The 104,627-nt window shown below is 45.5% G+C and overlaps 1 protein-coding gene across 2 annotated transcripts; it reads left to right on the top strand.

The window, feature by feature from the left end:
• The first annotated feature begins 3,329 nt into the window (after window positions 1–3,329).
• On the top strand, window positions 3,330–73,121 carry CLCN4 (chloride voltage-gated channel 4). Of its 2 annotated transcripts, XM_018044721.1 has the most exons (14): window positions 3,330–3,511; window positions 3,658–3,746; window positions 4,875–5,127; window positions 33,839–33,993; window positions 37,247–37,346; window positions 41,754–41,941; window positions 44,656–44,778; window positions 51,650–51,856; window positions 51,957–52,037; window positions 53,135–53,680; window positions 55,120–55,306; window positions 56,385–56,783; window positions 63,463–63,679; window positions 72,522–73,121. In XM_018044721.1, exons 4-14 carry the CDS (start codon window positions 33,850–33,852, stop codon window positions 72,610–72,612), a joined length of 2,283 nt encoding a protein of 760 aa, XP_017900210.1. In that variant the 5' UTR covers window positions 3,330–3,511; window positions 3,658–3,746; window positions 4,875–5,127; window positions 33,839–33,849; the 3' UTR covers window positions 72,613–73,121. The 2 variants fall into 2 exon arrangements, with proteins under 2 accessions (XP_017900210.1, XP_017900211.1); XM_018044722.1 differs by lacking the exon at window positions 3,330–3,511 and having other exon boundaries at window positions 3,618–3,746; window positions 5,000–5,127.
• Window positions 73,122–104,627: the final 31,506 nt, after the last annotated feature.

The following is a 104,627-nucleotide window of genomic DNA, read 5'->3' on the forward strand; positions in this document are numbered from 1 at the left end:
TTGCTCTGCGGTGGCAAGCGGGGTCTTCCCGGGCCAGGGATCAAACCTTAGTCTCTTGTGTCTCCTGCATTGGCAGGTGGATTCTTAACCACCAAACCATGAAGGAAAGCCCTGATTGTGAGTCAGTATACCTTTTTCTACTTGTATGAGAGGATATTTTGATAAGCATATATAGGGGTACACATTTTTCCTTGTGTCTCAGACTTTACGAAAGCTCTATCAACACTGCTTACTCTTGCCAGATCTATCACGCAAGCCTCGAAACTGCGGCAGGTGGTGGATACTGTTACTACCCCTACTGCTCCCCACTTTCCAGAAGGAAAAGTCCAGACTTGCAGAAGCTTGGCAAATAGCGCAGACAGTAACATGTAACACAGTCATGTATTACTTTAAGGTAGTATCTGAGAACATTTAGAGACCATGCTGGTTCTGGTGTAATACGGTATCTCAGAGATAGTTTTTTTTTTTTTTTAATTTTAAATTGTGTTACGTGTTCCCATGTCTATGAAAACTTCCCTCTCCTCTCGGTGCCCCAGCCACTAAGCTCTGCTTTCCAGAGATGACCACTGTTCACAGTTTCCTGTGCACTGATTCTGAAATAGTTTATCAATATACAGGCAATTAGGGCTTCCTAGGTGGCGCTGTGGTAAAGAATCCACCTGCCGATGGAGGAGACACAAGAGATCAAGGGTATGATCCCTGGGTCAGGAAGATCCCCTGGAGTAGGAATTGGCAACCTCCTCCAGTATTTTCTTGCCTGGAAAATTCCATGGACAGAGGAGCCTGGATGGTTACAGCCCAGGGGGGATGTCACAAAGAGTGGGACACGACTGAGTGACTGAGCACAGACACACACATACAGGCAATTAGACTTTCCCTGTGCCAGCAGTACCACATTTAAGGGATTATCATGAAACAGAGATTCCAGCATGTTATATGACGGTGAACAGGAAGGGGAACTTCCCTGGTGGTTCAGTGGTGAAGGATCTATCTGCCAGTACAGGAGACATCCGCTCGATCCCTGGTTGGGGAAGATCCCACATGCCCCAGAGCAATTAAGCCAGTGTGTCGCACCTACTGAGCCTGCGTGCCTAGAGCCTGTGCTTTATAACAAGAGAAGCCACCACTCTCCGCACCTAGAGAAAAGCCTGCACAGAAAGAAGACCCAGCATAGTCACAAGTGAATAAAGAAATAAAATTGTTTTTTTAAAAAAGAAAATGGAGCTAACATTATATATATATTAAAAAAAAATGACTGGAAGGGCCTTCCCTGATGGTCCAGTGGTTAAGAGTCAGAACTTTCAATGCAGGGGGCCTGGGTTTGATCCCTGGTCTGGGAACTAAGATCCCACAAGCCTTGTGGCCATAAATAAATAAATAGGCTGTGAAATGGAAAATTTGGGGCATCAAATTATACTTTATATGCAAGGTTTCTTGGCACCCTCAACCCCCCCACCCAGTTGCGACAACCCCAACTGTCCCCAGGCCTTACCAAATGTCCCAGCAGCAGATAAGAGGGGGAAAATGTAACACATTCAAAGGGATTAACAAGTAGAAATGTGTGAAGAAAATAGAAGGCACCAATATGGAGAAATTAACACTCAAAGGTTATTACACAAGTGTTTGAAGAATCTTTTTAGGAAGGATCGTAACGGCTAACTTTGAATCTTCACACAGAGCAGAATAAGGAGTGACTTTATATGGATGAGAAATTAAGGCTGAACCTACAGAGGATGAAAGGGTAATTCCAGTTCTGAGTTGCCACCTTCTTTCTTAAACATTTTTATTGGCAGAATAAACTTAGTTCAGTTCAGTCGCTCAGTCGTGTCTGACTCTTTGCGACCCCATGAATCGCAGCACGCCAGGCCTCCCTGTTCATTACCATCTCCCGGAGTTCACTCAGACTCACGTCCATTGAGTCCGTGATGCCAAACTCAGATGACTAGGAATTGTTCTCTCCTGAGGTTAAAATCGATAATCTTCAAGTTATGAAATATGCATCAAAAAGTAGCAAAATACACATATTCCATGATCATATCTCCTACGGTGCTTAAAAAAAAAAAACAACAAGCAATAGCAATTGCTTGTTACAAACACATTGCAGGTTAATCATAGGAAAATTAGAACACCAGCTAAGCCAAAAAGAAGAAAAGGAGAAAAACCCTTAATCTCACTAATGAATGAAATACTAAGGGTGATACTTTAATGAATATGCTTCCCAGTTGTTTTCTATGTTCATATATAAAACATATGTAAAACTTTTCCCTTCTTCCCAGTTTTTTGACTGGTCTAATAATTAAATTGATACAAAATGGATTAACAGCAGAAAAATAAATTTAATTTCCTACTGTAGGGGACTGCAAGAAGTCATCAAAGCAGGCAGCTTTTATACCTTCTAGACAGGGAAACAATGTAGCAAAATGGAGAAACAAGAGGGTCCCAGTAGGCTGGCAAATTAGTGAAGTTAGCAAGGCTTGTTTATACAGCCTTCCAGGAGGTGAATTCCTTTTATCTACTGCTACAGGGAGGGTAATTTCACATGCTTTTAGGGGGACCAAGGAAGGTCAGTGTCTATTTTGCACAGACTTTAAAAATCGAAATGCCAAGTGACATATTTGGGGTGGCATATTTTGCTTCCCTTCAACACGTACAGACATACATTCGTTCCATCATTCAGCACATAATACTTTGGAAGTTGCTTTTTTTCATTTAATAGACCGTGAATGTCTTTCCAGGTCAAAAAATATCTGCTACCGGATATTTTAATTCTTCCATTGTACCTATGTCTCACAACTGAACCCACCCTCTGGTTTTGGCCACTTAACTTGCTTCTGGTGCTTTGAGGTCATAAATAATATTGCAGCAGTTTTTCCTTTCACAACTGTTTCCATTCCTTCTCTTTTTTCCCCCCTGGAGCAAGTTCCTGGCCCACTGTATGGGCCTGCTCTTATTTGCAAGGCTTTTGGTAGGAATTGCTAAACAGCCTACCAGGAAGATTGATCATTTACATTTTTATCGGTGGTATCTGTTTTTTTATTTGTTTGCTTTAGTTGTGTTGTTTTCTGTTTTTGTTTTTATTTTGGTAAACCTCTGCCTAAAGGACAATTTCATAGGTGGAGGTGGAGGATGTCGGAAGTGACCTCATTCTGTTGAAAATTACTGCGCCCTGAATCGCCTGTTTGCTCTAATGTTTTTCACACTTGAGCAATCACCTGGAGAAGAGGTGAAACCTACTGACAAAAAAAAAAAAAAATCGCCCCACGCCGAGGAAGGTGACTTTTAGTCATTTCCGTTAAGTCAGAGCACAAAGCAAATCATTTCAGACCTCGGAGGGCATAATAGAGATCATCCCCAGCCCCACCGCCATTGATTCTTGGAACGCCCATCACTGTCGTCCACCGAGCCCAGTCCCAGCGGGTAGCGCGTCCCGTATTGGGGACGCGGAGTTCTCTCTGGACCCGAAGGCACCGGCTGTACGAGGCGGACGAGATGGGCAGGGCCAGCCTCCGAGGTGACCGAGCCGGCTGGGTAGGGTTGAGTGGCTGGGTGGAGCACGTGATACTCCCAGACTGGCTCTCGGCGGGGGTAGTTGGGGGGGGTTGGGGGTGGGGCCGGCCCGGGGCGCCTGAGGCTGAAATCGACATTTGCCTTTGGCAGGAAAATGAACTTGTCTGACCCTCAACCCACTGGAGCAGGGGATTATGGTAGCATTTAAATTTTATATCCCACGAAGCTGAAAGCAGAAGGTAAGTTACTTATCCCTCAGAAAAACAGATGAGAGGAGGGCCCGAGAATACCATGTGGCCACTTTGTAGATTTTTTAAATTGAGTTGAAAATAATCGATTGCTGTGAGAGGCAAGGGCCAAATTACAGACTGACCTTCTTAACAGAAATTCGGTTAATCCGGAGGGAATGGTGGTAAAAGAGTCCAGGGTTAAATATAGAAGGACACGAAAGCTGCCGGAATAAATAGCAAGTAACCCTGGCCTGCTCGTAAAACAATCTATTTCACATCTCTTTCAGGGGCGCCAGCGAAGGGAATGTTAAAATTGCCATTTAAACTCAAACGAAAAGCAACTAATCTATATGAAGCTGGAAATCAAATAAAAACAGTTCCTGCTTTTGCCCTTTCACATTTTGAAAACGTTTATGCGGTTTGGCAAGAAAGTTGATATTTTCACAGTTAAAGTTTGAAATATGCCATTTCAAATTTATGAAATGGTCACGGTTGGAATTTTCTAAGTCTTTCTAGGCAAGGCTGTTTCAGTTGTGAATGAGAAATATTGACATTGTACATATTTTCTGAAATAGATGATTCACTTCTGCAGAATGTGATAAAAATTAGAAAACGTGAAATAATGAGTTACTGTGAATTAACTTTCATGTCTGAGAGATTAAATTCTTTGCCAGAAGATTTATGAAAACAGACACAAGTACAACGTTCATGCAATAGCACTTTATTTTAAATCATCAAATGTTCAAGTAAGAAGTATAAATATGCGATGGCACCGTTTTTTTCAAAACCACATTAATATTGGCATGCAGTATTTGTTATGGAGTAATAGCATTATAGTGCAATTAGTATTATATGCCACAATGAATATACTTCAGATTAATGCTTTTGATATACGATTTGAAACATGGACCCTCTGTGCAAAGTATGTATATGCACTCCATATTTTAACTGTCATTTTGATTTGCACAAAATAGATTTGTTTAGTTCTCCATTGCATTTGATGAAGACTGAAAAATAAAAGACTAAATCATTTCCTTTCATTACTAATCCCCTTATTGCTAGCTCTTTTGAAATCCTATTACCTGCGTGGAGCCTGGAATCATTTGAGTCTTCCCTCTTGTGTGCTGTTTCCCACAGTTCGTGCAAGTCTAGGCCAGCTGCCCACATCAAACAAGCCGCCCAGAACGGAGGCCAGAGCGGGGCTTCCCGGCCACTCCCTCCTTACTTGCAGGGTCTTCCCACCCTCCCCTCTTTGCCCCTAGGGCATCACGTGGCGGTGTGGGCACCGCCTCCCGGTGACGTCAGCGCGCTCGCAGCCGTCGCGCTGAAGAAAGGATGCTCTAGGATGCGGTGCAGGTGGGCGACCGGCCTGCGCCATGCGGCACTGCAGGTAAGAGACTCTGCAGGCGGAGCCCCTGCAGCCCGTCGGCGCCCCAGAAAACGAAAGTAGGGTCTCTGGCTGTTGGGGCTGCTGCAGGCATCAGGCATCAGGGGGGCGCGGGGGCGGGAGTGGGGGACGACTGTTGTAAGGCTCACGCGTGACTTGGGTCTTGTGCCCATCCATCCCAGGAAAGTGGCCTGGGGTCAGACAGAAAGACCCCGGCCTCCTGCGCAGGAGGGGGGAAAAAAAATCAGGAATGATCACAATACATGCATTGTAAGAGAGAGAGGGGCTTGTCTGAGAGAACTGTCAACTGTTTACCGACTGTCAGAGTGATTCCTAAATAATGACACATTTACTAATTCTTCTTACAGGGGTTTGTTTTGTTCTCAGTATTTAGCCTGATTTCTTTCAAAGCCAAAGCTGCTTTGCTTGAAATGGAACGGAAACTTACTGGTTAGCAATTGAAGAGCTAGATGTTCTGTCTAAATTGTTTTGCATTATTTTGCAAGATTGTAGCATTTAAAGGGGATATGTCAGAAATGTTTGTTTCATCCTGGTGTTTTAAATAGATTTTAAAAAATTAACAGTATCCAGTTAAAATAAAGCTTCCAATAGACGTGTAAGAGAAGGCAAACCAGTTATATCTCTTAAGAACAAAATGGTCTTTAGAAGGGGGTGGAGCTGAACACCAAACCCTATGATTTTTCAGTGTTCTTTTTAATTCCCTTGCTAAATAATTTGCTTGCTGGAAGAAGGGGCTGATGATGCAGGGACAGATGAAGGGGGAATCAGGTGACTTCAATTTTAACAGGACAGGGTGTGGGATTTTAATGAACACTTGAGATTTCCCACCTGTGTTTGCATTCCTTTCTCTCCTTCACATATGAGGCCGGGATATATGCAGTACCCTTAGGAAGAGAATGTAGTCAATCTTACCTGTAAAACGTGATCCCCTGGGAAGCTGTGGTATTGCTAAATTGTACTGGACCTCACACCATGTATCCTTTGACCCATCTAGCAATTGTTGGAGGACCAGTAAAGCAATGCTGTTTTAGTTGATAATTGAAGAAGGCGTTTCTTTCAGCGATTGGACACCCTGATGTTTTGCTACAGTAGTTTAGTTATTAATTTACTGCAGTTGTCTTCATTTGGCTCAGGTTGACTACAAGACTTTTATGATCCTCTTGTTCCCATGTTTCTTTCTCCCCCAGCCCAACCCTAGACAGAGCAGAGCAGGTGATAGATGGCAGAGACCTAGCTCCACCTCTGCCTTTGGGACTGTGCAACTTGGACCAAGTCACTTTGTGCCTTTGGGCCTCAGTTTTCTTGTTCTCAAAGTAACCAAGGAGTATTATATCAAGGTTTCTCAGCCTTGACACTATTGACATTTTGTCATTGTCTAGTTGCTCAGCCGTGTCCAACTCTTTTTGACTCCATGGACTGTTATAGCCCACCAGGCTCCTCCATCCATGAGATTCTCCAGGCAAGAATACTGGAGTGGGTTGCCATTTCCTTCTCCAGGGGATCTTCCGACCCAGAGATTGAACCCCCGTCTCCTGCCTTGGCAGGTTGACATTTGGGGCTGGAGAAATCTGTTGTGGGGGTGTTCACCTGCACCCCTGGCCTCTACCTACTAGATGCCCCTAGTTGTGACAACCAAAAATGTCTTCAGACCCTGCCATTGTCCCATCGTGGGACTCCATTGCCCCTGCTTGAGAATTGTTGATTCAGATGACCTCTCAATGTTCTTCAGGCTGCAGTATTCTAGAATTCATTTTCTTGTGAGTTGTTTCATGCTGAGCCCTCGGTCAGAGATCTGATTCCCTTTCATGATGGTGTATATATTGGGAAACACAGTGTGAAGGCTTTTTTTTTCTGCTGTGGGGTTCCAGAAATAGCTTCTGTTAAAAAGGGGAGGCCTGTGTGTGTGCCAGTTGTAGCTGGGAAGCTGGCTTGGCAGAAGGGAGAGTGTCAGGGAGAGACGAAAAAACACAAAGCACTAGACCATCATGTCTGGAACTAGAGTAGCCCAGAGTCACCATCCTTATCTGCAGAAGTGGGAATAGCAGGACCGGGTGGAGGTGTCACAAGCCGGGAGGGAGATAACGGGGGTGCTGGCGCCCGTTGTGGCAGAGAGATGCTGGCAGCACGTGTGGCTGGAGGAGGCCAGCGCCAGCTGCCCCCAGAGCCCCCGTCTGGCCCCTGAAGGTGGTGGTGGTCACGGTCTTGCCCTTTAAGCTTCAGTGCAGGACTGACCACTAAAGCTCTGGCTCTGACACTTTGCAGAGCCTCACTTCCACTCCCAGAGCTGTTGCCGAATCCATAAAATAGGGCTACTGTTCCTGCTGGTCCTGCTGCTTTGAGTTTTCAGGGGGTCAGATGGATGGTAAAGGGTCAGCACACTGGGAACTCCTGGGAGATGGGAAGCGAGGGTGGCAGTTGCATTTCAGGATGAGGGCCATGTGCAGTGGGTTTGGGGGAGGAGGCTTGGAATGATTAGAAAAATTATCCTTGTCCCTCCGAGGGCCTGGCACTGCAATGTGTCCCTCCTCCAATTCCCTTGCTCTCAGCTCACTCTCTCTGCCTCTTTGCGGCCCCATAAAAATGACTCTCCTGGGAAGAGGGTTGGTGTTTAGTGAGAAAGGCCCAGTGTGCAGAGGCCAGGGCCCAGACAGCCTCCTTTGTCCACTTCCAGCCATTTTCTTTGCAGGTGGCACCCACAGCTGGCCAGGAACCTCGTCCCCAGAATGGCTTGGCACCCTGGGTGGGCTATCAGGTGCTGTCTTTTCACACAGGCAATACTGAGAAAGAAAATGAAAAAGGAGGAGTATTCTCCATCAAATGAGACATAAGACTTAGAATCACTGTGCTAGGCAGCTCTGGTTCTATGACAGAGTACCACACACTAGGTGGCTTATCAACAACAGACATTTATTTCTCATAGTTCCAGAGGCTGGCAGTCTGAGATCATGGTGCCAGCATGGTTGGATTCTGGTGGGGGCTCTCTTCTGGATGCAGAGGGCCATCTTCTCCCTGTGTCCTCATATGGTGGGAAGAGAACACGCTAGCTTTCTGGTCTTGTCTTGTTGTCGTTGTTCAGTTGCTAAGTCGTGTCCGACTCATTGCAACCCCATGGGCTGCAGCACACCAGGCTTCCTTGTCCCTTACCATCTCTCGAAGTTTGCTTAAAGTCATGTCCATTGAGTCAGTGATGCCATCCAACCATCTCATCCTCTGTCACCCCCTTCTCCTCCTGCTCTCAATCCCTCCCAGCATCAGGGTCTTTTCCAGTGAGTTGGCTCTTTGCATCAAGTGGCCAAATATTGGAGCTTCAACTTTAGCATCATTCCTTCCCATGAATATTCAGGGTTGATCTCCTTTAGGATGAACTGGTTGGATCTCCTTGCAGTCCAAGGGACTCTCAAGAGTCTTCTCCAGCACCACAGTTCAAAAGCATCAGTTCTTCAGCACTCAGCCTTCTATATGTTTCAACTCTAAGATCCACACATGAGGTCTCTTCTTTAAGGGCACTAGTCCCATCATGAGGGCTCCACCTTCATGACCTCATCACCTCCCAAAGGCTTCACCTCCTAATATCATCACATTCAGTTCAGTTCAGTTCAGTCGCTCAGTTGTGTCCGACTCTTTGCGACCCCATGAATTGCAGCACGCCAGGCCTCCCTGCCTATCACCAACTCCCGGAGTTCACTCAGACTCACGTCCATCGAGTCAGTGAGGGCATCCAGCGATCTCATCCTCTGTCGTCCCCTTCTCCTCCTGCCCCCAGTCGCTCCCAGCATCAGAGTCTTTTCCAATGAGTCAACTCTTCCCATGAGGTGGCCAAAGTACTGGAGTTTCAGCTTAAGCATCATTCCTTCCAAAGAAATCCCAGGGCTGATCTCCTTCAGAATGGACTGGTTGGATCTCCTTGCAGTCCAAGTCACATTGGGCTTTTGGATTTCAATATATGAATTCTGGAAAGATACTTTCAGTCTATGACAGTAACCAAATGTAACTTGTGCCCTTGACTGGATCCTGGCCTGGACAGGCATCTATAATAGGTGTTGGGGATACCTGGGTTATTTGTATGTGACTGCCTAGTAGATGACATGAGGAGACTACTGTAAGTTTGATTAGATGTGATAATCTTACGGTGCAGTTGGCACCCAGCTCAGTCACTCCTGATTCCTGATACAGAAACAGTGACATGAGACATGGTTGTTTCCTGCTGTCCTCTGTTAGGCTAATCTGTTACACAGCAGAAGATAACTGACACATGTATATGTAGAAGAGTCTTATTTTTCAGTGGTGCATGCTGAAGTATTTAGGGCTGAAGTGTCATGAGAGCTATAGGGTACTATTAAAGTGTTTTTTTTTTTTTAATGCCTTGGAGCTCTCTTTTATGTACTTCTGAAGAGAAGACAGATGAATTCTCAAACCTACTTTTGCATTCAGTGCTGCAATATCACATGTCATGTTGCCTCTGGAAAATTCCACTGTACACTCCTGAGAGAATGAGAATGGAAAAAGGCAAATAATGTAAGATTATTATACAAATATTTTTGACAGCACGGACCCCTTTAAAGGTCTTGGGAATCTCAGGCACACTTTGAGAACCACAGTAATTTATTTTTTCTTTTGAACTTTTTATTTTGTATTGAAGTATAGTTCATTACTTTGGCCAGTACTTTGGCCACCTGATGCGAAGAACTGACTCTTTGGAAAAGACCCTGATGCTGGGAAAGATTGAGGGCAAAAGAAGAAGGGGATGACAGAGGATAAGATGGTTGGGGCAGCATCACTGACTCGATGGACATGAGTTTGAACAAGCTCCAGGAGTTGGTGATGGATAGGGAAGCCTGGTATGCTGCAGTCTATGAGGCTGCAAAGAGTTGGACATGACTGAGTGACTGAACTGACTGACTGATAGCTGATTACCGATGTTACAATAGTTTCAGGTGGAAAGTGAAGGAAGGGATTCAACCATACATGTACATGTATCCATTCTCCCCCAAACTCCCCTCCCATCCAGGCTATCATATGACATTGAGCCGAGTTCCATGTGCTATACAGTAGGTCCTTGTTGGTTATCCATGTTAAATATAGCAGTGTGTATACACTTTGATCCATTGGAGAAGGAAATGGCAACCCACTGCAGTGTTCTTGCCTGGAGAATCCCAGGGACAGGGGAGCCTGGTGGGCTGCCATCTCTGGGGTCGCACAGAGTCGGACACGACTGAAGCAACTTAGCAGCAGCATACACGTCCATCTCAAACTCCTTAACTATCCTTCCCCCCATCCTTGCCCTCTGGTAACTAAGATTATTACAGAGTATTGATCAGAGTTACCTGTGCTGTACAGCAGGTCCTTGTTGGTTATCCATGTTAACTGTAGCAGGATGTACATGTCCATCCGAAACTCCCTAACTATCCCTTCCCCCTGGCAAGTAGTTCATTTGATAAGTCTGTGAGTCTCTGCTTTGTAAGTTCATCTGTATCATTTCTTTTTAGATTCCACATATAATGCGCCTATGGTAACAGTAGTTTACTTTTAAATGGTTCAGTTGAATGGAGAGACAGTGCGAAGAGGCCAATACAGTTAAATAGGAACACTGATGGAGTCTGATTGGTGTGTTTCATTAGACTCTCCTCCATAATGTGCTGTGTATTTGAAAATGTGCCCAATAAAAAGTTAAAAAGAAGCTAGAAAAGAAACACAGACTCTTGGGCTTGTGGGGGATTCTGATTGAGATCTGGGGAACATTTTTAACCTGAGCTCAAGGTGCCCTTGACTGCAGGGACCTGAGGTCCCACTTGAGACCTGCTGGCTTGCAAGTTCCCAGCTCACCCAGAAGCCCTCCTGAACCAGACCTAGGAGGGCGAGTTAGCAGTGAGGAGGGGATGTATGTGAGCACTTGGCAAACTCTGGCAAGTGGGTGGTGGGAAAAGCCTTATTATCAAACCCTTGCTTGACTGTATTTGCAAAGGGTGACTGGAAATGAGTTTTTCTTTCTAAGAGAAGGGGTGATTTTCTTTGCAGAACGTGGTGGTTTTTGAATGACTTGTTTTCTGTTGAAATAGTAATACTTGCTGGTTGTGCGAACTTCCCACAGGATCAAGGTTATGAAAATGAAATGAAGTCTCTTTCTCATTCCCAGTCCCTCATCCCCCTTCCAAAGGCAACTACTAATGACTTTCTTATATATTGTTTCTGAAAATGTCTGTGCAAAGACACCCATGTGTAGAATGTGTATAGCATTTTCCTTTCTCTTTTTTCTTCATTGGGATGTAATTTGCATGGAGGGAAATGCATGGATCTTAATTCAGCTGATTTTGACAAATCAGGATTCTCAGTACTCCTAGAGGGCTCCATCTTGTCCTCTTTTAGCCAAATCCTCCGGCAACCACCATACTGATTTCTGTCAGCACAGTTTACTTTTACCTGTTCTTGAACTTCATATTCCTCAAGTCCTGTGATCTTTATACTTTTATATCCAGCTTCTGTCACCAGGCATGATTGTGAGATTCATCCATGTTGTTTCATGTAGCAGTGATTCATTCATTTCATTTTATTGTGAAAGTACTTTTAAAGAGAGAGTGGAGGCAGTTGGTATACGTTGCTTCTTTTCATTCTTTGGAGGCTGTTTTACATCATCTCACTTACAGTTGAGTTCCAGAGTGTGGACGGTATGGAAGTTTACTTAACCAGTCTCATTTTGATGGGCATGTGGATTCCTCAAGCTTTTGTAATCTGTGCTCATGGGATTATGCTCATGTAAAAATGCCGAAGAGGAAAAGACCTCTCTAGGATTAATTATGGGCTTCCCTGGTGGCTCAGAGGTTAAAGCATCTGCCTGCAATGCAGGAGAACTGGGTTCGATCCCTGGGTTGGGAACATCCCCTGGGGAAGGAAATGGCAACCCACTCCAGTATTCTTCCCTGGAGAATCCCATGGATGGAGGAGCCTGGTGGGCTACAGTCCATGGGGTCGCAGAGTCGGACACAACTGAGTGACTTCATTCACTCACTCAGGATTAATTAAATGCACAGAGTATAGATGTTGGGACTTAGCTTCGAGATCAAAGCAACTCTTATATTTTACATATGACCAAGAGATGTCCAGAAAAGTCAGGTGACTTGCCCAAGGTCACATGACCGATAGTAACACAGTTGGGGAACCCTCCAGGTCCCAAGATGCCTCTAACAGAGTGTTTCCTTTGGCCATACCGTGTAGCATGTGGGATCTCAGTTTCCTGACCAGGGACTGAACCTGAGCTCCTTGCAGTGGGAGCATGGAGTCTTAACCACTGGACTTCCAAGAAAGTCCCCAGAATGTTCTTTCCTGCACTATGAGCTCTGTGAACGCAGGAACTGTGAGTGTTTTGCTCACCAATGTAAACCTAGCACATAACTCGTGGCAGAGTAAGTACTCATTAAATATAAATTAGAGGAAGATTTAAGGGAACTATTAGTCCTCTGAGAAAAGCCCACTGATATCCCTGAGAACTGCAGGGACATTCGTATGAGACTTGAGCCTCCAAGTTCTTTTGTTCATTCACTCCCTCATTTACTTCTTTGTTCTGCCAGTGTTGTTGGGTCCCTGCTGTGTGTCTAGGACAGGGCTCCTCACCCCGGACTCTTTGGGCTTTGAGGCTGGAGGACTCTCTGTGGGGGGCCATCCTGTGCCCTGGAAGATGTTGAGCAGCATCTTCTGGCCTCCCCCCACTTGATGGGGGTTGCAACCACGGCCCCAACCCCCACTTGTGACAGCTGAATTCGAGACATTGCCAAGTGTTCCGGGGCAGGTGAAATTGCCCCTAGACTGGTTGAGACCAACAAGTCTAGGCACTGGGGTTTGCTGTGGAACCAAACGGACAAGGTTCTTGCCTGGGTGGGAGTGACCTTCAAGTGGAGGAAAGAGAAGATAACTGGATTTGATAGGTTGTGCGATTGTGTGAAGTACAGTGAGAGGCAGAGGGTGGGCAGCAGTGGATTCAGAATCCTGGTTAGACGGAGTGGTTACCCAGGCCCCTCTGAGGGCTCACATGTGACCAGGGACTGATGGGGGGCCATGTGAACACTGAGGAGCTGGAGAGCTCAGGGTTGAGGAAACAGCTGTGAGGTGGGTATATCCAGAGAAGAGCCACCCAGAGAAGCATGCTGGGCAAGTGCTCGGAGGGGTAACTAGGGTGGACCATGCAGGGACTTAGTGGGAGTGAAACCAACCCTGGGTGACTAAGTGTGGTGACAAGCCATGGAGTGCTTTTGGGTTGGAGAGGAACACATCAGTACTTGTGTTTGAAGGCCTGGCTCTGGCTGCTGTAAGAACAGTCAGAGGTGGGCAAACGAGGTAGCCGGGTGGCCAGTGAGGAGGCTGGGTGGCCACGTGAGCTTAGAGGACTGTGCGTGCGTGCATGCTCAGTCATGCCTGACTCTTTGTGACCCCATGGACTGGAACCCCCCAGGCTCTTCCATCCATGGAATTCTCCAGGCAAGTATACTGGAGTGGGTTGCCATTTCCTTCTCCAGGGGAATCTTCCCTGATCAGGGATTGACCCCGGATCTCCTGCATTGCAGGCAGGTTCTTTACTGCTGTGCCACCTGGGAAGCCCTTGGAGGGCTGTGACCCTGACTAATGGAGCAGCCGTGTCGTGCTCAGCAGCAGGCAGGCCTTGGCTATCACAGGAGTGCGTGGGTCGGGTCACACTGTATCCCTGTATCTATGGTGCCTCAAGGTGGAGGCCACCTGCACAGCCTCTCAGGACAGTGTCACTGGGGCTGGGCAGCGGTGCACAGGGACAGCAGAGGCAACAGCTCTTGCATTCCACATGTGACACCAGCAAGGCTTACCTTTAGGCCTCCTGTTGTGGATGAAGTCACCCAAGCTTTCTTGAGGCCCCTTGAGCCCACCACCTGCCCTGCACCTGTGAGGTGGCTCTTCTCTGCCTGGAGTGCTGTCCCCCACCCCCCATGCTGGCCAGCCCAGGTCACCCATGGTCCCTTCTTAGCAAGCACTCTTGTGCAGGTCCTTGTGTGGCCCTGAGAGCTGGCCATCAGTTGATGGAAGTTGGAGACCAGAGCCTTCCCCGTTGGTGGTGACTGTTCCTGCTCCTGGGGTCCTTTGAACCCCCCAGGATGCTATCAGGCTGCTTCCACCAGCAGCAGCACCAGTGCTGGGATGGCTGTGGGGTTTGGCTAGAGGGAGCCTCACCAAGATGCCATGTTCCGTTTGTCCCCTCGGGAAGTCTGCTCCTCGCCCTGGTGCCCGGGGACCTGCTGACTCATTTCTTGTGGTGGCCGTTGCTTCTCTTGTGCTTGCCCAGCACTTTTTAACCACATCCCGGCGATGAATGGAGGTTACCTCCTTCTGGGATCTTAGTCTCCCTTCTGGGTTGTGATATAACTCAGGGTGAAATTTTCTTTTTCTGTCCACCGGAACCCTTGGAGGCACTGATTGGGTTAGGAGGAGAGGGGCCACCCCAATGATTACAGACATATTCTTTTTCCTCTTAACTCAGTCCGGCCTCCCACCAGCACCCACTTTACCCAAAACATAGGAATCAACTGACGTTTCAGCCCTCCCCGGGGTCAACCCCGCTGGGATACGCTTAGGACACCGGGGAGGACAACTCAAGGCTGTGCTGGAGGACTCCCTGCATTTGGAGGACATCCTTCATGGAGGTGCTGGTTGTGAGTGTCTATGACATTGTTTTCATCCACGAGGGTACGTAGCCCACATAAGCACAAAGTTAGATTGTTATGGTGGAAGATGGTTTGCAGAGCTCTTGGGAGAGGGAACTGTACTGCACGGGATTTCTTACCAGCATTGTCTTCAGCTGCTGTTATGGGCTGAAACCGTGTCTTAAAGTGCATTTGAATTCCTAACACCTATTACCTCAGAATCTGACCTTAGTTGGAGATTTTGTTCTTGTTGTTCAGTCACTCAGTCGTGTCTGACTCTTTGGAACCCCATAGACTGCAGCACGCCAGGCTTCCCTGTCCCATCACCAACTCCCGGAGTCTACTCAGACTCATGTCCATTGAGTCGGTGATGCCATCCAGCTATCTCATCCTCTGTCACCCCTTTCTCCTCCTGCCCTCAATCTTTCCCAATATCTGGGTCTTTTCCAGTGAGTTGGTTCTTTGCATCAGGCAGCCAAAATATCGATAGAGTCTTTAAATTTTTTTAAAATAATTTTTATTTATCAATTTTGGCTGTGCTGGGTCTTCACTGCTACTTGGGCTTTTCTCTAGTTGTGGAGAATGGGGCTGCTCTTCTAGGTGTACCTTCTCTTGAGGCGGAGCAGAGGCTTCAGTGGTTGCAGAGCACAGGCTCAGTAGTTGTAGTGCACGAGCTTAGTTGCTCCGCGGCATGTGGGATCTTCCCAGACTAGGGATTGAACCTGTATCTCCTGCGTTGGCAGGTGCACTCTTTACCACTGAGTCACCAGAGAAAGCCGAGATAGGGTCTTTATAGAGGTAATCAAGTTAGAATGAGGCCATGAGGGCAGCCTCAGTCCAGCCTGACTGGGGTCTTTATAAGAGGAACTTTCTGCAGACAGGCACAGAGAGGAGAGGATGCGTGGTGTGCTAGGAGAAGACGGCCATCAGCACTCTAAGCAGAGAGGCTGTGGCTGGATCCAGCCCCAGGACACCAATCCTACTGGCACCTTGGCCTCAAGCTTCTGCCTCTGGAACTGGGAGACAAGTTTCAAGCATTTGAGCTGCCCAGTCTGTGGGGCTTGTCAGGGTAGCCCTGATGAACCAGCCCAGCAGTGTTTCCCAGTGCATGGGTGCCTTTGTTCACCTAGGAGAATGGAGGAGAGCCCAGCAGGCCTTTGCCTTGGTGCTTTCTGCACAGTTTAGAAGCTTGACGAACAGGACCTTCTCTGTGGGAACAGGTAGCTCTTGCTTCCTGAGAGGAACGAGACTTCTTCGGTCCTCCCACGACCCAAGAGGAAGGGCCTTTGGGGCCCTGGTCAGAATCTGGCTCACCACTCACTATCTGGGGAACTTGGGCCAGGGACCTCACCCCCTCCTCTGCCTCAGTTTGCTAACCTGTCAAATGGGCCTGAGGCTGACGGTATTTAATTCAGAGAGTGTCAGGAGCCCTGGTGACTGATCCGTGTGAAGTGCTTAGACCGGGATTGTTGTTAATTATCATGAAGATGATAAATTAATTGAGGACTTCCCAGGTGCCACTAGAGGTAAAGAACCTGCCTGTCAGTGCAGCAGATGAAAGAGACATGGGTTTGATCCTGGGGTCTGGAAGATCCCTGGGGGAGGAAATGGCACATTACTCCAGTATTCTTGCCTGGAGAATTCTATGGATAGAGGATCCTGGTGGACTATAGTCCATGGGGTCGCAGAGAGCTGGACATGACTGAGTGACTGAGCACACGAGGATGAGGCCCTGGGGACGTTCTCCATCCTTGATCCCAGGCACCGGAAACGCCAAGACCTCAGGGCCCTCTCCCTGCCCTCTGGAGTGGGGGGGTGTGAGAACACTGAGTCCATTGTGTCACCCGGAGGAGGCTGTTTGCAGTTGGCCTTATCCCCTTCCCACACACAGGCTATGTTCTGAAAGGGGACAAAGAGCCCCCCTGAAAGGGGCCACAGGAACTGTGCCATGGCAGAGGGGGCTGCTGGGCGGGGGCCGAGGGGGATGCAGGAGCTGGAGGCGGAAGTCACCCTGCTTGACTCTGCCAGCGCCAGGCAACAGTTTGAAATTGACAAAGGTTAATACTTGTGTCTCTCTCTGGGTGTCCTGTGGCTTTGAGCTTTTTTTCCTCCTGGGCCACCAGGGGGCTCCTGTCACTGTTGGTGCCTCTCTGTGTAATCCCCACTCCCTGCCCAGGGAAAGGACTGGGGCGTTACTCAGAGGCTGGAGGATTGGCTAGAAGGGCATACAAAGCATGGCCCCTCACTGTCCTAAAGGTGTCTACATTTTAAAAGCGAGACTTCATCATCTCAAGGGGATTTGAAGTTGGTGGAGTTTCAGGTCAGATGGAGAGGGGAGGGAAAAAGCTTTGAGTGGTTGGGGAAGTGACCAAGACATTGCTTTATAAAAAAGGCCGAGGACTGCCTCCTGCATTCATCACACTGCAGTCTTCATCCACGCTGAATCCATCAGGAGTGACTCTGCCACCAGTGGGGCATGCTGGAAGGGACAGCATGTCTTGAAGCATGAAGAGCAGTCTGGCTTGTTGGGCGGCTACAGGAACTGCTAGCTTGCAGTCCATCCCCCACCCCGCCGCCCGTGCTGTGACAGGTCCAAAGTCCGCTCCTTTGGGCCCCTGTGATTCTGGGTCACACACCTATGGTGGGGTGTCAGCCAGAATGCCGGCCAGCTGCTCAGAGGAGGAGATGTGTCTTTATATTTGTCAACCCAGTTTTTTTCTGGGGTTTAAAGCAATAAGGGAAAAATCAAGATGAATTGAGCAGTTAAGGAAACCCCCAGAGCCTAGTAGGGGAAAGCAAGCCATGCCTTCCAAACTCACATTGAGGCAAAGGATAGAACTGGTATGGGAAAGGCATACAGTCAAAGAAGCATGTCCCGACTTCTCTCATTTTCATCTAGTGAGTTGAGTATGGTTTACATATTCTTTTTATCCGGTATATATGCACAGACAAGCTGTTTTTCTTGTATTTTTGAGTTTGCCTCTGCAGTGATGGCCAAAGCATTGAGCTCACTGCTTGATAGAGTTTTCTGTCTTGATGGATGTAAATTTTTTGTTTTTTTTTTGAAAAAGTGTTTATTGAAATATAGTTGATTTACAGTGTTGTATTAGTTTCAGGTATATAGCAAAGTGATTGTTTTATATATATATATATATATATATATATATATATATATATACTTTTTTCTACATTCTTTTCCATTATAAGTTATTACAAGATATTGCATAGAGTTCCTTGTGGTATAGAGTAGATCTTTGTTATTGATCTATTTTGTATATAGTAGTGTGTGTATTTTAATTCCAAACTCCCTCCCTATCCTTTTCCTCTTTTGTAACCATAAGTTTGTGTTCTGTGTCTGTGGGTCTTTCTTTTTTTATAATTAAATTTATTTATTTTAAATTGAAGGATAATTGCTTTACAGTATTGGGTTGTTTTCTGCCAGATATTAACTTGAATCAGCCATATATCCCCTCCCACTTGAACCTCCCTCCCACCCCATCCCATCCTTCTAGGTTATTACAGAGCTCTGGTTTGAGTTCCCTGAGTCATACAGCAAATCTGTGGGTATATTTCTGTTTTGTAAATAAGTTCAAGTGGATCATTTTTTAAGATTACACATATAAGGGATATCATATGATATTTGTCCTCTAACTTTCTTCACTTAGTGTGGTCATCTCTAGGTCTAGATGGATGTAGTTTTTAAAATTTATTTTTAATCGGAGGATAATTGCCTTACAATGTTGTATAGGTTTCTGCCATACATTAACATGAATCAGACACAAGTATACATATGTATCCTCCCTCTTGAACCTCCCTCCCACCTCCCACCCCATCCCACCCCTCTAGGTTGTTACTGAGCCCCAGTTTCAGCTCCCTGGGTCGTACAGCAAATTCCCCCGGCTATATATTTTACATATGGTACTATATATGAGTTCCCCCTGGCTATATATTTTACATATGGTACTGTATATGTTTCCATGCTAATCTGTCAGTTGGTCCCACCCTCTCCTTCCCCCACTGTGTCCACAAGTTTGTTCTCTCTGTCTGCGTCTCCATTGCTGCCCTGCAAATAGGTTCATCAGCACCATTTTTCTATTTTCCATGTATATGCATTAATATATGATATTTGTTTTTCTCTTTCTGACCTACTTCACTCTGTATAACAGGCTCGCAGTTTATCCACCTCATTAGAACTGACTCAAATTCGTTCCTTTTTGTGGCTGTGTAGTGCTTGATTGCTCAGTCATCTCTGACTCTTTGCAACCCCATGGACTGTAGCCCGCCAGGTCCCTTCATCCATGGAATTTTCCAGGCAAGAATACTGCCGTGGGTTGCTATTTTCTTCTCCAGGGGATCTTCCCAAACGAGGGATCAAACCTGGGTCTCTCCTGCATTGTAGGTGGATTCTTTACCCTCACAGGGAAGTGTCTAAAAGGCTCCTTTGATCCACTTTTGGATTAAGGCAAAGAATTTCAGCGCTGTTGGCATTTGGGGCTGTCCTATGCATTGTAGGATATTGAGCAGCATCTTACGCTAGATGCCAGCAGCATACCTCATCAAATGTGAACCACTGCACTGGTCTGTCCGTCTTTGGTGTCTGCTGCCCGGCCTCATTCCTTCCTGCAACCCCAAACCTGCCCTAACAGTGGTGGCTCCCAGGTTAGCCACTTCCTTCAAAGGAGGGACCTGGTTTTTCCCACCATCTGCCCGTGGCTTTGTGTGGGTCCCTTGCTCACTCCCCAGTCAGTGGCTGTGCACGGTGGTTGGAGACTTTCATTGGTCAGCCTGGGTCATGTGCCCACATGGCAGGGAGTGGGGGCAGCTTTGGTACCAAATGGGCGGAAGGACGATTTTAGGGGGTGAGAATGGCCCACTCTTGCACCCCTGTGTGGAGCTAAATGCTCGACTGGGCCGTCATCCACTCAGTAACAAGCTCATCTGTCAAATGCCAGGTGCCATCCTTTCCTGACCCATCCCCAGGCTACCCTCAGAGGGTGTTCAGCCCTTTTTCAAGTGAGCAACCTGGACTCTACCGGGCCGAAGATGTGCCCACATTGGCCTGCAGGGCCCCGGGATCCTAATCCCCTAATCCCTCTTCAGTTTCTTCCCCCCAGGTCGCCTTCCACAGGGCTGTCACAGAGCTGTTTCAGAGCGTCCTGTTCTTCTCTGGACACTTCTGCGCTTCGGAGGAAAGTGAGCAGGACGTCCCTGGTGATCCAGTGGTTAAGACTTCACCTTCCAGTGCAGGGAGTATGGGTCCCATCCCTGGTGGAGCGCTAAGATCCCAGATGCCTCAAAGCTAAAAAAAAAACAAACCTGAATATAATATGGAAACAATATTGTAACAAACTCAGTAAAGACTTTAAAAATGATCCACATCAAAAAATACCTAAAAAAAAATAAACCCCAGAACATTATATAGAAATAACACTGTAACAAATTCAATACAGACTTAAAGATTATCTGCCTTGAAAAAAAAAAAAAAACTTTTTTAAAAGAAGTGAGCGTTTTTTAGACAGCCCCAGAGTACCTGCCCATCGAATGGGAGCTTCCCTTGCCACCATAGTCCCTTTGGACCCAAACTTCCATGACCATGAAGAGTGGGGAAGGGCTTGTGCTCCAAGGAAAAATGACACTGCCGTCACTGTAAGAAATAATAGATGCCCTGGGCAAAAGCCACAGATGAGAATCACGCCTGAGAATCTGCTTTTACTGATGAGCAGGTCACATTTTCAGACACTTCTTCAAATTGCAAAGTATAGCAAACACTCCCCGAAGTGCATAACACCTAAGTGTATGGCTTGATGGATTGTACAAGAAGCGTCCATGCCTCCACCCCACTTATAATGTATATGATTCCTTGTAGATGGGATCACTGGAGGAGGAAATGGCAACTCACTCCAGCATTCTTGCCGGGAAAATCCCATGGACAGGGAAATCTGGCGGGCTACAGTTCATGGGGTCTCAAAGAATTGGACCTGACTGAGTGGCTGAGCACTCACAGATGAGATCACAGTCCAGATTCTAACGGGTCTCAACTCTGATCAGCAGGCTTGTGAGAGCTGCCCATTACAAGTACATTTAGGGAAGCACTGGAGTCAGAGGGTGATTATTGAGTCAATGGACATGAGTTTGAGCCAACTCTGGGAGATGGCGAAGGGCAGGGAAGCCTGGCGTGCTGCAGTCCATGGGGTCGTAGAGAGTCGGACACGACTGAGTGCCTGAACAACAGCAGCAACAGAAGCTGAGAAGCCATTGAAGGTGACAGAGGAGTGACCACAGGTCACAGTGGAAATTGCTGTTGAGTTGGCTCAGGGCACAGAGCCCAAGCTGTGGGCTGTGGAGACAGGACTTCCCGTGACCTCAGGCAGGAGTAAGGGCTAAAGGAAGCTGAGGGAAGGATGGCAGGGGAGGCAGGGAAGGGTACTGGTTGCAGCAGATGGAGAAAAGAGGAAGGCTCTGCCCAGCAGACTCATCTGCTGGTGGCAGCAGGGCTGCTTGCAGAGCACCCTCTGGTGGCCCAGTGTTGCAATGACACCCTCTCTGAGCCCAGGGGCGCTTAGGCTGGTGGCCTTCAGAGAAGTGGCCGGCAGGCATCAGCCCTGAGGTTAGTGCCTGGTGTAATCCATGCAAGTTGCAAGAAAAGCGACTTTGTAAAGGCTGCTTGTGGTTGGTTGATGGAGCCTCTGGAAAATCTGTAAGACTTGCAGTGTTCTTGCAGTTGTTTTTTTTTTTTTCAGTTGCCATCCAAGGTCTGGCTCTGAACTCAGTGTTCTTCCTTTTCCACCATGTCCTGTGAATATGTGTGACCTCTAGCCCTGATGACCTTGACCACTTTGTCAGAGAGATGCTATGACCTTATTTTTATTGACATGCCAGGAGCATCTGCCGTCTTGAAGCATTAGGATAGCTAATTAGTTGGAGAAACTTCTCTGATAGTAAGATGTCATAGAAACGTGTGTGTGTGTGTGTGTGTGTGTAGAACTACCTTTTGTTTCCCTGAAGCTTTCAGGTTGAAATGTTGCTAGTGAGGTCCTGTGGTTGCATTTCCGGGATCTCATCCTTCCCTTCCAGAATCCTGTGCGAGATGGCTGCGCCTCTTTATCTTTGTGAATTCCCAGTGGATTCTGATGCTTCTTTTGCTGTTTCTGTTGGTAGGTGAGGCTTTCAGGGCTGTCAGTGACTCTGACAGCTTGGATAGGGGTTGGGCCAGTAGCAGATGCCCCGTGAGTGCTTGTGTGAAGCAGGGCCAGCAGCCCCCAGCCACCAGCTTGCTGCCTGTTTCTGTAAGTCACATGTTGGGGCACCCGGGCACACGCCTTCTTTCCATTCTATCTGGGCTTCTTTGAGCTTCAGTGACCAAAGGACCAACTGGAGTAATTGTGACCAAGATTGTATGGCCCCCTGAGCTTGAAAGAGTCCCCATCTGGCCCTTTGTAGGAAACATTTGCCAGCCCCTGAAGGGCAGTTACGTTACTGTGAGGAGGAAGGAGAAAGGTGGTGAAGCCGGACTGCTAGAAGGGTTTATGAAGCCAGGAGGAGAATTTGGTAGCAGTTTCTACCATGCCCACCCTGCCAAAGGAACCTGCTGGAACTCCCCCTCAAGTGACCAGCCTTCCTTGTCGACTGGAGACTTTTAATCTGAATTATGACTTTGCATTCCACCTGCTCAAGTCATCTGGGGATTAGCTAGTAGAGTCGGTAGGCAAAAAAGTTATCACAGTCTGACTTGGGAGAGGAACTGGCATGAACGTTGTCAGGGTCTCATGGCACCCGGCCCTGCTGAGCAGAGAGAGGAGGGGACAGGTGGAAGGGTTTTTTGCAACTTCTTGGAGGGGATGTACGTGGAAAATGATGGCGGCATGATGTGTAATTGATGGAGGCACCATGTATATTGGTTCCAAGTGGGAAATCAGCCCAGTGTCCATCCACAGGAGAATGGATAAACTCATTGGGGTTTGTTTCCAGCATCGAATACCATAGAATAGAAAGAGGCAAAGTACGTCATCTTGTGGACCAAATCCAGCTCATCCCCTGAGCCAAGAATGAGCTCAGAATGGTTTTTACATTTTTAATGATCAAAAGAAACTGAAAGAATATTTTTTTGTGACAGGTGAAGATTATATGAAATTCAAACTTCAGTGTCCATGAATCAAGTTTTATTGACACACAGTCCCAGTCATTCATTTGTGTATTGTCTCTGGCTGCTTCTACGTGACAGAGGCAGAGTTGAGTAGTCCTTGTCAGAAGCCACGTGGCCCACAAACCTCCAAACCTTTGCTATCTGGCCCTTAATGGAGAAAATTTGCTGTTGAAGAGCATAGAGAATGAGCAAATGGTAATTAGACAAACTCAACAACATGCATAGATCTTATAACATAGAATAAAAGAAGCTGGAAACAAAAGAATCCATTTATATAAAATTCAAAAACAGGCCAAATTAATCTGTGGTATGAGGATAGTGAATACCTTTAAGGGTGGAGGAAGGCCTGGAAGGGCCCATGAGGGAGCTTCTGGAGGCTGGTCATGTTCTGTTCTTGATCTGGATGCCAGTTATGTGGGGGATTTCAGTTTGTGAAAATTTGTTGAGGTGTATACTTAGGATTTTTGCCTGTTTATAAACATGTTTATTTCAATAAAAAAGACTTCACTGAGAAAAGTGGTTTCAGTCTGGCAGCTCCTCAAAGAGTTAAGCATACAGTTTCCATATCACCCAGTAATTTTACTTCTAGGTGTCTACCCAAGAGAACTAAAAATACATGTTTGCATGAACACTTGAATGATCATAGCAGCATTAGTCACAATAGCCCCCAATTGCAAACAGCCCGGATGTCCATCAGCTGTTGAACGGATAAACACAATGTGGTCTGGCCACACAATGAAATATTACTCATAAAAAGGAGTGAAGCGTTGATGGTCCAACATGGATGAACCTTGAAAACATTATGATAAGAGAAAGAAGCCCAGCACAAAAGACACACATGACATGATTCTGTTTCTATGAAATGTCCAGATGAGTGCTTACCAGGGGCTAGGCCAAGAGAGTGACTACTCTGGGCATGAGCTTACTTTTAGAGAATAAAAGTTCTGGAGTTAGATAGTAATGATGGTTGTAGGACCTGGTGAATGTATTAAATCCCACTGTAAAAGGGTGAATATTATGTTATGTGAATTATATCTAAAAATATGTAGAAAAAGAACAATCGCTATCACCCCCTGTGCATCTCTGTAAGCCAAAAGGAAAAGGCTCCAAGACGGCAGCCACCTTGTTTGCTCTTCCGTGCCCGTCTTCCAAATACAGGTGACACAAAGGTTGACCAGGGGAAGGTCTGACTTTTCCACAGGGTAATCCAGACCTGCCCCCAGGCCAGCTGAGTAGCGCAGAGCAGTTTCTAGAATGTAGCTAAAATGAGGACATTCGATTTGCTGCTTCTGTTTACTAAAACTGGAGTTCTACCAAAACCAGGGCATAACAGAAGATTGTAAATAACTTGCTTCTTGGACTTCCCCGGTGATTATGCCCATATGCCCAGCTCCACACCCCACTTTCCTGATTGCTCTTTCCATCTGGTCTGATTGGAGAAAAATTAGAGTGGCAGCTACTGGTACGCATGCACTTCCATCAAAGAAGGGAACACGGACTCTTGGCTTCTTGCTGGTTATAAGATTCCCCTACTTACCCGGGGCTCACTTTTTCTGTGTGTTTAGTAATCTCTTGTGTGTTATACTTCTGGATTCCCATTTGTAAGTATGAAGAGCAATATGCTCACATATATTACTATAATTTTTGAGGATGTGAGATTATCACTCAGATGATCTCATTTTAACTTTGCCAACAGGGAAGAGTATATTTTTTTAAAAGATGCTTTTCTGCTCTGTAATAACTGATATAAACAGTTGGCGGTAAAGATAGCTCTGAAATTTCTGGAAAGTCCCCTAAGCTTAACCAATATCTGTACAGAGACAAAAAGTTTTGAGGAATTAAAAAATGTTTGCTTGTCCCCACACATGTGAAAGGGGCTAGTAGTAAGTTTCAGGCTCTGTGTCATGTGCGTGCGCTCTGGAGTGGAAAGCACCTGAGAAACAGTCCAGCCCAGGACTCTGGGTTTTGAGAGGAGGGAGTGAGGGTCAGTGGAGATCAGTGGCGCTCACACAGCCAGATGGGATTAATGCCGATTTCTCTGTTAGTGAAAATAGATGTCTTTCATTTGAAAGAAAATAGTCTCTGATAAATGTAAAGACTTTGAAGAGTTTTCAGGAAAAGATATTTAAAATGCCAGGCATGGGTTCATGTTTTAATGGCCTCACGGGTTCTTGGTAAACAGAAATCACCAAGGGTCCCCCAGAAGTTCAGTTTGACTTTGCTTAATCTCCTTGAGCAGAAATGGGATCCATCAGGTTGCTTCTGTCAGCTGCAGACATCAAAGGATGGATTAGATAAACTGTGAGAACGAGGGAACGTGTGGGGTGGTAAGGAAACGTGTTTTCATGAAACACTTCAGGTTTTTCATTTGACAAACGGTTGTGAAGCCCCAGCAATCCTGTATCAGGAGTAAAGTGCTTCACAAATGTCTGCCCTTTAAGTGTGCTAACAAAATTCGGAGGTAGATGCTGTTAGACCGCCCCTACCCCTGCCCCCGCCCCCAAATTCAGAGATGGGTAGACCAAGGCACAGTAAGGTTAAGCAGCTAGCTTAAGATCACAGAGCTACTCAGTGGCAGAGCTGAGATTTGAACCAAGGCAGTGCTGTTTCAAAGCCTGTGTTTTTAACCACTATGCCATGGTGCCTTTCCAGTGGTAATTATTCAAAAAATGTAGAGGGGAAAAGCATGAAATTAAACAGCCAGATATGTGATACTTTGAAGTCTTTTAAAATATATCTGTGAAGAAAATATACCAGCATGTTACAGTGAATCTCTCTCTGAAGTATTGAAAGGTTGCTGCTAGGAGCCGTGAACAACGCTGGGATTCTTGGCCTCCGGAGGAGAGGAATTCGATCTAGAGCCAGTGACAAGGCTTGATTGCTCAGAACTTTTCGTGTAATAAAGTTTTATTAAAGTGTAAAAAACCACAGATTTTTGAACTGTGGTACTGGAGAAGACTCTTGGGAGTCCCTTGGACAGCAAGGAGATCAATCCAGTCAATCTTAGATGAAATCAGTCCTAAATGTTCATTGGAAGGACTGATGCTGAAGCTGAAGCTCCAATACTTTGGCTACTAGATGTGAAGAGATGACTCACTGGAAAAGAACCTGATGCTGGGAAAGATTGAAGGCAGGAGGAGAAGGGGATGACAGAGGATGAGATGGTTGGATGGCATCACCGACTCCATGGACATGAGTTTGAGCAAGCTCTGGGAGTTAGTGATGGACAGGGAAGCCTGGCATTGCTGCAGTCCATGGGATCGCAAAGAGTTGGACACGACTGAGTGACTGAACTGAACTGAAAATATAAAAGAGATAGAGAAAGCTTCTGACACAGACATCAGGAGGGGACAGAAAGAGTGCCTCCTTGCTAGTTTTAGCAAGGAGTTATATACCTATTGGTCAGTCAGTCAGTTCAGTCTCTCAGTCATGTCCGACTCTTTCTGACCCCATGAACCACAGCCCACCAGACCACCCTGTCCATCACCAATTCCCGGAGTTCACACAAACTCAACGTCCATTGAGTTGGTGATGCCATCCAACCATCTCATCCTCTGTCAACCCCTTCTCCTCCTGCCTTCAATCTTTCCCAGCATCAGTGTCTTTTCAAATGAGTCATCTCTTCACATGAGGTGGCCAAAGTACTGGAGTTTCAGCTTCAACATCAGTCCTTCCAATGAACACCCAGGACTGATCTCCTTTAGGATGGACTGGTTGGATCTCCTTGCAGTCCAAGGGACTCTCAAGAGTCTTCACCAACACCACAGTTCAAAACCATCAATTCTTCGGCTCTCAGCTTTCTTCACAGTCCAACTCTCACAGCCATACATGACCACTGGAAAAACCATAGCCTTGACTAGATGGACCTTTGTTGGCAAAGTAATGTCTCTGCTTTTGAATATGCTATCTAGGTTGGTCATAACTTTCCTTCCAAGGAGTAAGCTTCTTTTAATTTCATGGCTGCATCTGCAGGGATTTTGGAGCCCCCCAAAATAAAGTCTGACACTGTTTCCACTGTTTCCCCATCTATTTCCCATGATGTGATGGGACCAGATGCCATGATCTTCGTTTTCTGAATGTTGAGCTTTAAGCCAACTTTTTCCTCTCCTCTTTCACTTTCATCAAGAGGCTTTTTAGTTCCTCTTCACTTTCTGCCATAAGGGTGGTATCGTCTGCATATCTGAGGTTATTGATATTTCTCCCGGCAATCTTGATTCCAGCTTGTGTTTCTTCCAGTCAGCGTTTCTCATGATGTACTCTGCATATAAGTTAAATAAGCAGGATGACAATATAGAGCCTTGACGTACTCCTTTTCCCATTTGGAACCAGTCTGTTGTTCATGTCCCGTTCTAACTGTTGCTTCCTGACCTGCATACAGATTTCTCAAGAGGCAGGTCAGGTGGTCTGGTATTCCTATCTCTTTCAGAATTTTCCACAGTTTATTGTGATCCACACAGTCAAAGGCTTTGGCATAGTCAATAAAGCAGAAATAGATGTTTTTCTGGAACTCTCTTGCTTTTTCAATGATCCAGCAGATGTTAGCAAGTTCATCTCTGGTTCCTCTGCCTTTTCTAAAACCAGCTTGAACATTAGGGAGTTCACGGTTCACGTATTGCTGAAGTCTGGCTTGGAGAATTTTGAGCATTACTTTTACTAATGTGTGAGATGAGTGCAGTTGTGTGGTAATTTGAGCATTCTTTGGCATTGCCTTTTTTGGGGAAAGAAATATAGCTATTAGCAAGTTGCTAATTAGAGAAAGGAAACACCTCAAAACTGAGAGAGCTACATCAGGCCCCTCACCCACAACATGCATTTTGAGATGGCATCAGCACAAGGTGAGTCATCCCAGGCCGTAAAACAATTGACATGAATCTTGAAGAAAGGCAAATTTCCAAGCAAATGCATAGTTCATTAACATAGCTTAAGACATTTCCATAAGAAAAATTGCCGCACTCAATATGTCAGCAAATTTGGAAAACTCAGCAGTAGCCATAGGACTGGAAAAGGTCTGTTTTCATTCCAATCCCAAAGAAAGGCAATGCCAAAAAATGTTCAAACTACCGCACAATTGCACTCATCTCACACGCCAGCAAAGTAATGCTTGAAATTCTCCAACCCAGGCTTCAACAGTATGTGAAATGTAAAGTCCCAGATACTCAACCTGGATTTAGAAAAGGCAGAGGAACCAGAGATTAAATTGCCAGCATCTATTGGATCACTGAAAAAGCAAGAGAATTCCAGAAAAACATCTATTTCTCCTTTATTGATTACGCCAAAGCCTTGGACTGTGTAGATCACAACAAACTGTGGAAAATAAAGAGATTGGAATACCAAACGACCTTACCTGCCTCCTGAGAAATCTATATGCAGGTCAGGAAGCAACAGTTAGAACTGGACATGGAACAACAGACTGATCCCAAATTGAGAAAGGAGTACGTCAGGCTTTATATTGTCACCCTGCTTATTTAACTTATATGCAGAGTACATCTTGAGAAATGCTGGGCTGGAAGAAGCATAAGCTGGAATCAAGATTGCCAAGAGAAATATCAATAACCTCAGATATGCAGATTATAGCACCCTTATAGCAGAAGGTGAAAAAGAACTAAAGAGCCTCTTGATGAAAGTAAAAGAGGAGAGTGAAAAAGCTGGCCTAAAACTCAGCATTCAGAAAACGAAGATCATGGCATATGGGCCTATCACTTAATGGGGAAGCAATGGAAACAGTGACAGACTTTATTTTGGGGGGCTCCAAAATCGCTCCAGATGGTGACTGCAGCCATGAAATTAAAAGACACTTGCTCCTTGGAAGAAAAGCTATGACCAACCTAGACAGCATATTAAAAAGCAGAGACATTGCTTCATCATCAAAGGTCCATCTAGTCAAAGCCATGGTTTTTCCAGTAGTCATGTATGGATGTGAGAGTTGGACCATAAAGAAGACTAATTGCTGAAGAATTGATGCTTTTGAGCTGCGGTGTTGGAGAAGACTCTTGAGAGTCCCTTGGACTGCAAGGAGATCCAACTAGTCAATCCTAAAGTAAATCAGTCCTGAATATTCCTTGGAAGGACTGATGCTGAAGCTGAAACTCCAGTACTTTGGCCACCTGATGGGAAGAACTGACTCATTGGAAAAGACCCTGATGCTGGGAAAGAGGGAAGGCAGGAGGAGAAGGGGACGACAGAGGATGAGATGGTTGGATGGCATCACCAACTCGATGGACATGACTTTGAGCAAGCTCTGGGAGTTGGTGATGGACAGGGAAGCCTGGTGTGCTGCAGTCCATGGGGATGCAAAGAGTCAGACATGACTGAGTGAACTGAACTGAGCTCAAGGTTTGGGATAAAGTTACCTTCGGGCAGAACCAGGTGTTGCCATGACAACATGGGATTAGAGAAAAGAAAAAAGTCTGCCACTTGCAGTTTTAGTTCCTCCTGCTGCTTGGGGACCTCTGGCCTGCCTACAGAGGCTATTGACACTTTCAGTATGATGACAGATAATTCCTATTTTCTTCTTGCTACTTTTCCGAATTTTCCAAGATTTTTTTTGCAAGTTGGGTGGTAAGTTGTATTTTTGAAAAATGGTACAATATTTCTGATTTTGAATGCTCTTCTAGAGCCTTGCCATTCCCTTTAAAAGTAATGGAATTTCCTTCCCTCCCCTTGAACCTGAGCGGCGTTTTTGTGACTTCCTCAATGAAAGTAATGTGGCCAGGGGAATTCCCTGAAGTTCCATTGGTTAGAGGGGCTTTGCAGGTGGCTCAGTGGTAAAGAATCCGTCTCCCAATGCAGGAGATGTGGGTTCGATCTCTAGGTCGTGAAGATCCCATGGAGAAGGAAATGGCAATCCACTCTAGTATTCTTGCCTAGAGAATCCCACAGGCAGAGGAGCCTGGCAAGCTACAGTCCATGGGGTCGCAAAAGAATTGGATATGACTTAGCAACTGAACAACAACAACAACAACCAGTGGTTAGGACTTGGTACTTTCACTGCTGGGGCCTGGGTTCAGTTCCTGGCCAGGGAACTATGCAAAGTTACCACCTCCTTCTGAGTCCCCTAAAAGGCCCCCAGTTAGATCTACAGATTAGATCATATCTATTTCCCTTTTCCGCTTATGTCTGATTGTCATGGCCATGCCATGCTCTATCAAAAAGTTTAAAGTTGCAGTTGTTCTCCAGAGTGACTTTTTGTTTCAACCATTATTGCCCGGAGTTGTTGCTTGTTTAGAGATTTGGTTAAGCTTCAGGTAACATGAACTTCTTTATAATAGAACATCCAAGTGTCTGGAGTTCTTTGCTCTGCTGCCGGTTAGGTTTTTCTTACAGGGGCTCCCTGTGGTGAGTTAACAGCCTGCCGCCTTCTTTTTTCCCATTAGAGATTTTCTTTACCGCATATAATACAAGGCTATTACCATCTTGTTTTTGTAAAAGTGAGAATGAAATCTTTGCTTTCTAACTTTATGCCTTCCCTTTTCTTATTGGTTGCTACTGACTTCTGCAGTATTCTTTGCTGGGCACTCATCAGTGGGTATAGTTTTCAGCTTGGCATGGCTCAAACCGCAAACTTCTAAAGTTTTAAAAGCAGCTAAGTTGCGCTGTCAATAAATCCATTACTATGGCCACTTTACTGTGTGTAGGGTGATTACTCCACTTTGCCCGTAGCGACTTCTCAATGGATCAAAATGCAGTTTTGTCAGGTCATGGGTGAGTCCTCCAGATATAAAAATACATAAAGCAGTGAGAGAAGCTTGTGCTCAAATAGTTTAATAACTACCCTTCCCTTCTTTAACCATCTTATGCTGGCACTTTTGTGGTCTCCACCTTATAATTCACATTGCCATGCTGTTTGCCAAAGTAATTTTAATTTAGTGCTTATTCCTCCTGTCTTTGTAAGAGTGTATGATTTTTCTTGCTAACTGGGGGTGAGTGTTGGTCCTGCTGCAGAGTGTTTTCTCTGGGTCGAATGAGTTCCTATGTGATCTGTAAATCAGGTTCTAATGGCAGTATAACTGCAGGAGATGTCTTGGTTTATTTGCAATTGTTTTCCAGATGAGGGGAGCCAGGGTGATGGGAGCGGAATTGTTATCTTAGGCAGAGAGGAAGAAACACGCAGCTTTGCTACTGCCCTGGCAGCAGGCGCCCTTTTGACTGGATTTTAAGGAAAATTAGAAGTGAGTGCCTGCACTCAGGGCAGCTTGCCCAGGGCAGTGTGCCTCCAGCCTGGCATGGCTCTTGGCTTGTCTTAGTCTGTTCGGGCAGCTATAACAAAATACCACAGGCTGGGTAGCTTATAAACAACAGATATTTATTCCTCACAGTGCTGCAGGCTGGAAGTCTGAGATCAGGCTGCCAGCATGGTTGACTGAGGGCTCTTCTCCCAGTCACAGATTTCTTGTGTACTTATGCGGTGGAAGGGGCCAGTGTGCTCCCTGGGGCCTCTTTTATATGAGCACTAATCCCATTTATGAGGACTCTGCCCTTAGCATCCAATCACTTCCCAAAGATCCCACCTTCTAATACTATCCATTGTGGATTAGGGTTTCAACGTATGATTTGGGATTGGGGCACAAACATTCAGACCATAGAATGACTCTCCCACCAGTTAAGTCTCACCAGCATTTTCACTCTCCCATTGCTGCTCCTGGTGGTGGTGTCTTTCAGTCACTCAGTCATGTCTCACTCTTCGCAGCCCCATGGACTCCAGTACGCCAGGCTTCCCTGTCCTTTACCATCTCCCGAAGTTTGCTTAAAGTCATGTCTGTTGAGTCGGTGATGCTATCCAGCCATCTCACCCTCTGTCGTCCCCCTTCTCCTCCTGCCCTCAATCTTTCCCAGCATCAGGGTCTTTCCCAGCGAGTCAGTTCTTTGCATCAGGTGGCCAAAGTATTGGAGATTCAGCTTTAGCATCAGTCCTTCCACAGAATACTCAGAGTTGATTTCTTTTAGGATTGACTAGTTTGATTTCCTTGCTGTCTAAGAGACTCTCAAGAGTTTTCTCCTATATCACAGTTCAGAACCATCAGTTCTTCGGCATTCAGCCTTCTTTATATTCAGCCTGAATATTACATTCAGCCTTCTATATATATAAATTCTATATACTCACATCTGTACACGATTATTGGAAAAACCATAGCTTTGACTTGACAGACCTTTGTAGGTCTTGGCTATCCACACTACAGCCCCAGAGGCTGCCTGCCTGCATGGTCCACTTTATCTCCTAGGGGAGCTGGTTACTGGTTTGATTACAGTGCTTTGGTTTTGAGTGATAGGCCTCAACCCTATTCCCTTCCACTCCACCACCTCTCTCATTTTGATGACCTGCTTTTGCAGAATGTGAGGTTTTCCAGAAATGTGTATAGTCGACTGTCAGTATAACTGGCTCCGTATTTGTGAATTTGCCTTCTCACTAAAATGTATTTGTAAGCCCCAGAGCACTCAATACTTGTGGTGCTGGCCCAGTCATTTGCTGAGTGCACATGGTGAGCTGCCAGAAATGTGTGATCCTTGCTGAGGTTGGAGAAGGTGGTGCTCAGCCATCTTGTTTTAGTTCCCAGACCAGAAACAAGTGTCCTTTTCACAATTTGTTTAGTGCCATATTTTTCCCATTTTTGTTCCTTTTTTTTTTTTTTACTGGTAATTTCATTGTTTCCAACAGCCCTGAGATTCAGGGCAGGAGGGCCTGTAGTGTTTCTGAGCCTGAGAAGGCTACGCTATGCCTTAAGGAGAAAATACGTGTGTTAGACAAGCTTCCTGCAGCATGAGTGACAGTGCTGTTGTTGTGAGTTCAATGTGAATGAGTCAACAATATATATTTGATATTTTTGCTGTCGTTGTTTAGTTGCTAAGTTGTGTGTGACTCTTTTGCAACCCCATGAACTGTAGCTCACCAGGCTCCTCTGTCCATGGGATTTCCCAGGCAAGAAGACTGCAGTGATTTGCCATTTCCTTCTTTAGGGTATTTTCTCAACTTAGAGATTGAACCCACACCTCCTGTATTGGTGGGTGGATTCTTTACTACTGAGCCATCTGGGAAGTCCATATGTATCTGATAAGGTGTCTTTAAAAGGAAACACAAAATAAAGTTATATATTGATGTTGTGACTAAAGGCTTCAAGTAACCTAACCTTACAATTCTCTTAGGGACCGTGCTTCAGTACTCACGAATTCAGTGGCCATGGTGACTTTATAGCACATAACTGCCTCAAATAATAAGTAATTAATATTTGGGTTTCCCAAAGTGAAAGTGAAGTTGCTCAGTCGTGTCCGACTCTTTGTGACCCCATGGACTGTAGCCTACCAAGATCCTCCGTCCATGGGACTTTCCAGGCAAGAGTACTCGAGTGAGTTACCATTTCCTTCTCCAGGAGATCTTCCTGACCCAGGGATTGAACCCGGGTCTCCCACATTGTAGGCAGATGCTTTACCATCTGAGCCACCAGGGAAGATATGTTGAAACCTAATCCCTAGTATGATAATATTAGGAGGAGGGACCTTTGGAAGGTGATGAGGTCATGAAGATGCGGCCCTCCTGGATGGGGTTAGTGCCCTTATGAAAGAGACCCAGAGACCTCCATCACATGAAGACACAGTGAGTAGACGGCCACATGAACTAGGAAGTGGATTCTCAGCAGGCACTAAATCTGTTAGTGCTTTGATCTTGGACTTTCCAGCCTCTGAAACTGTGAGAAATAAATGTATGTTGTTGATAAGCCAACCAGTCTGTGGTATTTTTTGTTACAGCAGTCGATGCTGACTAAGACAGACTCTTTTCATCACAGCAGAACCACTTATGCTGAAATGAGTCTTTCTGGTACCAGAAAATAGAGCACATAGACTGTCCTTCCAGGACTGTGCAGATGCCCTGCTTTCATTTCTAACCACAGATTTTCTCTTCCAGATGTAAGTAGCATGGTCAATACAGGAGTGATCAGTAGTTCTGGAAACCTGATGGATTTCCTCGACGAGCCATTCCCCGATGTGGGGACATATGAGGACTTCCACACCATCGATTGGCTGAGGGAAAAATCACGGGACACCGACAGACACAGGAAGGTCTGTGCTGTTCATAAAGCTACATTGAGGGGAATCCCTTCAGAGGGCTTAGTCATGCTTTCAGCAGATAGTTACCAAGCTAGTACTTGGATTCATGCGTCATGTTCTAAGGCAGGGTCTAGAGAAGAGAAGGAAGTGATGTGAACAGATACTTATAGTACCAGGTGCTTTGGGTGGGAGGCTGTGTCATACCAAGGTGTGGTGTGGAGGGCGAGGAGGGGGCTCTGGAACCAGATAGATGGAGTACATCCTGACCATGCCACCTTCAGACTGGGTCACTTTTGGGGTGCTATTTCTGGACCTTGTCTTCTCATTTGCAAGGATGAAGTTAATTATACCTATAGATAAATGAGGCTATATGTGTATGAAAGCACATATTACAGCACCTGGCATCTCGCTGGCATCAAGATGCATTTTAATGGACTCCAATAAAGTTGTGTATCAAGTGCTGTGGGATCATTTAGGAGGGGCCGTGAAGGAGGGACTTTTTAGTGCGGGTGGCATTTCAATGGCGTGTTGATGGATGAGTAAGTGTGCTAGGCAGAGGAAGGGGAAAGGGTCCTAATCAGGAGCTGCCCTTTTTTAGGTCACAGGAACATGAAAGACTGCACATTAAGGCAGTTTAAGGAGCTCTGAGGTCTGGTGGCAGATTCAAGGAAGGAGAGGACTGGAGATGAGTTTGGGTGCATGGGCAATGGGGCCACGTTGGGAATGACTGAGTAGAAGAGTTGACATTTCCTTTTGATGGCCACAAGAGAGATGTTCCACCAGGGGGCAAACAGGAAGGTTGGAAATGAGTTCAGGAGAAAGGAAGACGATCTGACAAGAGTGCCAACGAAGAGAGGCTTGGGGTCACGATCCTTCACAGGAGCCATTGGCAGGATGGAGGGCAGTACTGGGGTCAGGATGATGGCCTGGCTGTGGTCAGAAGCGGGTGAGGCCTTGGATGACGAGATGGGAGAAAGGCAGAGCAGCAGATTTTAGGGGGAGGCCACTGAGTTGTGTTTTAGCTGCTGTGAGTTTGAGCTGTTTGTCCAGCCTGCATCCCTGTACCGTTCAAGGGCATGGTCAGGATTGTGGTGGAGAATGAGGTGTCCTTGGCATGTGAGTAGGTGCTGAAGCTTTAGAAGTGGTCCAGGTGGCCTGGGTCTGGAGAGGGAGAGATCAGGAGTGTTGCCAGGATTTAGTGGGTTCCGTGGGAGGGGCTGGGGACCAGGGATGGATGCTTAGGTGAAGGAGGGCAACCAGCAGAGTGGCTGTAAATGAAAGGGGGAGAGAGTGACGAGGATGGAGCACCTTCCACCGAGAAGTCAGGTCAGAGATGCAGCAGCCACAAAGGTGAGAACAGCTCAGAGAGTCTGAATGAGCCGCCATATCCAGAGTGAGCCCGAGTCACACCACGTTACACAGTGGCAGGGAAGGGAGGCTGAGAGATGTGTAGGGAGTGAGGTCCCACAGACACTGATGCAGGTGATTGGCTCTGACCTGGAGGAATGGAGGCGAGGGGGCAGCCTTCCGTCTGGAACAGGGGTGGCACACTGTGGCCTGTGGGCAAATCTAGCACTTCGCCTGTTCCCAGAAGTCCCACTGCCTTGGCACACAGCCGCGCCTGCGCGTACTCTTTATGGCTCTTTTTGTGTGACAACCGCAGACTCCAGTAGTTGCCACGGAGACCATCTGACCTTCCAAGCTGAAAATATTGACTTTCTGTCTGTTTATAGGAAATGTTTGCCAGCCCTTGCTCTTAAGGGTGTAGGGAATGATGATCTCAGGGATGTAGGATTCTGTTAACACAGGGAGGGAAAAGGGGGCTCCTACAGTGTCTGTAGACCTAACCATCTGCCTGGAAAATGTGGTCCATGCTGCCTCATTCAGCGTTCTTGCTGTTGGTTAAAACCACAACAGGTTGTCACCTCATACAGGTCAGAATGGCCATCATCGAAAAGTCCACAAATAATAAATGCTGGAGAGAGAGTCTGCAAATAATAAATGCGGAGAAAAAGGAACTTTCCTAGACCATTGGTGGGAAGGTCAGTTGGTATAGCACTATGGAGAACAGTATGGAGGTTCCTTAAAAACTAAAAATAGTGTTATCATGTGATTCAACAATCCCACTCCTGAGCATATTAGAGAAAACTCTTAACTGTTTACATGTAAGACATGGAAGCAACCTAAATGTCCATCGGCAGAGGAATGGATAAAGAAGGTGTGGTGTATGCATACAGTGGAGTACTGTCCAGCCGTGAAGAGTGAACGGAATAATGCCTTTTGCAGCAACATGGATTCAACTAGAGATTACCATACTAAGTGAAGTAAGTCAGACAGAGAAAGACAAATATGATATCGCTTATATGTGGAGTCTAAAATATACAAATAAACTTAACAAATGAACTTATTTACAAAACAAAAACATTCCCAGACATAGAAAACAAACTTACGGTTACCATAGGGGAAAGAAGGGAGGAGGTAAATTAGAAGTTTGGGATTGACAGATATGTACTACTACATATAAAATAGATAACAACAAGGTCGTACTGTATAGTGCAGGAAACTATATTTAATATCTTGTAATAACCTATAGTGGAAAAGAATCTGAAAAAGAAGATATATAAAAAAACTGACTCACTTTGTGGTATACCTGAAATTAACACATCATTGCAAATCAACTATACTTCAATAAAAAAGTTAAACACTTTAGAAAAAAGATGTCCAAAAGTCCATAGCTGTAAACACACACACACACACACACACACACACACACACACACGTGTTCTTATGCTTGCAATGTACCAGTTAAATAAAATGTATTTGACCAGGATATCCTTGCTATTAACATGTAGCCTGGGAAACCAAAGAAGGAAATGAAATCTTTGTTGAAGAGGGTCTTTTGTGAACAGGCCTTACAACATAAGTTGAAATAGTGATTCGTATTGAAAATGCTGACACCGAAGTGATGTCTCCCTTCAGAATGACTTTGGAATAATCAGGGATCCAGTCATGCTTAGTAAGGTTTTTTTAAGTGATTTTTTTTGGATTCTGATTCTTTGGAGATCGTCATCTTCATAGCTCTGTGAATGAGAAAGCCCATTTGACCATCATGCTCGGTAACTGAAAGAATCACCTAAGTGGCCATCTAGTTGCTTAATTACATTTGTTTTCTCAGTCACCCTGTTTCCTGAGGAAACAGTTGCAGAAAAGGAAGTTTGAATTGGAACGTGTATCCACATCAGCTCTGATGTTTTTTTATTTCTAGATAACCAGCAAAAGCAAGGAGTCCATATGGGAGTTCATCAAGAGTTTGCTGGATGCCTGGTCGGGATGGGCAGTCATGCTGCTCATCGGCCTGCTGGCAGGTACGTGCTGTTTCTCTTGTACTTCACGCCAGGAGTTTGTGGCTTGAAATATCTTAGAGCAAAATACATGACTTACCAATCTATCATCAGTGAAGCAAGGAGACCCCAAGGCATGAGTGGACCAGGTACAGTCATTGGAGAGCGGCGCCAGGAGAGCTGTACTTCCCTGGTAGCTCAGCGGTAAAGAATCTACTGGCCAGTGCAAGACACACGGGTTCGATCCCTAGATCGGGAAGATCCCCTGGAGAAGGGAATGGCAACCCACTCCCGTATTTTTGCCTGGAGAATCCCACGGACAGAGGAGCCTGGCGGGCTACAGTCCATGGGGTCACAAAAGTTGAACGTGACTGAGTGACCAAAAGCACACACTTCACATTCTGTAGGACTTGGCTATGGAGCAGGCTAGAAAGGATGGGAACATTTTGCTCTCTAAAACATCCTGTGAGAATGAACTTGACTAACAGTGGCAGGCCCTGGGATGAACATTGAGAGACGCTCCCAGTAACACGAGACGCTGCAGGGTCTGAGAGAGGCCTGGGAGAGGTGCCTCCAGTCCTTGGGTTGTTCTGACCCTTCTTCATTTTTATAATCCCAACACCATGTTTGTGACCCATCAGTGTTTTCAGAGCAAATGAACGTGTGTCTGGAGGGGATGCCTCCCCTTTTAATCGCAAACACTCCAGCCCTCCATGGAAATTGTTTCCTGAAATTTCCTTACTCTTAGGAGGCTGTGAAGGTTAATGTCAAAGAGGAAAAATGATCAAGTTAAAGAAATTTCCTTAAGAAAACCCTCTGCCTGTAGTAACATCATAGTTATGGTTATAGGACTGATCAGAGAGTGACTGTGATATGGGTCCAGTGTAGTTACTTGCTGTCTGACAGCACTCCCATGGGGCACAGAGTGAAATTTTGATTGGAGGACTCTGATTTCTGGCCACCTCTCATTTGTTACATCTACAGTGATTGGAGGGGCTTGGTTGCCAGGGTGGGTCATAAAGGGCCCAGAAAAGTGCTGAAGTGGCAGTGCTCTCCCTCCAGTCACAGCAGCTGTGCATTCGCCCCATCCTACCCTTCTGCTCTCCATGGATATTGGTAGCAGTTCATAGATATACAACATTTTGCCACCCCTTTGTTTGACTGCTAATGTGAAGACCTTTAAAGGAAGGCAGAGAAGTAGTTTGCTGTGAATTTTGATGTCTTTGTTTAGAATAGATTTATAAAACTCTACCCAGGGTTATTTTTGGTTCCTGGAAAGGAGAGATGGACGTGGGAAATGGAGTCCGAGTAGATGTTCTGGCCTAGATTTATTAACTGATCCAAGAGCCCAGTTGGGCTGACTTTAACACATCAGATACCAACAACCTGGCTTCTCTGGTAATCCAATTTCCCTCACTTCTTTTAGGTGGGATCACCTGGGGATTTAAAACTACTACTGCCCAAATTGCAATTAAATAGTACTCCAGAAATGACGCCCTAGCGTTGAGTAAGTCCCCTTCTACCTGTGATGCTGATGTGCAGCCAGGGATGAGGACCACTGGCAAAGGGTCACATCAGGAGATGAATAGAGGAGGGAGACAAGAAATGGATGATCTTGACGATGAAGGCAGCTAAAGTGTTCTTTTGATCTGGATGTACTGGGAAGGAAATCCAGAAAACTCTGCCCCATTCACCTTCCCATTCCCCAGCTGTCTAATGGTGGTGAGACCCAAGAGTCCCACTGCCTGGCCTGTCACCTCCTTAGTGGCAGCCTGGGTATTCTGACTCCTAAGATGGAGCGGCCCAAACTGCGGCTCCTATGAGGGGCATTAACCCAGAGCTACCGCTGGAGGTCGCTGTTGTTCCATACAACGTTTTTGTTTGAAGGTCATCTTTCTTGCCACCTTTTCTAAAAGTACCTTTCTCTCTCTCTCGGAGCTTCATCCCCCTCCCCTACCATTATGTAAGTATGTGTGTATGTATGTAAAAGTTTTATTGAGCTATAACTCACATGCCATACAATTCACCTTGTTAAAGTGGTTTTTAGTGTATTCACAGAGTTTTGCAGCCAACACCAAGGTCGATTTTAGAACATTTTCACCAGCTCCCAAAGAACCATTTTCACCAGCTCCCAAAGAACCTCCCTATCCTTTAGCTATCAGCCGCAGTGCCCTCAGCCTCTTTTTAGTCTTAGACAGCTGCTGATCTACTTTCTCTCTCTGTAGATTTGCCTATTCTGGACATTTCATAAAATGGAATCATATAATATGTGATCCTTTCTGACTTGTTTCATTTAAGCATAATGTTGTCAAGGCTCATCCACACTGTCACATGTGTCCATACTTCATTCCTTTTTGTTGCCATCCTAGGTGGACCACATTTGGTTCTTCCATTCAGCAGTTGACAGGCATATGAGTTGTTTCCATTTTTTGGCTTTTGTGAATATGCTGCTCTGAACATCTGTGCCCACATCTTTGTGAGGACATATGTTTTCATTTCTCATGGGCAGACACCGAGGAGTAGAATTCCTTGGTCAGATGGTGACTCTTGGTTTGCCTTTTTTGAGGACCTGTTCTCCGGCACCACTGTGGGGGGTGGCCGCCCCTGGAGCACACTGTATTCTTTTTTCCATCACTTACACCTGTTGTCAGAGCCCCTCACTTGGTGGTTTAGTAGCTAAGTCATGTCCAACTCTTGCAACCCCGCGGACTGTAGCCCTCCAGACTTCTCTATCCATGGGATTTTCCAGGCAAGAATACTGGAGTGGGTTGTCATTTCCTTCTCCAGGGAATCTTCCCAACCCAGGAATCGAACCTGGGTCTCCTGCACTGCAGGCAGATTCTTTACCAACTGAGCTACAAGGGAAGCCCCCTTGCTTACTTGTTTAGTCTAATGTCTTTCTCCCTGCAAGAGGTGTGATTCCGTGAGGTCAGGGACCTGAGTTTGCTTTGTTCAGTGCTGTACCCCAGGGTGTGGAGCTTACTTCCATAGTAAGTAGGTGCTCAGTAAGTAGCCCTTGAGGGAATGGACGGACCTGAGTTTTCTGATTTTCATTCATTCACTGCTTTCATTCATTCAACCTGATATATAGTTCCAGCTGTACACCTGACATGCATACAACAGTGGACAAGGCTGGGGGCCCTTGCCCACTTAAAGGGGACACAGGATCTGGATGCCTGGCCTGATTCCCATGGTGGCACATGAACCAGACAAGAGACTCTCTCCCTGCCCCACTTATAGACTAGTCAGAGTGTGTGTGTGTGTGTGTGTGTGTGTGTGTGTATACACACACATATATAAATATAGTCATATCAGGATGTAATAAGTATGGGGATGGTGGGATGCCTGGGAAATATACTTAGCCCAGACTTAGGAAATCAGGGAGGGCTTCCTGAAGGAGGTGATGGAAATGCCAGGATCTGGAAGATAAATAGGAGCTTGCCCAGTTTGGGGAGGGCAGCACTGTCTGAGGAAGTGCAGAGAGGAGGGCCTGGTGTGCTCAGGAGCATGTCGTGGGCAGCGTGTGGGGATAGTGGTGGAGAGAGAGGAGCCTGGAGAGAAACTCGGAGACTGAGGAAAGAGCCTGTGTGCTGCTGAGGATTTGGGCAGTATTGGAAAGAACAGTGGGTGACTGCTGATGCAACAGGAGAGTGACAGGGCCAGGGGGCCTTTTGTTGGTGTATGGCTACCTTTGGTATTGATGTTGGCAGGGAAATAATATTATAGTAAAGGCTAGTAAAAGTTTGAAAACTTTGGTAGCTTGAGAGTATTCTCTGCCTTCGCAAAGGACTGGAATGGATTACTCTAGTAAGATGGCCTTTTGTGACTCACTGCGCACTCTATTTTATCCCGCTTCTATTGGCCTTTAGAGTAGTTATTTACTTATATTGCTCCTCAGTCCTTCAACCAAAATGTAAAAATTCAGAAGATTCTAATAAGTGACATTTTTCAAGTTGGGTTCCACTTGGATATAAAACTTGATTGAAATGATGAGGCTGTCATAGTTGATTTCTCTCCATTTTGTCTGAATTGTCTTTTCTGGAGAGATAAGTTTGTGATTCCAGCATCCTGCCCTGGAAGTCGCTGAGGGGGTTCCATCTTTTATTGGGTGTTGGTACCCTAGTTCTAAAACTTATAAGGGCTGGGTTCTGAAAGCCCCAGGGGGTTGCAGTGAACTCTGCTCTGCAGGTCTCTCCCTCCTGTGTGATCGAAGCCCCCCGAGGACTCTATATCGTTGGCCTTTGTGTCTCAGTGGGCTGGGTGCCACCTTTGCCACACCATGGGCCCTGCCACATGCTCAGGTGACCTCAAGACTGCTGAAAGAGGCTTCTGGGGCATATGGCAGCCCAGGGCGTGGGCATCTCTGCCTGCCTTCCGTGCTGCCCAGGTCTAGCCGGCTTCCATCTCAGTGGCTTTTGCTGCTTCTTCCAGGCACTCTGGCCGGGGTCATCGATCTCGCTGTCGACTGGATGACCGACCTGAAAGAGGGCATCTGCCTGTCCGCCTTCTGGTATAGCCATGAGCAGTGCTGCTGGACTTCCAATGAGACCACGTTTGAGGACAGGGACAAGTGTCCCCTGTGGCAGAAGTGGTCGGAGCTGCTGGTGAATCAGTCAGAGGTGAGTGCGTGGGTGTGTCCTGGCTGGGAGCTCCCTGGCTGGTGTTGGGGAATGTCCATGCACTCACCTTCTGTTCTGACCTTCATCTGTGGCTAATATGAGTACCATTTCCCACTCGGCTTTTTTTCTAGCTCTAGGGTTCAAACTTCAATTGGAAAGTCCTTCCCCACTATTTCATGTGTACAATGTATGTAGTTTTTAAAACCTGGTATTTGGTTTTATTTTTCTTACCGAGATTGGTCTTTTGATCATGCTAAAGAAATAGGGTTGATTTTTATTACTTCTAACTAAGGAGAAAAGATATTGTTTTAGAAAAATGGCTTTAGTGAATGTAATTCGTATTCCAGAGGATATTCTATGTGTATACATTAATCTGTGTAATCAATATTAATATTAATGAATTAATATTCATCAACACGAATATGCTAATATTCTTTTAGAATATTCACACATTTGTGCCACCATCACCCTGATCTAATTTTAGAACATTTTTATCACCCCCAAAGAAACCTTGTACCTGTCACTAATCTGCTTTCTATCTCTGCAGATTTGCCTATTCTGGACATTTCTTGTAAATGGAGTATACAATCCATGGACATTTGTGCCTGGCTTCATTCACCTAGCATAATGTTTTCCAGGTTCATTTGTGTCATACTGTAAATTGGGACTTCATTCCTTTTCATGGCCAAATAACATGCCATTGTCTGCGTACAGCACATGGCATTTCTCCACTCAGCAGCTGAGGAACACATGTTGCTTCCACTTTTGTGCTTTTATGAATGACTTTGCTTTGAAAGCTTATCTGCAGGTTTTTGTGTGGACATGTTTTCATTGCTTTGGGGTCCATACCTAGAGGGGAATTCCTGGGTCACATGGCAACCCTATATTTAACCTTTTGAGGAGCTGCCAGTCTTCCAAAGTGGCTGCACCTTTTTACGTTCCAGCAGCAGCGTATGTGGGTCCAGTTTTCCCACATCCTCACCGACCCCAGTTGTTAACCTGGTTTGGATCGTAGCCCTCCTAGCAGATGAGAAGTGCTGTCTCCCTGTGGAGACAGTTATCATCTTCCAATGCATCTTAGGAACACATCAGAGAGGATGTTTGTGGGCCTTCTGCAACGGGAATATCCCAGCCTAGGGGCTGTAGCAGTGAAGCACAGACCAGGCGCTAGCCTTCATGGCACTCTGACTTTCAGATCCACACAAATCTTTGTCCAGGAAAAGAGTTAATTTTTAACTGAGTTCAGTGGTTGCCACAATGACTAAGGGTCATCGACAGATCAGAAACCCAGGTGATAGGGAGCTAGGTTGCCAGGATTCACGTTAGGGTTCTGTGAGGACCGTTCACCAAATAACTGTTCTTGGAAGATGCATATTCCCCTCCTCGCTCCCGCATTCTCCTTTGTCCAGTTGATTTACCTCTGTTGCAGACTTCTGGAATGCACTTTGCCATTTTGCTCAACCTTTCTCAGTGGAGTTGAAAATGAATTCTGTCAAAGCTCTGAAGTTGATGGGCTCTTGAAATTTCACACATCCTCAGTGCTCTCCATCACTTCCAAAAATAGATTCTCACTTGGATGGATGGAGGTAGGCAGGCTGAATTGGCTGGCCGCCATGTTTGGTTTCTTCGCTCCCACGTTTGGGGGGAACTATGGCCATCCAGCTTCTCGACCATCTCCAAGATTTATGAATCCAAGGTGAGATGTTATTTTTAGTCACAGAAAAGTCCATTTTTCTCTGGGTGAAATGTATTCCTGATTTCTCACCACATCAGGTGTGAATGAATATCTCTGGTTGTTAAGGCTAGAGCTATCTCCTGGAGCGTGTTTTTGTGTTTTACAGGCACACGTATGGCCGTGTCAGTGGCCTGGCTTAGAGGCACTCTGGCTTTTCCTGCTCATCATGTGACAGATCCAGATGGTGGCAAGAAGCTGAGGCCTAGAGAATCGTAGTCTCTGCCCAGCACACCAGGTCCTCAGCCTCAAAGACTCCAGTCTGTGTTGTTGGTTCAGAAGGTGTTCCCCACACATCAGATTATTTGGAATATTGGAGCAGGGCCTGAGACTGCATTTCCAGTCCACGCCAGGTGATGCTGCCGGTCCAGGGTCCACATCTGAGTAGCAGTATTCTAAAATGCAGTTCCCCTTGGATGGGACAAGAGTTTAGGGGAGAATGGATATATGTATGGCTGAGTCCCTTCTCTGCCCACATGAAACCGTCACAATGTTGTTAATAGGCTATACCTTAATACAAAATAAAAAGTTTAAAAAAGGCAATTCACACACTTCCTCTTTGGTTTTAATCACAGCGTGGGTTTGGCCTTCACCAAAGCAAAGAGGCTGATCCACTGCAGACGAGACCAAACAAACTTTCTGGGGGTTCGAAGGCAGAATTTTCTGTTACATGCCTTTTATTAACTCGAGCGCACAGAGTGATTCAAACCAAGCCTCATTCACAGTTTCCAGGTCTGCTGAGGTGTCACCTGGTGGAAGATGTGTGTACACAGCTCCCGGAAAAACAGCTGGTGCTGTGTCTGTGTGAACCGTTGTAGCAATAGCAACAGCTGATAAAACTAACCTGCCTCTTTGTTGACACAGGACCAAGTGAGAAGCTGCCCAGTCAGGTCAGAGGGTCTTCTCTCATTCTAGAGGGGTAGGCGTGTTGCTTGGGTCTGCAGTGGCTCACGTGTCTTTTCTTGTTCTGTGTCTTGTCTAGGGTGCCAGTGCTTACATTCTGAATTACCTAATGTATATCCTGTGGGCATTGCTGTTTGCATTTCTGGCTGTCTCCCTGGTACGAGTATTTGCACCATATGCCTGTGGCTCTGGTATACCCGAGGTGAGTGGGGACTGGCTTTTTGTGCCAATTATTAGAAGAGCAAGCACTTACGTGGCGCTTAGGTGCTAAGTGTGGTTCCCAGCATTGGACATCTGTTTACTCATTTGTTCTCACAGAGAGCCTATGAGGTCGGTACTCTTATTCTTCATCTGATGGTTGGGGAAAGTGAAGTACAGAGATGTTAAGTAACTTGCCCAAGGTCACTAAGCTGGTCAGCTGGGAGTTGAACCCAGCTGTCTGGCTTCAGGATTTATGCTCTGTTTATTCTCAGATGCTTCAATTCTTGTCTTTGCATACCAGGTAGAAGTTTTAAAGCCTGTGGAATCGGAGTTCATTAACCACACATGCAGGCATGGTCCTATAGTAACCCTTAAGTGCATTTAGGGCTTCCTAGGTGGTGCAGTGGTGAAGGATCTTCCTGCCAGTGCAGGAGACTCGGGTTCGATCCCTGGGTCTGGAAGATCCTCTGGAGGAGGGCATGGCAACCCACTCCAGTATTCTTGCCTGGAGAATCCCAAGGGCAGAGGAACCTGGAAGACTATAGTCCATGGGGTCACAAAGAGTCGGACACAACTGAGCAACTGAGCATGCACGTATGCAAGTATATCAATGATAAGATGTGAAAAAGGGCAACAGTGGAAGTTTGGTGTTCAGAAAGTTTATTGATTAAACTCCCTTGCCACATTTTTGCTCTGCTTGTGAGAGGATAATAGCAATCTTTAAAAAGTAAATTCCATGTTCAGTACATGTGCTGTGAATGCACCCGTGTGAGTTTAGAGTTCTTATAAATATTTTCAGCTCTTTCTGGTAACCAGAGCATGAGGGAAGTGACCTCATCGATCAGGAAGAATGCCCGGGACTAAACTTCAAACCACGGAGGATCTGCTGGGTTCGAAAAACCATAATTGAGCCAATTCCCGAAAAACCCAGACAGTGCAGCTTTGAGCCAGAAATCATTTTTAAAGTTCTTAGACGATCGCTCTAATCACTGCTGTTGCATTCTCCTTCAAGTTGGTGCTTCAGCAGCTCCCATAGTGGAGATGCTGAGTTTATAAAGATGTGAGCGGTCATGGCAGCAGACCCACAGTCTTTGGCAGCGCCGCCAACAGCACTGCTGGTCCGGGCGGTTCATGGGAAGGGCTGGGGTAATTAAAGGATTGTTGAAAGGAAAGCTCAGCATTATCTTGTTCCAGGAAAAGATGTTTTAAGAAGGCAATTTCATGCTGAATTTTGGATAGTTTATATTAACACGTTGTTGGATGAACCTAAAAAATAAGCTGCAGTACCAACATATTTGCTCTGTACAGCCAGTGCTGCTGTAATGCACTGTGTGTGCGTGCTGAGTTGTGTCTGACTCTTTGTGACACCATGAACTGTAGCCCGCCAGGTTCCTCTGCCCTTGGGATTCTCCAGGCAAGAATACTGGAGTGGGTTTGCCTTTTCCTTCTCCAGGGGATCTTCCCCACCCAGGGATTGAACTCATGTCTCCACTGAGCCACCTGGGAATTTCCTAATGTACCATATGCATGCCAAGTCATAGGGCGATGTGAAACTGCATCACCAAAACCGCAGAGCTTGTTGGGAAGATGGAGTTAGGGGCACAGTGCCCAGAAACCTCATTGGTGGCACATAAAAAAGATGGGAACCACACAGAACCAGTAGCACAGTTTGACACATGTTAAATGGTTAAGGAATGTATGAATACTGCCCTAGTGTGCATGCAAGCTGGGAGTAGTCCGAGACGTGTGCTTGTGTGTTGGCTCAGTTTGGCAGCTGCAGTTTTCTGCCTTGTGTTTCTCTCAGAGGAAATCGTGCAGAAACAGACGCGAAATTGGCATCATGCTCAAGTTCTGCCCTGATGCATGAATCATATTGGAACAAATTTGTGTTTTCCAAACAAGTGTCTGGGCAGAACTGACTGCATTTTATTGGATATTGAGACAAAGAAAACAGATTATTGGCATCTTAGTTTCTGACCCCAGTACCCAGCAACAGGTGCTTTTGGACTCAAGCTGCCTGTCAAAATAAGGAGATGGGTAGTGGGAAGTTGGTGGGAAATTGAAGGCAGCAATAAAAGGTGTTGCAAGTGGGGATACCATCTTCCTCTTCCAAGAACCATAGGTGCATGGTCCAGCTCATAGACAGGGAATTCTGTCTGGGAGGGTGTCTGGTGGACCTGATGTTCATCCACAGATGGCATCTTCATTTATGACAGCTGAGCCCAAAATGAGTCAAATACCAAGTTCAGCATTGTTTCCTGTGTGACAAAGTGCAAGGAACACATTGATGTGAATAAAGTTCAAAAAAGTGATATAAGTGGAAAAAGTAAGTTAGAGAAGAATATGTGAAGTACGGTTCCATTTCTGTAGAGGCTCTGAAACAGCCTGTATGAAACAAGCATACTGTTTAGGCATACCCAGATGTGCTACAGCTCTCAGGAAAGGCAAGGAAATGATTGGAAGAGTCCACTGAGAAAGCAAAGACAAGGTGTTCACAGGTTCCTGCTCTTCTGTCCTAAACTTGGGAGTGGGTATGCTCAAAATTCTCCAAGCCAGGCTTCAGCAATATGTGAACCGTGAACTCCCAGATGTTCAAGCTGGTTTTAGAAAAGGCAGAGGAACCAGAGATCAAATTGCCAACATCTGCTGGATCATTGAAAAAGCAAGAGAGTTCCAGAAAAACATTGATTTCTGCTTTATTGACTATGCCAAAGCCTTTGACTGTGTGGATCACAATAAACTGTGAAAAATTCTGAAAGAGATGGAAATACCAGACCACCTGACCTGCCTCTTGAGAAATCCGTATGCAGGTCAGGAAGCAACAGTTAGAACTGGACATGGAACAACAGACTGGTTCCAAATAGGAAAAGGAGTACGTCAAGGCTGTATAATGTCACCCTGCTTATTTAACTTATATGCAGAGTACATCATAAGAAACGCTGGACTGGAAGAAGCACAAGCTGGAATCAAGATTTCCAGGAGAAATATCAATAACCTCAGATGTGCAGATAACACCACCCTTATGGCAGAAAGTTGAAGAGGAGCTAAAAAGTCTCTTGATGAAAGTGAAAGAGAGTGGAAAAAGTTGCCTTAAAGCTCAACATTCAGAAAACGAAGATCATGGCATCTGGTCCCATCACTTCATGGGAAATAGATGGGGAGACAGTGGAAACAGTGTCAGACTTTATTTTTGGGGGCTCCAAAATCCCTGCAGATGGTGACTGCAGCCATGAAATTAAAAGACGCTTGGTCCTTGGAAGAAAAGTTATGACCAACCTAGATAGCATATTCAAAAGCAGAGACATTACTTTGCCAACGAAGGTCTGTCTAATCAAGGCTATGGTTTTTCCAGTGGTCATGTATGGATGCGAGAGTTGGACTGTGAAGAAAGCTGAGTGCTGAAGAATTGATGCTTTTGAACTGTGGTGTTGGAGAAGACTCTTGAGAGTCCCTTGGACTGCAAGGAGAGCCAGCCAGTCCATTCTGAAGGAGATCAGCCCTGGGATTTCTTTGGAGGGAATGATGCTGAAGCTGAAACTCCAGTACTTTGGCCACCTCATGCAAAGAGTTGACTCATTGGAAAAGACTCTGATGCTGGGAGGGATTGGGGGCAGGAGGAGAAGGGGACAACAGAGGATGAGATGGCTGGATGGCATCACTGACTTGATGGACGTGAGTCTGAATGAACTCCGGGAGTTGATGATGGACAGGGAGGCCTGGCGTGCTACGATTCATGGGGTAGCAAAGAGGTGGACACGACTGAGTGACTGAACTGGACTGAACTGACATGATAGTAGGTACATGAAAATGCTTTCAGCTGTATATAGTATGTAACAGATTCATGTCTCTATTTATAAAAGAGTTCACAATAATTTTTTCAAGTGTTAGGAACCCAATGGAGATTTTATCATTGAAGTTTAGTTATTATGACTCAGTAGTGGCAAATTTTCATTGTTATTATAGTAGAGCTAGAAATTCCTAACATTTACCCCAGTTCTTGGAGGAAAGGAGGAGAGTAAAAAGTAAATGCAAAGAAATCATTCATGGGTACAAATAACATCCTTCCAGTCAAAATCCAACTAACTACGCAACCAACTCCACTCAGTTTGAAATACCGAGCTGATCTTCATTTCGGCAAAGACACTAAATGAGCTTTTTTAGGAAATAGATTTCCCATCATAGGAGGTGATCTGGGATGCAGTGGTCAGTGGTTAAGAATCCGCCTTGCAATGCAGGAGATGCAGGTCCTGACCCCTGGGTCGGGAAGATCTCCTGGAGGAAGAAATGGTAACCCACTCCAGTATTGTTGCCTGGAGAATCCCATGGACAGAGGAGCCTGGCGGGCTACAGTCTATGGAGTCCCAGAGTCGGACACGACTGAGTGACTAAGCACAGCACACAGCACAGAGGTTTTAAAGTTACCATCATCAAGTCACAAATGTGCTGCAATACATTGCCTTAAAGCCCTGCTTGATTCAGTCTCTATTAATTCAAATTAAAGCGAGTGATTAGATTTTGGCATCTGCTGGGAACAAATTTGCCTTCTTTAATCCCTAATTTGATCATGACAGTTTTATTCAGTCACTTTCAAGAATTATGAAATACCTCTCACATTGTTCAGTTCACCACATGTCATGGCTGGCAATGGCTCAGGTAATTTAGATGCTTATAATTTTCTAAATGGTATCATGCTCTTCAAGTGTACCCTTGGGTCCAAACCCACATTAACTGACAAAAAATTATAGATAATTTTATTCTAGGCAATACAAAAGGGCAGGATTGTGGCAGGCATAATAAAACATCCCTTAAATAAAGGGATATGGGCTCCCCAGAGCACAGGCTCAAATAAGCCCACTACCACTAGTTAAAGACCAGTTTAACCACTGCTAGTTTGTGTGCCTTTAGTTAAAGGCTAGTTTATCTGATTAGAGAGCTGGAAGACCTCCCTTGTGTTTTCTAGGAAGGAGCTTGGTGATTTCTTTCAAACAGATGCCCACATGATTGCTCACCGTTGGTCTTTCTCTTTGAATTAAGAAAAACAGATCTCTGTCAGTAATTCCTGAGATGAAAATGGCCCATTCAAACCCATTGTAAAATTTCCAGTATTAGCATTACAGCTGAGGAAAAGCCAAAGAGTATTTCAGGACTGCCCTTAAATAGTGAGAAATTAGGAATACTTGTATTGCTCTTCTCAGGATGGGAACAGTGCCTCTCTACCTGGGCTGCCTTTTAGAATGGGTTTGGGTGGACTCTGGGAGTTGGTGATGGACAGGGAGGCCTGGCGTGCTGCAATTCATGGGTCACAAAGAGTTGGACACGACTGAGCGACTGAACTGAACTGTGGGGTCTGTAAACCCCCTGTGCCCATGATACACCTCAGATCAATTACATCAGATTTCTGGGGGAGGGGATTAACTAGTCCTCCTTGGTTTCTAAGTCCCCAGAGGATGTTGTTGAGCACCAAGCTCAAGAAGGACTGAGATAGCTATTCAAGAAACTGATTTCTTGGCAGAACAATGCCCACTAGGAGGCACTTTGATGTTATATAAACATCCTGACGGTGACAAGAGCTGAGATTGTCCCATTATGCATTATACAATGGGAAAATGGATACTGACCACAAATTTCATTGGCTGGCTCACTCTGTGTCTAATGAATCTCTGATTACAGGCTTGTAAATTGCTAGCTAGGCAGTAAACATTCACTTCATTTCAGCCAATTGTGGGAGAAGTTGAAGATAAAATGTTATTTATCCGTTGGTGATGCTTCTGTATCCAGCGCATGCGTGTATGTTCCGTCATATCCGACTCTTTGTGACTCCATGGACTGTAGCCCAGCAGGCTCCTCTGTCCATGGGATTTTTCAGGCAAGAATACTGGAGTGGGTTGCCATTTCCTCCTCCAGGGGATCTTCTCCACCAGGGATCAAACGCACATCTCCTAAATTGCAGGCAGATTCTTTACCACTAGCGCCACCTGGGAAGCCCAGGCTTTGTGAGTCAAGAGGCAAAATTGAGGAACTGTTCTCACTAACAGCTAAGTCGTGTTTGACTCTGCGATCCCATGGACTGCAGCATGCCAGGCTTCCCTGTTCTTTACTGTCTCCCAGAGTTTACTCAAATTCATGTCCATTGAATCAGTGATGTCATCTAACAATCGCATTCTCTGCTGCCCTCTTCTTTTACCTTGTTTTCATATTACATTTAAAATGATTAAAAGCTTAGGTTTTAAAGATCTTAGCTTGTGGGTCATATGAAAATAGGCTGTGGTCTGGATTTGGCCCACTGGCCATAGTTAGCCAACCCTTATCTAAAGTTCCATTGATATTTTATTGTATTTGCTTTGCAACAAAGCTAGCCAGATGTCTCTATATTGGCCATCTTTCAGTAGTCAAAAATTAACAGTTAAAATCAGTAGATACATGCATCAGGATTTCTGTTTGCTCCATTATTGACAATGTGTTCATCAATCATTTAATGATTTGTGATTGTTTGATTAAAATGATTAATCTGTTAAAAAAATAGATACATGTATCTTTAACACAACAGAGGGTAATCTGCATAGGATAAAATGCTATACATAAAATTAGACTGATAATTACTTATTCATTCCTTGAATGATCTCATTACTCTGGAATTATTAAGATTTACTATGCAGTGAATTGTCTTGAGGGTTCCATTAATGTATAAAAGTATGCATTAATATAAATTATAATATCAAATTATAGCTAAATTACCAATGAAAGCAGCCTCTGTTCCATACAATTTAGTGAATCTCAGCTTGAAAGATGCTTCTCGGAGGAGGCAGGTGTTATTTTCCTGGCAGAGGCACTGAGGCGGCTAACTCCCCCACCTTCTCCGTCCTGTGTTTCAGATAAAGACCATCTTGAGTGGCTTCATCATCAGGGGCTACTTGGGCAAGTGGACCCTGCTGATCAAGACTGTCACGCTGGTGTTGGTGGTGTCCTCAGGCCTGAGCCTGGGCAAGGAAGGGCCGCTGGTGCACGTGGCCTGTTGCTGCGGCAACTTCTTCAGCAGCCTTTTCTCCAAGTACAGCAAGAACGAGGGCAAAAGGCGTGAGGTGAGCATGCTCAGGGTGAAGCCCCGCCCTCTCCAGGCTTACCTGCACCTGCTGACTTTCCCGAAAGACCTGGAACTGACGGGAGCTCTTTGCCTCACAGGTGCTGTCAGCCGCAGCTGCTGCCGGGGTCTCTGTGGCCTTTGGTGCCCCGATTGGGGGTGTGCTTTTCAGTCTGGAAGAGGTGAGCATGGGCAGTGGAGGGGCCCCATGGTTCTGAGCACTGAGGAACACATTGTGGGGAGAAACACATGGGGGGTCAGCAAGGCAGGAGGTGTTCTTGTTCAACCCCCTTGAGGACTGGATCCAAAGGAGGATTGAGAGATTCCTACAACTCATGAAGGAGCCACAGTATTCTCCGTGAAATACCGTTTTTTTTTTTTTAAGTCTTGTTTTAAAAATTGCCAGTGTGATTTTGAGGGGGCGGGGTGGAGATTTGGTCTCCTTTCTCTTCCATAAGCAACGTAATGAATAAACAATTTTTATTTTTTTGCCACTGGAATGGATCTAGTCCAGCGCTTGGCCCATGTTGTATGTCAAGAGCCAGACAGTAAATACTTGAGGCTTTGCATGTCTCGGTGCCCGGTCCCAGCCACTGATCTCAGCCCTTGTAGCTTGGAGGGTGCAGCAGGCCACATGCACGTGCGCTGCCTGGCTGTCTTCCAAAGAGACCTTCCTTATGAATGTTAAAGTTTGAATTTTCTATCACTGTCACCAGATATTGTCCTCCTTTTGAATATTTCACGTCTCAAAATATTCTTTTCTCCCCAAAAAGTATAGTTGATTTACAATGTTGTGTTAATGTCTGCTGTATAGCACCATGATTCAGTTACATATATATAGATTCTTTTTCTCCCTGAACCATTTAAAAGTGTAAAAACCATTCTTAACTCATGCACCTTCCAGATACATCTGCTGAGCCAGGAGTTTCAACCCAGGCTCTGTTGTCTAGAGAATCAAATCAGAGATTGATTTTCCTTTAGGAGGCGCTCTCTGCCATAAACAGAATTATGATACAGTGTTCGCATTTCTCTTTTAAAATAGCTCAAATGCACCTTAAATGGTATCTGTTCCAATTTTAGACAGAGTCCTTTAAAATATCTTTGTTCGTGTGTTTGGGCCTTATTTACACCACTGATTGAGGAAGTAAGTTCCTCCCATCTTTGATTTGAACGTGACTTTCATGGCAAATGCTGGCAGGGGGCTGCTGATCAGTGGGTCTGGGGCCCTGGGGCAGCTCTTTTGTCTATCAGCCTCTTACTTTTCACTCGTTGGTTGTAGGTCAGCTACTACTTTCCGTTAAAGACCCTGTGGCGGTCCTTTTTTGCGGCCCTGGTGGCAGCCTTCACGCTGCGATCCATCAATCCATTCGGGAACAGCCGCCTTGTCCTCTTCTACGTGGAGTATCACACGCCCTGGTACATGGCTGAGCTCTTCCCCTTCATCCTGCTTGGGGTCTTCGGGGGCTTGTGGGGGACCCTCTTCATCCGCTGCAACATCGCCTGGTGCCGGAGGCGCAAGACCACCAAGCTAGGGAAGTACCCAGTGTTGGAGGTCATCGCAGTGACTGCCATCACCGCCATTGTTGCCTACCCCAACCCCTACACACGCCGCAGCACAAGTGAGCTCATTTCCGAGCTCTTCAATGATTGCGGGGCCCTTGAGTCCTCCCAGCTGTGTGACTACATCAACGACCCCAACATGACGCGGCCTGTGGATGACATCCCTGACCGGCCAGCCGGGGTTGGGGTTTACACGGCCATCTGGCAGCTGGCCCTGGCGCTGATCTTCAAGATCATCATTACCATATTCACCTTTGGCATGAAGGTCAGTGAAGGGGAGGAAAGGTGCCAGGGGTGGTGGGCAACCCTGTCTTTCTGAAGATGGGACCCCAGAATCCAATCATGCCAGGAGAAAGAGGGAGCTGAGCTTTGCTGAATGGTCTCAGGTGCCAACCACTTGACATTCTTTCAACCAACAAAAAACAACGCTTTTGAGAAACATTAAGCCTGTGGAATAGTTTTTTTTATTTTTTGGAGTAGAGATTTTTAACCCCATTTTACAAGTGAAGAACCTAAGGCTCAGAGTATATCATTCATACGGAGCTGTGTACAGCTTGGTGAATATTCACAAAATACACTTGTGTGACCAGCACCAGACCAGGAGCAGAACACTGGGAACCTTCCAGAATCCAATTGTGTTCCACCACAGTTGTTTTTGTGGTATTTCTATGAATTGTTTCTTTTTAAAAAAGTCTTGAGAAGCTGTGTACTTGGGTGCAGTGGTCAAACACAAACCTGAATTTTTGCTTTGAGAACAAGGAAGAATAGGCGTTATTAAACAGGTGACTGTGATGCAGAGGGATTTATTTTCATTCTGGTGCCTGCTGGGAGAAGTCTGCTTTGAAGTCACAGGGGATTAGATGAAGGGGGGTGGGGATAAGAGATGTTTAAGGAATAATTTCCTCAGGAATGTCACACACTCTTGAAATTACACCGGAGGATCCAAACTTAACTTGAATTTGGTTAAAGACCCACTTCCATCCTCAGATTCAGGACAATCGGCCAGGAAGGGGTTGCGGTTCATAAATGCAGCTGCTGGTCACAATCGGCAGCCATGTGCAGTCTCTGTGAACAGAGTCAAGTCTTTTCTGTACCATGTGTCCGATGACTAGAGGGATGAACATGTATTCTCACACAGCAAAATACAAAATGCGCTATTACTGAGGCCTTTCAGTTTATATAGTCTCTCTGACGGGTGTTTGGCCGCTGTATTTTCAAGAGGCCACTAAGTTCATGACAAGGTTTTTGGAAGATGCAAGGCAGGTCCACTGATGTTTTTAGCTTCTTTATTTGACCTGTGCACAGTTAAAGGCCTTGCTTTTCCATTGTCATGCGGTGGCGTGACATTTAATTTTAAAAGCTGATCTGAATGATGGGCGAGGGGAGAGAGAGTGGTATCTCAAGTGACAGATGCACACTTTGAATGTTATTTGCAGTGGGGCTTATCATCCTTTAATCCACAGCAGGCAAACCAGGCCAGCTTTTGAAGGCAAGGCAGTGAAAGTGTAAAATTGCATTCTCTCCAAGTCACAGTAGATCACTGGTCCATGGTTTCCCAGTTGACCCATATTTTGAAGCGTTGCCCCACCTTTGAAGACTGAAGGAAGATACCAGCTTGTTGAGGGAGGCGGAGTTTCCTTGGGGGTGTGGCGGCGGGAATGGGGACCCCTTCCCTCATGCATGTTTCTCCTGTGCTCCCTGCAGATCCCGTCCGGCCTCTTCATCCCCAGCATGGCTGTGGGGGCCATGGCAGGCAGGATGGTGGGAATTGGTGTGGAGCAGCTGGCTTACCATCACCATGACTGGATCATCTTCAGGAACTGGTGCAGGCCCGGTGCAGACTGTGTCACCCCAGGGCTCTATGCCATGGTGGGGGCTGCAGCTTGCCTAGGTACTGTGTGGGTGTGGGTGTGGGCATGGGTTTGTGTGTGTGAGAGAGATGTGAGTAGCAGGGCTTTTCTTTGCTTAGTCATCCAGGGACCCAGGCTGATGGGATCTCTGCTATCTTGCCACTGTACCATCTAAAATAGTGCGTAGGCAGCAGGGGGCTGCTCAACATCCTAGAATCTGTAGGACAGCCCTCCCCCACCCCCACCCCAGTGAAGGAAGAATGACCCGGCTCCAACTGTTCTTCATTGCAAGATCGGGAGTTAGTTTGGATTCTTCCTTTGAATACCAAGGGACACAAGGATGGGTGCATCTCCTGTTTGTTGTTTGTCATCATTTAACTGCACAGTTGTGCTTGACTCTTTGGGACCCCATGGACTGTAGCCCACCAGGCTCCTCCGTCCAGGGGATTTTCCAGGCAAGAGGACTGGAGTGGAGTGCCCTTTCCTACTCCAGGCCATCTTCCTGACCGAGAGATTGAACCCACGTCCCCTGCATTGGCAGGTGGCTTCTTTACCACTTAGCCATTTGGGACATGGCTATCTATAGCCCTTAGAAATCTCTACCATTTCCAGCTTGAGGGGTTCGAGAAAAGAGCCACATGTACTGAGACAGAAACCTGCAGAGCCCATATAGGATCCACTCACCAAAATGCAAAGGGTGTGAAAGTGAAGTCACTCGGTCGTGTCCAACTCTTTGCGACCCTGTGGACTGTATCCCACCAGGCTGCTCCATCCATGGGATTTTCCAGGCAAGAGTACTGGAGTGGGTTGCCATTTCCTTCTCCAGGGGATCTTCCCAACCAAGGGATTGAATCCGGGTCTTCCGCATTGCAGGCAGAGGGTGTGGTCCTGGATGAATAGACACCTCACTGTCATTCACAGGAGGAGACCCAGACAGATGTGACTTATGGTGCTGATGCGAGGCTGTGTTTACCAAGGTCCAAGCATGGGCACCGTGTAGGACCATTCCTGTAGAACAAGGGCCAGGAGGATGGAGCCGGCTTGTCGGTCTCCACAGTTCGTGTCCTCTTGCAGGTGTGGAGTGGAGTCCTGCGATTCCCTTCCTCTATTGTGTTGCAGGTGGTGTTACCAGGATGACGGTGTCATTGGTGGTCATCATGTTTGAATTGACGGGAGGCCTCGAGTACATCGTGCCCCTGATGGCAGCGGCCGTGACCAGCAAGTGGGTGGCCGATGCCTTTGGGAAGGAAGGCATCTACGAGGCCCACATCCACTTGAACGGATACCCGTTCCTGGACGTGAAGGACGAGTTCACCCACCGCACACTGGCCACTGATGTCATGCGGCCACGGCGGGGGGAACCGCCCCTGTCCGTGCTCACCCAGGACAGCATGACTGTCGAGGACGTGGAGACACTCATCAAGGAGACTGACTACAATGGCTTCCCCGTGGTCGTCTCCAGGGACTCAGAGCGCCTCATCGGCTTTGCCCAGAGGAGAGAGCTGATTCTTGCCATAAGTGAGTAAAGTAGGGAGTCTCCAGGGACAAATGTGCCCCCAAATTCTCCAAGAGGTTGGAGAGGGTGGATGAGGGTCAGAGGGCTTCAGGCCAAGCTGAAGGCTTGTTCGTTTCACCTGGGGATCTGGCCAGACTGCAGGAGGTCTGGGGTGGTACCTACCTGCTAAGTCGCTTTGGTTGCGTCTGACTCTTTGCGACCCCATTGACTGTAGCTTTCCAGGTTCCTCTGTCCAGGGATTCTCCAGGCCAGAATACTGGAGTGGGTAGCCTTTCCCTTCTCCAGGGGATCTTCCCGACTCAGGGGTCGAACCCACGTCTCTTACATCTCCTACATTGGCAGGTGGGTTCTTTACCACTAGCGCCACCTGAGACCCTGCATTTCTCCCAAGCTCCCTCTTTTTTTCAATCGAACTTTTAATGAAAAGATCATAAAATAGCAATATCTCGTCACTGTATATTAGGAGTGCATGCTCTGAATGGAGTGATCAGCAAGCAGCTTTACCACGACGCTGAGGGCTGTGCACCTGTAGCTTTGACCTGAATTTATTCAAACTCTTGCGGGAGGCCAATGGAGTAGGGTGGCTGACAGCAGTGGCCAGTAAGGAGTGCGATCATGGCATCCCCCTTCCTGGGAAGGGCACCTAGCAAGACACAATCCCTCATCTAGTTCCCATTCAACGAAACAGTGAAACCCCATCCCCTCCTCCCTGGTGAGGTTTTTGTGAATGGGCCAGTGCCCATGGACTTCCGGGGGGCTCACCAACCTAGATGCTGAGTTCTTTGCCTCAGAAACCTCCCTTGGGCTCAAGCCCTTGATGTCACTTCATGACGTCATATCTGGTTCTAGCAGGTCAAGTCACGTGGGTTCCACGGGGGTCAAGTCAGTACTGTGGGATGGTTTTCCTCCTCACAGGCTAACTGGGCGAGCTGTGCCAAGGGGCAGGCTGTTCACTTGTGAGAGGAGAGAGGAAATGGTGCCCAGCTGTTTGTTATGTCCCAGAGATGGGTGGCTCAAGCCTGAGGTCCCCTGTTGACCTATGGATGGGCACCTTGAAAGGGGAGCAAGAGGCAGAAGGATTACAAAGACAGGCCTAGGTGTGAGTCTGTGAAGGCCCTGGCAGGGAGAAGCATTCCCCTTGTCCCCGTGGTGGTGCTGCCAGACCTCCTGATGTAGCCAGGGCAAGGAGCCACAGAACGCATCCTCTGTGCGAGGTCAGCACGAATGCCCTCCCGCTCAGCATGTCCCTCTGTCTCGCAGTATGCTGGGGGCCCATGGCCTAACTCCCGTGTGCCCTTGATAATTGAACTTCCAGAACGTTTATGAAGTTTGCCTCAGGGACTTTTCCAGGTGCGATGGCAGAGCGCCTCACTGGGAACATACCTTTGCTTATCCCTGCCCTTTGTTAACTATTTCTCAGGGTCTCCATTTGAATTTCTAGAACCTTTTCACAATGTTAAGTAGCTTTTAAAATATTTTTAAAGTATCTTCATCAAAGGCTTTATAAAAATAAGTTTAAGCAGGCTATAGTGTCTAATTTTAGCATGTTCCTGAAACATATTTACCTCTTTCCAAAGCAACAATTGATTTTATGTTTTAGACACAAAAGCACATTTGCTTTCTCTTTATTATAGGTCCTGTCACTTAATAGGTAGGTGCCTTTAAGCATGACTATAGCCTTATAAATAATGAAATTTTAAAAAAGTTGTATAGTAGGTTGGGTTTCTTTAAATTAATGTAATCAGCAGCCTTTAAAAAAATTTATTCAATCCCTAAAATCTTTTAAGCAAAGGTTGAAATTTTAAAACTCAAGTAATAAATGTCACAGAATCCATTACCTATTGTGTAGCTGCAGGCACACCTGCTAAGAGACAGCTTACTAATTTTGCTGAAACCCATTACTGTAATCAAGTGGGAAGCAGTAATTGTCATCAACCAGTTCGAGAAGAAATTTCAGCTTGCCAACTGAGTGCTCTCCTAGAAGCTATGTTTGAAGTGTTTGGAGAGGCAGCACGCAGTGTAAATAGTACCTATGTGCTTTCCATCAGATAGAAAATAGTGTAAAAGCTGCTATTTACATGGTTTCTGGGAAGGTGAGGTGTCTTTGGGTGTGAGCAGTCAGAAAAGCTGTTTTCCTTCCAGAAGAGTCCGGTACCCTGGTGGAGTGTTTGTGGAATGAGATGCCCTTTTGTGGATATAGAAAAAGGACCTGAACATTGAGCTAGTAGGGGCTTCCCAGGTGGCTCAGTGGTAAAGAATCTGCCTGCCAATGCAGGAGATGCAGGTTCAATCCCTGGGTCGGGAAGATCCCCTGAAAGAGGATATGGCACCCCACTCCATTATTCTTGAATCCCTTTGGACGGAGGAGCCTGGTGGGCTACGGTCCACCGGGTCGCAGAGAGTCTGACTTGACTGAGCTTGAGCACAACTGAGCTAGTAATGATCCCAAGCCAGTTTTCCTTCCAGGGAACTCAGGAGCAGAGATTTTAGATAGATCCAAGATAAAAAAAAGCTGGTGCACTTTAGTTGTGTCCGACTCTCTGCGACCCCATGGACTGTAGCCTGCAAGGCTCTTCTGTCCATGGAGTTCTGCAGGCACGAATACTGGAGTGAGCACCCTGCCCTTCTCCAGGGGATATTTTCGACCCAGGGATCAAACCCAAGTCTCTTATGCCTCTTCATTGACAGGTGGGTTCTTTATCACTGAGGCACCAAGGAAGCCCAGCAGATGAGACAAAGAACAATTTTTTTTCTTATGTATCATGTTTAAAATAGTATATAAGTTGCTCCTATGAAGCTGGGAATGTTGTATATCCAGTCCATCTCTGGTATGCCAAACTATAGCTGCTGTCTTTATTGGAGAGCAGCTAGTACATGTGGCCCCCTTCACCATCACTACACACGAGGCAGTATATGGCCCTGTGCAAGGTCCTGGGACATGGGACTTTACTTCTTGGCACTCTTTGCAATGATGCGGCTCTTGCTGCATTCAGCAGGCTGAGGCTCTTCTAGTCTTGAATTCTGCAATTAAGTGAGGACAGACCCAGAGAGGACTCCATGGGAAGCCACAAAGATGATTAAAGGGATGGAAAGTTAGAATCACGGGCCAGAGTTAAGGGAACTCTCATTTTTTTTTTTTTTTTGCCTGGTGGATGATTTGATGATGATTCTCCAGCGTATGGAAGAGGCTTGCTTATAAGAGCTCTCTGTCCAGAACTGAGCACCAAGAAACGTGTCTGATCTGTTGGGTGAGCTCTTTGTCCCTGAAGAGATTTCTTCCTGAGAGTGCTGTTAATGATGGGAGAGGCCATGGGGAACAGTGGTGTCATCTGCTTCTTTCTGCTGGGGATGAAAACATACGTGCAGAGGAACTTCTCCATGCCTTATAAGCTATATGCATGCTAAGTCCTTCAGTTGTGTCCGACGCTTTGCGACCCCACGGACTGTAGCCTGCCAGGCTCCGCAGTCCTTGGGATTCTCCAGTCAAGAATACTGGAGTGGGTTGCCTTGCCCTCCTCCAGGGGATCTTCTGACCCAGGGATTGAACCAGTGTCTCTTGTGTCTCCTGCACTGAGGTGGCAGGTTTTCTTTTCTTTCTTTCTTTCTTTTTTTTTTTTTTTCTACTGATGCAACCTTGGAAGCCCTTATAAGCTATAATTTGTCACAAAATAATCTACTTTTTCTTCTAAATAGTTTTTACTTTTTTTTTAACCACAACAGCTTTGTACTGACCACCACTATAGTTGCTTCTAGTTTTCCTTTTTAACCTTTCTTGTTAGTTATGTGCGTTTTATGGAAGCTTTTATTTTTTTAAACTTCGATATCTGGTATCTGCCTAAGCGTTTTTAAAATTAAAATTGTTTTAAATTTCGACTTTTTATTGAAGTATAGTTGATTTACCATCTTGTGTTACTTTCTCCTATACAGCAAAGTGATTCAGTTATACATAGATATACATTCGTTCTTTTTCATATTCTTTTCCATTATAGTTTATCACAATATATTGAATATACTTCTCTGTGCTCTACAGTAGGACCTTGTTTATCTGTGGAAGCATTTTTAATGAACAGGATGATAGAGTATTACCTCCCTAAAAATATGATTAGAGTTTCTCAACCATTGACACTGAGGCTGGATCATTCTTTGTTGGGAGGTGCTTACCTTTGCGCTGTAGTATTATCCTTGCTCTCTACTCTGAGGGTGGAGGCAGAATTACTCCCAGTTGAGAACTATTGCTCTGAAGCCATTGTAGTAACTTGTTGAGTCGTTAAGTCATGTCCAACTCTGTAACCCCATGGACTGTAGCACACCAGGCTCCTCTGTCCTCCACTATTTCCTGGAGTTTATTCACATTCATGTCCATTGAGTCAGTGATGCTATCTAACCATCTCAGTCTTTTAAAATTCCTTGGCCTGTGACAGTTTTTGAAATTCACTTCATCAACACTTTCCTCATTACCCTCTGTGAACCTGACATGATGAGCAAAGTGTCGATGAAGTGGTGCCTTTTTGGTGAGCAGCAGAGAGCTCAAGGCTTTCATTCTGATGCCTCCTTTGTGAGATAGACTGTGTTGTATATGGGAGGCAGAGCCAAGGGCACTGATGGTCAGTAGACCTACTCACTCATTCATTCATTTTGAATGATTGACTCATGTGTGCATTTCGCAAATATCTGTTTTGTGTCTGCTGTATTCTAGGCATTGTCCAGGCTCTGGGAACACAGCACTGAGCAAGAAATGACAGAGCTCAGTGCTGTTAGAATCAGGGCTTCTAACTCAATCAGTATATTCAGAGGCAATAGAAGCTTGTTATTTATTTCAACAAGTGGATCCACAGTTGGCTAAGTTGTGTTTGATTTTATGAAGGATGGGGGAGCGTGGTTGGCTGCCGTCTATGGGGTCGCACAGAGTCGGACACAACTGAAGTGACTTAGCAGCAGCAGCAGCAACAAATCCATGTGATCAGTTCCTGATTGGGGATTGTGGATTGATCCAAACCTGATGTTCAACTGGACTGTTGAAATAGGTGAAATTCCTGTTATGTGGGACTTTGAGAAAATCAGTCTGTCGATGAAAATGAGTAGGCTTCACAGGTGGCTCAGATGATAAAGAATCTACTTGCAATGCGGGAGATCCAAGTTCAATCCCTGGGTCAGGAAGATCCCTTGGAGAAGGAAATAACAACCCACTCCAGTATTCTGGCCTGGGAAATCCCATGGACAGAGGAACCCGGTGGCCTGCATTCCATGGGGTCACAAAGAGTTGGATACGACTGAGCAGCTGATGCTTTCACTTTCATGAAAATGAGTAGTAAGTATGTGTTGACTGTTGCTTCTCACCTTAGTGCTTTAGGATAGGACTGTCTTGATTTAGGAGAGAAGTGTGCGGTCTGTATCGTGTAGCATCTATATCTGCAAACACATTGTGCACCAGTGTCATCTGGTATATGGGGTTGAATCTTACTCCATTTGATGTAACTCGATTGAACCTGATGCACATACTGTGCAGGCATTTGCCCAGCGGGCCCTCTGTTCCCCTTTTAAACAGAGACCCCTTTTCAAACTCAGTCTGACCCCGAATGCTGCCAGTTTTCCATTAGAGTATTCTGTGGCAATAAATGGCTTTAGAGCCAGCAGTTAGAATTTTTATTTTTCAAAGAACAATATAGGTGAATAGTCGTCTTTGAGAAGGCAAAAAAAGTGTATTATAGAAACCAGGATCCATTTTAAGGCAAGCCTTGCTGTACCTTTTCCTTAACCTTTTCCCATGAACCAAAAGAAAGATTAAAATTCCAACAGAAGGAAAATCGCCTTGGAGAAATATCTGGAGACCGATGGATTTATTTCATGTGTGACTTAAAATAGCCTGGGTTTCTAGTACCACATAAAGCTGTATTTCTAATGAGTTCCTGTTACCCTACTTTTTCTGCAGCTTTTTTTCACATGGGCCTGTCTACAGATAGAAATAGGCTAATTGTTACCATAACAGTGTTACTATCTTTCTTCGAGAAATCCACAAAATGGCCCCCTTTTTTTTTAAGAGAGACAATCCAAAGGATTGGCGGTGGGGGAGGAGTGGGGAATGCAGCTTTTTCTAGGGCTATTTTTTTGGTCCCAAGGCTTATATTTGGAATTAAGCTGTGTTTCTGGGCTGTAAGTCTGGGATGGTCCTCTTGGTTTCTTGTTCCTTTCAGGATTTATAAATGCCATTTGGGCTCATTATAAGTTAGTTTGTGAAAATACAACAAAGCAATGTATTAAGGTCATTGGGCAGCTCATTAGGTTTTTTTTTTTTTTTCATGTCAGAGTTCAGCCCCTGATGAGGTGTGTTAAGAAAGCAGGGGTGCCCTGGTATCCAGGCAAAGGCAGTGCATTCCCAGGAAGGAGCCATCCTGCTCAGGCCCATCTTGCAAGTCTTTGCAATGGATGATCAGGTCACACACAGCAGGGGAGTCTCGCACAGCATTAGCTTAAGAGAAAGAGATGCCAATTCCACCACTATTTGGCTGAAGTCCCTCATTAGGAGTGTACAGTTTGCCCTCTGCTCCCCTTCTCTGTGGGATTTGAGGTTGTTGGGGAGGGGGAGTCGTGTATGGCTGTGGGTGGGGTGGGTTGGGCTGGGATGGGGAGAGGGACTCCACACGGGAGTCTTGTGCAGCTCACTGTCCTGCTGGCCCATTCCAGAGAATGCCAGACAGAGGCAGGAGGGCATCGTAAGCGACTCGGTCATGTACTTCACCGAGGAGCCCCCCGAACTGCCGGCCAACAGCCCACAGCCCCTGAAGCTGCGGCGCGTCCTGAACCTCAGCCCTTTCACGGTCACTGACCACACCCCGATGGAGACGGTGGTGGACATCTTCCGGAAGCTGGGACTCCGCCAGTGCCTGGTGACCCGGAGTGGGTGAGTGGCCGGACCCTGGGTGGCATAAGATGAAGGGCCCATGGGAGGCTGATGGGGACAGGGGACCAGTCCTCCTAAGAAATGTCAGTAGGCTGTGGCGAGTGCAGGAGGAGATGCCAGCAGGCTTGGAGGCAGGCTTCCAAGTGGGGCTGTTGTCTTCTGCCCTGAGGCTGAAGTTTGAGTCTAAAGGGGGGAGCCCTTGGGGAGGGGCTGGGGCTCCCTACCCCAGCCCCCACAGTGGTCCAGGTTCCTGGAGAAGGTTCACCCTGTTCTGCTAAAATGAGCAAGGAAAATCTCAGAGCTGATGAGAAAAATAGCTTGAGGTGCATGATGCTCCAACACTCCGTCAGTGACACACTAAGAAAGAGAGATGGGAATCTCATAAAAACTATTGCACATTTTTCACACATGCAGTGGTTGAGAAGAAGGATATCAGTCCCTTCACCTTGAGAAAGCCATGCAATTGGCTTGTGGAAGCGGGCATGGTGAGGGCTGCAGCTGGGTTTTCCCATGCCACTGGGTGCTCCATTCTGGACTTTTCTCATAGACAAATCACCATGCACAAACGTGAGGTGCACATTGTGCTCAAGTTGTTCCTTGATGCACCAGCCTGTTGAAAATGACTTGACGTTTCCCCGTGTGACCGCAGAGCCGTAAGCTTTGGTAGCTCGTGGCTCAATCTCTGCCACAGCAGTATTGCTTTCGCACCATGTTATCAGGAAGCAGAAAACCAGTGCTGTAGAGATCAAAGGTTCATGATGGTGTGAGAGGTGCAGTGCCCTGTGGCTGTGCCTTGGGCTCAGGGGCTCTCCCTAAATGTGAGGGCCTTAGAAACTTGGGTGGAGGAGGGAATTGGTTTGGTTCAGGTAGCTTGGAATCTGGGATTCTCTGCCTAGTTGATTGCTTTATGGGCTGGAGGTGGTACCTGAAATAGCAGTTTTGGCCTTTAGAATCCTGAGGCTCAACTCTCTGACACAGTTTCCAGGGCTACCTCGCTCCTGGTTAACCCAGCAGTTCTCAAGCAGGGTGATTGGCCCTGCAGAGATTTGAAGGTGTCATAAGTGGAGGGGGCAGATGCTACTACTGGCATCCAGTGGGTAGAGACCAGGGATGCTGTTTAACACCCTCCAGTGCACAGCATAGCCCCCATCAAAGCAAAGACTTCATCAGGCCCAAGTGATATTCCTGTTCCAGCTGAGCGTCCCTGGGCTGGCGGCCTGGGGTAGCCACAGAGCACACCTCACTTGGGCTTCCCAGGTGACTTATGGGTAAGGAATCTGCCTTCAATGCAGGAGACGCAGGCAGATGCAGGTTCAGTCCCTGGGGACAGACATGGCAATGCACTCCAGTATTCTTGCCTGGAGAATCCCCATGGACAGAGGAGCCTCTGTCAGCAGGCTACAATCCATGGGGGTCACAAAGAGTCGTACACGACTGAGCAACTGAGCACACAGCAGGCACCCCTCACTCGCAGAGATTTCTTCCTGCCGCCTTGCTCATGGCGGGCAGCACGGGTCTCTGCAAGGGGCTGAATTTGCACTTGACCCAGAGAATTCCTAGCTGACGGGATGAGTGTCCTCCTTAGCTCTGACTACAGCTGGTGGGTGTCTTGTGCTTGAGGAGGGGCAGTCAATGAACAGATGAATAAGCATTTGAGGCTAGAGATCATTTTTCCTGGTGGGTTCTTTTTTTTTTTTTTGGTCAGCTGTGCAGCTTGCAGAATCTTAGTTTCTAGACCAGGGATTGAACCTGGGCCCCCTACAGTGGAAGTGCAGAGTCTTAACTACTGTACTGCCCAGGACTTCCCCTCTACTGGTGGTTTTTAAAGGCACCCAGTGGTTCTCAAACTTGAGCAGGCATCAGAATCTGAGAGGAGTAAACCTTCAGGTTAAACCCCGAGTACCAGGCCCTCCTGCAGTTACTGATCCTTCCAATCTGGGAGGGGCCCTGAGAATTATACTTGTAACCAGCTCCCAGGGGCTACTGTTGGTTGAAGTCCCCACTTGATAAACGACTGAAGCCCACTGATGTGCTTGAATTTCCAGTGCTCGGCAGAAATACCACCGCGATTACCCGTGTCGTCTCAAGTGTCTTGCAGTTTCTCTTTCCCTTTAAAATAATAATCCCATGTCAGTTATCATTGGAATTTTCAGTTCTGCCAGGAAATTCTGCCCTTGACGCTCGCTCACACCTCACGGAGCCCCATGAGTTTTTCCTGTGAAGATCTGGGTGCCGAAATTGGCTCCGAATGTTCTGTGAGAACACAAAATCGCTCTCACTCTCTCTCGCTGTACATATTTTAAACAAACACAGATGCTGATACGTTAGTGCTGGCAGGAGATCCTTGTTTGCGGGGCCTTTCATCTCCTTGGGCTTTGAGCCAGGGCAGGCCCGGCTCAAGCCAGCTCGTGTTTTTGATCTATTCCATCACCGTGTACCATCCCAGCTCTTGGCCGAGCCCCACAGCTCGTACCCTTGACTCGTGTAGTCTGAAGGACTTCTCAGGGCCTGGGCTCTACGGTGATCATGAAACCAGACCACAAGCCAGAGAAGTCTTTGTCCTCATAAAGTTGAAGTCTTGGAAGCGTCCAGTGGCCAAGAGTGAATTTTGGATTTTCCCCATAGAGGACCTAGAAAGAAAAAGGGAGCAGAGGAGATGCTAGGTGGGTCTTTAGGTCCTGACCAGGGTGGTCTTCTTACAAGAGCCCCGGTGCTCTAATCTGAATTATGTTCATGGTCATAGATGGACTGTTTATCATTCCAAAGTTTCACTTGAACTGCTACCCAAAGAGGCTGGGCATTGAAACAGTTGATTTAGCTCAAGTAGGACATTTCATACCACTAACAAACCCCCTTGGATTGAATGCTGCCTCCTTCTGGGAGGTTGCTCATCTTTCTTCTTTTTTGATATTTGAATGGCATCACTGACTCAATGGACATGAGTTGGAGCAAGCTCTGGGAGTTGGTGATGGACAGGGAAGCCTGGCGTGCTGCAGTCCATGAGGTCACAAAGAGTCAGACATGACTGAGCAACTGAACTGGACTGAATTACTTTCGCAGGCCAAGGCACAATTTATGCCTGAACCCAAGGCAGCTAACTCCTGAATCCGTATTTCCCCAGAACCGTTACAACCAGCTTGACTTTCAGACATTATAGTTACCAAGCTTTAAGACAGGGCTGTCAGGACTGCAGATGCCTAGTGTTTTGATACTGTCTTAAGGATGGACATAAGGAAACAAAACCCAGGCTTTATAGATATGGGAAGAGTGCCTGTGTGTGTTACAGTTAAGTTCTTGTCCCTTTGCAGATGCTACCAAGTCTTTTTTTTGAAAGCAATATTGGTTTCCTCAGCATCTTACTGAGCTTCTGTGTGAGGGAGAACTGGAGGAGGCTCAAAGAGTGTTACAAAAAAGAAGATCAAGGAGGTTGTCATCCACCAAGGAACATGGGTATCATCCAGTTTGAGTTACGTTCTCCAAGTGTTCTGGTCCTGAGCCAGGCTTTCAAATACAAATGTCCGAAAGGACCGAAGAGACTTTTAAGCTGAACGACTGTCTGCTGATTGGTGGCCGCCAGCCTCAGAACTCCTTCCACCTCAGATGAAAAGGTTCTTCCTCCTTTCACGTGCTGCTACTTCTCTGATGATCGCACCTTTCTTAGTTGTGTATTATAGGCATAAGCTGCTTCCCTTCTAACTATTCATTTTTTAGTTTAAAGGGAGTTGAAGGACTGTAATGGACTAAATTTTGTGCCCCAAGCCCCAAATTCATACACTGAAGCTCCAGCCTCCAATATGGCTGTCTTTGGAGACAGTGTCTGCAGGTGTGTGTATGCATGCTGAGCCACTCAGTCATGTCTGACTCTTTGTGACCTCATGGACTGTAGCCCGCCAGGCTCCTCTGTCTGTGACATTTCTCAGGCAAGAATACAGGAGTGTGTTGCTATTTCCTCCTCCAGGGGCTCTTCCCGACACAGGGATTGAACCTGCATCTCCTGCGTTGGCAGGTGGATTCCTTACCACTGAGCCACCAGGGAAGCCCACTTTAAGGAGGGAGTTAAGGTTAAATGAGGTCATAAAAGCCCCATCCCTAATCAGATGGGACTGATGTTCTTAGAAGGAAAGGAGACACTGGTGATGCCTACATAGAGAAACAGGCCGTGTGAGGACACAGCAAAGAGGTGGCCGTCTCCACACCCAGGAGGAACCAAACTGGCCAGCGCCACGATCTCGGCCTTCCCAGCCTTCGGAACCAGGAGAACATACATTTCTGTTGTTCAGTTACCTAGTTTGTGGTACTTTCTTATAGCAGTACAAGCTGACTCCATCAGAACTCAGACTCACCTTGGCAGATTTAGGATAATAGCATCTTGTTTTATGGGGCATCTTTGATTTTACTGTATTTTTATAAATTTTAGAAGTGTGTTTTAGTCACTGATCTATAAAAAATGGTTAAAGTCAAGTAGCTCCAAATAGCAGAAGGAAGAAAGTGTTAGTCATTCGGTTATGTCTGACTCTTTGCAACCCCGTGGACTATAGCCCACCAGGCTCCTCTGTCCAAGGGATTCTCCAGGCAAGAATACTGGAGTGGAATGCCATTTCCTTCTCCAGGGTGTCTTCCTGACCCAGGAATTGAATCTGGGTCTCTTGTGTTGTAGGCAGATTTTTAAATGTCTGAGCCATCAGGGAAGCTCAAGAATACTGAAGTGGGTAGCCATTCCTTTCTTCAGGGGATCTTCCTAAGCCAGGGATAGAACCTGGATCTCCCACATCACAGGCAGATTCTTTACCATCTGAGCCACTAGGAAAGCCCTACACAGCTGGAAGGAACAATGGTTCTTAGCTCTGTCCTCCTTCACCACCCCTGGCCCTTCCATTCAGACAACCACTTTCTTCCCTCCTGAGAATTTTGTCTTCTTGAATTAATAGACTATATTTTCTGAGCCATTCAGAATTACGAGATAATTGAGCAGAAAGCATAGAGTTCCCCCTCTGGTCCTCTCTGTTTCTCTTCCTGTTAACATCTTATATTTATGGTTTATATTTGTTGCCCTCAGTGAGCCAGTGTTGCGATGTTATTATTAACTATGATCCATCTCCCTGGTGGCTCAGTGGTAAAGAATCTACCTGCCAATGTAGGAGATGCAGCTTCAATCCCAGGCTTGGGAAGATCCCCTGGAGGAGGAAATGGCAACCTACTCCAGTATTCTGAGGAGCCTGGAGGGCTACCATTCATGGGGTTGCAAAAAGAGTCAGTCAGACACGACTGAGTGACTAAACAACAGTAATCATTCACTTTAGGGTTCACTCTTGGTGTTGTGCATCCTGTGGGTTTGGATAAATTCATAATGACATGTATCCACCATTGTAGTATCATCAGGAATAGTTTCACAACCCTAACCATCCTCTGTGCTCTGTCTGTCCATCCCTCCCTCCCCTCAACCTCTGCTAACCACTGATCCTTTTACTGTCTCCATCGTTTTGCCTTTTCCAGAACGTCATAGAGTTGGAGTCACAAAGTGTGTAGAGGAGGGAGAGGTGTGCATTTCAGGTTCCTCGTGTCTTTCCCTGGCTTGATGGCTTGTTTTTCTTTCTAGTGCTGAGTAATATCCATTGTCTGGATGGACCAGTTTGTTGATTCACTCACCTACCGAAGGACGTCTTCAGTGTTTCCAAGTTTGGGCAGTTATATTTGAAGCATACATTTTCTAAAAGACTAAGGACATTCTTTTTCATACCAGTAATTACGTATATCATTCACTATCTAGTTCATATCATTTTCAGTCCAGAATTCCTTCAGTGTTCACACATTGCATTGGTTTGTTTTGCTTCTTTAGTCTCTATCTAGAAGAGCTTCCTGTCTTTTTTCCTTGTTATTTATGACCTAGATTTGTTTTTAAGAGTTCAGACCAGTAATCCCACATTGTGAATTTGTTTGATTGCTTCCTCATGGTTTGATTTTTTTTTTAAGTAGCTTTGGGCAATGTTCCAATATTGATGACGTCATAATGTCAGCTTTTCTGACTTGGCTGGTGATAAGCTCCATCACTGGGATGAGGTGGTGATGGCCAGAGCCCTCTGTTATAAGGGGACATTTTTCTCTTTGTATGTAATCTGTGGAGGGATACTTTGAGACCATGTGAATTTTCTGTTTTCCAGCAACCATTTACTCAGTGGTTTTGGAATCCATTGATAAATGATTGACTAAACTAATGATTGCCCTGGGAGTTGCAAAATGTTGATTTTCTAATTCTTTTGTGCTTGGTACATTTTTTTCCTCCAGTTTTTGAGACTATTGCTTTAGTTGTGGTGCTTTCTTTCGGTTTTGTCATCTGTGTTGCCATTATTCTTTTTGTTCAGCATGTTTTTTTAAAAAACACTTTCAGCATTTTACCTGTAATATTTCTAAAGATTCATAGTCAATTATTTACTTTCTCTATTGACAATATTAAACATTAACTAAAATTTAATGTGGCTTGTTTAAACACTTCAAGCAATTTAACATAAATATGTTATAAATGTGATTATTATAAAACTTATTACTGTCTTGTTTAGAGGTAAACTGCTGGCTAATTTCCAGTTATCTTCATTTTTTGCAGTTAATAGACAACTAGGAAAAGCAAATTTGACTCAGTCACACAGAAGTTACTGTCATATCTGCTCTTTTTCTCTTTACCTTGTATTTTGTATGGGTGTTACTGAGAAGAAGGAAGAGAGTTACTACTATTCCTTTTCACGTATAGAAACTATATTAGATCCTATGGATGTTCTATTTGTAATTAGTTTAGTATGCTTTTTATTTATTTATTTTAAAATATAAATTTATTTATTTTAATTGGAGGCTAATTACTTTACAGTATTGTAGTGGTTTTGCCATACATTAGTAGTATGCTTTTTTTTTTTAAAAAAAAACTTATTTATTTAGTTTTTGTCTATGCTGGGTCTTTGTTGCTGCACAGACTTTTCTCTAGTTGCAGTGAGTGGGGACTCCTCTTCCTTGCTGTGTGTGGGCTTCTCATTGCAATGGCTTCTCTTGTTGTGGAGCACGGGCTTTAGGTGTGTAGGCTTCACTGGTTGTGGCACGTGGGCTCAGCAATTGCGGTTCCCTGGCTCCAGAGCACAGGCTCAGTAGTTGTGGCATATGTGGGAACCTCCTGGACCAGTGATCAAACTCATGTCTTTTGCATTGGCAGGCAGATTCTGTATCACTGAGCCACCAGGGAAGCCTCTGTGTATCATGCTTTTAAAGGCCTTTCTTGCTCTTTCCCTCTCTCTCTTGATGTTCCAGTGAGATGGAGGGAAAGAAGTCCCTCTCTGCCACGGGGTGTGATAGATGGGGAAACTAACACAAGAAATCAATCGCTTTTTCAAGGTTAAGGCCCAGCGTGGTCATGGACAAAGAAGTCAGAATTCTGACCTTACAGTTTCACTAACCACTGTCTGTTTCACCAGCTATACCTCACTGCAATACTGCTATGAGTACTTGTGCCCCCATCTTCATGTTCACTTCCTATTAGTAAGAGATGAGTTTGATACTTTGGCTTTAATTAAATAAATGACAGTGTAGTACAGCTTTGTTTTCATATTTTTTGGTATATCATCATTTTTCACAGATAGGAGAAACCTATCATTTAAAAAAAAAATCTTTTCTTTTTTTTGGACGCACCTTGTGTGGCTTATGGGATCTTTGTTCCTCAACCAAGGATTGAACCGGCACCCTCTGCATTGGAAGCAGAGTCTTAACCACTGGACCACCAGGGAAGCCCCAGAAACCTTTCATTTTAATAGCCATGCAATATTGCAGGGTGAGACTGCCATCCTCTCTTCTCCTCTTCTTGGGGATGATGAAGATGAGGTGAGCAGAATTTTGCAGGTTAAGTTTACAGTGGAACTTCTTTTCCCTGGAGAACTTGTGTACATCCCCATTTTTCACTCCTTTCACTTTCCCCAGGGGGCATGATTTGACCCCAGCAGATATTCATTTAAATATTTAATAAGATTGAGAAGAGGCAAGGGCTGCCATGAACAGTTGTGCAAGTGTGTGTTCATGACCCAGGAACACTGTTCACATTGTGTTTGTAAAAAGTAGGAGTTGGACAGTTTACAGTATAGGTGGCCCGATACCAGGGGCTCTGGGAAGTGGCATTGTTTTGGTAAGGGGACAGCCATGGAACTTTGGAAGAGGAGGTAATTTATATAAATAGTCAGACATGAATGTCAAACTTTACCCTTCCAGTAAGATAGGTTTAAAATTGAACCAATTGTTATACTTAACACTTCTTAGACTTAAAATGCCTTACACATGGGATTTCTGCAGTGTGATCAAGTTTTGACATTGGCTTTTGTAAGCCCTTTTTAACTGATTATATTCTTAAAAATTGGGTGAGTGTATATTAGACATCATAGGCTTACTGCAATAATAAGCAAGCCTGTAATATCAGTGGCCAAACACAATAAAGGTTGATTTTTCTCCCATGTCACTCACATCCAGTGTGAGTTGCAGCAGGTGTGAGCTCTGTACCACACAGTCATCCCAGGGTCCAGGTCTTTGAATCTGATGGCTCCCGATTCATCCTCTGTGACCTCAGAGTCCTTTACTGGCTCCTCTGTCTGGAACCATCAAATGAGAGAGGAAATGTGCAGGTGACTTGGGAGGGGCATCACTCACCTCCACCCACATGCCATTGTCCAGAGCTCTCTCAGTTGGCCCTACCCATCTGCAAGGATAGCTGGGAAATGTGGTCTCTCTCTGCGCCCAGGTGGGGAGGGCTCTGGGGATCAGAGAGATGTGTGAATCAGTATTGCAAGGCTGACCTTTTTTCTCTATTTTGTTTCTTCTCCAGGAGACTTCTTGGCATCATCACGAAAAAAGATGTTCTGAGACATATGGCCCAGATGGCAAACCAGGACCCTGAATCCATCATGTTTAATTAGAAACAAGATGGTAGTTTCTTTGAGAAAAATACAACTGTATCATTAGAAAGAAATAAACAAATGATAGTTATTATCCTAATGAACCGTCATGCACTGGGAGCAGTGGAAACAAAAGCTTTGTTTGAAAGGAAGGGGAAAAGAATGAAACTTAAAAAAATATACATCTATGAGTAGGCATTTTATAGCTTTAACCCCTTATGAGTTTCAAGCTGTGTTGTGAGTTTAGTAACTGCTGTGGGGGCATGTGGGTGGGGGTAAATGATGTGGTTTGTACAAGGATCTGGAACACAATTGCTGAGTCAAGAAACATTTGCCCCTTCTGTTGCAGGCTGGTGTTGGTAAAGCTTTGAATGTGAAAGGCCGAGGGGTATTGGCATGTCAGTGTCCTTATTTATTGGTTCCTGAGGTTTGGCTGCTATGTTACTGAATCAGACTAAAGATATTTGCACTTACTTTGTTGGAAAAGAAAAAGAAATTAAATGTGAACATAGCGAAAGCTGCAAGTATGCTAGTGGGTTCACTTGTGACCAGCCATTGCTGGCTCCTGTTCTCAGCCGGTTTTGTTGCTTATCCCTCAGTTTCTGAACCAAGATTGGGTCTTCTGCCATGTTGAGTATGAAGAAAACATTTCTCTCTGCAAGACCAGCACCTGGGGGCTGCACGATGAACTTTTGAGCATTTGGTGCTGCGCTGTTTCCTGCCACAGAAAGAGATTTGTCCTTATTTTGAGGGTATACATACCCATCATTGATTTGCATCTCCATTGCATCTGCTTCATTTATTGCTGTTGCCTGTGCATTCTTAAATATCGATCAGTCAAGCGCTTTCCAAGGGCCATGTCCTATATTCTGCCAGCTTGCCATAGTGACTTGAATTTCCAAATAGCATATACAAGTGTCAAAACAGACTACCCAGTGTTAGTGCTTATTTTTCTTCTCAGATCTTATTAAATACGGCTGCCGAGAGGGTGAGGCAGATGAGTTCTCAGTGGGAACTCCTCCAAATGGATTGCAAGAGAAATACTAAATTGATTCTAAATCTGTTCCATTCTCCTCTCTGTAGGATGCAAAACATCCAGCCTTAATGTATAAGCATGCACTTTCATATTAGCAATCAGAGCACAGGAGGACAGAGTTAAATTTGAGACAGCCAATTTGAGCATCTTTGAGTTGAACGTAATGATACATTTATTCTTTTAGTCAGGACTTTGGTCGTGTCTGTGGGAAGGAATTAAGCTGTGTTTCTTAGGTCCACTGGGTGACCTCGGTAAGATTGATGCCCCTTGTCCTTTCCCTTTTGTCTTTGTTCTTTCCTTTTCCCTGAGTCATCCTCATCCTTTTCAGTCTCATCATTGGCTTTTGATGTATCAGGTGTGCATTTGGCTGCAAATAATAGAAAACACACAGTGAAGAGTGGACTAAGAAACCTGGAGGTGGGCTCTCAGGACTGTTTCCACAGTATCCTTGATGACTCGTGGCCTTTGGTACTTTTTCTCCACATCCTTACCCCTTACCCGTTGGCTTCCTACCTCGTAGTCACAAGATGGTCACTGACCTGCCAGGTCTGATAACTGCTCTCTAAGCTGGAAGAGGAACGAAGAGGCAGGTGACAAGGTGTATTGTGTGTGTGTGTGGGGTGGGGGGGAACACAGAGCTTTCCTAGAGATAATTGGCTTACCTCCATTGGCTGAAATTCTGGTGCCCCCCATTGCACATGAGTCTGGGAAGGAGAGTATTTAGCTGTGTAGGCATGTTGCACTCAATGAGATTAAAACTCTCTGAATAAGGGGATTGGCCCTTGGGAGGGGGATGGTGTCTACTCTATTGGATGCTGTCGTTGTATGTTTGTCATTGTTCTTCCTGCCATCTTCCCAGTCTGTCTTGCTGATGTCAGTCACTCTCCTGTGACCTTACTGCCCCCTCCCCTCTTGGATTTGACCTGGCACTCCCAATTAGAAGCCATCCTTTCTTAGCCCTAATAAAAATGTTTATTCTGGAGAGAAACCCAACTATAAGAGGGTTTTGGTGAAACTTCTGGTAGATACAAGGAAATATACTGATGGGTTTAACCTGATTGAAAACTTAAAGGAGTTGAAGTCAGATCCCACTGACAAAAGTATGGAATATGTGTCTGTAATTAACTGGCCTCCTTCCAAATAATAGCAGATAGCCACTTCAGTGTGGAACGGTCAGTCTGTGGTAGTAGAATATAATCTTAGGTCCTCTAAGAGAATGACATTTGTGGTTACACTCACAGGACCTACGTGGCTCATAATGTTTTGTTGCTGTTGAGGTTTCTATGGAACAGTGCGAGTGAAGCTGGATTCTCCTGGGCTTTCAGTCCTCAAAAGTCTTAATGTAGTTCCCCTCTTAATCCCATATAGGCTCTCCAAAGAGTTTTAGTCATAGCCTGGATTTATATAATCCAGGACACCCTGTTAGCTGAAACATGGAGCTTCAGAAGGGAACACAAAACAGTGAACAGACAGCCAAAGTTCAGTAAAACCACAGAATGCCCCCTCTTCCAGCTGAGGCCTGGGAAGAGGAGAGGAGAGGAGGGGGGAGTTGACTCTGGGCTGAGGTCAACCATGGTCATGTCCTCTCCCCCAGTGCTTAGCTTAGAGTCAACTGGGGCTCAGAGGGCCAGCACTAGACAGCCAGGTCAGGGCTGGGATGGGGGCCTTGTAGCGCCACTGCCAGAGCCAACTGCTTGGCTCCCCTGGAGCCCTGACTGGCCACTGACCCTGGCCTCAGACAGACTCGCAGGGAGCATACCGCTGGGCCCTTTGTTGCACGTGGATGGGGTTCTGAAGTGCGCTGTATCCGCATGTAGAGCTTCGTCCACTTTACCTGGTGGTCTGGTGAACGAGATGAGTAGATCTGGAACTCTGGCTCAAGTTGAATACTGTTTTTGTTTCTTTTTCCAGAACCAAAGTTTGTAGACATTTGTAGAACTTTCTGGGTTCTCTCTGAATAGATTTTTTATGTGAATAAAATATAAGTATGTAATGGAAAAGGAGTTCCATAATGAGGCACATTGACCTACTTCTTGCTGTCTTTTTCTATCGCTGAAGGAATGTGTTGTAGAAGGACAGATGGCAAATAAAGAGCATCCTGAATGTGACATGTGGATTTCTTGTGTTTTTCAGCATATCCCCTGGGAATGCCCATGTGCATATGGCTTTTACGGAAAGGCAAGTGTGCTAGAAGCAAATCCATATTCAGTGTTTGCTGTGGCAATCTATAGTTCTCTATTTGAAATTTCTAGATGACTTGAAAAGGAGAGGACATGTCAATAGGTTTTTTTTTTGTTTGTTTGTTTTTTGGCCCTAATAAGTTACAGAAACTGAAAAAAACTTCCAGCAGTTTGTTTCACTTAGGTGAGAACCGTTTCCTTTAAATTATCAACACATGCAAAATCTGTTCAGCATTCATTGCATTCATTATTCCGATGCTGAGCTAGAAAAGGCGAGAAACTCAAGGAGGAGAACTATTGAATTTCAAGTAATTGTAATATTATGTCTTCATTTTCATTTCATGTGGACAGTGTTTTATTAGACTCTGCTTCTAACCTTTGAAATGGTTGACATGAGGAGGGAGCTTGTCCCTGTCTACACTGAGGAACATGAACCAGACTCCATTTTCACTGACGTGGGTCTCACTATTTATTTGCAGTTCTAGTTGTGCTGGGAAAGAAATACATTCACGTTTGGTGTTGGAATGATGACATAGCAATGTGGGTTGTTTTTTTTTTTAATTATTGTAACACTCTGTATAAACATTGGCAAATTACTAAACATTGTATGTTTAAACTCTGTATTTTTAAAGAAACTTTTTATTTTTAAAAATTTTATTAGAGTATAATTGATTGACAGTGTTGTGTTAGTTTTAGGTATACAGTGAAGTGATTCAGTTATACATACGTTCATTCATTTTTAAATTCTTTGCCCTTGTGGATTATGACAGAGTGTTGAGTAGATGAGTTCCCTGTGCTAAAAAGAAGGTCCTTGTTGGTTATCTACTTTATATATATTAGTGTGTGTATAGCTTAATCCAAAACTCCTAATTTATCCCTCCCCTCACCTTTCCCCTTTGGTAACTATAAATTTGTTTTCAAAATCTGAGTCTGTTTCTGTTTTGTAAGTATGTTCATTTGTATCTTTTTAAAAATTAGATTCCAGGTATGCGTGATACCATGTATTTCTCTTCTGTCTGACTGACTTCAGTCAGTACAACAATGTTTAGGTCTATCATGTTGTTGTAAATGGCATTATTTCATTCTTTTTTATGGCTGAGTAATATGCCATTGTATTATTTCTTTATCCATTCCATCTTCTTTGCATCTTCTTTATCCATTCCTCTGTTAGTGGACATTTAGGTTGCTTCCATGTCCTGGCTATTATAAATAGTGTTGCAGTGAACATTGAGGTGCATTTATCTTTTCAAAGTATGTTTTTCTCTGGATATATGCCCAGAAGTGGGGTTGCTAGATCATATATGTTCAATTTTTAGTTTTTTAAGGTACCTCCGTACTGTTCTCCATAGTGGTTGTATCAATTTACATTCCCATGAACAGTGCAGGAGGGTTTTTGAAAAATGAAATGAGCATGAGTCCTCAAGCAGCATGTTGTAAAATGGAAGAGAGGCTGCGATATCCCAGCCTGTTGCTACCCTGGAGAACCTTCAAAACCTGATTCTGGTGACTGCGGAAGTGCCTGGCAAGGTTAAAGATCCACTCTTAAGATTGTCGTGCGAGATTGGGATTTGAGCTTGACTCAGCTTTTAAATCCCTTGTTCTTAGCCTGGTGGGTTTGAATTTCATCCTTCCTGACCAGTTTTGTATTTTGAAATGGTCAACTTTACAGAAAATTTGGAAAAAAAAAAAAAAAGGCACCAAGAATGCTCATGTATCTTTGACCTGGAAGAGGCAGTGAGGGGAGCCCCCTTTGACAGGGACAGCTTAGGAGGATCACCCTCAGCAGGGTGGCCCACACGAGCAACTGTCCTTCATAAAGCAGGCCTGGGGTGATATCGAGGGCCACCAGCGGTGAGTAGCTACAGGGTATGGAGCCTGGGGAGGCAGTGGAAGTTTTAAAGTTGGTTTTGTTTTTCCTGTCAGGGAGGAGGAGATGAAGGAGATGCTTCTCCATCATGGAAGGCCAGGGAAAGATACAGAATTCAGAGGAAGGATGTGATTGAATTTGCCTGGTACACAAACCATTCTGGCTGTTCTATAGCAAGCCCAGAAGCTATTGCAAATAGGTGAGCTGGGATAGAGGCTTGTCCCAGAGAGGTTCTTGAATTTTGGTTGTATTTCCAAGGCAGAACCAGCAGATTTATTGTGGGATGGATATGAAATGGTACAGCTAGGTCACCATCTACTGAGGGGGGCTAGTAGTGGTGAATAGCTCCATTTTGGAAGTGCTACACTGGAGATACCTGTTGGACATTCTAGTCCAGAGTTCAGGGGAATCATTAGAGTTGGAGATGGAAATCAAGCCATTGGCATATCTGTGGTATTAAAGCCATGCCTGGAAGTTTCTGTGGTCTAGTGGTCTCCCACTTCATGGGAAATAGATGGGGAAACAGTGGAAACAGTGTCAGACTTTATTTTGGGGGGCTCCAGAATCACTGCAGATGGTGATTGCAGCCATGAAATTAAAAGACGCTTCCTCCTTGAAAGAAAAGTTATGATCAACCTAGATAGCATATTGAAAAGCAGAGACATTACTTCGCCAACAAAGGTCCATCTAGTTAAGGCTATGGTTTTTCCAGTGGTCATGTATGGATGTGAGAGTTAGACTGTGAAGAAAGTTGAGTGCTGAAGAATTGATGCTTTTGAACTGTGGTGTTGGAGAAGACTCTTGAGAGTCCCTTGGACTGCAAGGAGATCCAACCAGTCCATTCTAATGGAGATCAGTCCTGGGTGTTCTTTGGAAAGACTGATGCTGAAGCTGAAACTCCAGTACTTTGGCCACCTCATATGAAGAGTTGACTCATTGGAAAATACCCTGATGTTGGGAGTGATTGGGGGCAGGAGGAAAAGGGGACGACAGAGGATGAGATGGGTGGATGGCATCACCAATTCGATGGAGGTGAGTTTGAGTGAACTCCGGGAGTTGGTGATAGACAGGGAGGCCTGGCGTGCTGCAATTCATGGGGTCGCAAAGAGTCGGATACAACTGAGCGACTGAACTGAATTGAACTGAACTGAGTGGTGTCTGAAGAGCAAAAAGAACCAACATTCTAACAGAATTTCAGCATTGGGTTTTCACGGAGTCATGCTGACTTAGATGCCTGTAGAACTGCCCTTGAATTCCAGCTCTGCAGCTTCTTGGGTGTGTGACATTGTTAAAGAATCATACCTCTCTGAGCCTGGGTTTCCCCATTACTGTAGAGTGGGTCAGTGCTCTTCACTAGAGATGTGGTTGTGAGAGTTAATCAGTGTAAAGCACTTGGCCTGGAATAGACCATACAAGTGGTAAATGTTATCGTCTTTTCATGTTATGCAGTCCTCCCAGTAAGTTTAACTGGAAGTTACTTTAATTTTGTGTAGTTAATGGACATAAGACATTTTAAGATTGCTAAAAATAAACAAAAATTGAACTAACCAGTTGTCTTTCCCACCAACTCTTTCAGTCATTCCCTCCACCCCCAAAACAAAAATGAAACAAAGCAAACAGAAGAACCAAAATCTCAGCTCTCTTAAGGGATGTTAAAAAAAAAAAAAAAACCCTCACTGACTCCAGATTAATGGGAAATTATTAGGAAAGAAACCACTTGATGGGAAATTCCATTTCTCTATGGCTTTATATTGACTTTTTATTTACAGTATAGTTGGTTTACAATGTTGTGTTAGTTTCACATGTACAGCAAAGTGATTCAGTTATACATATGTATATTCTATTTTATAATGACTTTTGAGCAGAAAAGCATAAATTCACATGGATGCTGAACTATTAATTACCCTCAGATTTAGAGCAAGAGTTCTTGAAACACAAGACTGTTTGCTGCTACTGCTAAGTCGCTTCAGTCATGTCCGACTCTGTGCGACCCCATAGACGGCAGCCCATCAGGCTCCCCCGTCCCTGGGTTTCTCCAGGCAAGAACACTGGAGTGGGTTGCCATTTCCTTCTCCAATGCGTGAAAATGAAAAGTGAAAGGGAAGTCACTTAGTCGTGTCTGACTCTTCGCGACCCCATGGACTACAGCCTACCAGGCTCCTCTATCCATGGGGTTTTCCAGGCAAGAGTACTGGAGTGGGGTGCCATTGCCTTCTCCAACTAGACTGTTTAACTTACTTATTTTCAGACAGTCTAAAACCCTATACCCACTACTCTTGCAGACAGAAACCTGACTGTGGCATGGTATTAATATAGAAAGATGTCTCATTAGTAAAACTCATGAAGAGCAGCCTCTTATAGGTTCTGGCTATTTCCCTTCAATGTGCGTGCTCAGCCGCATCCAACTCTTGGTGATCCTAGGGACTGTAGCCCGCCAGGCTCCTCTGTCCATGGGATTTCCCAGGCAAGAATACTGGAGTGGGTTGCCATTTCCTCCTCCACGGCATCTTCCTGACCCAGGGATTGAACCCGCGTCTCCTGTATTAGCAGATGTGTTCTTTACCACTGAGCCACCTGGGAAGCACTTCCTTCAACATTAAGTAGTTAGAAGCCAGAGGGGGGAGAATGAACTAACAGTTGTCCGAAAGGTGGCAACCCACCAGTTTTAATTCTAGCTCAAGCTAACCGGAATGACCTTGCAAATAAAGTGTCCGGGTCAGGCAGGCTTCTTTCTGGGCTTTCGTGAATCAAGATGGGCAGAGTTTCATGTCCTCCCAGGACTCCATGCTCTGGCTGAGCCCAGGGGAGCCCAGCATGCCTGTTGTTACAGTGCTTCCCCAGTTCACTGGTAGTTAATTGGCTAGAAAGAAGCTACCATCTGGGAAAGCAGGTAGGGAGCATCTATTTCTGGCAGTTCCTCAGCACTGCGTTTCATTAGAGAAACGGCTTTTTCTTTCTGAATGAGCAATAACCAAAGAGCACCTTGTGGGGATTTCCAAACCCCTTTGGTCAGGGTTTGGCTCCCAGAATGAAGGGAGCAATTTCTCTGTGATTCCAGCATTTGTGATGGAACACATATTTCAAAGATTAAACAGCCATCCTCAATCCAAACAGATTCTGTCAGAGAAATTGAAAACACACACGTAAATTTCAGTCTGCAGGCTGCTTGACAGGTTGAGTCCCAGGGCTGCTGCTGCAAGTAGAACATCTTTCCTCCCTCCCTTCCTACTGCGTGGCTCCATGTTCATTTCATGCCTCAGGCTTGCCCCCAGGGCTCCCTGACTTGTGTCCTGCCAGGGATTCTGAACCAAGTGGAAATTGGTGCTAGCTCCCTTCCGATGATTTCTTTTTCTGACATTTCTCAAACTTCTGTCGGTCCACAGAGAGACCTGAGCCTTTCTAGGACTGGCTGTGGGTGGTTTACATCATCACCAAGGAACTCTCCAGGGAGTTGCCCAGCACCGAGTTTTTGCTCCATGGAGTTCTGAGTCACTTCAGTTGTGTCTGACTCTATGACCCCGTGAACTAGCTTGCCAGGCTCCTCTGTCCATGACATTCTCCAGGCAAGAGTACTGGAGTGGGTTACCATGCCTTCCTCCAGGGGATCTTCCCAACCCAGGGATGGAACCCGCACCTTTTACATATCTTTAGCATCAGCAGGCAGGTTCTTTCCCACTAGCCCCACCTGAGAAGCCCTGCTCCATGGAGTAGAGGGTCTCAGAGCAGGTCTGCATGTGGTGGGGTTGCCCTTCCTCAAGTGTTTCCAAGATTCAGTATTTCTGCCGGGTGCCCAATGGAAAGAGTGGATTCTGTGCTTAACTAAACTGGAAAGTTCCGTCTCATGGGGTTCCCCAGACTAGTCTTAGAGAGTTGTAACTATGGCATCCAGAGTGTCTGTTTTTGTTTCTTTTCAGAATCTCTGTGTGAGTGACCTGGAAGAAGCGAGGCCCCTTTAATGAACTTTAAGCACATTTTCTGTGAGGCAGGTCCATTTCCTTATGCTTCATAACCTGTAAGATATCTAGGGATTAGCTGAGTGTAGATCCCCACAGCTGGTTAGAAATGAGTTCCAAGTCCCTCCCAGGTCTACTGAGTCAGATCAGCATTTGAACAAGATCCTCAGGGATTTGTGTGCAGAGTTAAGTTTGAGAAGTGCTTCCCACTCCAGTGTTCTTGCCTGGGAAATCCCATGGACAGAGGAGTCTGGTGGGCTACGGTCCATGGGGTCACAGAGTTGGACACGACTTAGCAACTAAACAACAGCCCTAGGTGACAGGTCTCATGAGTTCACTTCCAGCTCTGAGATCCACAGTTCTCCAAGATTCTCTCACTTCCAAGGAAAGAAACAGCGGTGGCTTCAGTGACTGAGGCACTGAAGGAGCCTGTCCAGAGAAACGTGGTGGAGTGAAACTTGGCGTGAGGTCCCTGAATCCCATTTCTCAGTCCCCAGACTTTCCCAGTCACCTCTGTCCTGAGGGTTTCTCAGCCGCAACGCTAGTAGCCTTAGGGGCTCCATCATTCTTGGGGCGGGCCCATGCACTGGAAATTGTCTGACTGCATCCCTGGCCTCTACCCACTAGGTGTCAGTAGCAGCCATCCCCCTGGTTGGGACAACCCCAAATGTCTGGACAGTGCCAAGGTGAATGTGTTGGGGGGAGCAAATCCACCCCCCACCCCGCCTCCCTACAATTGAATTCTATAGAAGTGAGCATTGACATTTATGAAGCCCAGACAAAGGGACCATGTTTGGTGGTGTTTAGGTGAGTTTTTCATAAAGCTGGGATAAGGGGAGAAGGGGGAAGTGCCTTGTGTCAGGCAAGGATGGGGTGGGGAGTCCAAGGTCTGGGGACAGGCGTTGCTGTGCCTGGTGGCTTGGGAAGTGTGCCCCCAGCTTTAAACAGAAAACACAGATGAATGGGAGAGGGGCTTCTGCTTTTTTCAAGTTTTTAGAAGTTTTTTATTGGTTTGAGTATAGTTGAATTAACAATGTTGTGTTACTTTCAGATGTACAGCAAAGTGATTCGGTTATACATATGCGTATATCCATTCTTTTTCAGATTCTTTCCTCATATGGTTATCACAGCATATTGAGCTTCCTGTGCTGTCCAGGAAGTCTTTGTTGCTTTCAAAAAACCTAACATGGGCCACCGGCGAAGGCTATAGTCACCTTACCTGGGCACACAGCTTACACCAGGTAGCAATTGTGAAGCAAGTGACTTGACTTTCAGCCAGTTCTGTCCTTTTCCCTGTCCTCCTTTGCCAGATATCTCCCACTTTCTCCACACACACACGCGCGCGCATGGAGAGAAAACAGCTTTTTGCTCATGACATTTTGTTAGAAAGATACCGAGCTGCTAACTTGAACTTTTTTGTGACTTTATTGTAAGTTGAGAGAGACGGTTGGCAAACTGCAGCCCACAGGCCAGCTCTAGCCTGCCACCTGTCTTTGTAAATAAAGTTTTATTGGCTCACAGCCATGCCCATTCATTGCGAATTGTCTGTGGCTGCTCTCAAGCCACAAAGGCAGAGTTCAGTAGTTGCAGCAGAGACTGTATAGCCTGAAAAGCCTCAGAGATTTACTATTTGGCCCTTTACGGAAAAAGTTGGCCAACTTCTGGCTTAGAGTTAATTAGGGTCACCAAACCACTGGAGAACCACCAAGAGTAATTGAACTTTCTTCCTTGCACTGGGTGGAAAACACAAAGACATGTTTTCAAAACAGAAGCAAGGAGAGGCCTGTGTGTTGGTGGAGCAAGATGAATGTGTTGAAAAGATTTTCTCTCCTCCAAGAGATTAACTTTTGCCAGAGATATCTGTTCTGGCTTAGATATTAATAGAGGTATTGGTAAGCTCAATTAAAATTGAAATGTTTTCTGCAAGGGAAATGTAATAGCTAGCATTTGACTGGTGCTTTGTCACTTATGAAGGTATAAATTTTTTTTTTAATTTTTAAGAGTTAATTTTATTGAAGTATAGTTGATTTGGTGGTGGTTTAGTTGCTAAGTCCTGTCTGACTCTTGCGACCCCATGGACTGTAGCCTGCCAGTCTTTGTCCATGGATTCTCCAGGCAAGAATACTGGAGTAAGTTGCTATTTCCTTCTCCAAGAGGTTTTCATGACCCAGGAATCGAACCCAGGCCTCCTGGATTGCAGGCAGATTCTTTACTGACTGAGCTACGAAGGAAGCCCATAGTTGTTTTACAATATTGCGTTAATTTCTGCTGTACACCAGTGATTCAGTTTTACATATACACATTCTTTTTCAGATTCTTTTCCATTATGATTTGTCACAGGATGTTGAATGTAGCTCCCCATTCTATACAGTAGGACCTTATTGTTTATCCATGCTATACATAGTAGTTTGCACCCACCAATTCCAAACTTCCAGTCCATCCCTCCTGTACCACCTTATCCTTTGCAATCACACAAGTCTGTTCTCTAGTTCTGTGAGTCTGTTTCTGTTTTATAGATAAGTTTATTTGTGTGTGTTTGTGTTTTTTTTTTATTTTAGAGTCCACATACAAATTATATCATATGATATTTGTCTTTCTCTTTCTGACTTAACTTTTAGTATGATCATCTCTAGGTTTATCCATGTTGCTGCAAATGGCTATATTTCATTTTTTAAGACTGAATAATATTCTGTTGTGTATGTGTACCACATCTTCTTTATCCATTGTTCTGCTGGTGGACATTTAGGTTGTTTCCATGTCTTGGCTCTTATAAATTATGCTTCTCTGAACATAGGGGTGCATGTATCTCTTTTGGGTTAGAGTTTTGTCTGGGTTTATGCTCAGGAATGGGATTGCTGGATCATATGGTAATTCTGTTTTGGTTTTCTGAAGAACTTCCGTACTGTACTCCATAGTGATGGCACCAACTTACATTCCCACCAACAATGCAGAAGGGTTCTCTTTTCTCCACATCCTCTCCAGCATTTATTGTTTGTAGATTTTTTGATGATGGCCATTCTGACCCACGTGAAGTGGTACCTCATGGTAGTTTTGCTTTGTGTTTCTCTAATAATTGGCGATGATGAGCATCTTTTCATGTGCCTTTGGGCCATCTGTATATCTACAAAGGGGTTTTAATATTTGTGTTTTTCCCCTCAGTGGTTCTATGGGGTAAAAATTACTATCCCTATTGTTTAGAAGACAGAGCTGAGGACTGGAGAGGTTAAAGCACATGGAAATCACCCAGAGGTTCTGATTCAGTCCATCTTGGGTGGGCCTGGCATTAACTTGATAAATGGCTGCCAGGTATTCTGTAGTGTGATCAAGATTGCAAAGTCCTGCCCAAGTTGGCTGAGCTTATCGGGGGCCTGACTAAAGCTTAGACTTGCTTCTTCTTGTTGACTTCCAGTCCAGGAACTTTTCCCTCAATATGACGACTCACTTTAACTCAGTCTCTGATTTGAACTGGTTGGTCTAACCCAGTGATTCTCAGAGTGTAGTCCCTGGACCAACAGCATCATGATCCTCCAGCAGTTTGTTAGAAATGCAAATTTTCTGCCCGAGACTGGACCTAGAGAATTGGAAAGTCTGGGGACAGAACCCAGCCATCTGAGTTTTAACAGCTGATTCAGATGCAGGTCAAATTTTAGATCCTCTGGTCAAAGTGATGGGCGAGTTGTGATGGAGGTAAGATGTTAAAACCAGAACACACATGTCCCCTTATCCCCTACTCCCACGCACCCACTCCCCCATCCCCCACACAGGCACGGCGTGTGTGCATGCTAAGTTGCTTCAGTTATGTCCAACTCTTCACAACCCTATGGAGTATAGAATGCCCAGCTACTGTGTCCATGTGATTCTCCAGGCAAGAATACTGAAGTGGGTTGCCACGTTCTCCTCCAGGGCATCTTCCTAATCCAGGGATCAAACCAATGTCTCTTTTGTCTCCTGCACTGGCAGATGGGTTCTTTACCACTAGCAACACATGGGAACAGGCACTGCCTCTAGGAAATTAGCTGAGGGTGTGGCCAGGCAAAATGAGTATGAGAAGGGATGTAATAAGAATCTATGGGCGTTTGGGGAACTAGGAAAACACCAGGACGATGAAAAGTGACAAAAGGTCTCACCATTGTCCTGGGTGGAGCCTCTGCTAAGTTAATGTTACTGTGAGCAACCCTGAAGGTGTCTGCAAGAATCCTTGCATTCTTTTAATGTGCTGGCAAGTCAGAGGGTGTTTTGCTTTTTTTTTTTTTTTTTTAAGTTTTGGGGTTTTTTTGAATCAAGCACTTTGTGGAGATGAGCATTCTTACGTGATTACAACGAGCCCACTTCTCCTTGGATCCAAAGTCACATTCCTTGCTTCAATTTCAGCCCAGGTGCTCCTTTTTAATTGCACTTCATATTCAAGTGTGCAGCTACCCCCTTCCTGGAGAGGGCTGGCCCCCTAATCACTCCAGTTCTTTGGTTCCTGCAGCTGGGACTTCAAAGGCCCCAGAAGTCATATTGTAATGCGAGCTCCAAAATGGAGAGGCATTGTCAGTCAAGGCTTATCAAGGGGAAGGGACACCTTGGTGTGGCACGGGTGGGGGGTGAAGAGTCCAGCGTCACCCTGTCCCTCTTGGAGCCTCCCCTTCTCCAAAGCATCAACATTCCCGATCTGAAAAACCTCACCAAGACGTACGGAATTCAGGGCTATGCGCTGATGCCCCAGATCAAGGAGACAGACATTCATGCCCCGGGAAAGAATGTTTGTTTCAACCAAACGTTCACAGAACCAGCTGCCAACGGGAGAAGAAAAGCAGAGAGAGGGGGACTCCCGCAGACTGACATGGGAAAGTATAAACAGTGATTACAGACTCCGAGAAAGGGCTGTTGTTGGATGAAATCACATCATCTGATTTGGGTTTTTGCTTTGCAATTACTGGACCTACAGAATGAAACTGCAGTGCATATGCTGTTTCCAGGATGGGTGGGACCGTGTGAGCTCATGATGGTTTAAAGTCTGCACTTTGACATTCAAGTTCGACCCTAAAAGTTAACAAGAGCAGGCCTCGCTTTATGGGGTACCTTCATTTTAAGTTCCAAAGTACAGTATCTAGAAGCAGATGCAATCACTTGTGGTTTTGTTTGATTTTTCAGCCCAGAACTAATACACATAGAGTTTTGATTCTGAAAGTGGGAGTTCTGAAGGTGAAAAACTGAGATTAGCTTTCTTGGTCAAATCTGTGAGTTTCTCAAGGTCAAAGAGTGATGTCTCCAAGATCATTCTTCAGTGTCACTTCTAGTATTTTGTATATTGATAACCATTACGTGTTTTTGAAGAACAGATAAGTGCTAAAGACCTGTTCCTTACTTGTGACCTTTTAGAATAAATCAAGAAAATAATCCTGGCAGAGTTTTCTAAAGACACAGAGCATTTCCCCAGAAGAGACCCATCTGTCATTGTGTAAAATGTCACATAAAACACTCCATGTCAAAAGAAAATGGTAATTGGCTTGGTGTTTCATGGCCTGAGAAGGGCTGCTGGGTTGAGGGATCGTGAACTTGAAAAGAATGATTCTGAAAGTGCAGTCTGAAGAATCTGTGCCCTGGTGTATCTTTGATCAAACTCAACCTACAAAGAAGCGTGGCAGGTTCTAAATTCCGCAGAGACCAACAGCTCAGGAAATCCATGCCCATGGCTTTACTGAACATGTCACATCAAAGGGGAAAATGCCCTAGTAACTGGAAAGTTCTTTTGGTGTTTAGTGTTGAGAGAGAATAAAAAAGAGATTAAATTTCAGTATTTCTGGATTTGGTTAATAGATCTTCTCTCTTTTAAATTTAAGAACTTGAAGTAATTCTCTTTACTTAGTAGAAAAATTGGGTTTCCCTGGTAGCTCAGACAGTGAAGAATCTGCCTGCAATGCAGGGGACCTGTGTTCAATCATTGGATTGGGAAGGTCCCCTGGAGAAGGGATGGCTACCCACTCTAGTATTCTTGCCTTGAGAATTCCATGGATAGAGGAGCCTGGCAGGATACAGTCCTTGGGGTCACAAAGAGTCAGACATGACTGAACAACTAAACAGCAGTAGAAAAATTATCCAAAAGACATGTCTCATAACTGTGTCTGAAGGGTAATAAAAATAGACCTGTAAGTAGAGCATTGTCATCTTTAGATAAATGGTTCCTGAAGTGGTTTTCAGCCGTGACATTCAGCATGGCTGAAATTCACCAGCACAAATGCTCCCACAGGGAGATGTTGAGTTTGTGGGCAAATCCTGACACCGTTTGCACCCTGGTTAATTTTTTGGGGATTCAAGGAGACTGAGACAAAATGTTGGGGAATGATATTGAAAGAATAAGTATACTAATTTATAGTTTTTAAGAATAGATACTGTGCATAGATGAATACTTCATATTATTAACAAACTGCTTGGACCCCATGTCATAGCTGTCGACACATAGCTGTGTTGGGGGATATCTGCACATCCCTCCTGGCATGACCACAAAGGTTGCTCATGGGGCCCCATCTTGTTCTTGGAAGAATCCATTCCTACTTAAGGCTTACCCAAAGACAAAAGCCAGTGTCTGAAAGTTTCAGTTCTCAACTGTAAAAAATGTTAGTCCATTTCTATCCATATAAACTTGTTGAGCATGGTGTCTGACACATGAATGCTAAAAATATGATTGTGGCAGAGACAGCTGATGCCCATTAAATCCGTATTCTCTTCTAGGCACACAGCTTAGACTACACTTCCCAGCATCCTTTGCAGTTAGATGTGGCCATGTACTAGTTCTAGCCAATGGAATATGGGCAGAAGTGATGTCCAGAAAAATGTCCCATGTGTGATCCTCTGCGGGTTTCTACTCTGCTGGGGTGGAATGGAGATGACCTGAGATGACCTTGGAAGCTATTGAATGACCATGGAAGAGAACTTCCAGCTCCCTATTTACTGGCCCAGCACTGACACGTGACTGAGAAACAAAGCTCTGTTATATTCGGTCATTTTCCACTTTGGGGGTCACTCTGATAAGGCAAATAGCCCAACTGAACTATGCAGTTATTGCAGTTATAAATTCCTAGAAAAGTGGGCAGTGATGTGATAAAGTCAGCTTGTACCGCTCACAAGAACCATGGTTTAATTTTAGGAATTTTGCCAGCAGGTTGATGTCACATTCCTAGCTTGAAATCAGCCATGGTGGGAAAATTACACCCCAGAGATTGGTGGGTACCACAAGCTAGCCATTTTTTGGTGGTGGTGGGGGGCTCCTTTGGAGAACATTTATCAGAACACAGCTGACTGGGGATATATCTTTTTCCTCTTTATCTCATTCAGAACCTCATAATATAGTGTGTTGTGTATGTGTATGACTTAGAAGTGTGTGTGGTTGTGAATCAAGGTCAGCTTTGAATAACTCAACAGAGGAGACATCCTGAAAGGAGGCAAGCTGAGCCCAGTTGTTTAGTTGCTCAGTTGTGTCCAATTCTTTGTGACCCCATGGACTGTAGCCCACCAGACTCCTCTGTCCATCAGATTCTCCAGGCAAGAATACTGGAGTGGGTTGCCATTTCCTCCTCCAGGAGATCTTTGTGACCCAGGGATGGAACCCAGACCTCCTGCACTGCAGGCAGATTCTTTGCCTCCTGAGCCACCAGGGAAACCTTTTGAGATAAGGGCTACATTTTGATGTCTGGGGTCTTTAGGACTTTCAGGCCTTTTGTTTCACCCTCCCTCCCCACTTTATCTGGTTGTCACTGGTCCACCTGGCCCGGGACTGTCTTCTGAAGCACGCTGATTCTACTGTCACTCAAGCACTGGGTAATGAGAGGCACCAGGGAAAGTGTCGTTTGCCTTGCGCTCCCGTGAGGGCTGATGCCTCCCTGTGAGGGAGGACAGAGGGGGCTCAGTCTGGATTCTTCCACCAGCAGATCCCAAGATAAGGACTCAAGGACAAGTCATTTGTTTGGAAGGTGATGCTGGGAACCAGCATAAAAGAGCAGGAAGAGGTGAGGCAGAGAGGGAGAGGCGGCCAGTGAAGGGTGTGCTATCCAGCAAGTTGCCCCTGTGGGCAGCTGGAGACGTGAGTGACAGTGCAGGCCACACACCCCGGAGATCTCGCTGCAGAGGGGCAAGGACTGGGGTATCTGTCAGCTCTCTCTGGCCATCGACGTGTCGAGGATGCCCGGAACCTGTCCAGATAGCCAGCTTGCCTCTGTTCTTTCCCCAGCTGGCCCCTGAGAATCTCCCTACTCTTTGCTTTATCAGAGGTGAGCCAACTCCCTTATTTTGACCTCTCTGTCTAGACTTGGTGTGTTTTCTCTTGGCTGCCCTTGACCATGACTTTGATCATATATGCACCCTGACCTCTGTATGCATTCAGTTCCTTCAGTGCCTTCATGTATAAAAGAATGATCAAAACAATGATTTGAATCACACTCTTAAAAGTGACAGAACTGGAGAGTTCTCTTACAATCTACCATAATTATAGTCATCTCGGATTAGGTATGTATGTCATTAGAATTTCTGCACTCTGGTAGATACAAAAATTGTCCCTCAAATATGTCCACATTATAGTCCTTAGAACATATGAATATTTTTTACCCTCTATGGGAAAAAGGACTTTACAGGTGTGATTCATTTAAGGACCTTGAGATGCAGAGATGATCCTGGATTTTCTGAGTGGGCTTGTAAAGGCTCTTATAAGAGGGAGACAGGAATGTCACAGTCAGAGAGGGTGATACGTGATGGAAGCAGATTAGAGTTATGCATGACCAGAAGCTAAGGAATGAGGGCAGCCCTTAGAAGGTAGAAAATACAAGGAATACCATAAGACCCATGTGGATTTTTGCTGCATAGAACTATAAGATAATATGCTTATGTTGCTCTGTTTGTGATAATATGTGACAACACCAAGAGGAAGCTAATATACCCACATGTGCTCAGTTGCTCAGTCATTTCTGACTCTGCAACCCCATGGACTGTAGCCCATGAGGCTCCTCTGTCCATGGGATTTCCCTGGCAAGAATACTGGAGTGGGTTGCCATTTCCTTATTGCGGGGATCTTCTTGATCCAGAGATCAAACCTGCGCCTCCTGTATTGGCAGGCAGACTCTGCCACTGAGCCACCTGCGAGGCCAATATACCCACATAGTCAAGTTTTTTAAAATCATGAATTCTTAAATCACCTTTGAGAATCCAACATAATTGTGATGTTGGGGCATCTATTTTCAGTTATTTTTCAGAATCTGCTTTGTGGGTTAACTGTGAAGAAATCAAGGTCAGGGTTGGCGTGTCTTAGATCTGCTATCACTCGTCGGCTGGGGCTTCTCAGAGAAGAGCCCCTGACCTTGCACGCAGGTAAGTTAGCTGTTGCCAGGAGGGAAATTGCCTGGTGATGGTGGCTGCTGATTGCTGTCCAGGTGTTTCTGGATTAACTGCTGCTTTTGATTACCTGAACTATTTGTGGATAATCCCTCATCCAGATAATTGAAAATTCTCTGCCCAAACACTTTGGCTGCTTGGAATCCAGTGTTTTTTTTTTTGTTTTTGTTTTTGGTTTTTTTTTTTTTTTTTGCAGCTCTGAGCCTCTTGTACGGTCTTCCAAGAAACAGTAACTTTTATGTTCTCACCAAACTGGTTGGCTAATTCAGGAATGGGCTTCATTCTAATTAATAATCACAAGTATTTCCTTAACACTTGACCCGTCAAGCTTCAGGTTGAGCACTTTTTAAGATCATTACATTTCTGACAACTCAATCTGAGCTGAGTCCCCTACGGCTGCCCCCACTTGCATAGACTGTACAGACGAGGATGTGGGGCTCTGGGTAACTCATTTGACTAGCGCATGGCAGAACCCACCTCCAAGAGCAGGTGGCTTGATTCTCAAGCCCACACTTCTAACCAGCACTGATGCTGTATGTTACCCTCTTTTTGGAAATGGCTCGAATTTGTTCTTGGCAGCAGAGAAGTCAGCATCTCGCCTTAGCTAGTGGTGGAACAGGCCACGAGTCAGTCAAGGCAGCCTTTTGGGAACTGTTTCACTGGCTCCCAGAGATGTGTTTTTGTGAAGGGAGGGGGCTCCTGGGGTTTGATGGATGGTGAATTTCACCTTCCACCTCGCCAAGAAGTGAAGTTTCCAGGTCTCTTAATGTTTTGTGATCAAAAAGGGGTTAAAAAGTATTCTTGAGTCCAATGGTGATTCACAGAGAATGTCTGAGCAACAAAAGAAGCACTGTGCTGCTCATTCCGCATCTCCAGTCCCTCCATCCAGGTGTCTGCTTTTGCCTGGCATGTTGGTGGTCTCTACCTGGGCACTGTTTGTATGATGCCTGAGTAGCATTTATGGACTCAGGAATTCCTTCCTTTTAGATGGCATGATCCCTTCCCTTTCGATTCTAGAATGTGTCATGCTAACACGGTGGGTCTCAACCAGGGGCAGTTTTGTTCCTCAGGAGACACCTGACTATGTTATGAAGTATTTTTTTTTTCCATTTCATTCTTTTAGTCTTTATTAAATTTGGTAAAGTAGTGCTTCTGTTTTTTATGTTTTGTTTTGTTTGGTCATGAGGTGTATGGGATCTTAGCTCCCTGACCAGGAATCGAACCTGCACCCCTGGCATTGGAAGGTGAAGTCTTAACTGCTAGACCGCTAAGGGAAGTTCCAGGAGGTAGTTTTGATTGTCACAACTGAAGGATACTGCTACTGGCCTCTAATAAGTTATATTCATTTCCTGATGCTGCTGTATCAAACTCCCACAAACCAGGTGGCTTAAAAGAATAGAAATGTCCTGTCTCACATTTCTGGAGGCCAGGAGTCCAAAAGATGTCTGCAGCCTTGGTCCCTTCTGGAGACTGAGGGAGACTTCTGTTCAGGCCTCTTTCCCAGGCTCGGGTAGCCACATCACTGCAGTCCCTGCCTCCAGCTTCCTGGGGCCTTCCCCTCTATATCTCTGTGCCTCAAATCCCCCTTTCCTTTCTCTCATAAGGACACTCATCATTGGATTTAAGGCCCACCCTAAATCCAGGATGATCTTATCTCGAGAGCCTTAACTTAACATCTGCAAAGACCCTATTGCCCAGCACAGTCCCAGTCCCAGGTGCTGGGGGTGTGGACTTGGACATATGTTTTAAGGGGGCATGGTTCAACCCACAACAGGAGTAGAGGTCGGGGAAGCTGAGAACCAGGCTACAATGCAAAGGACAGCCCCCCGCCACAGAGGAGCTGAGAAGCCTCACACTGTCAAGAGCGAGAAGTTTGCTTGTGGCAGAGAATACCTTTCAGCGTGTACCCCATCCTTCGACAGCTGTCACGTGTGGTGTGACTCAGCCGGGCTATGCAATCAGATGCCAGCTGTCACTGCCCAATTTGTTTCCAATGGGTGGAGGCCACTCGTGCCCAGCAGATGGCTGGCAAATACCCACGAGAACCAAGTGTTATTTGCTCAGTTGTGTCTGACTCTTTGCGGCCCCATGGACTGTAGCCTGCCAGGCTCCTCTGTCCATGGGATTTTGCAGGCAAGAATACTGGAGTGGGTTGCCATTTTGGTATGCAAATGAGAGGAAAGGTAAGAAAGTAATGTATTGCTCAGAAGTGTGTGTATTCTGGTGTAGACATAATCTGGTTTGTGCCTCTCTGCTGTACACCTATGAAGAACCTCTGATTTCCCAGTGTAGGCACCCAAGGCTTCCCCCTCTCCAGCCCCCTCCTCACTGTCATGATTTATCTTTTGGAGAAGACATTTTATGGAAATCTGTGTCAGTGGTCGCAACCTTTTTCCGTAAGGGAATAGTAAATCTTCCTGATTTGCAGGTCAGGAGGCAAAGTGGAGCCTCTTCTGGAAGTTCTCATAGAACAAGAGAGACAGAGTTCTGCCATGCCTCCGTCCATCGGCCCAGGTAGCTGGTCTTGGGTGCTGGGCAAGTTCACGTCCAGTTGCCATCTGCTGGAGCCCTCCAGTGGCTGAGTGTTCTGCCATTGCCTTGGGGCCCGATGCTGGCTGGAGCAGGAGCTGGGTGTTGGGAGAGGGGCATGCCCCCTAATCAGTTTCATTCTCTGCCTCAGGGGTCCCCAGGTCCCAGCACACTCCTCTCTCCTGGACATCTGGGTCATCTTAACCCAGACTCCTGGCTGGAGGCCCAGGCTGCTCACCACCCAGCAGTTGCCCATAGCTGTGGCCCCAGTGTGTAAGTGGTGACCAGCATGGACCCAGAGTCAGGTTCTGGGTGCAGAGGAGGGAGTAGGAGTAGAGGGCAACACCCTGGCTGGTCTCCAGGTTCTCAGCTGTCAGCCTGCTCCAGTCACATCTGCAGCCCACACACCACAGGCAGAGTGAATAAGTGTGTGTGGGGGTGGGGAGCGGGGGGTGAATTGGGTCCAAGGGCCATCCTTGGCCAGTCCCTGGTTTGACCTCATGGCAGATACTTTTCTGCTAGATGGCAGGACTCTTCTTTGGCTTGACCAACTGCTTACCTCATTTGCAAGTTCATGATGTTGAGAGCAGTGAGGACCATCTGACACTCCTGCGCTAAGCCAGTCCTCGGGTTTTTAAAGATAACACGAGGAGGCTCGGAAAGACAGGAGATGCAAAGCCTCCCTTTGCAAACGAGTGTGCGACCCAGGAGACCCCCAGTATCAGGGCAGTGAATGGAATGTTTTTGCCTTTTGATGTTTAACCTCTCTTCTCCTAATCCCCCAGTTATCTTATTGGAGTAAATATTCCTGGAAAAATGCAGGTGCTCGGGGTCAGGTTCTATTTCATCCTGTGATAGGTATTGGGTTGGCCAAAATGTTCATTTAGGTTTTTCCATAAGCTGTTATGGGAAAACCCAAATGAACTTTTGGGGCAACCCTAGTTTAGCTTGGGCAACTAATGTTTTAGGAATGGTGACTGATGAATTTATCTTCTCTTTTACTGGATAGTCCTCAAAGGCACATGTTAGAAGCAGTATGTTTGAAAAGAAAGAGCAGAGAATTCTGCCATCTGAGGTTGTAAATGTCATTATGAAGTGTGTGCTGCGTGCACCAGCCATCTGGCATTTGCAATATGGGCGCATTGGTTAAGACAAAATACCTTCCTACTCAAGGCCCCAGAAAATTGTCTGCTATCATAGTAGCAACTACTGTCTGTCAGCAAGTATCCTTTCCTCCCTTAGAAACTTCATTAAGATGCCTTCTCAACAGTCAGTTGTCACCTCCCATTTTACTCAGCTAACCTCATGCTGTATCATCATTCTGACACACACTTCCCAAGCCTCTCTAAGCCAAGTTCAGTCAGGTTTCTGGAATGTCAGCTCTCTCCCCAGCCCTCTTCAATTTCCCTTTGATGCAGTTTGAGCATGATTGCAAAGCCCGGGGACCTTTGCTGGGTCCTCAATTGTGCACAAATTCAGAACTAAGTAAATCTCAGGCCTGCTGCTTGGCCATGATCAGCAACCACCAGAAATGGAGAGGTTTTTTAATGGAAAAATGAGAAAGATAACAAGTGAGAGATTTGAGCCTAGAAAAGAGGGCATAAATTGGTTCTCTGCCCTCCAAACTGCACTTCTGCCCCAGTCAATCATCTTCTGTGATCTGATCAGTGCTGACAAGGGAGCTATCTTGGAGGGAGCCTCGATACTCAGAGATGTGGCTGAAGGTAGAGACTTGTTTTCACCTCCTCATCCTTGTGATGCCCCAGATGGAGTCCATCTGAGAGGAAGAGGGCCCTCAGTGAGGGCTCTGCTGCCTTCTGGGTCTTTCTTTATCTTCCGCAGCACCTGAAATTCTGCTGCTGAGCTTTCCTCTGGGCCTGTGTAACATACCTGTAATGTTGGGGAGACCAACAGTGAACACTGTTCTCCTCCAGTCTGTAAATATGGGCTTGTAGGCTCCAGCCTCGATCCTTCCCTCAGTCAAGATGTTTCAGCAACCTCATCCAGGCTCTTGGTTTTGATCATCCCTCACTAGTGGAAACAGTGGCTGTTTATTTTTCTGGGCTCCAAAATCACTGCAGATGGTGATTGCAGCCATGAAATTAAAAGACGCTTACTCCTTGAAAGGAAAGTTATGACCAACCTAGATAGCATATTCAAAAGCAGAGACATTACTTTGCCAACAAAGGTCCGTCTAGTCAAGGCTATGGTTTTTCCAGTGGTCATGTATGGATGTGAGAGTTGGACTGTGAAGAAAGCTGAGCACCGAAGAATTGATGCTTTTGAACTGTGGTGTTGGAGAAGACTCTTGAGAGTCCCTTGGACTCCAAGGAGATCCAACCAGTCCATCCTAAAGGAGATCAGTCTTGGGTGTTCATTGGAAGGACTGATGCTGAAGCTGAAACTCCAGTACTCTGGCCACCTGATGCAAAGAGTTGACTCATTGGAAAATACCCTGATGCTGGGAAAGATTGAGGGCAGGAGGAGAAGGGGACGACAGAGGATGAGATGACTGGATGGCATCACCGACTCAATGGACATGGGTTTGAGTGGACTCTGGGAGTTGGTGATAGACAGGGAGGCCTGGCGTGCTACAGTTTATGGGGTCGCAAAGAGTTGGACACGACTGAGCTACCGAACTGAACTGAACTGAACACTAACGTCTGGCCTTGACCTTCTCAGGTACTCCAGACTGGCTTCTCTACCTTCCCAATCGGGTACAGCTGAGGTCTCCCAGGCACTTCAGGGTCAAGGTGCCATCTATAAGAGACACATTTTAGATGCAGAACACTGAAAGCTTGCAAGGTTTGACATCTGCTCATAAGTGGGAGGAGATGGATGAGAAGGAGTCAGTGATGACGCTTTGTCTTCCTGGAGCTGACTGGGAATATGGAGAGTACTGGGAAGATGGACGTGGTGGTGCTATAATGGGGGTGATCAGTGACTTAGAAGAAGAGAATAGGGTTGTGGGACTGAATTCTTTTTGATTGCAAATCACAAAGACTCAACTCAAACTAGCTTAAACACACACACACACACAGCAAAGATAGAAAAAGAAAAAAGAAACTATAATTTTAATGACTCAAGGAATTGAGATGTCCAAGGGAGTGGTTTCAGGAATAGCTGGATCCTGGTGCTCTCATACTGTTATCTGTCATAAGCTAGGTTCCTCCATAAAAGAACCTAAGACAAAGGCTTGTGTCCCAGTGGTCTATTTGGGAGCAGCATTGGAAAGGGAAGGCAGCAAAAGATGCCTGGCAGGATGGGAAACTGGAGCTTGAGTTGTGGGATCTTCAGGAGAGCCTTCCAGGGCATCTCAGGACTGTCCTTCCTGGAGACAGAAGAGGGAGGCATGGATTCATCGGCTCTCTCCTGAATTCATCAAGCATGGCCCATGGGTGTTGATTCCTCTCACATTGATGGGTGGTGCATGGGAGTGCTGAGCAGCTCCCACAGGTGTCCCACCAGAAAGAAGCCTCTGGGGAAAAAGTGAACTCAGTGCAGCCACAGGGAAGTCTGAGGGTGGCACATATCACAGACTCTGTCTTCACAATGCTGGGCGAAGCCTGCACAAATCTGATCTCGGTAGAGGTGGCTGGAATAAGGGCAGAGGCCAAGAGGATTGGAAGAGGCCAAAAGGATTGGAAGTGGCTCAGACAGGTGTCTCCCTCACATCAGTGTGTCTCCACCTCCCTGTCCCTTGTGCCATCTCTTGATTGTGTTTGCTTCTGCTTGACCCTCTGATAGGCTTATCCGCAAGGTGACAACATGCTCCCCAGAGGCAGTAAGCTGCCATGGTCCTTAGAGTTCATCCCTGCAGAGAAAGAGAGAGAGACCCTCGCTGCCTTCTGCCTAATGTTCGAAAGCTGATTCTGATCATCCTTCCGTGGGGCATGTGCTCGTCCCCGTGATCAAGAAAGCAAAGGGTCTCAATTCGTTGCCTTGCTAGAATGACATGGAGTTGGGCATGGGGCTGGGTCCCAGGGGAGAGGTAGCTGGCTCTGGCAGACATGGAGTTGTGCTGCCCAGATCTTTCTTTCAGCTTCAGGAAAAAGCTGATGATGAGTTGCAGAGTCTGTTTGGCCAACTGCCTCCACTTTGGAGCCAGGGTCATGCTCTTCCAAGGGCAGTCCCTGGCCAAGGCCTGAACAAGGCGGTGCTACAAAGATCCTAGCCATTTCTTCCCAATGCTGGCTCCTCTAAGGGTGGTTTTTGCTCTGGAGCTCACTGTCATAGAGGCGTTGTCAGGTCAGCATCATAGTCCGGCATCTTCTTCTGCCCCATCCCTCCTCCTCCCTTTTTTCCTTCAGACATTCCTCTCCAATACATCTTTTGCATTTCTAAATCCATCTTGGTGCCTGCTTCCTGGAGAACTCAGCTGGCACATGGGCAGATGAAGAAGCAATCATTGTTCTTTAAAGGGATGAAAGACCTTGAAGAAGGAGGAGGGAGGAGGGAGGCGAGAACATTAAACTTTGAGTGGGTACAATCACCACCTCATTGGTGCTTCTTTTCAAAACCACTTCCGAGGACTTCCTTGGTGGTCCAATGGTTGGGAGTCGGCCTACCAATGCAGGGGACACGGGTTCAATCCCTGGTCTGGAAAGATCCCGCATACTGAGGGGCAGCTAAGCCCGTGCACCATATCTACCAAGCCCACGCTGTGTAACAAGAGAAGCCACCACTAGAAGCATGCACACTGCAGTTATAAAGTAGTTCCTGCTTGCCACAACTAGAGAAAGCATGCACAAAGCAGTGAAGACTCAGCACTGCCAAAAAAAAAAAAAAAATACCACCCTCCACCACCAAAGCAAATACAAATAATACTGTTAAAAAATATACAAGCAGAACCACTTCCAAGGTGACCTATGTCCCTCTCTGACACTTGCCCTGGAAATACAAGGCAGACCTGGATTTCAAAGCTATGCCTATAGCTTTGGGTGGGCCACCAACTGCAGGGTGTAGACTTTACTTCGATGAGGCCATGGCCTCCATCAAGGCGGGGTGATGAACACAGAGAGCAAGGAGATGGCCTACCCATCCACATTCTTTGGGGTAGCCCGTGTAGCCACGGCCACTTCTCATGGAGGCACTGACCCTGGGTAGAACCTTAGGTGAGACCACACGAATTCCATTGAGAATCTTCCATGTGAGTTGCCTTCTGCCAGCAGGCACACTATGGAAAGGGTTGGGGTTCTTTTGTTTGGGGTTGACTTTGGTCTTGCTAAACTGGAAATCCAAGGTCAAAGAAAGAGTCGGGAAACAGGGTATTACCCTGGACTTGAGTGTCATCAGTTCTCTGAGACCACTCTGTCTAATGTGTATTCAGATACCTAATTTGCACACCACTGGCCTTGGGATTAAAAAGCAGGAGTGAATTTTATGGGAAGGTGGCACGTAACATTATGGGTCTATAAATGGCCATCAGAAGTCAGCCAACTAAAAGGCACGAATTCCAAGTCATATGGTCTGAAAAAATGCACTTGCAGTTGCTGCTATTTTCACTGGCAGGTAAACAAAAGTGATCAACATTCTTTCTTTTCTGAGTGGCTGAGAATCATAATATATTCCCGTAGTGACTTTTCATGACCTACATTCGAGGGAACAGAATAGAAGCCCTGCTTCACTCATCTGACTTCTAATTACTGAGATTTGATGTGTATACAAATAATAATGGTTTTCTGTGGAACCTTCAGCATGGAAACCCAGTGCAGTCAGTAACAGTGTCCTGAAACTTCCCACGGCCTCAGGGGGCAAATTGAAGGCAAATGCTATTACAGGCATGTCTGTAGCTGGGTAAATTTAACAAGCAAAGGGCTATATAATTGCTACTTTGTAGTTGAGAATCGTGGAGAAGACAATGGCAACCCACTCCAGTACTCTTGCCTGGAAAATCCCATAGACGAAGGAGCCTGGTTGGCTGCAGTCCATGGGGTCGCGAAGAGTCGGACACGACTGAGCGACTTCACTTTCACTTTTCACTTTCATGCATTGGGGAAGGAAAAGGCAACCCACTCCAGTGTTCTTGACTGGAGAATCCCAGGGACAGAGGATCCTGGTGGGTTGCTGTCTATGGGGTCGCACATAGTCGGACACAACTAAAGTGACTTAGCAGCAGTTGAGAATCGAGCTCTTTTTGTGTCTATTCCTGTTAAATCATAAACTGTAACCAAGTTGAGTGACTTCATTGTACCGAGTGTCTGTGCATACATCCAGAAAGGTGTTGTGACTGGTGTTGCCAAAGCCAGGAGAGAGACGACATGAGCTGATGGACTGACAGCTTAGGCAACATAGGGACTCACCATGTTCTGGGTTTTCAAGGACAGAAAGTCTACCTTATCAATGTCATCAGTGATACTGAGCTCTTGGGAATTGACTCAAGCTAGCCAATCACCTGATAGACTGAGAAAACATAGGACACAAATGCCAGCTCTAATGGGTGCTGGGTGGGGGCATCTGTGTCAGCCTTCCTGATGCCTTCTGTCCTGGTATCCAGACATGTGAGGGAGTTGGCTTAAAAATCAGAAGACTGGGTGGATAACAAGGAATAGGATCAAGGCTAGTGGATTGTCAAGGCTACTCTCTCCAGGTCATGGGGATTCTGTTAAGCCACTCGACTCTCTCCCTAGTATTTATCTCTAAGAATAAGAACATTTGCATTGGTCAGATTCAGTGCCCTCTTCTCTTGTGGATGAACATTACTATATTTTGCTTCTGTTAGGTGGTGCTAGTGGTAAAGAACCCACCTGCCAGTGCAGGAGATGTAAGAGGCGTGGATTTGATCCCTGGGTTGGGGAGATCCCCTGGAGGAGGGCATAGCAACCCACTCCAGTATTCTTGCCTGGAGAATCCCGTGGACAGAGGAGCCTGACAGGCTACAGTCCATAGGGTCCCAAAGAGTTGGACATGACTGAAGCAACTTAGCACACATGCAAACATACACATTTTTCTAGTTTACAGGTAGACTAGTACCATCTAACCTTAAAAAATAGTCTTTCTTTAAAAACAATATCAGTACAATTCAGTTCAGTTGCTTAGTCATGTCTGATTCTTTGCAACCCCATGGACTGCAGCACGCCAGGCTTCCCTGTCCATCACCATCTTCTGCAACTTGCTCAAATTCACGCCTATTGAGTTGGTGATGCTGTCCAACCATCTCATCCTCTGTGGCCCCCTTCTTCTCCTGTAATCTTCTTTTCAATTTTTCCCAGCATCAGGATCTTTTCCAGTGAGTCAGCTCTACACATCAGATGGCCAAAGTATTGGAGTTTCAGCTTCAGCATCAGTCCTTCCAATGAATATTCAGGACTGATTTTCTTCAGGAAGGACTGGTTGGATCTCCTGGCAGTCCAAGGGACTCTCAAGAGTCTTCTTCAACACCACAGTTCAAAAGCATCAATTCTTTGGCCCTCAGCTTTCTTTATAGTCTATCTTTCACACCCATACATGACTACTGGAAAAACCACAGCTTTGACTAGATGGACCTTTGTTGGCAAAGTAATGTCTCTGCTTTTTAATATGCTGTCTAGTTTGGTCATAGCTTTTCTTCAAAGGAGCAAGCGTCTTTTAATTTCATGGCTGCAGTCACCATCTGCAGTGATTTGGGAGCCCAAGAAAATAAAGTCTCTCACTGTTTCCATTGTTTCTCCATCTATTTGCCATGAAATGATGGGATTGGATGCCATGATTTCAGCTTTTTGAATGTTGAATTTTAAGCCAGCTTTTTTGCTCTCCTCTTTCACTTTCATCAAGAGGCTCTTCAGTTCCTCTTCGCTTTCTGCCATAAGGGTGGTGTCATCTGATTATCTGAGGTTATTGATATTTCTCCTGGCAATCTTGATTCCAGCTTGTGCTTTATCCAGCCCAGCATTTCACGTGATGTACTCTGCATATAAGTTAAATAAGCAAGGTGACAATATACAGCCTTGACATACTCCTTTGTCAATTTGGAACCAGTCTGTTGTTCCATATCCAGTTCTAATTGTTGCTTCTTGACTTGCATACAGATTTCTCAGGAGGCAGATCAGGTGGTCTGGTATTCCCATCTCTTTCAGAATTTTCCACAGTTTGTTGTGATCTACACAGTCAAAGGCTTTGGTGTAGTCAATGAAGCAGAAGTAGATGTTTTTCTAGAATTCTCTTACTTTTTCTATGATCCAACCGATGTAAAAAGAATATAACACAGTGGAATAGTTTACAATCACCTTCTAGACCTGCCTCTCTAAGTTGAGGCTGGTATAATTCTGATCTTACTGGGATCAGGGGCAAACTCTTACTAGTCCTAATTAGCTCAATGGTTTTGGAAAGTGTTGGGATGGACATTTCAAAACAGAAAGAGGTAAATAAAGAAAAAGAAGTGTTTTTCTCTCATTTCTTTTTTCCATGACAATATCAAGTAATAATCATTTATTAACCACATGTGGTGTTTTAGCCTTATATCAGTGCAAGTTTCTTTATCTTTCAAATGTTGGAGCTGGGTGTGCTCATCCCAAGATTGTGGATGGGGCAAATGGAGCCATGCCCAGTGACTTTAATTCATCTTGGGGCAGAAATGATGAGAACTGATGTTTTCTGCTTTCGATTGACTCTTCTCGTTGGAAGGTTTTCTCTCATAGGATCTTTAAGATAGCAAGTCCCAACTTTGAAAGAGGAAGTTCTAGTTCAGGAATTTATACTTGTATCTGCAATTCTCTTCTCTTTTTGCAGCATGTCTAAATTATATTTGGGGTTGAAACAAGAGTCTGGCAAAACCTTCCCTTATTGACAAAAGCATCAATTTTAGGTATCTCTTCTTTTCCCAGGTGAAGGAAAATTTGACATACTGCCAGTGACCAGAAGCACCAAGGCCTTTTAATCTCCAGATTAGCCAGTGATTTTCCAGGGCCTCAGGGTCTTCATGGAGCTCTGGGTATCTCCCAGACTCTTCAGTCACCCATTTATACACATGTTCCTGATTTTTAATTGCATCCAAAATATGTTTAACTTTTCAGAACTAATTTTATCCCTCTTATATGGCAAAGAGGGATATGTGTTCCCCAATATTTCTCAGGCTTCTGTAAAAAGGGGGCCATCTGACAACTTCTAGTGAGTGAACTGAGTATGAAAAAGCCATGTGTCACTGAAGGACCAAGGAAATGAAGAGTTGGCCCGTAAGTGCCACATCCCTCTCTTTCCCAAGCATGGCAACCCTGGAATTCACAGATTATGATTTGCAGCATGGAGGAAACAGATACCTGTGTCACCACATGGGAGTGAGCTCTGGCCAACTTGCTCTGGACTTCTCGTAAGTGAGAAGTAAACTTACATTGTGCTAAGCCTTTGAAATATTTATTACCGCAGCACAGCCAATCCTATACTGACTAAACTTCATTTCCACCTTCTTATAAAAATATACATGGTATTGTCTGTGAATTGATCATAAATATATTTGAAGTATAGTGATCTCAACCTCAGGTATCTGAAGAATCAAAATAGGTTAGGTGGAAAAACCTAGTTAAACTCCTTTAGGACTCAAAGTAAACAAGTAAACAAAAATGAACTGGCAAATACAAACCCAAGTTTTCTACTCAAATAATGTCTTCTTTCAAACTACCCAGGAGCCCTATGTAGTTTGTCCGTGCAGAACATTGCTTCTTCAGGGATATTAAGTTATTTATAAGATGGATCAGAGTTGGTGTGAAAGTAGTGTTGAAGAGTGTCTCTGGTGGGGCAGGGATGGAGGGGACTGTGGAAAATCATGCTTTTGCCTGAGGTTTCTGTATTCATGTCCCTTATCTTCTGTCTTTCATTCTTTAGGTACTGGGCTAGAATTGACTGTCTGATAGGCAGACAGCGTGTGGGTTAGAATACTGGTAACACACACACCATCAAGAGTGGCCAGAAATTAGATGTTTCAAAAATAGAGCAAACTAATAATCATAGAAAATCAGAAACTTGTTGGACTTCCTTACATTTATTCTTTTGACCTTTATTTCAGTTGACATTGGGAAAGGAAATGGAGTTTCTCTTATATCTTCCAGAGCTGAGAGTGTTGAAGCTCTTTAGAAGAACACTGCTTAGGTATTTCTTCAGAATTATATCACATATCAGTTTTCTCAAATGGCTGCTAATAGGCATTAAATGCAAATACAGCATTTTTTTCAATAATGGGAGTTATGTACAATTTATAAAGGTAGGGATGGGTGAGTAAGAGTTTGTGGCAGAGTTCGACTAGTTGATCTCCAAATTGTTCTCCTTTCTTTCTAAGGCATGAGCTTGACAGCATTTCCCAGATTTCCTTGGAGTTAGATCATCTGGAAATTCTTCACAAAGGTAGAAACCCTCCATGGTACTCCTCACACCTTTGCACTTTAGCAGAGGAGTTTAAGACTCTTGAGAGTTCCTCGGACTGCAAGGAGATCCAACCAGTCCATTTCTGAAGGAGATCAACCTTGGATTTCTTTGGAAGGAATGATGCTAAAGCTGAAACTTCCAGTACTTTGGCCACCTCATGCCGAAGAGTTGACTCATTGGAAAAGACTTTGATGCTGGGAGGGATTGGGGGCGGAGGAAGAAGGGGACGACTTGAGGATGAGATGGCGTATGACATCACTGACTCGATGGACCCAAGTCTGAGTGAACTCTTGGAGTTGGTGATGGACAGAGAGGCCTGGCGTGCTGCGATTCATGGGGTTGCAAAGAGTCGGACACGACTGAGCAACTGAACTGAACTTAACTGAACTGAAAGGGCTGCATACAGTGAACATTTCTTAGGGAAGAATAAACTGTGACTGGTCTGTATTGTATTAATACAAGAGGTTTGCATTAGTTAGGTAGGCCTAAACTACCACAGGTGAACAACTCCCAGATCTTGGTGGTCTCACATTAATTTAAAGGGTTATTTCTCAGGCATATCATAGTTCAGTGCAGCCCATCAGGCAGGCTTTGCTCTACACAGTTATTTTAGGGCCCAAGTTCCTTCCATCTAATGGTGCTAACATCCCTTGGGATCTTAAAGCCTCCCATTAGAAGCTCTGTGTTAGATCATCCCTCAGGGAAAGAGAAAGAATAGGAAATAACAAGGAAACTAGATGGGCCAGGCCCAGAGATGGCTTACAACATCTTCA

This window comes from Capra hircus, unplaced genomic scaffold, assembly GCF_001704415.2.
Source record: "Capra hircus breed San Clemente unplaced genomic scaffold, ASM170441v1, whole genome shotgun sequence".
Taxonomy (NCBI): domain Eukaryota; kingdom Metazoa; phylum Chordata; class Mammalia; order Artiodactyla; family Bovidae; genus Capra; species Capra hircus.

What these genes read in the sequence shown, in the direction of transcription:
- CLCN4 (XM_018044721.1), top strand. Translation starts at nt 33,850, where the DNA reads ATGGTCAATACAGGAGTGATCAGTAGTTCTGGAAACCTGATGGATTTC. An exon ending in ACACCGACAGACACAGGAAG is followed by an intron (nt 33,994 to 37,246) that starts GTCTGTGCTGTT and finishes TTTTATTTCTAG; the next exon opens with ATAACCAGCAAAAGCAAGGA. An exon ending in TGCCTGGTGACCCGGAGTGG is followed by an intron (nt 63,680 to 72,521) that starts GTGAGTGGCCGG and finishes TTTCTTCTCCAG; the next exon opens with GAGACTTCTTGGCATCATCA.